Source organism: Dermochelys coriacea, chromosome 13 (genome assembly GCF_009764565.3).
Source record: "Dermochelys coriacea isolate rDerCor1 chromosome 13, rDerCor1.pri.v4, whole genome shotgun sequence".
In the NCBI taxonomy this organism is placed as follows: domain Eukaryota; kingdom Metazoa; phylum Chordata; order Testudines; family Dermochelyidae; genus Dermochelys; species Dermochelys coriacea.
Window position 1 is genome coordinate 14,423,128 of NC_050080.1, and position 144,179 is coordinate 14,567,306.

General features: G+C 40.1%; 1 protein-coding gene across 1 annotated transcript; it reads left to right on the forward strand.

Annotated features, from left to right (window-relative positions):
* Positions 1 to 3,345: 3,345 nt before the first annotated feature.
* On the forward strand, positions 3,346 to 94,008 carry BCAS1 (brain enriched myelin associated protein 1). Its single transcript, XM_038370454.2, is given in 16 exon segments — positions 3,346 to 3,478; positions 10,103 to 10,184; positions 10,757 to 10,841; positions 28,566 to 29,155; positions 40,924 to 41,067; positions 41,904 to 41,948; positions 49,510 to 49,531; positions 49,534 to 49,649; positions 53,611 to 53,646; positions 54,007 to 54,073; positions 54,076 to 54,111; positions 54,114 to 54,220; positions 69,570 to 69,737; positions 80,543 to 80,608; positions 85,894 to 86,145; positions 93,034 to 94,008. Coding segments are annotated over 15 exon segments (1,881 nt in total). The 5' UTR covers positions 3,346 to 3,478; positions 10,103 to 10,112; the 3' UTR covers positions 93,109 to 94,008.
* The last annotated feature ends 50,171 nt before the right edge of the window (positions 94,009 to 144,179 follow it).

The following is a 144,179-nucleotide window of genomic DNA, read 5'->3' on the forward strand; positions in this document are numbered from 1 at the left end:
GTATCATTAAAAATTCCTGATAGAAAATGCAGTATTTTTGATTGCTGGGAGATAATTGAAGCCATTGTGCCACCAGGGCAGCACACAGTTTCCTTTTCTTGAGGAGGAATTCTCTCTGGCACCCCACTCTCTCCCCCCCAGAACCTCTATTGAGCATAAATAACTGCATAATTAGGAGCATTCTGCAGGAACCCCTATCAAAACCAGGATATTAGACTAGATGGGACATTGGTCTGTACTGAATGTCAGCTCCTATCTCTTTCAGTGTATGAATATTTAGAATATCTTTGAATTGGATATAAAAGGGACAATAAAAGCGGTACTGAAATATTTCTCAGAAGCAGCTATGGTCTGGTAGTAGGTAATTGTACATTAAGAGATGTCTGTAAAAAATAAAATCCTCTTAACAGGAATAAAACTAGGTTTTGCTCTCAGTTATGCCACTGGGAATTCCACAAACTTCATTAAGGTTGTCTGGAATTTATAAGAAGTGAATCTGGGCTCTCATCAAGGCAGATTCATCCCTAGCGTAACTTCATTGACTTCAGTGTATTTAGGACTATAATGGGTTATATTTTGCTGCCACAAATACTTCTTACCAAATTAGGTAAGAGAAAATGAGTTATAAAGGGAGTGTGGGGCTTTGATTTCAGACTCCTGTTGAGTTCCATGGGAGCTCAGGGCCCTCAGCACCTTTTAGGATCAGCCTGTTTGTGAACATGCTGGGAACTGAGAAAGATCCAAACTCCATCTTTGACTTCCAAGGTGGGAGGAATTGGGATTGTTTGATAAGGGAAGCAGATTTAACCGCTGTCTCATGCCACTGATGTCTGCAGAGAAGCAGAATGCAAACAAGCATTTAGATTAAAATGTTAAATGAGTTCCACCCAGATCAAACCAAATCCAGTGACACAGTGAGGAAAAATGCCTGGGTAAGTAATGGTGAAAAGAAAATCCTTTGGTAAATAAAAGAAAGCAAACAGCCTATAGTGTAAATACCATGGGTTAGAGACTGAATAGAAGAATGTCCTGCTTACTGACAGAGAGACAGGGACCGGTTTTGTCTCAGTGTGCTCTACATGATGATGCAGATGGCTGTCAACATTATGTTTTGGATAACGTATAGTGAATTCTGAAAACGACTGTGGTGTGGAAATCCAGGGTCCTTGCTCTGCTTCACCTTAGTGCTGACTCAGACAATCTATTAACTGAGACTTGCCTGAGTCAAAGTAGAGTAAGAAGTAGATTTAAAAACTAAGAAAATGATTGCAAGGTCTGATCCTAGATTTGAAATCAGGGGATAAATGTTACTGCTGCCCAGAAATTTTCTGACAAGATTTTTCCATCACACTGCCAATTTGTCAAAAGCAAAATACTTTGTGGAAATGTCAATTTTGAGGCATGTTTCTCCCCATTTTAGAAAAAAAATCATCAAGTGTTTTAATGTCAAAACATTCAGTTTCAACATTTTTGGAACAGAAGTGTTGTTTTTCATTTCAAAACAGTTTTTTGTTTAAAAATTTTATATTATAAAAATGACCCAAGTGGAGCAAGGCATTTTAATTTTATTGGAAGAAAATACTTGTTTTTTTTTTTTCAGAATTGTTTTAAGGGAAATTTCAAAATGTTTGTTTTCATTCTGTTTCAGAACAGGGAAAACAACTCCAACTTGTGGAATTTTCCCCAGAATGGAAAATCCACTTCCTGCCCAACTTAATAAATACTAAGTTATACCTAGTGGCTCTTTGATAACATAGGGCAAGTGCAGAGAGCCATACACCACATGCTAACTGAAAATTTTCAATTGCTTCCTACTGGTTCAAGCTTCCCAAATAGGTTTCATAAGTAGCCAGGTTCCTGGGGCTAATGGTCATCCCACTGTAACCAATGAAGACCAAGTGAAGCAAACAGAAACTGCTAGGTTCTAATGGATGTAACTAGAATTTGGCAGTTGGTTTATACTGTAACTCTGTATTCAATTTACCATTCACTACTGCATAAGCAGTTTCCAAATTGCTGATCAGTGAAAACCTCACTTTTGACAGTTGGTTGTGGCCACTACAATCAAATTTTGCTCTCTGTGGGGTTGTAAGCTCAGGATGTATGGTGTTACTTGGGCAAATATCTTAATAGAGTTATAAAAAGCTAAAAAAATTGTTGTTTGTTGTTAACAAAAACAGCACCTGAAGTGACATTGGCTGGGGTGACAATCCACATGCTTCATTGTATGGGTTGATCAGGATGGTTTCCTATCCACACCCATAGACCTGGGCCAATGGTATATTACACAGTTATGCAGGATTTTTACTTGTGTGGTTTTCTGGTGGATGAAGCCTCTGGCATTGAAACTCCTGGGGACAGGATATCATTGCAGTTAAACCAGGGGTCTCTTCCTGTTTCAAGAATAATAATGAAAGGGAAATGAGCAAGATGGGATGTGGAAAGAAATGTATGGAATGCATTAGCTTTCTAATTTAGCTGAGTTCTGAGATCAGGTATTGTGCAGACAATGCAGGGCTAGAAGCAAGCCGATTAATAGAGTTGAACACTTGAAATTGATAGGTTATCTGTGCCACCCTGCCAGGGTGGCAGAGAAAGTGTGCCACATGACACTCCAGTAATAACTTAAGATAATTTTCACATTGTATGTCACACCACTACGGCTTGAAGAAGCATGTAAGTGAAGCGACATGGTCTAATACTCTGTGTATGGGGCCAAGAAACTGAAAACTCTGAGTCCTAATCCCAGCTCTGAAACTGTCTTGCTCTGTGTCCTTGTGTGAATCTTTTCACTCCTGGGTGTTCCACTTTCCCCATCTATAAAACAGGAAATTCTTATTTTGTATTGTGGGAGCAACGCAGAGCCCCTCAGTCATGCTTCAGTACCCCATTATGCTCAGCCCTGTACAAACACAGAACAAAAAGACAATCCCTGTTCCAAAGTCTATATATGAACTAGTAATACTACTTAAGAGCATCATAAGGATGAAATAGTTAATATTTCACAATGCTCTAAATTGCTAAATATGATTGTACTTTCCAGAAGGAAATTTAAGATCCATCGCATCTACACTGAACAGAAAAGCAGGGAATAATTTTCACTTGGCGAATTATGCTTTTTTAAACAGTGTTCAGCAAACAGTTGTTATTCCCAGGAGGAGAGAAAATTTATTGCTGCTGGGACAGTCCAGTGTAAGAACTCAGCAGGGGGGGAAATGAAGCAAATGGATGTAACTGAACAGGTTTGAGTGTCCCTAACGTCCAGGAACAGAAAATAGTTTGACAGGGCTGGTGGAGTAGCACGCTCCACCCCTCTGTATATTTGCACCTAGTGTTAGTAAGCATGCTGATAGCAGATTACTAAAGGCACAACAAGCCACCGCTGGCAGCTGTTTGCTAAGGAACTGCAGCACCTCCACCTGAATAGCTCCAGGTTGTCTCAGTGGTCGCGGAACTCTTTGGCAAGAACCTGTACAAGGTAACTGACACTGTTATGATTTCTTCTGTATCGTGGGCTGTGCTGTTGTTTTCATTGTGTACCATTACTACCCCATGATTCAACCTAGATCTATCTGTTCTCATGTGAACTTCTGCCAAGTAGGCAGCTGCAAAGCTGTGTGCTGGTTTGTTTATTCTTCAATGTGGCTGGTGTACATTGTTTTTTGCTGTGCATCAGCATTTTCTACCTGATGCTTAGTGCAAAAAGACAGAAAGACAAAAAGAAACAGACTTTCCAAGAGAGATTCTTACCAAATTGCACAGGACTATTAAAGCTTTCTTGGGACTCGCTGAATTGTCATTTCCTGGTAAGATTTCCCATGAGAGCCTGAGGTGTGACTGTAAATGCCAGTCTTAGCTAGTTTACCCTTCCCGTTTGATTAATGCATGTCTTCCAGTGCACTCCTGTCTTGCAAAGATTGAATGTGAAACCTTAAGGACTTTAATTTTGCACTTTCTGAATGGGTGGCCACAGCTTTGTTGCTGTTTGAATTGTTCTAGGGTGGTTCTTGTTTGCTCAGAGTGAGCAATTTCACTCCTCCCTTGTGTCCCTTCCGTATAAAGTGGATAAACTCTCCTTCCTTAGCTAAAGTTCAAGAGTCCTGTTTCCCCTTCCCCCTCAGCTTCAGAACCCAAATCCCATCCCAACTATCTTCTGCAAAGAGTGTCTGAGAGCTGGATGACTTCTGTAAAGGTAGGAAGGGGATTTTCTGAAGGCCCTGCCCCTGCCCTATTTCTTCCTTGGTTGCATATGGCTCGGATCAAAAGCTTCTTTATTCAGCTGGATATTTACTTAGTGACAGGTCCTCGTATTCCTCTGTTCTGCATTTATTTTATTTTCCTCACTGCAGCAGCATACAGAGCAGATCCAATACGATGTACTTATGGATTTACGATGCAGTCCTACTCCCCCTGAAATCATTAGCAAAACTCGCTGTTCCTTAGGCACAGAACATAGTGAAAAAAAGAGAACTAAGCCTGATTGATTGTAAAGGGATTTTAAGCAAAGCATATGGGCTGCGTCAGAGCTGAATTAACTGAATGCCTGACCTCCCTGTGTACTTTCCTGTATTACTGAATGTTATATGACACAGCTTGCTGTAATAATCTTAGATTGGTCAATAAATGGTATTTAAAGGGTCAGTTTCAGATTGGTTTCACCGGGCAAGAGATCACTTTTTATTTATTACTTTCTCAGTCTTTGCAAAACCACGTATATACACAGCAGAACCAAATCTATGATTTTTGGATGGTGGGGGAAGGGGGAATGACATTCACCCTTACACAGAGAGCCAAAAAAGGACTGAATTTCTCCCTGTGGACAATGATATGGTTCAAAAAAACCAACATATTTCTTTTGGGGTTTCTTTTCCCTATTCCCAGTAGAAGAGGTGAAAAACAGTTCATGAGTTGTGTCTGACTTGGATGTTAATAGCATGCTTTCCTTTTAAATCCAGTTAGACTACATTCCTATCCTCCAGGTTTCATTGATCCTCCTGCAAGGTTACAGTTGCAACTTGATATAAAAATCTGTATCCTCTTAAAAGAAACCTCCAGGTTGATGGCAAAATTACCTTTGTACTCCATCCACACCATGGCAAAACTTTATTCTCCAACTTAATTCCTACGATGGTGTGTGTCTCTACAAAAATATCAATACTCACCCCCACAACAAGCTAGGTCTGGAAGAGGTTTGCTAGCAAATCTCATGTGGAATCATGCTTTGCCTACATGCCTGTATCTGAAAGGTGTGAGCTCTTTAGGGCATGGACCATCTTTTTGTTCTGTATTTGTACAGCGCCTAGCACAATGTGGTCCTGGTCCATGACTGGGGGGCTTAGGTGCTGCCACAGTACAAATAACAAAGTGACACACCTGTAAAATGGGAAATCTGATTGAAGACATGAGGAGAACCCAACTGGGAGCTCTGAGAGAAAAAGTGTCCATAGTTAGAGAACGGCTCTCAGATAGCAACTGACAAGATCAGATTCTGCTTAAAACAAAACTTACAGATGACCATGGAATTTAAAGTAAAGTACATCTAAGGGTTCAGGCATTCAGTTAATTCAGCACCAAAGTATCACCTACACTCTGCTTAAAGTCCTGAACGGTATTGAGCACTTTCAGTTCACTTAAATCAATGTGAATTGCAGCTGCTCAGCACCTTTGAAAGTCATGCATTTAGATGACTTTTTTATATTGGTGTCTAAATGGATTCTGGAGCCTAACTTTAGGTAACCCAAATTCAAAAACACTGGTCTAAGTAAGTTTGCTGGTGCTGAAAGGAGCTGGCATGACAGCCTTGGAGAGTAAAGTCCGGAGAACAAATATAGCAGAGAATGCAGCTGTGCACACATCCTCGATCCAGCAACCCATCCAATCACCACACTGCTGGCCTGGAGAAAGAGGGGGTTCCACCTTAATGTCTTTATATGGGATTGTACTGTGATTTTAGGTAATGTGCTGCAAAGGCAGACTGGCTGAACTGCGTATTACATAGGCTGAGCCTGTCAGCTGAGCACCGTCATACTAGAGGGAACTAGGAATTCATAATGCTCCTCATTGCCATGGTGAGGTTTTCCCTCATAGGCACATTTAAAGTAGTGTGTGCATTTTCATGCCTAATTTGTGCATTTACTGAAATTGCATGTGCAAAAAACTTATTTGCATACACAAATGGACGCTTGGACCTCCAACCAGCCAAGCTGGCAGGCAGTCACAGTTTGCACCAATTATTATTGCGCACATTATGCACTTACATTTTGTTAATGGAGCTGGGCTTCCGCTCTTTTGCTAACCAGCCTTAAAAATGAGAAGATCTGCCTTAAACTGAGTTCTGCCTTCTGTCATCTGAGCTGGAATAGCCTACTGGGAAGATGTTATCCATTCTGACCCGATGTGTGCAGAAAGATCCTGCCGAACAAGTACTTTCCTTGGGAAATAACTTACGAGAATAGAAATGGTCCCTAAATGGGGCCCTGATCCTAGTCGCCCTGCACTTGGAGAAATTCAACTTTGATTTGAATTGCATAGCTGACTTAACTAGTTCAGTAATAGACCTAACTAACCTCCTGCAGGCAACCTACGATGCTAGTTGATGGATATATTTGGATATTTGAAAAAATACAGCCGCTCTTTGTGAAACCTTGAGTTTTACAGCATGCATCTTGGGGCTGTAGCATCTTCTGCGGCCGGCAGCCTCGTTGTATGCTGCTGTTTGGCAATCTAGAGTGAAGTCATTGGGCAGTATGTATGCTTGCAAAAGCTTCAAAGCTGGAGAAGTAGGTTTGCTATGATGAACAAAAGTCCCCAGCACAATGGGAGCTGCTGGATGCTAAGTGCTTCTGAGAAAAAAAACAAAACAATTTGGCCATTTAATTTAGGTGCCAAATAGGAGCTAAGCTCTCTTGAAAATCTGGCTCCAAATGCAGGTGCTGAAAATCTGTCATAACAATCTTTGCTACAATGATATCTAAACATAATGGCAGGATTACAGGAGAGAGGCAACCACAAGTCTGTACCAGACTGTTGTGGCAAATGTAAGTGATGCTGGTTTAGCATAGTTATATGCATATGTGTTGTTAATATAATCATTTCTACTGATGCTTAGCTTTGTCTAGAGGTGGCAATGACCTTTCGCTTGAATATCACTTTTTCTTGACTATCAGCAACATGTATGTTTTGTTGGGGTATTTTTAAAGCAATATTAGAGAATCAGAGAATCAGTCAATTGGTTGACTCCAGGCAATGTCATTTTGTACCCAGATAGTAATTGCAAGAGACTTGATACTTATTTTTTCTCAGTAACCACATTTCCGCTTAGACTGTAGAGCAACCATTGGTAATGCATAATAATGACCAATTGCTGTGACCTGAGATAAGTCTGAATGGATAATATCACTCACATGATGGAATTTTCTTTTTGTGTATTCTCAACATCATCCAAGCCAATGAAGTAATGAGTTAACCCCAGCCTTTTATCAAAAGCAGCTTTCAAATGAGCTTTTACCTCTTTTGGGTTTCCATGAGATAGGCAGCTCTGAGGATTTCTTGAATTTCAGTATGAATGTTATTTTGATTGCCTGCTACTCTGTACGGTGCCTGTCACAACGGGGCCTCATTTTGGGCTGGTCCTGAGGCACTATAGTAATATACATGATTAATAACAATAGATGTTTTATTTCATCTGGAATTATATTTTTTTCAATCACATTTATAAATTTAATTCTATGTAGGAACGTAAAGTTCTGAGCTCAAATTCTGATCTCAGTAATGTATCACTGAGATGCAATTGAAATCATTAGAGTTATACTGATATCAAACTGGTGCAAGTGAGATTACAATAATACCCCAGACTCTGGTGAAAATAATCAGATACTGGGTTCTTTTTCTTTCAAACGCACGGATGTTACATCTAAGGCATACGTGGGAAATGAAACACATAGTTTGCAAATATTGCTTACACTGTGTAAATGGTATAGTCTGCTTGTTGAGCTGGTAAGCCTGGTAACATTTTGCATGGAAAATAGAAATAAATTCTTCAGATTCAACTAGACCCTGAATTTCCCCACTGAGATTAAGCAGTCGGATTTGAACCCTTTTTTCCGCCTCTAGATAGCATGCTACTTTGTTGCTAGGCAACAGAACTACCCAAGAAGGACAAGGGGCCATTAAACATCCATGGGGAAATATTGGCTGTTTTCCACAATAAGTCAAAAGTTCTGATGTATAGATGAAATATCAGCTGAAAAGATAAACCTCCTGTAAAACTTCTCTGCAGTTTGAAGTCAGGGCTCCCTGCTACAATCTGTACTCACACAGGTACTCTTATTGAAGTCAATATATCAGCTGTGTTTAGGTACTGAAATTAATGGGATTATTTCAATGTTCACTTCAGTCCAGAGCACAGGAACCAAGGATGTGAGAACAGCTCAGCCATAATCTCACCAAATTTGGGAGTTTGCATACAAAAGGAACCAGTTCTGAACTATCCCTGGGGAAAAAAAAACCCTACTTGATGAGGTTTAGCAAACCTACCCCTGCTTTTGGCCCCTCTAAGCAGAATTTAGGACCTAACTGTAACCAACTCCAACCATGGTGGCTTCAGCTACTGGGAGACCTTTTTCGGAACAAGTTTTGCAGAACCAAAGTATGACCAACAAGGTTTAACAACTCCTGGATTTCCTCCCTCTTGAATATTTAATGATGGTCTAATTCAAACACTTAGAAAAAACTCTCCTTTGAGGTATATGTGTGCAACATGACCAGGGTCATGTGGGGGTAAGTGAGAGCTAAATTTGATACATGCTGCCTAACTAAAATAATAAACTGGATCCCACATTTTCAAAAAGGGAAACATGGAACTGCCTGCCCTGTTTGCCAATTTGGGCCTAAGATAGCTTTGTTTATTTCTCTGCAGCACTCAGATACCATCATTTAATAGACGGAATGGATGAAGTGGAATGAACTACTAAATTGGCCAATGACTATAGAACTGAACAGTCCCAAAATACTTGAGAATTTCCTGTTTTATGGTCTGGTCCAGGCTCTTTTCTTTTTGTTTATTTAGCCTGAACAGCATATAGGCCCATGAAAGGCAATAGGAACCTGGGCTTTGTATTGGGCCCATTGTGCTAAGCAAGATCAGTTCTTTGCCATGAAGATTTTACAGTCTAAAGAACTGGAGAGTTCCAATGATATAAGGCAGTCAAAGAGAGACCTTGCTGATTAACTCAAATTTATTGCCTGTGCCTAACGCAGTCACCTAAGGCCTGAACTAAAGCCCAGTGAAGTCATTGATTTCTATAGGTGTTGGATCAGGTCTTTAATGAATTAAACTTATTACCTAACTAAAATACCCAATCTGGACATGACCCCCACATTTGCAGCTGCAAGTGAGTCTACATTGCTCTTGTGCCAGGGGAATTATCTCCCTGACACCATCTGTGGCCTTTATACCCTCTGTATGCCATTGGCAAGGCATGTGAGGCTGTCAGGGAGGAATGCGGGAATAACATCTCCTGTAGGATTTGCCATGCTGCACACACCATTCCTCCGACAAGAGCCAGATTTTCAAAATGCCTAGATGCATGCTTTTTTCCCCCTTTTAATTGCCCTTCGTGTGAAAGCTGCTGGGATAATTTCTCCCGCCCCCTGCTTGTTTCAGTACGAGTGTACTCATGGTGTTTTTGCCTTTTGTCTTAATAGTGAGCAATTCCCTGCATGCCATATGCCTTCTTTCCACCTAGCAGGAAACAAGGCTCTGTGCTCTTGTTTCACACATCTTAACAGTTCACATATTCTTAACAAACAATCCATGCTTTGGCTGCAACTAAACCTGGTGAAGAAGCCAGAAATGTTTGTGAATCTGCCCCTTTTTTGGTGAGCAGTTGTCAGTAGGGGAGGCTGAATCCAAGTAATGAGGCCTGTAGCATCAAAGAGACAGTGATGTAATAAAGAAGCAACTTTCTGCAAAGCAGATGGGATTTTCCGGGAATTCTAAGGTGCCTGTGAAAACCTGTGGTCAGTTGCCTTCTCTTAATTTGATAGATTCCTTCACAGGCATGCTGCAACTTTGTATTAATAAACTGTTTTTTTTTCATAGCACAACAAATATGGGAAATAGTTTGACTGTTCAAGAAGAACCTGAAGACCAAGAAAATGTGTGCACAACAGAGAATTATCAGGTAACGGAGAAATCTTCATTCTAATGTTCCTGGGCTACTGTTACATTAATAAGAATGGACAAGAATCTGGGTGCCTAACTCCCTTTTCTGCTTTTGAAAATCCCACCCTTATTGTATACAACCTTCCTATATTAAGGGCTGGATTCTGGATTCCCTGTTCCCATGTGTATAGTGTGGAAGGAAAGGATGCATGGACACCATAATCTTGAGGTGTAATCTTGTCCCCATTGAGGTCAATGGGGAAACCCCTATTGACTTCATTGGAGCCAGAATTTCACTCCTGTCCCCTTTGATGGGATCAACAAAGCAATAAATTCCATTGATTTAGGTACCTAAATGCCTTAATATCTGGGCCTCAGGCATGAAAACCCAGATTTCTAAAGATATTTAAGCATTGATCCACTCAATTTCTAAGGTTCTAAGTCAATTTGAAAATGGGACTTAGGCTTCGAAGTCACTTAAACACTTTAAAAATCTTTACCAGGTATCTTCTGCTACACTGGTGTGTGCAAATTCATGCAAATGTTTATTCTAAGGCATGCAGCTGAACGATATATTATTTGATGTTTCAGGTTGTGTCTGAACCTCCTGCTGGTGCTAAAAATGGACCTGTCACAATTCAGGTTGTACAGACTGTTTCTTCTGTAAACGATAAAGGTATGTACTGGAAAGGGAAGACTGTCACATCCACTCTGCTTTTGCTAGCAGCTAGGAAGATACAAAGTTAAAGCTGAAGCAATAAGAAGCAATGTTTAGTGTTAGATGAAAAGATTAGCTCATGTGTCAGCTCAGACTTGTGAATCGGGGCTTGTGGTTTTCAAAGCTCAGGCCTTTCAAGAAGATAAGATAGCAAAGAGAGCAGCTAATACAAATACTCTCATTAAGCTGTTTAATCAGATTAAGTGTTTGCTGCTGCAAATTGCACCTGAACTATAAAGAGTTATACAGTAGACTGGTTTCAGAGTAGTTTCAGAGTAGCAGCCGTGTTAGTCTGTATTCGCAAAAAGAAAAGGAGTACTTGTGGCACCTTAGAGACTAACAAATTTATTTGAGCATAAGCTTTCGTGAGCTAGCTGCTCACGAAAGCTTATGCTCAAATAAATTTGTTAGTCTCTAAGGTGCCACAAGTACTCCTTTTCTTTTTTGCAAATACAGTAGACTGAATATTTAGGACCGGATTAATCATTGGCCCAGACTGGCACCAAGGGGTTAAGCACAGGTGAAGACTTGGCACAGGGACACTTTATGCCTCTGCTTGAGCCCAAGATGCGGGGGTGTTCTGGGGTGGACTGAAGATGGACTGGAGTTGGTGTAGGTGGGCCAAACAAGGAAGGGAATGATTTAAGGGTGGGAAGCATTGTGGCTGGGACATCTCACTTCCCAAATATTTTGTGCCCCTGCATAGCCCCATAAGAGCCATTGCAGCAAGGGGCACAAGTGAGGGCAGCCCTGAAGGCTCCACCAACCCTTGCAAATCCTGAAGAGAGGTCCACATTGCCTTTTCTCTGTCCCAGTGCTTACATCCATGCCAGTGAAGGGATGAATCCGCCCCTTAGAGATGCTCTGAGATTGTGGGTACATGATGGGAAGGTGTGTCACCAAATGGAGCAGAGGAGAACGTATAACATGTTGATGGGAGCAAAAGCTTCCTGCGAGCAACAGTCAGCAGCAGCAACAGTGATACCCAGTGTAGAGTTACCAAGTGATTTCATTGTGCTCTTATGCCATGTGGAGAATGCACTGGTCACTGGCATAGAAACTGATCATTAGAAAGGGGAGGCAGGAAAATAGATGGTAGATAGTGTCAGGAGGTTTACTATTCATGGCTGGAGTGTCTCCTAGGGACTCATCTGGGGACTAGCTCTCGACAAGTCTGATGCACTCTCCTTCAATTGCTTGCCATATGGTTTCTCTCTCTCTCTCTCTCTCTCTCTCTCTCTCCAGAATAGATTGCTCCCACTTCATGGCTTGGCCCTCCTGCCAGGTCACTACAGTTCTCCCCTTCCAAGCTCTCAATGTCCCACTGGACAACCGGCAGTCTTCTGCTCTACTGCCTAGACCGGGCCACTTCCCCAGTGGCTAGTAGGGGAACTGGGCCTATCCTTTACTCCAGGTTCCAGCACAGGGACCCTATGTCTAGCAACCACAGTGTATGCAATCTCAAACCCTATTGCTCTTTCTCTGGGCTCTATCCTATCTTTCTTCAGCCCCTCACCCCAGGCTACTACTGGAGCTTTCTCTACTCCCTGTGGCTAGTCCACCCCCTATCAGGTTCTTGCTAGAGAGTCTGCATTTGCAGGCTGGATGCCAGGGCTTACATCCCCTAGGACTCCTCCTCTTCTCTTTCCAGCTCCCCTTCTCTCTGGAGTTCCTCCCATACAGCCTCTTCCTACTACATACATACTTCCTCTCTTTGTACTTAGCCAAGCTCAGCTTCATCAGCCATTAGGCCTTATCAGTCCTGACTCTCCTCCAGGTGCAGCCTGTCATGGGGTTAAGTGGCTCTTTTTTCCTACTCAGGCCTTGTGTGGGGTAGACACCCCACCCCAGCTGGGTTGGAAGAATGGGGATTGCATGGGTTAGAAACATGTTAGGATATTTTAAGTGCTCCTATCCTACCATTTCTAACAGAATCAGAACTACAGGAAATAAAATGTTTACCTAATCTGTGTCCCTTTGCCGCTCTGCCAAAAGTATTCTTCAATGGAGGTTGAGAGTGCTCAGGGCTGCTCAAGAATTGGATCATCATACATTTACAGTCGTTGTAACATAGATATAATACATGTTTAGATGTATTATATCTGTGTTACAACGACTGTAAATGTATGATGAGCCAATTCTTTTTTTATAAATAAAAACTATGCCAATAAAATGCCCTGAATTTAAAAGTTTATTTTGAAATTGCCAGATGAACTCTAATGGTATTGTCAACATAGGTGTGGCAGAATCATGCAAAACCTTGAAAGTTAGGATGCACCTGATATTGACAGAGGATGGAGACCAGTGAAATGAGCTGAAAAAATATTGCAGCCCTGTGACAATATTGACTTGTTTGCTAATGAGTTATACAGGTTGATTATTTTGATCTTCAGTAAGTGTGTATGTAAGATCAGGGCAAAGAAATCAGATTGGGGGCGGGAGAGGAGGGGCGTTTTATGCCAGATCTTCAGCTAGTATAAATCAACCTAGCTCCAGTGATCTGGACCTTAATCTGCTCACAGTGACTATATTCTAGTCTTCCAACATCCACACAAATTTTTAGAGTTTCAGGATTTAAGACATATTTCTAGATTGCTAACAAGACTGGGATGTAAAGGAGGGCAAGGTACATGGTATTGCACAGCTACCAAATAAATGAGGTTACTAGTATATATAGATAATTTAGGTCCCAAAATAAAGTGGTATTAAATGAGAGGAAGGTTTAGAAACCAAATTAATATTTCTTAGGGATTTCAGTAATAAACATGTAAACATTCACTTTTATCATCTCCTCTCAACTTTTGGCTAAAATCAAGTACAATCTTACACGTTGGATGAGTTTTCTGTCTGGAACACAAAAGTCAAGGCTCCAGAAGCTAATACAAGTTATACTTCATTGGAGAAAAATCAGTACACTGACTGCAAAAAAATCACCTTGCTGACTCTAAAATACAGGGGGTGGAAATGTGCAAACTCAGGCTTGGAGGTGAGCTTCTAGAGCCCTGACTTTTGTGTTCCAGACAGAAAACATATCCAATATGCATTTTTATTAATCTATGTCTCTGGCTTGATCTATAACAATTTTAGTAAGTGTCATGGCAAGAATGTTACATATGTTCATGTCCTAAACCAGGAGTGGGCAAACTTTTTGGTTCAAGAGCCACATCGGGGTTGCGAAACTTTATGGAGGGCTGGGTAGGGAAGGATGTGCTTCCCCAAACAGCCTGGACCCCACCCCCTATCCACCCCCTCCCACTTCGTGCCCCCTGACTGCCCCCCTCAGAATCCCCAACCCATCCAACACCCCCCCCCGCTCCTTGTCCCCTGACCGCCCCGACCACCCCCTCCCGGGACCCCTGCCCCAACCATCCCCCAGGACCCCACCCCCTATCCAACCCTCCTGCTCCCTGTCCCCTGACTGCCTTGATCCCTATCCATACCCCCCTGCTTCCTGTCCCCTGGGACCTCCTGCCCCTTATCCAACCTCTCCCTGCCCCCTTACCACACTGCTCAGAGCAGCAGGAGCTCGCAGCCACGCCACCGCCCTGCCCAGCAGCAGAGGTGGGCCAGAGCGCCGGTGGCACGATGCACTGAGGTTGCAGAGGAGGAGGGACAGCAGAGAAGGGGCTGGGGGCTGGCCTCCCCGGCCGGGCAGGACAGTTCCGTGGGCCATGGTTTGCCCACCTCTGTACTAAACATTCATTTCCTGATTCCTGATTATGTTCTTGGCTACTCTTGGGATATTGTTTTGACTAGAAAAATTATTAGTTATTTATGGGGAGAAAAAACTATTAGAACCTCCTTTCTTTTACATTTCACAGAATATCAGGGTTGGAAGGGACCTCAGGAGATCATGTAGTCCAACCCCCTGCTCAAAGCAGGGCCAATCCCCAATTTTTGCCCCAAATCCCTAAATGGCCCCCTCAAGGATTGAACTCACAACCCTGGGTTTAGCAAGCCAATGCTCAAACCACTGTATATAGTACAAGCAATAAGTTGAGACAAGATGTTTACAAATCCTAACGCCCTTAACACAGGAGATGTTAGTGGGTAAAAGGCCAATAAACTAGTAAATTGATTGTTTTTGATGCGATCTACAGTACAGATACAGAATGTGTCGGGGAAAGTAGTAATAACACGACTGTCCCCCAGACCTGATTAAGACATGAATCCATTTTGCCATGTAGAGGTCACCTAACTATGATCCTGAATTGTGCCACTGACTGGCACTTTAACAGTGTTTTTTATTTACAGAGATCACCCATACACTTAGTTATTAAAGAAAGTAAATTCTCCAGGAGAACACAGTTTGTGTCTTTCCTCTGTAACAGGCTGCTCCTGAACATAACATAAAATGGTAGCTCCTTTCATTAGATGTCTAGAAATTTAAAGGTACAGTACACAGAAGAGAAATCATAATTTACATAGGTACTTATATGTGAGAGAACAGGTGTGGGGAGGCAATATATGTTGAGTTCGTCCAATAAAATATATTACCTCACCTACCTTGTTTCTCTAATATCCTGGGACCGACACAGTTACAACAACACAGCATAATTACATATGTGACCATCAGGACTGTAGCATGGTTTGGAAATATGGTTAACCAAGGATTCAGTCACATCTACACTGCAAGACCGAAGCCTGTTTTATCTGTGTCTGGGGACTATCATAATATAATTCAGCCCCCTGACCTTTGTGACTATAATAGTCTGCCCTGGACATTAGTTTACTATTTTGTGTATAACTACAGTACATAGGTGGAGCCTTGTCTTTTTGTACATAGAACATATGTCAATATCATGTATAAATTGTGGGTGTTAGCTCAATACTTGAATGAGTAACACTATTTGACTTGGTTCAGCTCACATATAGCTGCCTTTTCCTTCCTGTTTTCCAAACTATACTGTCAGAGAGAGGGGAGGGGGTGGAGGCCCACTGATCAGTGTGTGCTACCCATATACCTTCATGACTGGTCCACAGAGACTCCTGTCCATGGGGCTCAACAGTAGAGCAGAAGCAAAGAGCCATCTGCCTGTATGACCTTGTCTCCTACTTGTTCCCTGAAGCCTGCAGATTAAGTCAGTGGAACTCCTACCTTACTCCACAGCAGTTCAAATCCCCAGTGCAAGAATGTTAGAAATGTGGCTGGATTCCCCTCCCTTATGAGAGTTATTGCCATAGAGGGAAGAATGGAGTTTTGATTAGTTACTGCTACATGCATGGACTGTTTTTCTTTTTCCAAGAAAGCTAGATCCCCTCTGGTGTAAATATATATCGACTTTGTTTATAGATCTCTCTCTTACATACACACACCTCCCATTTTTCAGAGTAGCAACCGTGTTAGTCTGTATTCGCAAAAAGAAAAGGAGGACTTGTGGCATCTTAGAGACTAACAAATTTATTTGAGCATAAGCTTTTGTGAGCTACAGCTCACTTCATCGGATGCATTCGGTGGAAAATAAAGTGGGGAGATTTATATACACACACAGAGAACATGAAACAATGGGTTTTATCATACACACTGTAAGGAGAGTGATCACTTAAGATGAGCTATTACCAGCAAGAAGCGGGGGAGGAGGAAAACCTTTTGTAGTGATAATCAAGGTGGGCCATTTCCAGCAGTTAACAAGAACGTCTGAGGAAAAGTGGGGGGTGCGGTGGGGGAGAGAAATAACATGGGAAAATAGTTTTACTTTATGTAATGACCCATCCATTCCCTGTCTCTATTCAAGCCTAAGTTAATTGTATCCAGTTTGCAAATTAATTCCAATTCAGCAGTCTCTCGTTGGAGTCTGTTTTTGAAGTTTTTTTGTTGAAGAATAGCCACTCTTACGTCTGTAATTGAGTGACCGGAGAGATTGAAGTGTTCTCCGACTGGTTTTTGAATGTTATAATTCTTGACGTCTGATTTGTGTCCTTTTATTCTTTTACATAGAGACTGTCCAGTTTGACCAATGTACATGGCAGAGGGGCATTGCTGGCACATGATGGCATATATCACATTGGTAGATGTGCAGGTGAACGAGCCTCTGATAGTGTGGCTGATGTGATTAGGCCCTATGATGGTGTCCCCTGAATAGATATGTGGACAGAGTTGGCAATGGGCTTTGTTGCAAGGATAGGTTCCTGGGTTAGTGGTTCTGTTGTGTGGTGTGGTTGCTGGTGAGTATTTTCTTCAGGTTGGGGGGCTGTCTGTAAGCAAGGACTGGCCTGTCTCCCAAGATCTGTGAGAGTGATGGGTCGCCTTCAGGATAGGTTGTAGATCCTTGATGATGCCTTGGAGAGGTTTTAGTTGGGGGCTGAAGGTGATGGCTAGTGGCGTTCTGTTATTTTGTTTGTTGGGCTTGTTCTTTAGTAGGTGACTTCTGGGTACTCTTCTGGCTCTGTCAATCTGTTTCTTCACTTCAGCAGGTGGGTATTGTAGTTGTAAGAATGCATGATAGAGATCTTGTAGGTTTTTGTCTCTGTCTGAGGGGTTGGAGCAAATGTGATTATATCATAGAGCTTGGCTGTAGACAGTGGATCATGTGGTGTGATCTGGATGAAAGATAGAGGTATGTAGGTAGGAATAGCGGTCAGTAGGTTTCCGATATAGGGTGGTGTTTATGTGACCATCGCTTATTAGCACCGTAGTGTCCAGGAAGTGGCTCTCTTGTGCGGACTGGTCCAGGCTGAGGTTGATGGTGATGGAAATTGTTGAAATCATGGTGGAATTCCTTAAGGGCTTCTTTTCTATGGGTCCAGATGATGAAGATATCATCAATGTAGTGCAAGTAGTGTAGGGGCATTAGGGGATGAGAGCTGAGGAAGCGTTGTTCTAAGTCAGCCATAAAAATGTTGGCATACTGTGGGGCCATGCGAGTACCCATCACAGTGCCGCTGATTTGAAGGTATACATTGTCCCCAAATGTCAAATAGTTATGGATGAGGTCAAAGTCACAAAGTTCAGCCACCTCCCATTGTTACCAACATACAGCTTTTCTCCAAATATGTCCATGTGGTGAGCTAGCAGGCAGTTAATTAAGGTATCAGCCAAAGGTCTGGTGAAATTTATGAAGCAGGGAATTGTACTTAAAAATCAGAAGTTATTTTTCCAGAGCAAGGGAAGAATGCTGCATGATTTTGAATTTCATGATTTCCCCTATTTTTTTCTTTTTGATTCTTGATGAGTTAATATATGAACGGATGTAATGTGCTTCCAAACTTTGTAATTTTTTTAAATAACATAATATAAACGTTTTGCTCTGAGTCTTATTGAGGTTTTATGTCAATTTTACATCCCTCTTCCCACCAAAATTTCATTAAACTTGCAATTTCAACAAAATGGGTATATTAGTACCAAAAACTTGCTTGTCTTAGATTTTCAATTTAGGAATATGATTACATGTGTGCTCAATCCCATCTATACTGCAAGATCAAGACTTATTTAACCGAAAACAAACATCATGTAACCCAGCCCCCTGACCTGTCTATATTGTTTAGTTTTAATTTTCAGATCAATCATTCAAAGAATAGGGCCCATTTTCACTTAGAAACAAACCTGATTTTACTTGAGAAACTGCCCCATTTTCGCTCCACAGAATCAATTACCTGAGGAAATATGTAAATCTTGATGTTCAAGTAGTTTTGCATTTCATCGGGTGTCTCTGATACATTTTTAGACAGAAAAAACAAATGAGAAATGAAATAGTGACTGTATACACCTAATTGTCTCTGAAGACTCAAATCCTGCAATGAATCTCATCTAGCTGGACCCCTGAACTGACACAGAGCCCTACTGATGTCAGGGATCTATCCAGAGACCATTGCAAGGCAGTAGCCTAAATGCATTAGAAAAATTGGAAGTATGGTGTGGTTCAAGGCTGGGGTTTTTCAGAGCTGCCTTGATGACCCGGATATCCAGTTCCCATTAATTCTAACCGGAATTGCACATCCAGAATCCTTAGGCAGCTTTGCAAATATCAGCTGAAAAGAACCCAGTGGTGCGTGGGTGATGGTGATGTGCATTTTCTCAAAGAGAAGCCATTTAGGGTCAGTTTCATTCAAGGTAATGAGAGCTTTCCATCAATTTCAACAGGTGAAGGATCAGACCTTTTGACTCCTAAAGAATCCCAATAAAGATGAGAGAGGCCCAGTTTTCAAGAGTGCTCAGCACCAACATAAGGGGACAGATTTTCAAAAGAGCTCAGCATGTTGGTGGGGAGTGCTGGGTGCTGCGCTCTTTTGAAAACCTGTCTGTAAATATCACAATGGCACCCTATGGGTGCTGAGCACTGTCATAAGCTGGCCCTTATTTAGAGGCCTAAATAAGAGAGCTGACCTTGTTTGAAAGTTTGGTCCCAGTTCCGGGTGCAGAACGCTTGAAAATTTGGCCCTGGACTGTTTTGAACATTTGGCCGCAAGTGCTCAGGCATGGTTGTTCCATGCTACCAACCACAGCTTTTAAATGTCTCTTTGCTTTCCTTTTGGAAACTATTTAATTTCTCTTCCGACCTGTTATTTTTGAAGCCTTGTTAAAGCATCCTGCTATGTGCTGAGAAAGCACTGGTTGGTAGCATTATTGTTTCAATTCACATTTCTACAGATATACTGGAGTGAATGTTACTAGTGTTTCTCCTGTCTGGGACATTTTTCATTTCTCACTGCTTACACATATCAGCTACTAAACATTGTTTCCAGTCTTATCTAGAACTTTATTATTAAGTGAAAACTACCAGTATGCTACAGCCAATAGAAATATCTAGCCTTTGAACGTTTTTCTGGAACAGTAAAAGAATGTTCAGCTGCATTATGGTGCAGAACCTCAATTCCATACTGTTTAGCTGTAATAAATCTTAAATAGCCTGTTAACCCCGCTGCATACCACCAGAAGTTTTCAATTGTGCCCCTGCAGACAGTTATGCATCATCTCTACCAGGTCCAAATCTTTTTCTTGTTAATTTCTTACTGTGCTTTCCAACAACGCCCTTACCATGTGAGAGTTGTTCGTATTTAACAGTATATTTGGTAAATAGGTGGATTTCACACACCCATTTGCTAATATAACAAAAGTAATCCAGATAGTTAAACTACTCCTGTGATACAACTAAAGGGAGTAACATTATTTGGAAGGCTCCATTGCCATCTGCTACTCATCAGTGTGGGTGGATCGGTGGCTGCCGCCCTAGGTGCATTGCTCTGGTAGCTGGAGGCAAAGGTAAAGTTACAATACAGTTCTGTTGGATTGTAAAGCTTTTCTGCATGAACATATTGATCTAGTTTAACAGGGGACTGTTGGAAAAAGAAAAGGAAAGTAACACAATGGCACTCAATAAGCAACCTCCCAACAAACATTCCAGGAAAAATTGCAGGTCAGTAGCCTACATCCAGGCTTCAGTCCAAAGTTACACAGCTGTTTTCCAAGTCTAGGAGCCTAGAGAGCAAAGAGACACTAAACAATTAAGTGATTTGACTCCTGGGTGGGGTGATCAAAAGGCTGAGGAGCTTTAAAGACGCTCTCCCTTGTGCAGACTGAGGGTATGTCTACACTACGAAATTAGGTCAAATTTATAGAAGTCGGTTTTCTAGAAAGCGTTTTTATACCCTCAATTGTGTGTGTCCCCACACAAATGCTCTAACTGCATGTAGTCGATGGAGTGTGTCCACAGTACCGAGGCAACCATCGACTTCCGGAGCGTTGCACTGTCGGTAGCTATCCCACAGTTCCCGCAGTCTCCGCCACCCATTTGAATTCTGGGTAGAAATCCCAGTACCTGATGGGGCTAAAACATTGTTGCGGGTGGTTCTGGGTACATATCATCAGGCCCTCCTTCCCTCCCTCCTTCCATGAAAGCAAGGGCAGACAATCGTTTTGCGCCTTTTTTCTTGAGTCTACCTGGCCAGTGCATCTGAATTGAGAGTGCAGTCACAATGGAGCACTCTGGGATAGCTCCCGGAGGCCAATACCGTCTAATTGCATCCACAGTACCCCAAATTCGACCCAGCAAGGCTGATTTCAGCGCTAATCCCCTTGACGGAGGTGGAGTAAGGAAATCGATTTTAAGAGCCCTTTAAGTCGGGGAAAAAAAGGGCTTCGTCGTGTGGACGGGTGCAAGGTTAAATCGATTTAACGCAGCTAAATTCGACCTCAACTCGACTGAAGAACTTATGGATCTAAAGGTAGAGGAGGCCTGGGATTACTTTAAATCAAAGCTGCAGAAGCTATCGGAAGCCTGTATCCCAAAAAAGGGGGAAAAATTCATAGGAAGGAGTTGTAGACCAAGCTGGATGAGCAAGCATCTTAGAGAGGTGATTAAGAAGAAGCAGAAAGCATACAGAAAGTGGAAGATGGGAGGGATCAGCAAGGAAAGCTACCTTATTGAGGTCAGAACATGTAGGGATAAAGTGAGACAGGCTAAAAGCCGAGTCGAGTTGGACCTTGCAAAGGGAATTAAAACCAATAGTAAAAGGTTCTATAGCCATATAAATAAGAAGAAAACTAAGAAAGAAGAAGTGGGGCCGCTAAACACTGAGGATGGAGTGGAGGTTAAAGATAATCTAGGCATGGCCCAATATCTAAACAAATACTTTGCCTCAGTCTTTAATAAGGCTAAAGAGGATCCTAGGGATAATGGTAGCATGACAAATGGGAATGAGGATATGGAGGTAGATATTACCATATCTGAGGTAGAAGCGAAACTCAAACATCTTAATGGGACTAAATCGGGGGGCCCAGATAATCTTCATCCAAGAATATTAAAGGAATTGGCACCTGAAATTGCAAGCCCATTAGCAAGAATTTTTAATGAATCTGTAAACTCAGGAGTAGTACTGAATGATTGGAGAATTGCTAATATAGTTCCTATTTTTAAGAAAGGGAAAAAAAGTGATCCGGGTAACTACAGGCCTGTTAGTTTGACATCTGTAGTATGCAAGGTCCTGGAAAAATTTTTGAAGGAGAAATTAGTTAAGGACATTGAAGTCAATGGTAAATGGGACAAAATACAACATGGTTTGACAAAAAGGTTGATCGTGCCAAACCAACCTAATCTCCTTTTTTGAAAAAGTAACAGATTTTTTAGATAAAGGAAACGCAGTGGATCTAATTTACCTAGATTTCAGTAAGGCATTTGATACTGTGCCACATGGGGAATTATTAGTTAAATTGGAGAAGATGGGGATCAATATGAACATCAAAAGATGGATAAGGAATTGGTTAAAGGGGAGACTGCAACGGGTCCTACTGAAAGGCAAACTGTCAGGCTGGAGGGAGGTTACCAGTGGAGTTCCTCAGGGATCGGTTTTGGGACCAATCTTATTTAATCTTTTTGTTACTGACCTTGGCACAAAAAGTGGGAATGTGCTAATAAAGTTTGCAGATGATACAAAGCTGGGAGGTATTGCCAATTCGGAGAAGGATTGGGATATTATACAGGAAGATCTGGATGACCTTGTAAACTGGAGTAATAGTAATAGGATGAAATTTAATAGTGAGAAGTGTAAGGTTATGCATTTAGGGATTAATAACAAGAATTTTAGTTATAAGTTGGGGACGCATCAATTAGAAGTAACGGAAGAGGAGAAGGACCTTGGAGTATTGGTTGATCATAGGATGACTATGAGCTGCCAATGTGATATGGCTGTGAAAAAAGCGAATGCGGTTTTGGGATGCATCAGGAGAGGCATTTCCAGTAGGGATAAGGAGGTTTTAGTTCCATTATATAAGGCACTGGTGAGACCTCACCTGGAATACTGTGTGCAGTTCTGGTCTTCCATGTTTAAAAAGGATGAATTCAAACTGGAATAGGTACAGAGAAGGGCTACTAGGATGATCCGAGGAATGGAAAACTTGTTTTATGAAAGGAGACTTAAGGAGCTTGGCTTGTTTAGCCTAAGTAAAAGAAGGTTGAGGGGAGATATGATTGCTCTCTATAAATATATCAGAGGGATAAATACAGGAGAGGGAGAGGAATTATTTCAGCTCAGCACCAATGTGGACACAAGAACAAATGGGTATAAACTGGCCACCAGGAAGTTTAGACTTGAAATTAGACGAAGGTTTCTAACCATCAGAGGAGTGAAGTTTTGGAATAGCCTTCCAAGGGAAGCAGTGGGGGCAAAAGATCTATCTGGCCTTAAGATTAAACTTGATAAGTTTATGGAGGAGATGGTATGATGGGATAATGGGATTTTGGTAAGTAATTGATCTTTAAATATTCAGGGTAAATAGGCCTAATCCCCTGAGATGGGATATTAGATGGATGGGATCTGAGTTACCCAGGAAAGAATTTTCTGTAGTATCTGGCTGGTGAATCTTGCCCATATGCTCAGGGTTTAGCTGATCGCCATATTTGGGGTCGGGAAGGAATTTTCCTCCAGGGCAGATTGGAGAGGCCCTGGAGGTTTTTCGCCTTCCTCTGTATCATGGGGCATGATTGACTTGAGGGAGGCTTCTCTGCTCCTTGAAGTCTTTAAACCATGATTTGAGGACTTCAATAGCTCAGACATAGGTGAGGTTTTTTGTAGGAGAGGGTGGGTGAGATTCTGTGGCCTGCGCTGTGCAGGAGATTGGACTAGATGATCAGAATAGTCCCTTCTGACCTTAGTATCTATGAATCTATGAACTCCTAGTGTAGACCAGGGCTCAGTGAACAGCTTAGTGACTTAAAGGAACAGATTATGCAATCCAGACTCAAACAGTCTCAGGGGTTGTTGGGGGGTGGGGGAGGAGGGGCAGGGGTGGTCTATGGGAAGCTTAGATTTACCAGGATCCCCCTGAGGAAGATGGTTGGTTCAGTGTTTTAAAATTTTTGAAATGCTTTTGTTCTAAATACTTTGTTTTAAGAAGGCTGCCTTGTGACTGTCATTGCTACTGGAGAGAACAGAACTGCATGTGCTGAACCTAATTCAGATCTGCTGAGGTAACCACAGTTGATATACAGGCCAGTGCCACCCAAGGACTGGTCTGAGATTAGGAGAAACATACAATTCTTCCCTCCCTTCAGTAGGGTAACCAGATGTCCCAATTTTATAGGGACAGTTCTGATATTTGGGGCTTTTTCTTATATAGGCACCTATTACCTCTCACCCCATCCCAATTTTTCACACTTCCTATGTAGTCACCCTACCCTTCCCCAACCCAAGAAGTAACAGCTCAAGGCCCAGCAGCTGAGGGGGTACATTCAAAGAGACCAGGAGAGGGTCAGAAATGCAATTAATTTGGTAACTAGAACAAATGGCATTCTTCTCTGCTTGTCCAGTAAAACACTGCTGCTGCTGCTGCTGAGTGGTCAAATAGTTACAACATTGCAACCCAGAAATGGTTAGATATCAAAAGTGCTGGTTGCAGATAATCTGTAAAGAGCACTGCGTTTTGCGAGGGATGGAGCAAAGCCATCCAGCCACCACCAGTTTGAAACTTTGCCCTATAACATAGATTTCTGAATGAGAATTTCATTCTATAAAGAACATTAGCTTAAAAAGGGAGAAAACAAATTTACTATGCTCATAAGTGAGGCTCTAATACCTTTGAAAATAGATGATCTTTTAGTCAGATCAAAACTCTCTTAGCAAACCATTGGGGTGTGCCATGTAAATACATACAAAGTAGGTGAGGTAATATACATACAGCATGAGGACTCTTAATTGTACAGCAATTTTAACAATACAATAACAATGACATTTTAAATATCTGGGAGAAGAAAGTCACACATACAAATTAGATATACTGAAAATTAAATGAAAAGGTGAAAATGTAAAATAGAAAAAATCCTTCTTGTATGACTACATATTTAGAATCCTTTAAAATGTGTATTATTCACCAGAAGCACTGCAGTGGCTCATTCAAGGCTATGATAGTCCATCATGCTAGACAACACTGATGGACTTTTAAAAAGGTTTTAGGCTGACATGCAAATTTTAGTTTAAGAACATAAGGATGTTTTTGAATTGTAAGAAAGTTGCAATATCTGAAACAATGAATCAGAGGGGTAGCTGTATTAGTCAATGGGGAGTCCAGTGGCACCTTTAAGACTAACAGATTTATTTGGGCTTAAGCCTTTGTGCATAAAAAACCCACTTCTTCAGATGCATGGAGTCATCTGTCATTGCAGTGTTTGATTTTGATAACATTTAGTCATCTAATTTAGGCTTTGATATTAAAATATTATTTTAAAAATATGATGTTATATTTAATATTTTAATATAATATGCAAGTTAACAAAACTAATCAAAATGATAAAGTAAAAATGAAACATTTTGACATTATTGAAACTAAACAAGAAAGTTGAAATTCAACTATTAGACTTTTCATTGTGAATATTTTGTTGAAATCAACAGATTCCCCCAAACAATCTTGATTTCAACAAAACTGCAATTTGTGATGGAAACTATTCCATCAAAAATTTAACTAGCACTAATCATGTACTTGCTTAGTTGGCAATTCATCTAATTGTTATTAATTATCAAAATTAACTACTACAAATTCATAGTCACTTGTCAAATAAAACTTTGTGATCATCTGTTAGTCTAGTCCCGGATGATCCAAATGACCAAGGGCTATTAAAGAGTAGAAGACTCAGTTCAGAATGTCTTTGTATTTATGGATTGAAACTAGACTTTTAATGTTGATTGGATGGCTATTCTCAACTTTCCATTCAAGACATGAAAAACTCTAAGCTCACCCAGTGCAGCTGCTCTTCTTTTTGGGGATAATTAGATACATAAGTACTTTCTTGACTTCATAAGCTATGTTTTAAAAAATGAGAATTTAACAAGATTATCTCTCTAAAAAATACAGCATCTTTTATGATATAAGCTTCTTTATTTCCAGTGGACTTTTCTTGTCCTTGTTATTAACTGGAAAAAAATGTCCATTTACCTTTTTTTTCTTTTTTTCTGGGTTGTCTTCCACATCCCTATCTCAATTTCTGAAATTCCTTCTCAAGTTTTCTTTCTCTAAATTACTAAGTGAAGGCCAGATACTGCAGTCCCTTCTGAGGCAAAACTCCTGAGGAAGTTCAGGAACTACACTAGACACCTTTAAAAATCTCAGCAGGTGCCGATTTGCATCTTTAGGCATCTAAGTACCTTTAACAATCTGGCCCTGTGTGCTTAGAGAGAGATATCAATAGTTAGTAGACCTTAAATTGATAAAAAGAAAAAGGAGGACTTGTGGCATCTTAGAGACTAACAAATTTATTTGAGCATAAGCTTTCGTAAGCTACAGCTCACTTCATCAGATGCATTTGGTGGAAAATATAGAGGGGAGATTTATATACACACACAGAGAACATGAAACAATGGGTTTTATCATACACACTGTAAGGAGAGTGATCACTTAAGATGAGCCATCACCAGCAGCGGGGGGGGGGGGGGGGAGGAGGAAAACCTTTCATGGTGACAAGCAAGGTAGGCTATTTCCAGCAGTTAACAAGAACATCTGAGGAACAGTGGGAGTAGCTATTTAATAATTGTATGCAAACTTCTCTTTGCATGCACAGATGCTTAAACAGATGCACACTGAATATTGCAGAAGCAATTAGACAATATTGTTTTATTAAAGGCTAACAAAATTGTTGCCAGAATAAGTTATTTTCTTACATAAGCAGCAACAGGAAGGGCATAAAATGTGAGATTACCCTTTAAAGTACAGAGCTGGAAAAGGAAAACATCTGTTTATTGACAAACTGTAAAACAGAAGATATTGAAACACACACACACATGAGGAAGGAGGAGGAAAATACCAGACTGAAAGTGGTAAAAGTAGAGAAACTAAATGAACCGGCCCTTTTGGCATCTGGTAAGAAACTCACCTTGGTGATGAATCTCATTGTCACAGCCCTCCATTTTCATCTGCTGTTTCCTTCCCTGCTGACAAGCCTTTCAACAAATCCCATTTACATTCACGCTGGCATATCAGCTGACTCCTAAAGCTCTGTCTTTCTCTTGTCATTCCAGTTTATAGAAGGTTCCCACCTGCTGGCTGGTAGGCAGTAGTGGAATGGAGATAGCAGTGTCTGGAGTCTAAACTAATTACCCAAAGAGGTAACTTTATGACAAGAGTGTAAATTTGATTTACTTGTTGTGTATGGACCTAGGAACCCTCTTCTTGTCAACTTTTTGAAATGGGCCACTCTCATTACCACTACAAAAGTGATTTTTCCTCCCTTGCTATTCTACTGAAAATTAAATTGTCTTGTTAGACCCCCGCACCACCACCTGGTAAGGCAACGCCCATCTTTTCATGTACTATGTATAAATATATCTGCTACTGTATTTTCCACTCCATGCATCTGATGAAGTGGGTTTTAGCCCACAAAAGCTTATGCCCAAATAAATTTGTTAGTCTCTAAGGTGCCACAAGGACTTATCGTTGTTCTCTCTTTATTCTGTGTCTGTACATCACCTAGCACAATGGGGTATCGATTCATGACTGAGCTCCTAAGCACTACCACAATATAAATAATAATATATTCATCTTAGCTACACTGTGCATGCTGCTGTAAGTCGCATTTCTCTTGTGCACTATCAAGAAAAATCTCAGCAGAGTCATCCTGTTGATCATCAAGGACTTTGATGTCCTTACTGCGCAATGGGAAAAGATCAAAATGAAATATTCTAGGCAGCATAGCTGTGATGTTCAAATCGTCATCTGCTGAACTAAGCCATTATCTCAGCCATGTTACTGAATGTGAACTGCTTCTTTATGCCGCTGCTTCTTAGGTGATACCGTTAGTATTGTTGCCTTTCAAGCATTTAATTTGAAGTGTACAAAAACTTAAAGGCAAAATGCTAAACAAGGTGAAATTTGAGGAATTTTTTTCACAGTTCATTGCCAACTAGACAACAATCTGTTTTACTGAAAAACTGGTCATTTTGCATGGGGTTTTGGCTAAAAAAAAAATGGGTGCTTTCCCCAAGAATGAGCCCATTTCAAAGCAAAAATTGGCCCATTTTTAAGTAAAAAATTTAAAAATATTAAATTTAAAAAAAAATCAAATATTGAAAGTCCAATTTCAATGTTTCTCTGTTAAAATGGGCATTTTAGCAAGTTTTACAGAAAAGCATGGATGTGTTTACATTGCGCCTAGCACAATGGGATCCTGTTCTGAGTGGGATCTTTGGGTGCTGCCACGATATAAATATTAGATGACAAAATAAAGCAAACCGTAGAGGGTACCCAACTGGCATAGAGAGGCTAAGTGACTTTCCCAAGGGATCACATGGGACATCTACGGCAGAATAGAGCATTGAAGTTGGGTCTTCCAAATTCTAGGCTAGTGCCCTAATCACTGGTCCATCCTTTCTCTCCCATCTCACTGTACCTCAGTTTCCCATCTGTAAAATGGAGTTGAGAATACTTTCTGCCCCTCCCCTTGTTAGTCTTTTTCTAGTTAGGGTATAAGTCTGAGAAAAGAAATAATGGGCTTGATCCTAGACTGGTGCTGAGCACCACAACTCTCACTGACTTCAGTGAGAACAGAGAACATCAGAAACTCAGATAATCGGGCCTCAAAGCTAAGCAGAAGCTCACATTTTGTACCACAGACCACCACATTTACTTAACACATTGCAGTATATATTGTCTTCACACAGGCATTGCATTTTAGAATGAGTTTATTAAAGCTCTAGACCACCATGATTAATAGGATAACTTCCCCGCTTTGTTGGATAATTGCTGTTTTATGTTTCTATTTGCAGTGGATGCAAGGACAAGTGTTGAACAGAATAATGTGGCCGTTTCTTCACAGAAGACAATAGAGATAAGCTCCACTTCTGATGCAAATGGAAAAAATCTTGGGACTGAGGCCAAGAAACCCATGCCAGCTGCAAAATCTCGTTTTGTCTTTGCTTTTTCACGGCCTGTACCAGGACGTACTGAAGAGCAAGCTACAGACTCATCAGTTGGTTCAGCTAAGCTTGATGTCAGTTCAGAGATGCCTGAAGTGAACAAAGCATCAAGTGAGAAAGTAGATAGTCCTGCAACAGCTGTGCTGAAGGAAGAGTCCGATAAAAACCTAAGACAGGCCCCTTCTGCAGCAGAATTTAGTGACACTGAACTAATAGCATTAGCATCATCTGAGACAGAGGACGGAGCCTTATCAAAGACAAAACAAGTAACTTTCTTTGACAGACTCTTCAAACTGGAAAAGGGGAAGGAGAAAGAAAAGAGTAAGACACAAGTTGAAACCCAAGAGGAAAGCCAGACTACGGAAATTCCTGACACAGGCATCACAGTGGAAGAGGCTGCTGGATTACAGAGCACATCAAACAATGTCCCACAGGGGAAGGCAAGTGTTTGAATGGGAATATCAATTTCTTCCTTAATGAAATCTCTTAGGAATATTAATGGTGCAGGACAGCATCATGTTCTGATGGTTGTGTGAATCAGGCAGCAAATACCCTTGCTTTCTAGTGTGACTCCCCCACTTATCAGGGGTATCTAACAATCTCTGGAAGACAAAAAAAAGCTGTGGCATCTGTTTCATGACAAAATTGGTGATGTCTGACATACAGCTTAAGTTCATTTTTATTTTTACCAAAGACTTGGGCAAGATAGCTATATTCATGCTTCATTAGTCTAGATGATGAACACCAGCTGGCTGCAAGTGTAAAAAATATACTTGGAGCACAAGTGACTTTCATGCTTTAGGAGCTCAGTGTTTGATATTGAATGGTTTTAGGAAATTCTTTAGGCATATTTCACATGAAGCTTATAAAATACTAACTCACTCATTTTATGCACTAGCTACCTATGTATATCATACATATTAGGTTACAACTTTTAGTAAAGACTAGAATACCAAAGAAACTCTTTGCACTTTGTATGTGTAGTGCTCTTCATCCAAAGAACACTAATTCTTTAGGATGGATAGGAATGAATTTTAGAGACAGGGAAAATGAAGCATTAAGAAGTTAAATGAGTTGCCCAAGGTCATATGCTAGTCAGTAGCAGAACTGGAATAGACCTTGACTTTCTTGTGCACTTTATAGATAAGATCTCAGCGTTTGAGATAAGCAATTGTTCTGTATCTATAGCAATTGTTCTGATGCTACTGTTGAGTTGCTTTATATTTGTCTCAAATGTGATGGCTCTTTTCATTCTTCCTGTAGAATAGTGGGTAGTAGCAAGGAGTAAACGTGCAGTGGTTTATTATTAATTTAATTTTATTTTTTATTTATGAAGGGCTGTTAGCACTCTGAAGTAGAATTAGTGGAATGTAGGAGGAAATGTAATCAGAGTTCTTTCTGTTTTTAAATGATTATTGATAGGTTCTTAAACTTTTTGGGGGCAAATTAACATAGCTTCATAGACTTCAACATAGTAATGCTACTTTACAACAGCTGAGCATCCAGCCCAGATTTTTTCTAAGGGATGAGTTCAGGCTTCATCTGTAAATGTTTATACCATCAAAATTACTAGAGATTGATTTTGCATATCATGGCACTTTAAGCATGGCTGTGTTGCTCAAAGGGCCAGCCCCTTACCAGGTGTAAAGTGGTGTAACTCTACTGTTTGCTTCAATGTGCTAATTTGCATCAGCTGAGGATCTAGCTCAAATATTTTTATGACCTCTGGGGAAAAAAGACATTATAAAAACTGGACAGCTGTTTACCAGAATCTATGGAGGAAAAGGCAATTTTAAGAGCAATTATTTTGATGGCTCTAGCATACGTCCTCTAATTACACTAATGGTGGAATATCACTAACTGCTGCCTTGAGCACTGTTGACAATGTCTCTGAATGAGATCCGTTTGCCTTCTGAATATATTATTGCAGTAATGTTTCTAAAATAAGTCTCTCTTTTTCTACTCTGAAATTCATTCCCCCCTAGAGGTTTGGTATCTCAGTTCTGGAGGATCTCAGCCCTAGAATAAATCTATTTATCAATTTTTTTAAGGTTTGCCAGTTTGTTTTAAGATAAGAGTTTGAAAGAATAGAAGTTTACTGAAAACAAATGTATTTTTGTGCCTGTCCTTCAAAAATGGTGCAGATCACTGGGTATTTCAGACAGCTAATTTCTAACATATGGGATATAGTGCCTATGCACACTTGTGTATTTGTGTTCTGACTTGGACTCATGGAATCTAAAGTCATCCACTGCTTAAAGCAGAGCTCAATGAATAATCCACAATGAATAATGTATTCAGTACATATTGCCTTTTCTCTCAATTTGCAAATTATCCAGGGAAAGACTGATATTCTGCCAGTATTAAAAAATATTTACAAATTTCTTCAAGATTAAGTCTTGGCCTATAGTTATTAGAATTGTTATCTTTACAGTTAAATATAAAATTCACAATTCATGCTTTGTTTGTTACTTTCTTTAGATTTGACCTATGCCATTTCACTTTACTAGGAATGGTTTGCTCACAGGCAAAACCCCTGAGAGAAGACACAACTTATACCAAAAATAAAGAATGTTTTTAGAGCTATGTCTTATGCCTGTTCCCCAAACAAAATAAGCTATATCAGCAAAACTACATTGCTGGTATAACTGCATCTACAGTAGGGATTTTTGCTGGTATAAAAATGTTGTAGAGAATCACACCCCTCGCTGACTGGCAAACACTTCTAGTTGACCTATGATTCTCTTTTTTTATGTTAAGACTTAAGCAACCACAAAGCAAACATTTCAAATTGCATATTTGATTATAAAATGTGCAGTGTACAGTTCATGCTGTTGGTTGGTGCAAGCAGTGAAACATGAAGCATACATTGTACACTGCAATACATAATCAAAAGTAGCTTTTCACTAGGAATTTGAGTTAAACATTTGCTTGTTGTGAACAAATTCTCACTCTATAAACCTCAAGCATGCCAAGCTTTTGTTAAAAGTGAACATCAGTGCATCACAACATGATCAAATCAAAGTAAACTTTTCCAACTCAGACAATTACACTTTAGAAATGTTTCTGCTATTCCACAGCTCTAGCTTGGATATTTGGACATCTGCTACTGTTACTCATCTTGAATACTACCTTCAACCCCAGTCCTGTAAAGACCTATACATATGAAATCAATGGGACTACTTGGAGTAGTAAAGTTAAGCACATGTATAAGTATTTGTAGAATTGGGGCCTTAGTTTACATATAATGCCTTTGGAATTCAGTGGAACTGCTTGTGGACTAACTCCCTGATTCTGTAAATACTCTTAACTTTCAGCATGCAAATGGTCCAAGTGAAGTCACAAATGTACATAGGTGCTTGTAGGGTAAGGGCCTCAATTGGTACTCAATATGAGAGTGAAACTTCAGCCTTAGCCTTGACTTTTGTGGCATTTCTTTGTATATTTGAAGGACAGAACGCAAAAAGACAGGGGGATAAGGGAGCCTGAGACCTTTTATGATAAGCCAGGAATGACCATTGTATAGCTAGATTAAACGAGGTGATAAAAACGCTGTCAAATTTATAATTATTCTTGAGTTGCTGAGCTTTGCTTTAATTCCATCTGATTAAACTAAGGCCTGGCCTCTGTCTTCAAACACACACATACTGTGTTTCCTGTAAAACTGGTTACTTTGCATGTATGATGGCAGAAGGATTAAGATTTAAAATTATACCAAAAATCCCCCAAACAGTTGTTAATTTAACTTGATTGTGTCTGCACAATGTTACACAATTAAAAAGAAACTCAAGTTATTGCTGTTGGCACATTATCGGTTTTGGTGGATTGTGATTTGTAGCCTTTATAAGAGCCTGTTCAAGTCAAAACATCACTGAGATTGAGAACCAACAAATAACCAGTTACACTGCTGGTAAGTGAAGGATAGACTCAACAGTTTTAATTTAGGAGTTGCACAAGGATTCAGTGTATGACAAACCAGTCTTTATTTTCATGGTCTACAAAACTACATTCACATCACAGCATAATCAAAACAAGGACAGGATTCATGAATTGATGAAGAATTTACTATTTAAGCCAAAGAAAAGATAAATTATTTGCCTGAAATGTTTCACTGAGCCAGGATTCATACAAACAAAAGTGTTGGCAAGATTACATTCTTTTGATACGTTTTTTCTAATGACTGAACTAAGATTATAGTATAAACCCTTAATTACTCAAAAGCTTGGCTCCTTACAGAAATGCATTTACCCAGGAACATTTAGCTCCTAATGCTGACTTTCCTCCTATGTTATTTCCAGAGGTTTTTTCATTAGCATTTGTCTTTGCAGAGCACATTATAGAATGTGCTGATGCAGAGCTTTTTGTGCATATTTAAATACAGCTCTAGATTGTGAGGTTCCATATTTATTATCTCCTCCTGACTTACACTGTAAGGGCCTGATGCTGCATTCCTTACTTCAGAAAATTCCTGTTGAAGGTAGTGCTGGGCCATAATTAAAGCCCCAAATCACGACTCAGGTTTGGGTCTCAGTTTGCAGCTTGAATGCTGATGGAGGCTAATAGTTTAGGGAAGCTCCTCGTACAAAACGGGTGATTATAGGGCAAAAAGGTAACTGTGTGTGAAACTGCCCACTGTACAGAGGAAAAGGTGTATCTCATGAGTGCAATTTGCTTGTTTGCTCCTGTGTGCACTCATTTTGCTGATGCAATTTGGTTGCTTGCATATGAAAATATGAGCTGTGCAACGTGTGTGGGTCTATTGAGGGGAAAGAAAGGGTCATGGAGGATTTAGTTGTGCTTTGTGGCATGTTGGGCTTTGAGTTGGCTCTGGTAGCATGGTGCCTCAGGCTCTTTAAATCCTCCACCTCTCTGCACACTGTGTAGTCTGGCTGTCATAGGAGAGTGTTTCAGGTCAGCAATGAGACGCGTTGGAAGGGCTGTATGAACATAGAGAACCTATTCCTATGTGACCAATGATGGCCGCAAGACAGTCTTGTGTTTGTTTTGTGTGTGTGTGTCTTTCATTTCTGTGTGAGAGTATGTGTGTGAGAAACAGAGAGAGAGAAACTCAGATTAAAGTCACTAAAAAATTCTCACTGAAGTTCTTTTGCTGATGTTACCAGTTTCAAGCACTCTGTTGAGGCTAGTTTTGCTTAGCAATGTATATTCTGCATGCTGTTTTTTTGGTCTGTTGCCTCACACTTAACTGTCCCTTTCCCATCTGAAGTAGAGCTAGCTTTTATCACGTGTCCAGTACCCCTATACATGGCATCCTTGGCAGAATGGCCACTGAAACTGGCACAGACTGCATGTGTTTTGCAGGGAACATACTGTTCTTGGAAAGGCTTTGGCCTATAATTGCCATCTGTACAAACTATTGTGTCAGGTCCTTGCAAGAAATTTCTAAATAGCCTGTTAAAACATTCTGAGCCATTGTGATGCATATCTTTCTGTGGTAGACTTGCAAAATAGTGGCTTGGAGATTTAAGCAGGTAAAATCCTGTTATTGCTAATGAAACCGGTGTACTTAACTCCTTGCATACAGGTCTAAGAATGTACCCCACTCTGTGCACACTTCACAGCGCCAAAGAAACCCTCTAGTAAATTTTTTTAATTGCATTCATGATTTCACATGCTCAGAATTCCTCTTCCCTCCTCCCCCAGCCCAACACTTGCCCATACAAATATATGTTCCTTTGTAAATCATATGTAAATAGTTCTTTTAAAATTCTGGGATACAGAAGAAGAAAATCTCAGAAACATGACCCAAAGAAACATTTCTTTGAAAAAGTGGAGATTGATAAAAATGCCTAATGGCAGGTTGATAGAAACCTCCCTGTCTGCCTTTATAACTCCAGCTAGTCGTTTCTCTCAAGATATTTCAAAGCTACCACCTATTGAAGATACATTGGCAACTTTTTTTTTTCAATTTTGTCCCTCAAAGGAAGTGGGAACATCATCTCCTAATGGCTATTACTACTACTTGTGTCACCGTTTTCTCTGCCTCTGGTAAATCCATATTGCAGTTTCAAGAAAATATACTGTATGATTATAAATTGTTATTAGGATTGAAATAACACTTAGAGGCCACTGTCAAGATCAGGGCCCCCTTGTGCTAGGCCCTGTAATTATTGTGTGTTATATGTGTGTGCATGCGTGTCTATCTGTCTCTGTGTACAGACAGACAGCCCCTGCTCTGAAGAGCTCCGTCTAAATAGACATGGCAGACAAAGGGTTGGAGAAATGTAGTATTAATGTCATCCCCACTTTGCAGATGAGGAATTATGCTCAGAGAGATTAAAGCCAAGATTTACAAAGGTATTTAGGTACCTAAAGATGCAGATAGGTGACTAACTCCTAATGACTTCCAATGGGAGTTAGGTGCCTAATCTCCACAGGTGCTTTTGTATCTACAGCTAGGCACCTATCTGCATTTTAGGTGCCTAAATACCTTTGTAAATCTGGCCCTGTGTGATTTGCCAGGATTATACAGGAAGCCTATAGCCGAGCTGAGAAACAAACTCTGATCTCCCAAGTCTAGAGCCTACCTTACTACTCAGATTTCTGGTGATTGGATTTGCATGAGTGTCCTTTTCTCATCTTGTCCCTCAGTGCTGTGCAAGGCGTATAGACAGCCCCTATATCAGCACTTGAGCGGTGCTGGAATGTTCCGGATGGTGTTCTGGTATTTCTGACGGGGTGCAATGAAGAGGGGAGCACAATGAAGGGGGTCAGGAAGCACAAAAAAGGGGGATAGGGGAGCCATGCCCTCCTCCCACAGCTAGCTCTGAGTAGCAACCCAGAAGCCACGGCTTCTGCTCATGGGCATGCCCAAGCCAGCAATGTGGGGCGGCTCCGCAGTAGGGGTCAGTTGCCTGCATCCTCACCCAATGGGGAGCCCCTGCAGGAATTCTGGCACTGTGGGCTAGGAGGAGAGGCCAAGGCATGGCCAGGAAGGGAGGTAGAAGCTGATGGGTCTACACTCAGAGCCGGCCAAGGGGGAGGCCTGGGCACCCCTTCATTGTGCCCTGTCCCTGCCTTTCCTATGGTCAGTGCTGCAGGCACCCCCTTCTTCCCCCCAGGGAGCCCTGTACCACTGCACAGGCTGAAGGGTCCTGGCAGGAGTATAGAGCCCCCCAACCCTCTTTTTGCTGCCAGTGAGTAAGTCGACTCACAGTGATGTCATCAAGGCTTTTTTTTTTTTAGGACTCAAGCACAGCTCTGTATAGCAGTCTTTATGCTAAACATCCTCCCCCTTGAGAAAATAACAGCGGCCTGCTCCATGAGCAGTGGAGGTACAAGGAATCTTCCTTCCATACCCTCCTTATGCCCCAACTTCTGTAGTACATCTAGAGACCAGGCTGCATTCAGTCCCTCTGCTCTCTGAGTGCAAAAAACCCTTCCTCCCTATTCACGGGGGAGGTGCTCGCTGGGAGTGGCAAGGAGGTGATGGGGCTGGGTCCCCAGTGCTCCCTCTACCAGCCCATCAAACAGGATTGGAGCATAGGAGAGAGCAGGTTCCACCTATGGCTAGGGAGCTCCTGTGCTCGCCCTGGGACAGGCAGCTTGATCAAGTAAACGAATCAATATAAGTTCAGATGCATATGTCCACACTATACTGTACTCATCACTGTAGTTACCTAGACAATAAAGTACCTTCTCAAAATGCCAATATTTACCACCTGGAGAGGAGGTAAACTTTGTTGAGGAAGTAAAAAGGGCAGTATGTCCCTAGTGCATTTTTAAATGCACTTCAATTTTAGTTTATTTAGCTCATTAGTGAATACGTCACTAAAGGGTACAGAAATATTTCTCTTTCTGCTGGTTTTTCCTTTTTTTGTTGTAATATCTGCACCCCTGGTGGGTATGGAATAGAAGGTGGGTGTGGAATAGAATAAAAAACTAGTAACTAATAAGATCTTAGGCCCAAAGTCAATAATACATTGGAAAAGTGCTGAATCAGAACATCTCTGCACTGAATACAGGAATGGACTACACTTACAGTACAATACTACATACATTATTCTAGCATGATATCTGTTTTCTGCCATGGTTTAGTAGATTATAATTAGAGCTGGTTGAAATATTTTGACTGTTCAAAATTTGTAAAAAGTTTTTGATTTTTTTTCCAATTATTTTTACAAAAAATCCTATGGATGATCAAAAAATTGTAACTTTGACATTTCCAAGAAAAAAAATGGATTTTTTTTGCAAATGAGTTTCTAATTTTTTGTTAGTATGTTTAATAATGAAGCTTTGTTTCTGAGATGTAAGCAAAAATTAAAGAAAACCCCACAAACCCATTTAACAGAAAACAACCCACAAGCTTTTAAAGGCTCCAGGTTCCATATTGGTTATCTGATCTATAAACAGACTTTGCATGCGTTGTCATTCCTTCAAGCATGACAGACGGGAGTCATTTAAAGGAATTGGGGTGTGCTGTTTGCCATGAAAAAGGAGGAGCAAGAAAAAATGGCAAGGTTCATAACCGGTCTCTGAGCTGTACTTTGGACCCCGACCTGGCTTGGCTGCTGGTCTTTCTAGTGTACTGCATTGGTATTTTCAAGACAAAACTTTTTTTTTTTTAAAAGAACGGCAAAATCTCTTTCTTCGCATCTCAAACTAGTGTGTTTGATGGCACTACAAGAAAGCAAACTGACAATGGGAACAACTGCCTGGTGGCATCCTTACAGCAAAGGACTGCAAACAGTAAATTAGAGCTTAAGAAAAAAGGCGCTATAGCCTGCTTGAAGGTGGAGGGTGGTGCATTAACAGAGTCATCGGTTAACAGCGTCACAGGCAAGACAGCTGTTCAGTTTGGTGAGGAGGCTACTCATCCTGGGAGGATATAGTGCAGCCTGGGCTGCATGCTTGCTCCCAGCAGAAATACCCATTTCCAAATGAATGGCTACTGAGCATCTTGTTTCTATAATGTGGGTAACAGCTCAGCACCATGGTCTCCCTATTATGCCAATCCCCCATGCAGAAAAGCAGAGTGTGCCTCTCAGCAAAGACTTGATCCTGTATCCATTGAAGTTGATGGTAATGTTGCCATTGACTTTAATTGTGCAGGATCAAACGTCCTATGTAAATCTCATTTCTGCTCTCTATCAGCATCAAGCAAGACCTTAGAACAACAAGAAGCCCAAGGTACGAGAATAATTTCATGTCCAGAACTACCAGAGCTGATTGGAAAATGGAATTGCTATCCCATAGGAAATTTTGACATTTCAAAATTTGTTTTCCCCAGAAAAGTGGGTGCATGGAGAATACTTAAATATTAATTGCAATGTTCACTTTTTGAAATTCTGCCTGAATGGTGAAAGAGGGACACTTGCTTTTGCACTTCTGCCTCATAAAATGTAAGCTATGTGGTTCAGTTCATATATACTGATCAGTGAATAGTCTTGAGACTAAAACTTAGTGGTTTAGTAAATGGATGGATGGTGCTGTGCAGCTGAGTGAACTTTTCATTAATTCCTGCTATTTTACCATAACTAACACGTCTCATTGAAGCCATTTTTTCCCAATTTGCCCCAGTCTTTGATGTATTAATATCTCCAGTAGGGCAAAGCTATTGAAAACATTAAAGTAGAGACTGGTATCACTAGATCCAAGTACCAGACATTAAGACAGGGACAACTTAGGACTCAGATTTCCAAACTGTGCATGTGCCAAAACGCAGAGAAGTAAATGCCTACTTTGCAAATGCCACTGTGCAAATGAATGGTTAATGCAACATGGTAATTTATACATTGGGGGTGAGTGAGGATCCTAGCTTCTACATATAAAGACTAAAATGTGCAACATATTAAAGAAAAAGGACAAAACAAGCTATATAGTTAAGTGGTTTTAAAAAAAAATAAATAAATTCAAGGGATGATTAACTTAATTACCTGAGGGTTCAAAGGACAGATATTTATCTAGTGTAAATAAGCATGGCTGCATTGACTTCCACTATATAATTATGATCTATTTAGAAAGAAGGAGCATTTCTCAGTCCTTAATCAGAGACATTTGATACAAGAAAATTACAGAAAACTATCTGGGTTAAAATTATATGGGGCCCAATTTTCAGTGGAACCTCAACCCAACCTCAGCTTGTATGAACACTTCTTTTCCATAGCCCATCCAGCAGTCCCATCCGTGCACCTGCATACCTAGCTGGTAGGACTTTTGCTATCTCACAGTGATCTTCTGTTAGAGATACAAGGCAGGTGAGGTAATATCTTTTATTGAACCAACTTCTGTTGGTGAGAGAGACAAGCTGTTGAGCTTACACAGAGCTCTTTTTCAGGTTCTTCATAGATCTTCTGCATCCTGCTGCTCTTCATGTAGGCTTTTGAAATGAAGACAATTGGGCCATCTTCTCCTCTCCCCTTCTGCAGCATGGAAAGGTGCAGAATTGCCCTAAACACATGGAGTAGGTGTGGGGAGGCCCCAGGGAAGTGAGAGATAATTATGCACCTACTGTGAAATTGCTTCTTATCTGTCTGGAAGAAGCTCAGCTCCCTCAAGATAGGCGGGTATAGGCAGCCCAAAAGGGGAGAAGTTGAGGAAACAGCCCGTCTCTGTGATGTGTTCCCCTCAGGATAGAGTGCAATTTGAATCATCAGTTGTTATTGTTCTGGGCAGAGAAATACAAGCTGAGCTCTCCCCCAATCCAGGCATTTTCAGCTGACCAGTTATGGCCAGATTCTGGTCCCTCTGTGCCATCACAGCAGTATGGAAAGGCCAGAACAGGGGAAAGAACCTGGCTTATTGTTTGTTGGGTCACACGCTCTAACTCCGAAAAACTTTACTTATGTGATCTGTCCTACTTACTGCAACAGGACTGCTCACATAAGTAGGATTTGCAGGAGCAAGCCCCAAAAATAGATTATTAATGGAGAAAGGGAACCTGAGTGTTAATAAAGGGGGGAAAGAAGAATATGCCCAATCATTGTTCAAAGAGTCATTTATACGTAAAACACCGTAAACTGAAATTGAATTCACTCATGTTCATGTGTATAAATCCATACAGTGGTGATTAACTGATCTATTAGCCTCTTTAGAGTTACAAAGTTATCTACTAGGAGCAGAGATCCCTAACTGGTCTGCTTGCACTTTGCTAATCGCACTGTTATTTGTTAGTTACAATGAGATCCACTGCATTTGAATAGTCTGCTAACTGAGACCCTAAAGCCTGGAGCCCAATCCTACACGGTGTTCAGTGCCCCAGTATCCACAGACTTCAGTGAAGATGGGGATGGTCAGTACCTCTCAAGAGGCACTTAGGAATTTGCAAGATCAAGACCTAAAGATGTGTAAGGACTCACACTTTTATGTTATTTCTTTTACGTATTCATGTAAAAGATATTTGGGAAGGGGGCGTTGAATTTTTTGTACAGCTCTTTAGGTAGTTTCTGAGTCATCAGTGGTGTCAAGATTGTAAATAATGAAGACAGTCTAAGGGCCACATTTTCTAAGAGTTCCAGGTTTTGAGAAAAGCTCAACAGGGTGGATATTGTGCTCTTTTGAAAATCAGGCTGTAAATGTACTAACGGCAGCTACTAAGCACTTCTGAAAAATCTGGCCCTTATTCATTGCCTATATGGGAAGTGAGCTTCTTTGAAAATAGATTCCCAATTCTGAGTGTGAGCATAGGAAGAACTGTCCTGATTGTACTGTTTGGAAAATCTGGCCCCGCATACATGTGAGACAGCTGTGTGTGGCTTAAAAAGCTAGAGTTATTGTTGATGTTTGTGGTGGTTTGAGAGGTTTTTTTAATATTGTTTGTATTTTCTAAATAAAAATTATTTCTAGAAATTGCAGAATATTGAGGAGCAGAAGCTTTCTTTGTATGTTGTAATCAGACACTGCGGCTTCAAAGGCCAAAATCTCAGCCATTTGTTACTGTTCACAAGTGCTAAGCCATTTAGAAAAAGGGGGTTGTTTTGCTGCATGCAACTTTATTTGCTATGTGTGTTATACTCTGTAGCTCAGAACAGTGTTCCTCTTGCCAACTGCAAATGCTTACTACATTAGAAGAGAGGGACAAAAAGATTTGTATAAATGCTCGATTGTTCTGAATCTGTAGGCTGGATAAGTATGGCTGGAATTGGGGTTATGACTCTGAAAGCAACAGGATGCAAATCACAAGTGTTACTTTTACATTCCACTGGAAATTAAACAAGCTGGGTCTGAAGAAACTGTGCTTCTTTTTTAGGACATAGATGACTGCAACCAAAAAGTCGTGCAGCAAGGCTCAGCAGGTGTCAATACTGACGAGGCAGCAGTAAAACAAGAGAACCCCAAGGAATTTGCCACAACAGACTACAATAATTCTGTCATGAGTTTCTTTAAAACACTGGTAAGTCTTTGCCTACAGTTTTGCTCTATAGGGAACACCTAAAAACAAAGAGTGTGTATTAAATTCCAATCTATATGCATCTATGAATGTCTAATATGCTCATCATCTCAGGTACCAAAGATTAATGTTGTAAAATTAAACTGATGCCTTAGAGAATGCTTAGATTGATAGGTAGAGAGAGAGAGACTGTGCAATAGTTACTTAATGATATTGATTAGGAAAACTTCCTCTACTTTTATAGACTATTTTAGAACCCAAGTCATTCCGTGCTGTTAAAAATATTTTCTTTGAGTTAAAACTTACTTTGAAAATGTCTAAACGTACAAACAAAACAATCATCAGTTACTGGCAGCACAAATTTAAGTCAAGGAAGAGACAGGAAAACCATTAACTACAAAGAAGAATGATAGTTGTTAATGAGAGAGGAAACAGGGTAATGAAAATACTAAATTAGCTATGCAAAAGGGCAGCAAATGCCATAGGTTATAATCGAGGAGGATCAGAATTCATGATTGGGTTCACCTTAGGGAATAATAGAACCTGCCGGTTGTCTAATATATTTTTTATCTTGATTTTATCTTTCTGGACACTGTCTCAAAATTACATTCAGGAAATTAATTCATCTCACATTAATAAGCAATAAGTTTTTCCCATTTGGAAAGCAAAATAGAGTTTGATATTTGTAGGTTTCATGTGTATTCTTTCCCTTATGTCATAGATAAGCCTGCCAGGTTCTAACTAACTGATGAAATTTCAGATCTTTCCTATTGAAAGAAACTGAATTTGGACATATTTCATCCACTATTACAGTATTTTGTTTTCTCAAATATTTAAAGGTTTCACCAAGCAAATCAGAAGCCAAAAGTGACTCTGAGGACAAGGTAGGCAGTTTGCTTGATGTTTTTCTCTCTGTCATTACCATTACAGTGTGCTCAGATTGGCTTCAATGCTATCCTTTCTTCTCCTGTGCCTTCCCTTCATCTGTACATGAGGTTACTGTTTGTTGTAATAAAACAAACAGTAACCTTTCAGAAATAAAATACAAAAGAAGAAAGATGACCATAGACTAGTCTATTTTTTCCATTCAGTTTCAAATAATGTGCTAAATGTACTACTTAATTCACTTCCCGTGTTAGAAGTTTGAAGCTGAAATAGTAATATTGTTATATTGGAAGTTATTTAGATTCTCAACTAGATCAGTTTGGGTTTCTGGATGAAATTCTGGGTCCACTGAATTTAATTGCAAAATTCCCATTAACTACTATAGGGTCAGGATTTCTTTATGATTTTGCTTATACAGCTATGCAAAGCTGCCAATTTTCACTTCCTATTGTTTAAATGTGAATATAGATATTTTTCTTGAGGCCTTGCATACAGGGCGACATTCTCACCTGTTTGTACACAGGGTCACAGAAGTCTTTCAGCACATGCAGAACTGTAGCTATTCTGTGCAGGGTGTGGCCAGCTGTGGAATAGGTCCATTGGAAGATGACAACACATTCTGCTCTGCTGGAGCTGGGGTCCAAACCAGATGCCATTGGTGGGAACATGCCCACCAGGGATCTGATCTAACTCCCATTTTAATCAGTGGGAGGACTTCCAGTGATTTCAGTGGGACCAGACCTGACACCTTCATTGTGTGTCTCTAGCGGTCACACTAGGAGCATGCTGTAGTTGGAGGGGCTGTACTATTCCTGCTAAGTAGCTGAAACCTGCACCCTGATCCTGGTTTGTGAGGTAAATTCTGTCCCTCTCCACCTCTGTATAATTCTCTCATTATTCAGGCTTTAGAGGACATGGGGAGGTGAGAGTCAGTTTCTCCATGATGATTTTAAAATGGAGTAGAAAGAATGTCCAGACTCTTCTAATGTACTGCAGTGTGCAGACTGCAGTTTCTTCTACAGTGACATTGCCTTCCCACCCAGCAGCTCATGAAATCAGATAACCTTCATAGGCACAGACTTTATTGGAACTACGCTCCTTATACTTGCTGAAGTTATGGCCCATTGTGCCAATTTCAACATGCTGTTACATCTTGAGCTTGCTGCTGAAGGGTAGAAGAGTTTAGTCTGGATTTACACTGGTGTAACAGAGCAAAAATTGGCCCATCAAATGTTGTGAGCTCCAGGAATCATTATTATTGTAGCTCTGTGAAGCATATGATGGTAGTAGATTTATTATTGTGCATATCTGGAAACCTGGTATTGTCCAAAGTGTATACAACTAATTTGTGAAGGTTGCATATGTTCTGGAAACTGTTTTTAAAAGCACAAATCATTCCAAGAGAAACAAGTATGCCTTTAAGGACTGCTCTTGATCCCATTTTAAAGTGTCAAAATCATAATGGCATTAGCAACAGCAGAATTGGACCATCAGAAAATAATAATGTAGCTTAACGCAATGTTAAGTAGCCTACAGGAATTAAACAGGAATTCCCGGTGAACCTGCTAATCAGTTTATATGACTATAACTAAATAACCTCCTATATTATTTTTATTAATTAGATTTTATCAAGTGCATTAAGAGAAATAGCATAAAGAGATAAAACATTTAAAAAGTAGCATCAGAATTCTGTATATTTGGTAATAAAAATAACTGTTAATTTAATTCTTCTTTTATACCAATTTCCTGCTATTCTTTATGCCCCTTTCATTCTTAATTCTTAACAACCAGCCAAATGTTGACAGTTTGGACATGTAATAGGTCATGCACACAATTACCTAATTTGTCCACGCAACTCTGTCAACTGCCCCCAACTATCAGGGATGAAATTTTCAAAGGAGCCAACAGGAGTAAGGCACCCAAATCCAATTGAATTTCAATGAGATTTGGATACCCAGCTGTCTCAGGAGCCTCTGAAAATCCCAGCCAACATAGACACTTGCAGGCCTGACTTTGTGAAAACCAGCCTGATATTTCTGCAACATATAACTGTAGATGTAGGCACACTGTAGTTTGGAAACAAATACACTGTTTGGGTTTGGTTTCCTAACACACCTGTAAAAGTAAACATGTCTGGGTGCCTCCAGCGGGATATGCAAATCAGCTTTTGTGCACAATACACAGAAATTGCTGGGAGTGCTTTCTGCGAAGAACACACTTTTACTTCCAGTAATCTTTTTTCCAGAATTAACACCACGACTAAGTATTTAGATTGGCAACACAAATAAATCCTCACTCCTGGTGAGAAATCACATTTTCACTCAATTCAACAAAAATAAAAATAAAAGAAAGTAACATTTTGTGTGTTTGTTTTGTTAGCACTAATTTTATTTCCCCTCTCGCCTCCCATTTCAAATCAGTTTGGTAGGAAAAGAGTGAGGAACAAATAATGAATTTCTGATCAAGAGGAATTCATAATCAATGCTTTTGCTCAAAACAGGAATTTTGCCACTTTCACCATATTAAAAACCTGTCAGCAAACAGGAGTACTAAATTTGACCCTAATTCCAGTTAGGGACTTGGTCCTCCTCTTAGTGAAATCAATGGAGTTTTACCATCAACTTCAGTGGGAGCAGGAGCAGGCTTTTCTTCATGAATATAACAGGGAACGTTTTTTATAGTGCAACCACTTTGTCCACAGAATAAGTTCTCTCTAAGTATGTGTCTTCATTGCGAGTTAGCCCATACTCTTACCTATGTATTGCCCCAAATCCACTCATGTCCTCACCCAACTTGGTTGTGCTTCCAACCCAAGCCTAGTTGGCACAGCTGGTCCTATGGTTAGAGTCCAGATTCCACTTCATCTCGAACCGGTAACCCACCCACTTTGCAGTGAGGACACATATGAGTTCTGATAGTCCTCCAGGGTCTTCCCACATATCACACAGGACAGACAGATTCTCCCAGAATTCACTGGGAAGGAATCATAGAGCATCTTTTCTTACTGCAGCACAAGAACCCAAAGTCTTAGTGACACACAGCTGTGTGCAGCAATGTGGTGACACAGTAACTTGGGTCACAGAATCATAGAAGATTAGAGTTGGAAGAGACCTCAGGAGGTCATTTAGTCCAACCCCCTGCTCAAAGCAGGACCAATCCCAACTAAATCATCCCAGCCAGGGTTTTGTTAAGCCTGACCTTAAAAACCTCAAAGGAAAGAGATTCAACCACCTCCCTAGGTAATGCATTCCAGTGCTTCACCACCCTCCTAGTAAAAACGTTTTTCCTAATATCCAACCTAAACCTCCCCCACTGCAACTTGAGACCATTACTCTTTGTTCTGTCATCCGCTACCACTGAGAACAGTCTAGATCCATCTTCTTGGAACCCCTTTCAGGTAGTTGAAAGCAGCTATCAAATCCCCCCTCATTCTTCTCTTCCGCAGACTAAACGATCTCAGTTCCCTCAGCCTCTCCTCATAAGTCATGTGTTCCAGTCCTCTAATCATTTTTGTTGCCCTCCGCTGGACACTTTCCAATTTTTCCACATCCTTCTTGTAGCGTGGGGCCCCAAAACTGGACACAGCACTACAGATGGGGCCTCACCAATGTCTAATAGAGGGGAACGATCACATCCCTCAATCTGCTGGCAATGCCCCTACTTATACAGCCCAAAATGCCATTAGCCTTATTGGCAGCAAGGGCACACTGTTGACTCATATCCAGCTTCTCGTCCACCGTAACTCCTTGGTCCTTTTCTGCAGAACTGTTGCCTAGCCATTTGGTCCCTAGTCTGTAGCAATGCATGGGATTCTTCCATCCTAAGTGCAGGACTCTGTACTTGTCTTTGTCTGAACCTCATCAGATTTCTTTTGGCCCAATCCTTTAATTTGTCTAGGTCCCTCTGTAGCCTATCCCTACCCTCCAGCGTATCTACCATTCCTCCCAGTTTAGTGTCATCTGCAAACTTGATGAGGGTGCAGTCCACACCATCCTCCAGATCATTATTGAAGATATTGAACAAAACCAGCCCCAGGACTGACCCTTGGGGCACTCTGCTTGATACCGTCTTGCCAACCTAGACATGGAGTCATTGATCACTACTGTTGAGCCTGATGATCTAGCCAGCTTTCTATCCACTTCCATTCATCCAATCCTTACTGTTTTAACTTGCTGGCAAGAATACTGTGAGAGATTGTATCAAAAGCTTTGCTAAAGTCAAGATATATCATATCCATCCCTTTGCCCATAACCACAGAGGCCAGTTATCTCATCATAGAAGGCAATCAGGTTGGTCAGGCACGACTTGCCCTTGGTGAATCCATATTGACTATTCCTGATCCCTTCCTCCCCTGCAAGTGCTTCAAAATGGATTCCTTGAGGACCTGCTCCATGATTTATCCGGGGACTGAGGTGAGGCTGTAGTTCCCCAGATTCTTCTTCTTCCCTTTTTTAAAGATGGGCACTAAATTAGCCTTTTTCCAATAATCCGGGACATCCCCCAATCTTTTCAAAGATAATCGCCAATGGCTCTGCAGTCACGATAAGCCTTTTCAATGTGGCTGATGACCTGGGTTAGCTCTGCAGTGAAAACACACCCTTAGATCTGTCCAAAGAATGTAAGAAGATCCTCACCTTCATGCCTACAAAGAACAAACTACTTTAGGATTGAATTTGGCATCTAAGCACACCAACTGCTGTTAACCAACATACCTATGGATTTAACCTATTTTTGAGAGAGGAGAGAGAGAGAGAGAGAGAGCGAGATGCTCTCCAAACATGGATGCAACTTATTGATGTCATTGAGTTTCATCCATGTAAATAGAAGCAGACTTTGGCCAATACAATAAATCTGTATTTCTTCTCTTGTGTTGAATCACACTGTCATAGGATTAGCTGTTTTTTGTTGTTGTTTTTTTACAAGTTGTTTGGCCAAAGTAGTTCTCCACTTGACTGGAACAATCTGCCCTCAACTGAACCATCTATTCAAACTCTTCACAGTACTCCTGACTTTGTCCCACTATGTTCAACCCCTTCAGTAGATGCGTGGGTATATCAAGAGCACTGCAGAACAGCATAGGGTAAAGAAGAACTGGCCATTGACTAATCTTAATAGCTAACTCAACTATCATTATAATAAAAAATCCAAGAGATAGTATGCGACAGAGTTAGGGGCAACTACGCGTCAAGGGAAGATCTAGGTGTCAGGATGACATCTAATGCTGTCAGCTTCAGAGCTTCCTGCAAAATACTTCATATTATCCTGCACGATCCAGTGAACAATAGTATCTTTAATTTAGTTTATGGCACTGTAGACCAAACAATATTTATTGCTTTGGGACTTGGATCACTCACTGTTCTTGTGGTTTCTATAAGTTAGTCAACTCTGATTGATCAAAGCTTTCATAAAAACAACTGTGATCAGTTGGTAGTTTTCATTTTGGATTTGATTGGTCTAATCTGGCATATTCATACTTTTGAATGTATTAGGCCTGATTTTTAATTTATTCATGTAAATATAAATATAAATCAGGAGTACCTTGTTTGCAATAAATGGAGTTACAGTGGGATAAGAGATCAGAATTAAGCCCAAGACATTTGCAAATAGCAAAATAAAACAAACAGATTTAAATAAATATATTAAATATATTAAATAAAAAAAATCAAATGTAAATAAATAAAACATTCTACCATCCCACCTAAAATGAGAATTTCACAATGGTCCCTTCTGGCTTTATAATCTATAATCTTAAAGAGCATGTATAATACACCGAATGTTTTTATTGAACACCATTTTACTTTCATACATTTAGAAAAAGGGCTGAATTTTTCTAAGAGGTGGATAAAGGAGAAATCTTAACTGATGTTACCTGTGAATTCTATCGAGTATTGGCATTAATGTTATTTCATTAATGGGGTTAGTCTGGTTCAGGAATAGAATTGGCTAAAAAGTTGTATGTGTGGTTTGCAAAAACATGGTATTCTCTATTTTTAATTAATTCAATAATTTTTTATTTTTAAAAACTTGGTCTGAAAGGATTTCCCCCTACACCCTCTTTCTCTTCTTCTTCCCTCCCACCATCACCTCTTACTATTTTGCCACTGAGAAAGATTGGGGTGGGTGGGGATTAAAAACTTGGAAAAATCACAAATTTTGGGTTGGTTTTTTTCCCCTTTTAAAAATAGGAAAATTTCAACAACATCCAAAATACTGAAGAAAGTTTTCAGTTTTGAAAAAAGCTATTTTTTAAACTGTAATAATTCCAAATGAAAACTTTCAAACAGCTCCACTCGAGATTTTCAGAGAGTCTCAGACAGGTTAAAAAGAAAAGGAGTACTTGTGGCACCTTAGAGACTAACAAATATATTTGAGCATAAGCTTTTGTGAGCTACAGCTCACTTCGTTCACGAAAGCTTATGCTCAAATAAATTTGTTAGTCTCTAAGGTGCCACAAGTACTCCTTTTTTTTTGCAAATACAGACTAACACGGCTGCTACTTTGAAACCTATCAGACAGGTTAGCTATTTTAACAGACCAACCTTCCTCAGACAGTCAGTGTAAGTGGTTTTGTGCTGGAAATTCCAGCTTTTTGAAGCCATTCTTCTAAATCTGGTATCAGAGAGTAGGATATTCCTGATTCATGCTCAGATTGAAAGATCATTCTCAGAAGCAGTGTCCTTTTAAAGGAATATACAATAGAGTGACTTTGAAACATTTACTTCCTGATTTAAGAACATTAGTACCTGCCCACTTCCTAATATTTCTCTGATTTTTTCAACATGGCTAGTAGACATTGCATAAGCATAAGACATTACATAAGACATTTCCATACATCTCAGAATGTTTTGAACATGCATTTTAGATTAATGCATTAATGGAAGATTAATACATTTTATTATTTATACATATTATTCAGAAACCTTTTTTTATATAATCAGCAGTACAGCATTAGAAAAACCCTAAATAATAAAGATAAACCCAGACGCTGTAAAGATTTACACACCCACTTAATTTTAAGTACATGAATAATCCATCTGAACTCACAGGAACTATTCAGGTGCTCAAAATTAAGTACATGCTTTAATCTTTGTAGAATTGCCGCCTTTGCATAATGAGGAATTTGGGGCCAAATTCTGATCTCATTTATACCAGTTTAATCTGGAATGAAGTTAATCTTGGATTTAATTGGTGTAAATTTGTTCAGACTTTGGCCCACTGGACTCAGATTAAACATTCACTTACAAATTCTTCTCTCATTTGTAACTCTGGTCAAATCATCTGAATTCCACCGAAGTAACAGAAAGAGGACGTTTGCCAAGTGATGACTGTCAAATTTTTGCTGCTGTTCACCTAAAACAAAGTCCATGGGAATTGAGAGATAACTATTAAAAAAAAATATAACATTATTTTGGCATGTTATTGTCCAGGTGGATGAAAAAAATGTTTGACTTTAACACATGTAAGTGTTGTATTATGTAATTAATACTTAATTATGTATAATTAATAATGCATTAAAGGAAATGGGGTATGTAATAGACTATGAATGCTGTTGCACAAAAGGAATCCAAAGTGGAAAAGGGCCATGGGGGCATCCTACTCAGAAGACAGCAGCAGAATCCCAAGCTAAAGGAGCCAAGAAAAAGAAGTCAGAGAGTCCCAAGTTAGGACACAAAACATTTAGCAAACTCTTTAGGCATAAGGTCTGTATATGATTCTAGCAAAAGTGGAACCCTGAGCAGTAACAGATGGCTCTTGTCGTAGGGTGAAGTATTAAAATGATGGGATTTAATATGGTGCAACTGAAATCGTAATCTGGTCAAACCTTAAATAATTTGAAAAATAATTACATGAGCATATACCTAAAACCTGTGGGGAAAAAGTGTTTTGCAACATGGAAAAACTTCCCTCATATACCATCTGTGAATTCAGGATTCTGAAAGAATCCCTCTAATCTGCTAAAACCTATGTTCTTTTATTATTGTAATAAGTCATTAACACTAACCAAACATACAATGGCCATAACCCGAATACATAGAGGATTTGCACTGACAAACAATGAATTATGAAAAAAAAGGTCTCCTTCAACGGGACGCTAGCTCTAAGGGCCCAATCCAACTTCCAAAGAAGACAATGAAAAGATTCCCGTTGACTTAATTGGACTATTCACATGCTTAAAGTCAGGCATGTGCATAAATACCTTGCTGAACTGGAGCCTATAACCCCAAACACATATTCAGTAGAGGTGGTTGAAAAATGAGTTATTTTTCCACTGAAATGTTTGAATTTTCATTGTAAAACTGAAACATTTTTGGCTGAAAACTGAATTTTGTTTTTGGTTGAAAAACTTTTTTGTTTTTCCTAGTGAAAACTTGAGGAAAGTAGACACTGTCCCAAAGAATGTAGAGTCAGAGACCCTTTAGCTGATGAAGGAAAATAATATTAATTGCATGCAAAAATTCCACTCAGAAACCCGCTTGGAATGTTTTGAGAGTAGGGGGCTTTATAATAAGTAGCTATGTTAGGGTTAGAGGTGGGGAGGCACCTCTTTAAAACTGACAAGAACATTTTATTCTCCACTGTTCACTAAAAGTTCCATGTTCCTTCATTTTTTTCTAGACTGCAAATGTTCCGTCTCATTAAATCTCATGGAAGGTACGACAGTCTTTCCGCTGCAGTTAAAACTATTGGGCACTGTCTAGATGAGGAAAATAGGTCATGTTTTGAAAACATGACAGCTAACATGTTTTAACTAACACATTTTTAAATAGTGTAGAGTACTTAATGCATTTAAAATAAGTGAGCTGGTCACAGTCTACCCCTAGACTCTGCACTAGTGCCAAACATGACTAGCTAATATGTTTTTAAAAGCTATTTAAAAATGCATACTTTTTATGTTGACTCTCATTCCTCCTTCTGTGGGGATTTTTTAATTGTTTTTTCAAAATGTATGGGTGTTTTGTGTTTAAATATGTAAGAAGTTACCACACTATAAAACAAGTGTAAGTAATATTGGAACTACAAATTGTGACACTTTCCAATGAAAAAGGTAGAAAGTTCAAAGTTGAGGCTAAAACACTACCCCGTTAGTTGTGGCAGAGGTCTTAAATCAGGACACTGCCTTTTATGCCACCACAGGAATGTCAGTCCTTTGTGTTGGTTTGCTTCAAAATCTGACATTAGTAACTTAACAATGGAGTTCCTCGTGTCTTAATTTCTGGTCCTGTGACGTGACAAACTGTAATTTAAACATGACACATCTTCTTAGGCAATTAGATAAAGAACTAATGTATTTAAAATGATGGTTAATTGGTTTAATAAAATTTAATGAACACTTCATTTTGAGAACCCTTGGAGTTTTTTGTATTTAATAATCTTGTTAGCTTCAGTAATAATCCTGAAGTATCCATCCTAATTGAAGGAGGATAGCAATGATTAAAAAATCCATTGTTTTTCAGTGCTATCACTTATATAAAATACTAACTTCTAGTCAAAATAAGCATACTAAAAACAAGTTTCAAATGTTGCTTGTGAGCAGTAACATGGACCCTAATAACTGGAAACATATTAAGCCTGGTACCCTGGGATTTTGTTAGCTTTGATGGGATTCTACCAGCTGAATCCCTGTGCATCACGCTATTCAGATCCTGAGTGTATGTCACTTTATGCTCAGATCTAGTTTTTAAATATAACTTTATTGATTTATGAAATTCCATCTGGGGAGGAGAGAAATTGTTAATTAATTTTCAGGCACTATAGCTGAAGTCAGCTTCTGGCATTCACCCTGGAGTTCTGTAAATTACTCTGGATCATTGGAGTTAACCACAAAAAGTGAAAGTTCATGTCTCCCACAGAACACTCACACCTGTTCTTTCAAGAAATCTCCCAACAGCATGGCAAGGTGCCTGAATTAGAGAAGCAGGAAGAGCATTTGCTCTATATTCTAATTTATTGCTTCTCTTCCTTTTACAGAATCCAGCTACTCTAAGCTGCCCTTATTTGGAGTGAGCAGCTCAAGAGTCATGATAACTGGTTCAGTAAAGTTTGGATCTGGTTGCATAAACTGTGTGCTGCAAGGCTACCAGTGTTGCAATAAACCCAAAGATCACACTTTTCATGTGAACAAACTCCCAAATTGAAAAGCAAATCCCAACCAAAACCACTGAGTTTTACCTGATTTTTTACATACAATTATAAATTCGCCCTGAGTTACAGGTCTTGGATAGGGAACTCTGCAGGGAGGCAGGGTGGGGTCAATGGAATCAACCTCCTATCACTGGTGTTGCCCCTCTGTAGCTACACCACTGGTTTCTAGACTGGAAATTCCTAGCTCCCTGGATCCACGTAAATGTGGACCTCATGGTTTCTTCCATAGGCTGCCCCAATGGACTGCTCTGTTGATGATAATCAGAGATGATATATTCCAGGCACACTCCATGGCCTTTTGAGTGCAGAGATTCCCCTCTTTGCTATCTCCCTCTCCTCCTGAATAGCCTTACTGCAAAATGCAGCTGCTTTAAAGGGTGTGGGCAGACCTTCTGAGCTTGGGTAAATGTTACTCCCAAAAGGTCTCAAGAGTACAGAACATTTATCTTCAGTATTGAAGTAGGGCATACAGTGCTTTGCAAAACTCTGCAATAAGACTTGATGCTCAAACAATCATAACAACAACAAAAATCTACTTGCAGTCATTTGTAATGGGCATAGCTTAAATATTAACCAGGCCTCAAAACAGAAATTAAAAACAAACATTACATGGCTGTATATAGCTCAAAATCCATCCTAGACAATTCTCTACGTCAGCTGCACATAGTATAATCAGATCCACCTGCATTTAAAGGCCTGATTAAGCAATTATTGCAGCACTATCTGCAATATCTTATCTGCATTTTACTAAAATATAGGCCGCAGTATAGCATTTATCACTCAACATTTCTTATCACAGAAATTAGGCCCAGATTTTCAAAAACATCATTTTGCAAACAATCCCCATCTAAAAACATAAGCCAAGGTTTGTACACATGTATTGAGGGTTGTATGTGCATATGTGCACACACACACACACAAATGTGTGCCTTTGAAAAGCTATGTCTACTTTTTTTTTTAATTTGTTATGCCTTATACTAGGAAATGAGTTGGAGATTTTTTTTTCTTGAAAGTACAGGTCTGTGAAAATAAATGCATGAGAACTGGCCACGAAGCACCTGACATGAAACTCCAGTGTTTCTAAAGATATAAATAATTGTTGGGAAAAGGTGCATTAAATAATGCACTAAATAAGGTGACTGGTATATTAGTGGATGAGTTTGAGTTTGGTGATTTCCATAAAGTAAGCATGAAAGCCCAACACCCTTCAGTAGCCAGCTCTACTCCAGTAAGGTAGAGCTGATGTAGTGTGTATCATTAAAGGGCAATTCCTCGAGGTCAAGCAAAAGGTTTATTGTTGGGGCTGCTCAAACTACAGCTGCCTTGTTTCTTAAAAAGGGTTGGTAGAAGCAGGGCAGTCCAATTCAATTTACATGGCAACAGGAATCTGGACTTTCAGAGACACAAATATTCACTGAAAAGAAAATGATTAGAGATACAACCAATTCCTACACTGTGTAACTGAGAAGAATGGTATTGTTCAAAACAAACTTTCCTTTGTGCTTTGTTTCCCTTTAGTCCACAAAAGAGGCCCAGCAGCCAACTAATGCCCAAGTGAGTAGGATTATTTATAAGTCATCCAAATGATTTATAGTCTTTTTTAACTAATGTCACTGCCATCCAGTCTGACACAATGCATGAATGTAACAGTTAACAGTCTTTGCAATGGATGGATTTCTACTTAGTTCACATGTTCCTTGCCATGAGTTCACTGCATTACTTACCTCTGAAGTGTATGGCAATGCAACTTGTATGAGTGATGCTGTACAAGTTCTGCTCTACTGTGTTATATTTCTTGGGTGATTGTGGTTTATTGTGTCATAGCTCTTGTCATGAGTGATGCTTGAGTGTGTTTTGAGTCCGTTTCCCTTTACAAAGTTTGAAGATGCTGTAAATTTTTGTGTACATCTCTAGAGTGCTGAACAGCCGCCTGTCACCTCTGTCAATGTAAAACATGAAAAAAAAAGCCCTCCCTCCCAGAATTACAGACGACAAAGCAGAATGCAAAAGCCCCTGAACCGCAGCTCAGAAGCAGGTAGCAGCAGCAACTGCTGAAGCCCCCAAAGATATGGCTAAGGAGAGATCTGCACCTACTTCCACACCATTGAGCAAACTCTTCTGGAAAAAGGTATGTCTAGATTTCGGAATGGTTTCCTCTGCTCCCCATCTCACAGTTTTGGGAGATAATATAACTGGATTCCTGATGAAGGACCCAAAGCCAAGAAGTTAAGCAGAGTCACATTTTTAGGCAACGTAGGTAAGTGTGACTGTCTGTGCAGTTACCACCATTGTGCATGTGCTTTGTGCAGTTGCATGTGCAAATGGCTATTGATGGTTATTTGCACAGTATTTACTTTACTAGTGTGTAATTATGACCCTGCTGGAAAAGGCCTATGTGATTTAATAAGGAGTAATAACTTCCTATAGAATTTTTGAGCTAACCCTATGAATAGGTGATATAGATCTCTATTAAATTATATAGGTTGGTTTAAAAATCCTTTAGAGAGATATATTCTTTAATGAATTCTATAGGTTTTTAGAGTAATTTCCATAGAAGTCTGTGATGGGTTCGGTCACAGAGACCCCTTGGTTACTGTCACCTGACGTGCTGGAATTGCCTCTGAGCCCATTTTCCCTGCCAGCTTGGAACTCCAGAACACCTGCTTTTTTGAGCCAGACACACTAGTTTGCTGCAAACACAGACCCAGGTCTGGTTTACGCCCCCAAAGCTGCAGCTTTTAACTAAAAATTGCTTAGCAAGTTGCCTATCCCAACACCCAGACACCCAGTTTCAAACCCCAAATAAATCCGTTTTACTCTGTATAAAGTTTATACAGGATAAACTCATAAATTGTTCACCCTCTATAACACTGATTAGAGCTGATATGCACAGCTGTTTGTTCCCCCAGGTATTAATCACTTACTCTGGGTTAATTAATAAACAAAAGTGATTTTATTAAGTATAAAAGTAGTATTTAAGTGGTTTCAAGTAATAACAGGCAGAACAAATAAGTTATCAAGAAAAATAAAACAAAACATGCAAGCCTAAGCCTAATACACTAAGAAACTGAATACAGGTAAATCTCACCTTTAGACATGTTCTAATAAGCTTCTTTCACAACTAGACTCCTTCCTAGTCTGTGCCCAATCCTTTCCATTGTACAATCCTTGTTAGTTCCAGCAGGCATCTTAGGTGAAAAACAGAAGATTCCACATGACAGGGCCCCTTTGTTCTATTCCACCCCCTTATATCTTTGGCACAAGGCGGGAATCCTTTGTCTTTCTCTGGATTCCCACCCCTCCTTCTAAATGGAAAAGCACCAGGTTAAAGATGGATTGCAGTTCAGGTGACATGATCACATGTCACTGTAAGACTTCGTTACTCACTTGCTGACACCCATGTATACAGGAAGGCTTACAAATAAACAGAGCCATCTACAATCAATTGTTCTAGTCAATGGGAGCCATCAAGATTCTTAACCACCATTAATAGCCCACACTTTGCATAATTACAGTAGGATCTCAGCGTTATGTTACATATTCCTAGTTTCAGATACAAGAATGATACATTCATACAAATAGGATGACCACACCTAGTAGATTATAACTTTGTAATAAAGAAAAGGAGTACTCGTGGCACCTTAGAGACTAACAAATTTATCTGAGCATAGCTTTCGTGAGCTACAGCTCACTTCATCGGATGCATTCGGTGGAATGATACCTCACAAGAGACCTTTTGCATAAAGCATATTCTAGTTACATTATATTTACACGCAATGTCACAAAGTCTATTTCTTTTTCTAGGAGTCACCTGATTTATTTGTTTTACTCATGTTAAAGCTCTGAAAATCTGTCCCTCCCTTGGTCTATTTCTTCTAATGTGTTTCAAACAAGAATGAATTTGCTTACAAGTTTATGGGTTCAGACTAACTGCTTGGCAGCCCTGAGTTAAAACAATATATTTGATAGAAACTAGCAAGAATTATGAAAATGAAACTGTGGTTTCTATGGTTCTTTGTGGTACATACAAAAGGCTGGGCCCTTTCTTATTTTATTTACCAGAGGAATTATACTGAATCATTATATTGTGAATAACTGCCCCCCTGGGCTACTGTTCAAATTTAGATGCCAAAAATGAAATGCTTCCAAATAAATAGATACTGATTAAATGAAGCCCAGGAGCTTCTTTGTCTATAATTTCTCTGCTGGGCAGAAGAATTGGAGACATAGTTTCTGTATGCCACTAACATTGAACATTTATGGTGCTTACTACTTCACAGATGAAGCAAGCATGATTTGCTTGTTTCACTTCACATCCAAGACAGTTTAAAGCAGTTGTCTGGGTTTATTATTTTCCTATGGCATTGGATGAATCAGGTATTTGTAATAAAAGGAAGCCTGTAAAGTGGGGAAAGATATCTGAGAGGTTTCATATTGTTACAGAAACCATATCCACTTTCTGAATACGTGTGGCTCAATGGAGATGCAGAGCAGGATGCATACTGAGCCTCAAGATGGGATAAGAAGAGAAACAGCTGAATCAAAGGGACAAATCCATTATGTTATAATTCATTGACGTCAGTGGGAGTTTTACCAGAAATTCGCTTAAGCCAAGTTGTCAATTTTTTAATAAATAAGTAACCTAGTCTATTGTGTAAGAGGAAAGAAGGGAAATGTAGATCTGTTCCTGAACATTAACGCTCATTGAAGATTTATGGGCCAAAATTCTATTAAGACTAATAAGTGAGATTCTGTCTTCTACAGAGGGCCAGCACAAAGCCTCTGCACTAGGGGAGTCTCACTAAAGTCTTCTCCTGAGGGCTTCAGTTGGACTCAAGTAGTGCAGAGGCCTTCTGCACTGTGGTGAGTTCCATCCAGTATAAATAGCAGCTGCCCTCACACACACACAACCCCATCCAAATATGACAGGCCCAGGCAACTCCCTCCATTTGTTTCTTTTTCTTTTCTTTTTTTTTTAACCTCTGTCAATCTTAAGGGAGACTGAAGGGATATGAGGACATCTCAAGGTCCTTCCTGGCATGTGGGACCTCCCTGAGCCTGCAAAACGGGCTTGACCATCCTACCTAATGTTTCTTATGGCCCTCAAAATTTGGAACAAAAATAAACACTATTACTGTAAGACAAGAGTCCCACAGGTGCTCTGGCTCCAGCCCCACTCCTTGGGTTTATTGTGTTCCTCAATATCCAAATGGTGTTGGGTGATCAGAATGGAAATTTGCTCCAGTGGTGGACAGGGACTATAGAGAGCTCTGCACATCTCTGTGCAGACCTAACATAGGCTGCAGCAGATATGGGTGACCCTTAGAAATTTCTGAGTATAGTTGGGCCTTCACCAAATGCATGAATCTAAAGAACCCTGAACTTCTGAGGTCTTTGAAACCTGGACCCAAATTTTGCTGCGTGGGCCCATCTTTGCCTAATTTTGAACTGATTCTGATTCTGCAAACTTAGGCTGGAAGTCTTATGAGAACAAGATTTGTTGTGAGATTTCTGGTCTTGCCTGCTTCCAGCTGGGATAGAAATATCATGAGCGAACTGGAACCAAATAAAGGGACAATGAAAAATAAGAGAAATTGGGGAAATTGCCCAACTTTTACAAAGCTCAGAAAAAATTTGTTTCAAATTTTGTCTGAAAGCCCTGTCTTGCTTTTTATTTAATCCAAAGCAATGTTTGTCTAGCTTTAGAAGTTGCTTGTTTTTCTCAGACAAGTTGAAAAATATTTGCATTGTTAGCTGAACAGGTGTTATTTTCAAATGTTTTGTTTTCTCGGTAGGAAACAAGACATATTGTAATTACTTCATAAGAAAATCCCTGGCTTGCCTTTAATGATTGAAATAATGCATTGCATCAGTCTGCAACTCCCTGTCGGGTGTTCATGTTCATTCATGTTCCCTCGCTCTCTCTCATTGTAATGTAGCTGATTTAAAAATACATGAAAATATATCTTTTGTCTCCATTAATGAACTAGTTGTTGTCAAAAGAAGTTGATTGTCATGGAAGAATTATTTTCATCTTAGCTCATATGTGGCAGGCATGGTCAAAATTTGGCTATTTAAAATATGAACCAGGTTCTCAGCTGGTGTGAATTATTAACTCTTCATTGATTCCAGTGAAACGATGCTAAATTACACCACCTGAGTTTCTGATGCTATATTCTGTTAATTTAAAATAATCTTTGGACCCAGTTCTTCTCCCACATACACTGTTTTACAGTCATTGAAGTTTATCTTGTTTACGTGGGTATAAACCAGTGGGAAATTAGGCTCTTTGTCTTTTGAAAATCTCACTCTTCTCTCTGTTTCAGAAATGGGTCCTGTAGGTCAAATTCGAACCTTACATTGGTGCAAACTCCATAATAACTCCATTGATTTGACCACAGAGAACTGAATTCAATGGAGTTACTAGAGAAATAAATGGGTGTAGCTGAGAACAGAATTTAGCCCTTTATATTTAGATGTTTTTAAAAAAATAAAATTACCTGTTTGGTTTGAATGATTATCCCTTACCAGCAAAAGATTTGTGTCACTTCCTTAGGTTTTCTTGATAGAGGAAGATATTATATTTCCTTTAACCAGGAATCTTGGTGACCTAATCAGCTGAGACCAAAGAAATACATAAAGGCACAAAATTATTTCCCCCTTCATAGGTTAGCCTGAAACTGCTTTGGAGATATTGCTTGTTGGTTTTATTTTTACTTTATCAATTCCTTTTGCATACTTAACGTATTGCTCTCTTTCCTTAGTTGTTAGAGAGCAGAAGCTAGTAGCAGTTCAAAATAAGGTGTGTAATTCACACCAATGTGTAGTGCTTCTTTTGAACTAACAAACAGAAACAAACAAACAGATCCAATTACTTCTCCCTTTCCAGTAGAACTCCCTGGAATCTAAAATGCTTGTTTCTAAAAGGAGCTTTCACTTCAAAATATAATTAATGAAAAGTGACTGTCAACGGACTGTAGTGCTAATGCTTTAATTAGAGCTTGGTAAATAGTGCAAAATAATATCTGTGAATGTTTGTTTAAATTTCCAAATTAATTCACTTCTACTGTGTTTGGCCCTATTTTGTGATCACTTTCCAGGAATATTCTCACAAATGGCTGGAATGTTTGCCAATGTAGCCTTTCTATTTTTAAACAAATGTTGAATATTAATGGAAAAGCAAATTTTGCATTTGTAATTACAAGTATTTGCACTGGAAACCTGATTCCAGGACTGGACCATATCTAGGCATAGAAATATACCACATGGCCATTTCGTATATAGAATAATTACAAACAAGCTGCAGGCTAAGAAGAATTCAGGGAAATTGGTCAGTAAATTATCTCAAATAATAGATACATTTTGGAGGGGAAAATCACAATTTGAAGTTGTTACAGTTTTGAGGTCATAGATGTATCAGCAAAAAACCTACCTCTGTTACTGAGAAGGGAGGATTCATCTATTGACAGTATAGCCAGCAAGCTGTCCAGCAGGTATGATAAGCATGTACCAAACAGCAACCTTCAACACTGAGTCATTAGCATGGAATTTGCACAGCAAACAAGGAGAAAAGGAGTACTTGTGGCACCTTAGAGACTAACAAATTTATTTGAGCATAAGTTTTCGTGAGCTACAGCTCACTTCATCAGGGTGGGTGCCATAAAGAAGGAAAATGAATATTTGGGTTGAGAAGGTGGTTATAATGTATTGCCCAGGCCTTATCGAGTCCCTGAAGTGCTTTGTCAACCTCCACTACAGAACGTATTACTGGCAAAGTTGCATGGGAGTAGAGGGTGAGGGTATCATCTGAACTCTGGTTCTTTTATCCTGCCTAAAGGGGCCAAAGCAACATAAAGGGGCTTTAAAAGGGAAGTTCCCTTGTATAGTAACTGGGGAAAACAGGCACGGCTGATTTCTGAGGAGCCCCTTGGAAGTCCTAATGTAGCAGGCATGCTAGGGTAGGGCTAGGGTTGGGATGTGTATCAAAAGCTGGGCCATAGCATATAGCACTACAGAGGTTCTGGACAGCGCCACTTCCCAAGAAGCAGGGACAGGCTGCAATAACTTAAACAGAACCTTTCTAAGTTACACCGGGGCCACCCAAAATCAGAAGGGCACAAAAGTGGCTTAAAGCCATTTTACTTCTTCCACTGGGCTATGAGTTCTGCCATGTGCCTCTTAAGCAGCAGAGATCAAAATCACACCAAGCTGCATTTTTTAAAAATTGCAAAAAAGAGGAACTCATTAATTAATACTTATGCATTAAAAGAAAATACAGTTTGGTTTGTTAGCTAGCAAATGCGTGGCCCAAGAAAAATAGAAAAGTAGAGTCCTATGCAGGGTGGAGATTAGACTCAGATAGAGAGCACCAAGCTCAAGCTGCCATGTGAGAATAATACAGAAGGCAAAGTATAGGATTTACTTTAAACTTAAGAAAGGATGCTTAGTAAATGAAACAAAGCCTTATAACCAGCTCATTACATCGGACCCAAAAATAAATTACATTTTCACTTTCACTGCATTTTGTATAGTACTAACATAAAAGAAAACACTGAACTGAAAACTCCTAGGTACTGGTACAACACCAATTACTGAATTGTAGGAAGGCCTGAAAGTCTTGTAAGTCAGAGGAAGGATTCAGAGCTTAGACAATAACTTATGCATACCACCATTACCACTTTAACTACGTTTTTATAGGAAAAGGAACAGGTAACAGTATCTTATAGGAAGCAGAACAGTACTTTTCAACTAACAAAGAAGCAAAAAAGCTGTAAAATACTGTTATAAGAGGCTGAGAAAATTATTATTTTAAATAATAAAAATACAATGGTATCTTTGTAATTATTCGTTCACACAAGGTATTTGCCTTGAAATACTATTCTAAGGTTTGGGCTTGCTCTCTGCAAAGTCTGTTTTCTCTCTTTTTAAGGAATTTAAGCTCAGTCACATTGGTGTAAATCAGGAGTGACTCTTGAATTTTGTGAAATTAATTCCAATTTACCCAATTTACCCCTGTAACTGACAGCAGAATTTTGATTTATAAATTCAGAAAGCTCAGTCAATGTAATTTATGGCTATAGGAATATCACTGTGTATTCAAGACAAATAAAGTTGATAAAATTGTTCTCCCTATAATTTATTATTATACATTGTAGAGTCCGCCTTATAAAACTAATCACAGAACATAGTGTCATTTTTAATTTTTATTATTGCTTTGTTGAGTACAGAGGAAGACAGGCCCATACCCTAGAGGAGAATTTAAGTTAATGTAAAATCATTCAAAGTTTATTGACCATCCATCTTTGTCAGGCTCTTCTCATTAAACTACAGCTGCTGTCAAGAGCATCTCTGAAGATCTTTGGGGATGGTAAATGGGAACATTTCTTCTGGCCTTTCATCAGAAGCAGAAAGTTAAAAGTACATCAAAAAAACCCTGTAATTTGGAGAGGTTGTTTTCCCTTTGGAAGACTGTGCACAACACTCTCTAAAATTAAGAGGAGTTATATCCATTCTGTAATGTGCTGTCAGATTCCAGGAATCTGCAAAAATGTAAGACAACTTGGCCTGTCTTACCTTACAGGAATTTTGTGGTTCCTTTAGAGTTTCCTTTCATATAATGCCAGGGTTGCATATCCTGCTCTGACTCTTCTTCACAAACTCTGATTTCTAATTTAGTAAGCACTATATGTAAGAAGATCCATTAGAGAGACAGCCTAATTAAAGATAATCTCTCTTTAGGAACCCATTATCATTCCAGCATTTTCAATTGTTTTATAAGTACACTTTGAAAAGGCTACTTGCAGTTTCAACCACCATGAACATTCATTGTTTCACAAAATAGCCTAATAAACCCTTCAGAATGTTCCAGGGCCTAAAAACATATCGGGTAAAATGTTCAAACCCATCTTAGTGACAGTTGAACTGCTTGTGTACACTGCACAGCCTTGGCTGGAATTGCTATGCTGGCATAGCACCCTGGTGGAGATGCAGCATAAGCCATCAGAAGTTCTTCTGCTCGCATAGCTACACTACTGACTCCGTTAGCTAAGCCAACGAAAACGTTCTTCTCTGGGCCTGGTTGCATCTACACCGGAGATTTTGCCAGCATAACTATGTCAACTGTATAACTCAAAGTTTAACCAATTGCTTGACTATTGCAGTTTGATATTAAAAATATTCAAGAGACAAAGTAACCAAACAGTTAATTTATTGTCTAAGGACAAAGCAGTACAGTACAGGAAAGAGAGTTAGTACGTCACCAATCCTTTCAGGAAGTAGTTTCTTGCAGGGTGTTCAGTTCACCGACACAGAAGGTCTGCTCCCAAAATATGCCTCCAAAGCTACTTGTATTTATACCAAATAGTGTTTACAAGTTAGAGCTTTCCATACGTCACTGAGTTCTAACTCACCAGTCCATAACCAGTTCTGTCCTTTCATTGTCTTTTGGTTTGGACAGTACATCCCTGATGCCAATGGGCATTGAGGCACTTCCCAAGCCTGTACCAGGGCAGATACATTTATGTATCTTGACTTTGACAGGTTTCCTATGTGCCTATGCCAAATGCTGAATTGTACTGTTAAAAAGTATTGTGGGATGTATACTTTAGCATAAGTAAAGTAAGTAGAATACAATGTAGCATGACTTCCCAATACTCTCATTTAATATAAACTATATAAATATGTGTATAGTATATACTATATTAAATATATACTATATTAATAGCATTGGCAGTTCTCACAAAAGAAAAATCAAATCATTTATAACTCCTGATTTCTGGGGATGTTCTCACTGTGTTTTGTGGGATTGCTGCTTTGCAGCTCCAAATTGAACAATAATCCCAACAGGTTCATGTCATCCATTACTAAAAGAAATCTACTTTGACCTTTCTCGGCACAGTATTATAAAAGTTAATGTGGGATGAAATACCACTCTGTGAATGGACTCTAAATCCTACTTACAATCCAAGTCAACATTTCAGAGCCTCTTTCTACAGCCTGCTAAGAAACTATAAAAATACACCATTTGGGATATGCAAAGTCAGGGATCATAGACCGATGTCCTTTCTGTCTTAATCTTAGGTACTTACATGGCCCCCATTATCATTGTGTCTGAATGACTCTCAATACCCCAGGGAAGTAGGGAAGTACTAATATTCCCATATTTCAGATGGGAAACAGAGACACGAGGCTTGTCTATATGGTGTTCTAGTCTGCACTAGTGGAGGTGTAAATTCCATTGTACACCAGTGTGCAGTGCACTAACTGTCTGTGTGAATCCAGCTGGCTCACACTTAAAGTTTCCTTATGAGCTTTGACATAGTCCCAGTACAGCAACATGCACTGGGGAACTTTAAGTGTGAGCCAGGAGGGTTCACGCAGACAGTTAGTGCACCGCACACTGGTGTGCACTAGAATTTACAGTCTGGCTGGTGTGGACTAATGCAGTGGTTCTCAACCAGGGGTCTGGGGCCCACTGGGGAGCCCCCAAGCAGGTTTCAGGAGATCTGCCAAGCAGGGCCGGCATTAGACTTTCTGCCCTGGGCCACAGCAAGCCGAAGTCTGACCACATGGGGCTGAAGCCTGGGGTTCCAAGCTCCGCCACCCAGGGCTGAAGCCAAAGCCTGAGCAATTTAGCTTCATAGGGCCCCTTGTGGCATGGGGCCCCAGGCAATTGTCTGCTTCCTACCCCCTAATGCTGGCCCTGCCTTTTACATGCAGAAAAACATTGTGGCACAGGTGGGCCATAGAGTTTTTATAGCATGTTGGGGGGGCCTCAGAAAGAACCCCTGGACTAATGCATCATTTAAACAAGCCCTAAGACTCAAATCCCCAAAAGATATGTAGGTGCCTAACTCCCATTGCAGTCCAACCTCCTATTGTTCCCTGTTCCTTTTTCAATAGAAAACTTAAGTAAAATGGTGAGGGGTTTGTGTAAATTACTGTCTGAGCTCTGAATCCCACCTGGGCCTAAGTGACTTGCCCAAGGCCATACAGGAGGTCTGTGGCAGAGTAGGGAAGGATCTCCAGAATCCCAGGCAAGTAATCAGTGGCCCATACTTCCTCTTGAGGTTTAATGGTATGAAGAATATAACTGTTTAAATATTGAATATGTTATTGGGCATTAACTCCTTATGAGTTAACAGGGTTTCGAGAAGAGAAGTCTTCTATAAAAGATTTCGGTTTTCTATGTACAGTGCCCTCCCCCAACCCATGGATGGAGTCCCTACTACAGAGTACAATTATTCATACTTTGCAATGAAAGTAAGAATTTGACCCTTTATTGCTTTGTGTGTAAGTTTAAAAGCTTTTGAATTCCATTGAAACATCTTGCATGGAAAAACTAATACAGCCAAGCATTGGTATGTCAACCAAGATATGGAAATAAATCTAGAAGTTAACAGAATCACAACAGCAGTTTGGAAACTATCTTTGTAGTTATAGGAGTGACATTTCCTTTGTGATGTCATGGCAGCAATGGAGTGGATTTTGTAGTTTGTACAGCAGCTCTTGTGTTCTCTTTCAGCTTTTATTTACAAAGCACAATTGGAAGGAGTTTCATTTTCTGGAGTGAAGTATTTTAAAATAAGATCTGAAAGTTAAATCATCATTATAGCATGTAAAGCATAATATGAAAGGTCTGAACCATACAGGGCTGAGGGAAAATAAGTAACTCTCAAATGCATTTTTGTAAGTATAACAGACAAAATAGGTCTTGACAGGATGAGGGCAGTCATTTTCCTATCTCATTCATCATGCTGAAACAACAGGCCAGGCCTGTAATTCAGAAGCTATAGCGGCATATCTACAGTATACAATGCTATAGGAAATAGAGAGAGGGAGAGCGTAGTTTGGTCTACACTTGAAAGATATATCAGCACAGCTATGTCAGTCAGGATGTGGAAAAAAAAAATACTCCTGACCGATGAGGCTATGCAGCCACATCCCACAGCATAGACACAGTTACGTTGATAAAGAGAGCTTCTGTCAATGTAGCTATCATTCAGGGAGGTGATGTTCCTACACCAACAGAAAAACCTCTTCTGCATCTACAATACAGAGCTATGCTGGCATAGCTAGTCCGGTATGGATCTCCATAGCATACACAAACCCTGTAACTCAGGCTGAGGGGTTTTAGAAAATAGGTATAATATAACAAAAGCACATGCAATTGTGCATCCAATATGTACACACACATCTAGTAACAGTACTCAAAATGGCTATAAGGATTTCATCTATCAGTGACTGGTTAGAAGCATGGGGTGAAATCCTGACCCGGTTGAAGGCAATGAGAACACTCATTGATTTCAGGAGGGTAAGAATTTCACCCGTGATGATCAATTAGCACAGAAGCTCTGACAATTGCAGTACTGGGTTGTGCAAATTAGGCACACAAATGTAAAACTATAAAGTGCACACAAAGTGCTGACTGAGAATAGTGGATCAACATGTATGTAATGCAAAGTGTGAATGCGGTAGTAAGGGGTAATTGTATAATAACATCTACATTTGAAAATAATTCACAGATCTGACCTGAGTTCCAAAGCCAGCACATATCTAGCATTTAAAAACAATTAGATTTGATGTATATTTGTAAGTATAAAGAAACCCTGATGTGATAACTGTATACAAAGTTTCACCTCCAGGTCAAGTTAATGGAAATACTTTAAAAATTTTGAAAATTATAAAGGGGGTTCTAGGGTATGTGCACACACATATGCAATTGTACAGGATTCCTTCCTCATAATAATTATAACCAAATTATTATAAAAATGTCATTCCTAATAGCAGGCTAAGAACTGCAGACAAGGCATCTTATAATTTCTTCAGAAACACTGTGGGATCCTTAATTAAAATATGTATTAGCAACATTGCCCAGGTAAAATGAGAGATTTCATATGCAGTTGTCATCACTGCAAATTAGCTGTGCATTTTGTACATGCCTATTTTAAAAAAATCTGGCTCTGTAATTGCATTATAAAGTAGGTTTGATATTTTTAAATTGGAAGTTTTATTTAACTTTCCTAAAGCTTTCTGACTCTAAATTACCTACTCTTAAATTGTACAGTCCAGTGACCAATGAATAAAAGTACCTCACTACTGTAAGTATAATGTTGTAAGGCATGGAATATTCAACAAATTAATCCCTCTGAATGGCTGATTATCTCTTAATATTTTCTAACAGACAGCACTTCTTTCTTCCTTCCTTCCCTCCAGTATTTGGCATTTCCTCCCAGGATGCAGTTGTTATCACTAGAGAAACTAAACCCCCTGCACAGAAAGCGCTTGAGAGAAAACTCATTCGGGCTGCAGCTGTAACAGCAGTAGCTGTAACAGGATTCCAAATGCTAATCTTTGAAAGATGAGCTCCTAGAAGCTAAGTCACTGCCTTACTGAGCCACTCTTCCAGCTCATGCAATGATCCGTTTCCTTCCTAGCAAAGAAATGGTGAATTGATTATGTGTATTCATAAAGCAGATCAAATAGAAATACAGATTAAAATTATTATTATCAATTAACTGTTTAATTAACTTTCATACATTTAAATTCTGTTCATAGAGTAATTTTTAAACACATTTTAGGTGCACACAGGAATTTCTATAAGACGAACATTGCAATTAAATGTAATGCTGGAAAAAGTTACGATTGTGAACATCTAATCTTGATTCCTGTCAAAATACCATTCATCCCAATGAAAAAGGAAAAAAATAGACCAGACAAACCTGTGTTTAGCAATATATCACAATCTGTTTCAATGCATGCTAGGAAATCTGAGGTTAATTTCTCTGAACTAATATATGGTCCAATCCTGTCATACTTACATTGGAGGGTACTGTTAGGGGTATTATTGCAATCAATGGGATTACTTGTGTGGGAAGGTGCTATGCAATATGAATCAGGATGGCAAAATTTGGCCTATAGATACGTAGGGCACAGTTGTGACCATGGCTATGTACCTGAGCAGGAGAGTAAGGAGGTCAATACACACATTACCAATGGCAGCATGGGGTGGGGAGAGACAACTTGCACTACTCCCACTTCCACGCAGGTTGGTGGGGAATGGGTGGGCAAGAGCCAGATTAGAAGAGCCTTGGTTCTGCCCCTCAAGTGTGCTCTCTGGAGCAGTGGAGCTGGAATGGCATGGGAAGTTATCTGCAGGTACAGTGCTGGCTCAAATTACCTTTCTCCTGGAGCTTTGGGAGAACCAGTAACCAGACTGACTATGCCCTCGGGGGGCTTGTAACAAAGCTGCAGTTGAACCCTTAACGGGTCCAAATTATCAAAACAAAATAGCAAGAAAGGGCAGCGTAGGCAGTAGGAATGAACAATTATAGAACTCCTGTGGGCCCTTCACATGCATGGTGCAGAGAGCCTACAGCCACTTGTCATTCATCAGCTGAAGGAACAGTCATGGGGAAGAGGGGGCTGTGCTGTAGAGCCTTTGAGATGGGGGGGTGAAATAGATATCTTCCCCTGTAACCCTCCCGCACCAGTCTCCATGCATTTCACCCACAAAAGGTTGCATTATATCCAGACAATCAGGATTATTTACTGCAGATTATTCATGCACTTCGCCAACCCCATTTTCAAAAATTCAGATGATGGTGTGTTTTATACCATGGGCACCCGCGTGTGCATGTTACAGTTCCCCTCTGTGCCCAGGACACTGAGGATAGCAGTTGTTACAGCCTATAGCAATAGAGCCGTGGTTCTTTAGTTCAAACTGTAGCAGCTCATGCTTTTAGGTCCCCAATTCAATCCCCAGTGTGTAAACCAAGAGGAGGTCACCATTTAGGCTCGTACATTAAAAGTAACTCTATACAAATTACATAAATATTGCATGAATGTCTATAAATCGATGTGACACATTTGCAACAGTTGCTTTGTACAATATTTTAAATTATATTCACTTTGTTGGCAATGTAAACAGCAGGTCATGTCTAAATGTCAACGTCTAGTGTAACTACTTTCATTTTAGTTCAGTGTTTAAGGTGCTGAATGCAAAGTAAGATGCGTTTGTGATGTTATGCATCATTCTGCAATTGGCTGTAAAATGCTGCAAAGGCTGGGTTCAGATCAAATTATTCAGGTTATTTCCATGCGAATAGCTTGGTCTCTAAGACAGAAAGGAAGATGCTTCTCTATATGGTGACTGAGTTCCGAATTAATTAACATTTCTTTAGTGCACAGAAGAAAGTCCTTTTGGGGGGAGGGGGGTCTACCTGGGCAGGAGCATTATAACAATTTGTATAGTGGGGGTGCTGAGAGCCATTGACGGAATATATGTATATGTATATGATGGAAACCACTTCAAGCCAGGGGGTGCAGGAGCACACCTAGTTCCAGCACCTATGTACCTGCACAGTTATAAAAGAGAGAGCAGTCAGCCAAGGAAACGCACGTTTAGCCCATACTCAGGTGGGATCTGAAGCATCCATACATCGATGAGGCACCTATGTTCCTCCTGGTTGTGTTCTCTATATTGTGAAGTTTGCTCGAACACAGTAAGCTCTCAGAGGTGTGGCCCTGAGTAAACTATGGAATGAGGCATTCAAGTGAATAGACACAATTTTTCATTCCTACTTTAGAGCTCATTTGGACACCAATCCTGCTAAATGCAGAGCACCTCTTGCAAACTGCTGAGCACGCATTAACTTTCATGAATTCCAGTGGAAGCTGAGCACACTCAGGAGTGTTCTAGACCCCATAGGATCAGGATCTTGGTAAGACAATGGATCTGACTCTCCATTACCTTGCAGCTCATGTAGTTATTTACACCTGTGCAAAGTGGGGGGGGGCGGGCGGATGGGAGAGCACTACTGATATGACTGAGTTGAGAATTCTGAGTCTGATGTCTTTCATCCACCCCAGATTTCCTTTGCACTGGTGTGAGTGACTAATCCCGGTGAAAGCCAGTGAAGAATCAGACCCACTATTGTTTTCACAAGATATTTAACCTTATTCCCATTTCTGTTTACAAACCCCTGGGCCTGATCCTCCTCTCACTCATGCCCATTTTAGAGAGGTATAACTGACTTTAATGAAATTACTCATGATTTATACCACTGTAAGTGTTCACATTCTATGTTGATTACATTTTTGTTTTAAAGTTTGAGTAAAGGTGAATATTGTACTTGGGAACTAAGGTCCCAATTCAAGAAAGCACTTTTTTTCAGGAAAGTTCTCAAACACGTGTCTAACAAAGCTTGCGCTTAAATCACACTGAGTTAAGCATTTTCTTAAATAGGGATGGACTTAAGCACATGCTTCAGTGCTTTCCTGACTGGGGGCCCTAAAGGATGTAATGCAATTCATAGAATAATTGTACCCGATTTTCATTCTTTCTGTATAGAATTCCTGCATTTTAACTCAAGATATCATTGTTACATTATAACAGCATTACAAAAAAGTACTGATTTAAAGAGTATGACAGATGAATGATTTTCTGCCTTCTTAATATTTGTCAAAAATGACCTTAGACTGCACCAGAAGACACAGAGGTTGTAATCAATGAGAAAGTGGAGGCATCGTTAGAAGCAGTGGCTCCTGTCAAAGATGAGACTAAAAGCCCAGAAACTGCAGAAGTAAAACCTAGAAGAGAAGAAAATAAAAACCCCAAAACAAACCTGAGGAAGTTTTTTAAACTGGTAAGCAGAATCTTTGAACAAGAGGATCCAAGGGAGCCTTGTTCAAAACTTGTGGGTGGTAACTTTTTAAGCAATTCTCATAATGAGTTTACAATTCTGCTTGCATACAGCAATGAAAGCTACATATGTAAATTATGGAGACAACCTTTATAACTGACCAGAGGCACATAAATGCTCTTGTAATAGTATGAAAATATTTGTGTGGCTACTTTGCATGTGAAATTACTATTACTGCACATAAACTATCATTATTTATATTTCTGTAGAGCCCAAAATGTGCTAGGTGCTGTAAAAGTGTCACCCACTGTTTTTTGTGTTACATAGCTCCCTCTAGTGGCTGCTCCACAAGCATTTAAGGGTCTGCTAGAGCTAACAGCTCCTAAGTAGCAGAGATAGAGCCTGATCTAAAGCCCATTGAAGTTAATGGGAGTCTTTTAACTAATTTCGGTGGGCTTTGAATCAGACAGCTGGTTCTTTAGGTCAGAGACAGAGGGTTATGTTTAGCATGCTGAAGGTCTGAGGTTCAAACCCCATAGTCAACGCAAGTGGGGCTAGCTACCTAGCTTACAATCTAAAAAGACAAAATCAAAATATAACCCTCAACTGCTGACAAAGTGGGATGGAAATGGAAACAACATACAAGGAAGGTAATAAGTGGCATGTATCTTATTATTTCCGTGGACACGAACCACTATCGTGGTGAATGCACATGCAAATGACAGTGTAGTAATCTAACCGGCAATTATATACTCATTCACTGAAGTTGAGGTCACTTCTTCAAATGATCCTAAAGAAGCAGAAAAGAAAACAGTCCTAGTATAGAACTAACCTGCTGCTCTGATTAAAACACTGTCAGGTCTGGGACTTTTAAAAGCATTTTATTTTTTTGACAAGGTTTTATTGGTTAGGTAGTTACCTGATATGGAGTCATAGCTGTATAAAACTTAGCTTTTATCTGACACCATATAATGGCCCAGCATGTCGTAACAGCATGTTTTCAAATATGTGTATGCACAATTGTGGAAATTATATGCAGAAATTAGGTGAATGCAGAGTTTTTGAAATCGGAGCCTGTCAAGGTTCCTTCCCCACTCTGAACTCTAGGGTACAGATGTGGGGACCTGCATGAAAGACCCCCTAAGCTTATTCTTATCAGCTTAGGTTAAAAGCTGCCACCACCAAATTGTTACACAAAGAACAGGGGAAGTGCCCACTTGAAAACGCCCCCCAAAAATACCCCCCAAGCACTACACCCCTTTTCCTGGGGAAGGCTTGATAAACATCCTCACCAATTTGCATAGGTGAACACAGACCCAAACCCTTGGATCTTAAGAACAATGAAAAAGCAATCAGGTTCTTAAAGAAGAATTTTAATTAAAGAAAAAGTAAAAGAATCACCTCTGTAAAATCAGAACGGTAAATACCTTATAGGGTAATCAGATTCAAAACATAGAGAATCCCTCTAGGCAAAACCTTAAGTTACAAAAAGACACAAAAACAGGAATATACATTCCATTCAGCACAACTTATTTTATCAGCCATTTAAACAAAACAGAATCTAATGCATATCTAACTAGATTGCTTACTGACTCTTTTCAGGAGTTCTGAACTGCATTCCTGCTCTGGTCCTGGCGAAAAAACCACACAGACAGAGAGGACCCTTTGTTTTCCTCCCCCCCCCCCCCAGCTTTGAAAGTATCTTGTCTCCTCATTGGTCATTTTGGTCAGGTGCCAGTGAGGTTATCTTAGCTTCTTAACCCTTTACATGTGAAAGGGTTTTTCCTCTGGCCAGGAGGGATTTAAAGGTGTTTACCCTTCCCTTTATATTTATGACAGAACCATTATCTGGATCACCCTACATTCTTTTAACAAGTTAGGTATGCATTTGGCTGGACCACTGCACTCTAATTTGAAAATACCATTGCCACAAGTGAATTCACATATGTTTTTCAGCACACATGTGGATTCTTGGGTCTGCTCCAGTTACTGAAAGCAGGTAGAAAGCTGATTTAACCAATTCCCTGAGGATTTATATCGGATATCCAGGGGGCATAGTGCTGACAGAGCAACTCTGCACAATCCCCTGGTCCTAGACCTCTGTGCAGTGGGTATTCCTAGAAGAAAGAGGATGGTTTGTGCATCCTTATACTTCTGAGATCCCCAGCTTCCAGAATGGTAGATTTGAAGATTAGGGAGAATTGTTTATTGTAGCAGCTACAAGTACCAATACAGGATCAGAGCTCAATCATGCTAGGAGCTGTGCAGACATGCAATTAAAAAAAAACAGTCCTATTCCCAAAGAACTCACCATTTTGGCTGTGACATGATGAAACACATGGCTGAGACAAACAAATGGAGAGGAGTGGAGATGAAGGACTGTAAAGAGAACAAGTTGTCATGCTGTTCTCCCTTAGGTCTGAGTGGTTAATCGATGCTTGGGGCTTTGCAGGTTGTTTCCATTAGGAAGAGAAATTGATGACGAAGTCAGGTATTTCTTGAATGCAGTCTTGTTTATGTACAAAGAATGTACACAAAGTCCTGTTTCCCTGAACACAGCAGGCTTGCACTTCCAAGCCTCTTTCCAGTGAGCACTCTGCCCCAAAGCGCTCTTCCGCTTTCTCTCTCTGCTTCTTCCTAAGGAAGGCCATCCTAAAAGTGCTTTTCTGGCTGTCTCCTGGCTTTTGTGCTAGTTTTCTGCTTCTTTTCTGAGTAGCAGCCGCGTTAGTCTGTATTCGCAAAAAGAAAAGCAGTACTTGTGGCACCTTAGAAACTAACAAATTTATTAGAGCATAAGCTTTCGTGAGCTACAGCTCACGAAAGCTTATGCTCTAATAAATTTGTTAGTCTCTAAGGTGCCACAAGTACTGCTTTTCTTTTTGCTTCTTTTCTGACACACAGACATATTCAGTACTGCAGTCCAATCAAACTCCCTGTTTCCACTATCATTCACTGAACAAAGAGGGCTTTAATTGCTTCCCCATGTAGACTGAATGGAAGGCATCCAGCACCACCATGCAGATTAGTAATACAATTAGGATCTAGTTTCCGATAGTCTAAAGTATCTAAAGGAGTTAGGCACCCAACAACCATTTAATTTCAAAGGGAACTGGGCACTTAACTCACTGGGGCTTTTTTTTTTAAAATCCCAGTTCCAGCCCCAAATCTTTGTTTGCATATGGACATTTGGTGATTACACATAAAAATTTGTCACCCAATTGATCATGTAAGCTTGTAAACGAACGCATGCCTAACTTGTTACAAAAGCAGGCCATATGAATCAGCAGCAGAATCTTCAATTCTGAGATGATCATAACACCCCCACCCTGAAAAATTAAAAAAGTAGCACAGTTAAATATAAAGCTCTTTTCCATGCCCATCTTAAGTCGCTATGACAAAACAAACAAGACTCTGTTAAAAAGCACTAAATGAAACACGGTTCTAATCAGAGCAAGGAGTTGGGCTTGGCTCAGCTTCTCTGTTTTCTGCTTCTTTAAAAGAGGAAAACACTGATATATTATCCTCATTGTTAAGGAATAAAAACAAGGAACTAAGACTATGACAATTATCCCCTCCATCCCCTGAAAACAGAGTTGTACTAATTGCATAGCTGAACCTACAGCATTTTGAACTGTTTATTGTTGATTTAGCCCGTTTTAATTCATCCAAACAGACCCTGATTTCCTTTGTTGTTCTTGAAGTATGTGCCAAATAATTTCACTGAATGATTTTCACTTTATTGGATACTATCCATCTGGTTGCCTAGAATACTAGATATTGAGTAGGTATATTATTTGACGTGTGATTGGTCACCTAAGTTGCATGGTGTTATTTCTGCTCCCTAGCTGGATGAAAGTTTTTAAAAGCAGAAGTGTAACCAATGATTAATAACAACCTTTCCTAACATTTTTCGACTAATAACCACATGCTGAAATGTGCAGGAAGTGTTTAGGATTCCCCAGCTGTTGTCTAGAGCTGGGTAATTATAGCTTCATATCTCTCCACCTCATCTTGCTCCCCTGGCATGATCTTCCACTCCAGGGGGTCACATGGAGGGAGAAGTTCCCTGTGCTCCAGTTGTGCTTGGTACTGTGCAGAGATGTGAGATGTGTATGGTGTGGAATCTCTTTGCACAGAACAGCTGGGTACTATGGGGACCTAGTAGCTGTAATTTCCACTCAAAGGCTATTCGATTTTATCTCTACGTCTCCCGAAGAGGGACACTATGGGGTGTCGGACTGAACAATCAGGCCCACTGTGCTTGGATTGTACCTTTCAACTTTTCATTGCAGCCTATATGCCTCCTACATGTGGGTGACGAGTTTAATCCTTAACACCAGCTACCTAAAGCTAAAGCAATGACTTACGGGTTTAGATCTGTTTTATAAATCTCTCGCCTACAAAACAGGAGAAAACCCAACCAGTGCCAAAATGTGCTTTCTGATACTACACCTAAAAAGTCATAATATGGGACATTGAGGCAAGGAGGCTACTGGAGTTGTGAAAAATGACTAAAAGAAATACCCTCGGTTGTATAAGATGTACCACACACTTGATACAGGCCACCAACTCATCTGACATTTCCTTAGGTGTTCCCTTGTCAAGGGTGGAACAGGCAATAAATCCTTAAAAGATAGTATCTTAACAAATATTTATTCAAGGCCTCCGATACTTAAATGATTATTACAAGGGGAGTTTGTATCTGGAATGGAATGTTGCAGGCCCTCGTGGTTGCACGGCCACAATTTCTTGGTTGGGTAATGATTTATCTCTAGCTTAGTTGTTGTTATATTCCTTTAGGTAATGGACATATCATTACAGCTATTGACATTGTTGAAGTAGGAACTGTCTTAATTTTAAATTGATTATTTGGGTTTCTATTTTTTCTGCTTTGCTTGTGGAAGGGGCTCTCACTTTCCCAATTGCTACAAATATAGGAGATTTTGTTTATGCTGTATTTCATTTGACACCTTCAGGTTAACCTGATGAGTCAGAAAAGTAATGGGATCCTTCACCTCTATTTCCTGAGGTAGGCGAACAAGGGGTAATTCAATAAAAATGAAAAGCAGCAATATTAAGAATTATTCAAAAGGAAACCTCTCTCTCTCCCTCTCGCGCTAGATAGATATATAATATATATATATATACATATATAAATAAATGAATGAATAATTTACCAGTAGAACTCTCTGCTACAAGATATCATCAGGGCCAAGCGTTCAGCATGATTCAAAACCAGAACATATATTTATGTGGATAATGAGGACATCCACAATTATAACACACAAAAACCAAAAAGAGATATCAATCTTGAAGCTTTAGAGAAGGATGGTCTTTTATTTAAGGCTCTAGACTAGGATTCATGATATCTAGGTTCATTTCTAGCTCTGCCACAGATTTCCTCTGTGACTTTAAAGAAGTCACAATCTCTCTGTGCCATGATTCCCTATCTGTGAAATAGGGAGATGATATCCCCAACTGGTGGGTGCTGAAAGGATTGTTTGTAAGGCGTTCAGATATTATGGTGACAGGGGCTCTATATGAGCTTAGATGGATACAAGCCAACCAAGCACTAGCCTATGATGGGTTATTCCATAATTGGAATCTTTACAGAGATTCTAACACTTTCCTCTGTCGGTAAAGTATATTCCAGATGGAGAAGCAGTTTACCAGTTCCTCTTTCTCCATTAAAAGGGAGCAGTTGTGGAGAATTATTACTTTTAAAAGAAAAATCAAAGATCCTGGATTCAACCAAGTGCCAGCTAATCCCCCTGCACTCAGAGAAGGATTCTTAGCAAGGGAGAGGGCAGTCAGTATTGTCACCATAGACCTCCAGGATTATATGAAACCTGTTGGGAGAAGCTACTACAAGGAATTGGGACATGCCATGCCTTTGTGGGCACGACCCCTTTCCGGTTTCTGCAATTCACTTTTGGGCAGTGTGGGCCGCCCCATCAGAGTAAAGGTAGCAGTCACTTCCCATAACAATAACCTCCCTGGTGGACTTTTCACAAATGGGGTCCTGAGCCTGGAGCAATTTGGCAGCTTGAGGACAAAAACCGATGGCCATCCAAAGATTATTCAAAGTGAACCAGTTATATGCAAGAATGGTAGAATTTGTCCTTTTTTCATTGGAGGCAAAAATCTGGTTTCGAGATGTTATGAGCCTACAGCAGTTTTAGTGTTGCTTCTACCATTTTGGTTGAGCAGAAGAGCTCTCCTTAGTGGAACACAAAAGACAAGTTAGAGCCTCAGGTTGTTTGATGAAGATTTATATAGTTTATTTTTGATTACCAGTGAAGGAAGGAGGTCCCTATTTTTCATAACTCATAGATAAGATTTCCACAGAGGAAATGGAACAAGTTATTATTGCCTGTGTGCCTATTGACAAATGCCATGGACCACATGTTTTGTCATCTGTGGTCCACAGGATATTAGGCAGTGGAAATATTCTTATGGCTCCTCCGTTGAGCAAGGAGGGGAGAGGTTTGTCCAATATAGTGAGGGCAAAGGTTGATCAAGGCTAACCAAGGCCTGAGTAGAACAAAACTTTTTGGACTCCCTGGGTGGTCTGTTCCTGTTTCTCCTGGACTAGACTCTTCCTGTCAGGTTCCTGCTCTGGATGAAGTCTTGTCTTTCTTCTATTCCTGAGTTCTTGAATATTCTTTTATACAAGAGTGTATAGGCAGAACAGCTCTGGGCCACCTGCTGTTCTGCTTTTGTCTGAGACAGGTTCCCCTGCAATCATATGAGTCCAATCCTAAGGAAGCCATTCTCCCTTAATTCACTGTGAGTGAGGAGAGTACTAACAACAGTCAGGGGGCAGAGTGGAGGACGGGGGGGGGAGGGGGAAGATGTGGTGCTACTCTGCTCAAGCTGTGCCAAGAGCATAATCCTCACTTACAAGTCCATAGTAGTTGGGCTTTTCTGCTAAAATTATGAGCGTCAGTATGGCTAACTTTCTTGACATTTAGAATAGTAAGGGCTAGAAATTTGTGTTTGGTTTTTTAATGAAATACTGTCACTTGGAATAATTCATAATGTCATATGTAATAAAAAAGCTGAAAACGGTGGCAACTTAAAAACTGGACAGTAGAAGACTGCAGTGATGATTGAACCTGACGATATTCTGAACAAAAAGAGCTCTCAGCCATGCTTGTTGCTTCACACTGACTCACCAGACATTCTAGCCTTCACAGTGATGTTTGCGGTTGCGTGTGCTGATTGTGTTGTATTGTTCTGGGAGGTGTGTGGATTTGTGTGGGTGGTGGATGAGAGTTGTATGCTGCCATGAGGGACTATATGTGTTTGGGGTTATTATGTTGCTGTGTGGCTGGTTGTGATGGTGTGTGACCCAGAAGGGTTGTGCTGGCAGATTTATGTTGGTTTGTGTGAGTGGCAATTGGGACCCCAGCTGTAGAGTGTCCCTCATACAACCAATTAAATTGTTGCATGCAAATTAGCTATAGAGAAAGGATGGTGTTTGGTTGAGTTACCTCTGATATCATAATGGTCTTGGACTCTTAGCATGGCGTAGCTCTATACCATACCTGTATACCACACAGGTGTAATTTGTGAAATATAAATGTCTGAGACCTAAACATTGGATAGTAACAGACCATGATACCTGGTTATGATTCAATCTGGTGATATTCTGAACAAAAAGAGCTTCTCAGCCATGCTGTTTCCATCATTCCACAGACTCATACATTTTAAGCTTCAGAATGACTCTCAGAGAGACAATCCTAAAACCTTGTTATGTAGAGTAAATATTACAACACCTACTGGAATCATAAGGGAAGGGCCTGTTGGACGAACCACCAAGTACTGACTCACTCCAACCCCTTATAACAATATTAAACATAAAGGAATGTCAGTATTATTTTGTTTGAACTATAGGCCACATCTGTGATCAAGCATGGATGCAAAGTCCTGTCCTGCCACTCAGGCTTAATTGATCAAACAAGTATCTATCATATGCCATGAATATCTGCAGATATCATGAGGAAACTTTCGAACAGTATAAAATTTCTCTCCTTTCTCTGAACACAGTGAGTGGAGCTATAAACCTGAGGTCAGTGGAAACTCTGGGATTGAGTTCTTGTCTATGTGGGGGAAATTGACTGGCATACCTCAATGGCTATTAGCCAGGATGGACAGGGATGGTGTCCCTAGCCTCTGTTTGCTTGAAGCTGGGAATGGGTGTCAGGGATGGATCACTTGATGATTACCTGTTCTGTTCATTCTCTCTGGGGCACCTGGCATTGACCACTGTTGTAAGATAGGATCCTGGGCTAGGTGGACCTTTGGTCTGACTCAGTATGGCTGTTCTTATGTTCTTACCTATTTCAGAAAAACTATTCTGCTATAGCTATTCTGGTATAATTTAGATATTTTGGAATAACTCCCCCATGTGGACACTATTCTGAAATAAAAAAGTGATTTTATTCCAGAATTATTAATCTGCTTTGGAAGCAGAGTAATTATTCCAGAATAAAGTCACATTTTGTTTCAGAATGGAGTGTTCATGTGGGGAGTTATTCTGGAATAACTATGCCAGTCAATTTCCCGGTATAGATAAGTCCTTAGTAACAACTTCCTCTTAAATATAGATATAGGTATTTTACACTGACCCAATTCTAACTGACAGTCATTACTCACAAAAACATAGCCTGTATTTAGCAAGGCTATTCCCTGTTCCCACCCTGTGTGCTATCTTGTCATGTTGACCCATCCTTCTTGTCATGGAAACACTTTGGGGGCGCATCAATAGCAGCCCTAAATTGGTTAAAGTGAGACACAAGAAAAGAGCAGTTCTTTAGGGTGAAGTCTTCAGGTAAAACTTCCATTGAAACAAATGGGAATTTTCCCTGGGTAAGGATTGTAGGATTTAGCCCAGTGGTGGGCAACCTGCGGCCAGCCTGCAGCCCAGGGTATCTGCTGGCGGGCCGCTGAGACAGTTTGTTTACATTGACCATCTGCAACAGGGGCTGTGGTTCGCCATTTCCGGCCAATGGGAGCTGCAGGAAGCTGCGGCCAGCACATCCCTGCAGCCCGCGCCGCTTCCCACAGCTCCCATTGGCCAGGATTGGCGAACCGCAGCCACTGAAAGCTGCGGGCGGCTGTACCTGTGGATGGCCAATGTAAACCAACTGTGTCACGGCCTGCCAGTGCTTACCCTGATGGGCCGCATGTGGCCATGGGCCGCAAGTTGCCCACCACTGTTTTAGCCCATAGTTAATTATGCTCCACTGATGATAATTCGTAGTTTGAATGATGAGAGATTACTGAAGGTTGTTAAAGTTATTCTTCTTTCCTACCTATAAAAGGCAGTAGACTGGCTCCTATTTTGGTAAACTCACTTGTTAAAATTAATCTTAAACATATATGAAGAAGAGAAACGCAAACTCGATCTTATTGCTATACAGTCGTCTAACACCATGGACTAGGATACTAACCTGTAATGTAACAAAGATCACACAGTGTTTCCTCTCCCCATTTCTTCAACCTTTCCAACAGATAGCAATCATCATTAATATAACTAGGTAATTGATCAACTAAGCCAAGACATGTTCCTAGAGAATAATGCTTTCCCCACATTTGGTTACCCATAATAAACCCCTTTAAAATCTTTAGCTTTTGAACAAACTCCTATTTAGTATTGATTTTCAACAGCTAGAGAGAAAAGAAAAGAATCATCAAAACCAAAAGAGATCTTTGCTACGAGATTGCACTCAGGATTGAGCTGATAATATTGTGTTGCAAGTGATAAATCTACAAGCTGCAGAAAACCACAAATCCGCTTGGTCTATCTTTAGAGCAAAAGTCACATCCTTTCATTGTTTTCACTGCACTTATGCAATGAGAAATGACATTCAAGCTCGGGAACTTTGAAATACTGGGGTTCACTTTATGCTTCACGGCTAAGCAATGTGCAACAGAATAACATGTTATATTATTGGAAACAGAACCCAATCGGACACTTTGACATACTAGAACAATATAAAAGTAATTTTTTAAATTATTAATTCCAATCTAAAACCTAACCCAAATTTTAATGAATCCTTTTGTCATATCCATCCATAAAACTAATATATATCATATAAAAATATGGGTACATTAGATCATTCTTTTAAAATGTAATTCAGAGTCAAGGTTTACTTTGAACACATTGCCTGTGCTACAGCCTCAGGGTCTACTTTGATTATTCTGGCCAGGAAGAGCTGAGGCCAAGAAAGGTTGTTGCCTATATGCACACACTCCTTTGAGAGTTAAGGCATAAAATAGAATACATAATTCAGGGGGAAATGTAGCAATGGTGAAAATGTGCAAATCTCAACAGTTTTTAATTGTCAACCGCAGCTTTAAGCACATATGTAGAAATAAAGTACAAGTACAACCTCTCAAGAGGATAATCCTATAAAGGCGAGTTGTCAAAGCTGTAAATCAGAATCACATCCCTAGTTAACTTTGATGGCAGGGATGATAGCACCATCCATCCCATTTATCATACGTCACAATCATCAATGTAGTGAGACACTGTTAATATTGTACAGCCTTCAATAGGAAAATTGCCTTCCAAAAGACTACAGTGCTGCATTGAAATACATATGCAAAAATTTACCTTGGAGATACAACCATGGAAGGGGACCCATTTCAATAGTGTTTGCAGATAGTTTGAGATGTGATAGTTTTGTTTTGCGTTTGCGCTGTTAGGAATGATGTGCTTAAATAAAGCCTTTAGACTTTTGAGTTAATATTGAATCTATGCTTAAAGCTTGGAAGACCTATATTCCTTTGTTTTTTAGTCAGTCAAAAGTGATGGAGGGGCTACCAGTTCAGAAGAGGTAAATGGGTTAGACCCCAGTCACCAAGTAAGTGTTTGGATTTATTCATCTCTTGGTGATGGGTTTCACTGTAGCTTATTTCCCACTTATGTATCTGATTGGCTTTTTAGTACAAAAATCACTGATTGTAAAAAGATGGTGGTATGTCCATGGAATCTCTTCCATTCATTGTTGCTTAATAAGGATAAATGAAGATTAAAAAACAATTCTAAATGTTTTCATTTTCATAATAAAATAATTAGTAAAATGAACCAATTTTTATAATCTATTTTCCTTTACAGCCTTTATGCTATTTGTTTACTTTTGCACTTCAATCACCTTGGACAGTGAAATTAACCAGATTCTTTTGAGTTGGTTATTTCTAGTGCTTCACATGCACTATTGGAGAGATAATTTTTTGCCGACAAACACTATGGAAGAAGAGTTAAATTTAAAGTAAAAACCTTCACTGAAATTTAATGAAAATCAGGAAAACATTTTTTTTGTTTTTCTTTAAACAAAACCTAAAGCATGAGCCAAAACTACCTGATCATGTCCCTTTATTTCCTTATTGTGCCAAGATTTCTTTATAAAATCACTAATTTTTCTAGTAGAAATTCAAAAGCTGTGAACTTTACTATGAGCCAGATCCTCAGCTGGGGTAAATCAGCAGATCTCCCTTTATGTCACTCGAGCTAAATCAACTGACGCTAGCTAAGAATCTGGCCATGTATGGAATGCTATGATTTTCTGTAACTCAGTAGCAAAATTAAAGTGGTGATGAAAATTGACCTATCAGACCTTTCTTCATTCTCATTTTTATCATCAGGAAAGTGTTTTTCTGTTGTGTAACATCTGCTGATAGTTTAAGCTAATCTTAGCTGATTATTCTCTTATAGAGATCACAGAAGATACAAGGTCTGATTCTGAAACCTTTACTCTTATAAGCTAACAATTCTTTACTTACAGTGAGGCTTCTCAGATGACTAAAGGTTACCGTCCTGGGCTCGTATTCTGTACTTTTCTCTCTCTCTCTCTCTTTTTTTTTTTTTTTAAAGTTGCTACCAATTACCTACTTCTAGAAAAACCATGTATGTATTGGGCCTGATTCTCTTCTCACTTGCAGGGAGGAGAATCAGTCCATTTTTCACTTTATTTTAATTTTTTTGCCTGTTTTAACTGGTTATGCTATTGTATCAAACAACTGCCTTAATTTATCTTTTGTAGCTTTTCTTGGAATGCTCTGATTCCATTTCTCTCTTCATTACTGACATGTTGTATGTGAAATAACTGCACTAGGGGACTGATCCAGAGCTCTATGAAGTCAGCAGGAATCTTTCTACTGACTTCAAAATCTTTGGATCAAGTCTAAGTTGAACATGACAGGAAAAATACTATCCTGTTGATCTTTTTATTACTTTTTTCCGTGGGAGTAAATTAACTCCAAAAGAGGTAATGCAGTTGTCAGATGCTGATCAACCTTTAAAATGAGAAACATTAACATGGTTCATTATTCATAGGTTTCAGTTTGTATTTCCTGGTGTCACTCTCATCAATATTAAATGTGTCAATTTCCTGCCTTTCAAGATTAATATGAAACACCTCAAAGAGATTATCTGATTTTTTTTCTGCTTTGTCTGAAAAAAATATTACCAATATTGTTTAAAGTGTTTTTTCTGAGTAACATCAAAGGCCAAAATCTGCTTGCTACACTCATCAGAATAGTCCCATTGAAGCCAGTTTGGATTTGGCCTGAAAAACTACAATAACTATCAGAAACTCACACAATTGAATAAACATGATAGGGCAGATTCTGCCCTAACTTTACAACCTGTATGATTGATTTCATAGGGTGTTAATCAGGGCTAGACTCTGTCTTCACATCTTGGAACTTAGGCCTAGTCTGCACTTAAAACTTAGGTCAACATAGCCGTGGTGCTCAGGTGCATGAAAAAATCCACACCATTGACTGCTCTAGCAATGCTGACCTAATCCTGATGTAGATGCGGCTGGGTCGATGGAAAAGTGCTTCTGTTAACCTATCTACCATCGCTCGGGGAGATAGAATTCCTACAATGATGGAAGCAATTATACCACCAATACCTGTAGGGTGGACATGGCCTGTTGTAGTGCAAGAACCTTTGTACTTTGATTGTTTCTAGTTGTTTATGCAGGTCTGTGAATCCACTAAACAGTCACATTTCAAAAAGCAATCTATGGCAAATAAGAGGGATAAGTATTTTGTCAAACAAAGCAGGAGGTGAGCAAATGAGTGCTTCTCATTTGACATTGAAATTAGTCAGAATAAGGATAGACAGAATTAAATTTGGTTTTATGCAGCACTTTTCCTTGCATTTCTTGCACCCTCAGAAACCCACTTTGTAAGTTTTGGGTGCCCACGGAACACAATAAAAACAGCTCTTTTACCCCATATGCAATTATTTACAAGATAAAGCATAGTGTCTGTGTTGATAAATCTGAATTTGCCTTAAGAATGTTCCTGAATTCCTTTTTGCGAATACAGACTAACACAGCTGCTACTCTGAAACCTGTCCTTTTCCTTTGAAACTCTGACACACAGCTGGCCTCACTATGGTGTATAGTGCCGTTGCTCAAACTGCATTATAAACCCGATTATAGAGCCAAATTTGATGGGTCATCTTATGTGCCACAGCAGAATGAGGGAATTCCAGAGAAATGATATAGATTTGAAATTATGGAAAGGTGGAGAAATAAATATACAAGGAAGCAATACATAGACCTACTACCTACCCAAAAGAAAAGGAACAGGGGTTCAAAGTTGAAAATAATGACAATATTATAACTGAGGCTGTGTCTCTAAGTACAGCCCTGCAGCAGTGTAGCTGTAACAATACAGCTGTGCCACTGCAGCGCATCTGGTGAAGAGCTCTCCCGTCAGCATCATAAAACCCCCGCCAGCAGCAGAAGCTGTGGTGTGACATAGCACTGTGCACATGAGTGCTTATGTCTTTATAACTTATGTTGCTTGGGGGGTGGTTTTTTCATGCCACTGAATGACATAAGTTATGCTGACATAGGCTGTAGTGTAGACATAGCCTTAGTCAAGGAATAAAGTTGTTCCATCTTCAACAGCAGTGGAATTGGCATGGATTATAGAATCAAAGGTCCTCTGACCTGCAATTTTGGTGTGAGCATTATATTTATAGCAAGGATGTAGAAAAACTGGAATGGATCCAGAGGCGAGTGACAAAGATGATCAAAGGGATGGAACTAGGGTGACCAGATGTTTTAGGGACAGTCCCGATATTTGAGGCTTTTTCTTATATAGGCTCCTATTACCCCCTACCTCCCATCCCAATTTTTCACACTTGCTGTCTGGTCACCCTAGATGGAACACAAGCCATATGAGCAAAGGCTGAAGGAACTGGGTATGTTTTGTTTGGAAAAGAGGAGATTAAGGAGAACATGATAGCAGTCTTCAAATACTTGGAAACCTGCCTTAAAAAAATGGAGAAAAGTTGTCTCTTACCATAGAGGGCAGGACAAGAGACAATGGGTTCAAACTACAGCATGGCAGATTTAGGCGATGTCTACACTATAGACCTTACAGCGGCACAGTTGTACCACTGCAGCTGTGCTGCTATAAGGTCTCCCATGTAGTTGCTCTATGCTGGTGGGAGAAAGCTCTCCTGTCAGCTTAATTAAAGCACCCCCAATAAGCAACTGTAGCTACGTCAGTTGGAGAGCGTCTCCCACCAACATAGCACTCTCCATACAGGCACTTTTGTCGGTGAACTTATTTGGCTGGGGGAAGGGAGGGGTTCTTTTTTTCCACATCCCTGACCAACAAAAGTTTTATTGACAAAAGTGATAGTGTAGACATAGCCTTAGATTAAATCTCACAAAAAACTTCCTAACCATAAGAAATGGTAGAACAATGAACGGACTGCCTAGGGGAGTTATGGAACCTTCACTGGAGGTTTCAAAGAAAGCTTGATAGCCATCGTCTTGGATAGTTTAGGCACAACAAATCCTGCAGACTTGGCCTGGAGTTTAGACTAGATGACTCTTGTGGTTCCCCTTTGAAACCCTATGATTCTATTATGAAAAGGAAAGAGGGACTTATGTGAAATAGACCAGTTGTAGTATTGCCAACCCCAGAAATTCAAAAATCATAAATCAGGCCCCCAAAATTATGTGATAAGCTTAAAACTCATGAGGGTTTTTTTTTAAAAAAAAGTAGATTTGGGGTTCTTTTTATTTATCTTCTGGGTTCTTGAGCCTTTAGAGTTATATTTGAAGTTTCTCTATAACCATGATAGCTAAAAGACTTGCTTTGTTTTTAATGAAAGCTGATATTCTCCTGTAATCACGTGATTCCAAGAGATGGAGCTTTAAGAAAAACACCACTACTTATGAGACTCACAATAAAATCAGAAGAGTTGGCAACACTGCAATTGTTAAACCATGGGGCATCTCCAGGCTGCAAGACCAAATCTGCAGATGGCCTAAATATATCTAATTTGTAGGCTCCACTACCATGATTCTTTTTAACTGAATAAGTAAGTCAGTATAGTTTTGACAAGTCTTATATAATGCAAAAGAAATTCCCATTTGCAAGCAAATGTTTTAGCACAAATGTAACCAGTATCTACAGCCACAGAAAACTGACAGAATCATCATGTTATTTTATTTGTTCTCAGACTGAATCTTGATTTGTGACCTTTGACCCTATCCAGTTGTTTTCCTCAGTTTGAGTTCTTACCTTCACTGTATTTGTCTGCTCTGTAATGTTGTTTGTGTTTTGAGGAAATCACAGTGTCTCCTTTGCAATTCCATGCAGCACTGGACTTCCATGGCCAATCCTGGCTTGTTAATCACCTGGTGGAGTACTGTAATTTTATAGATGGGATATTTTTACCTCTGCTTTATGTGCCCTGCTACCTGTCTTTATCGCTCCTTCCCTTGCACTTTCAAGCTTCTATGGTGACTTTGCAGCTTGGGATGCAGAGACGGTTATATCTTTGCAGCTGTGAGAGCATGCATGTAATTCTATACATCTATAAATATACAGTCTTTTCTTTTTTTAATCACGTGCCGCTGCCTGCTAAAGAAGCTTCACTGTAGAAATATATAAAAATAAAGGCTATGCAGAAAGGGCCTGATCCTCAGTCATTACTCACATAAATGATCTCAGTCTCACTGGGGCTACTGTCCTAAGTAAAGGCTGCTGAATCAGGCCCAAGCTCTGTACATTGGAGGTGGCCTTTGATTTTTACTATATTTATGAACCTCCTGCCAAAATGTTTATATTTTCCACTAAAAATAACCATTGTCTGAAACTGCTTTAGACATCAGACTCCACAGAGAGGCCAGTCGCCCCAACGGAAAGTGAACTTGTGGGCCAGAAGAGCAAGGAGAGTTCAAAAGACAAAATGTCTACAACAGAGCTGAGCAAACAGGAAACCCAAGATCAGCAAGACTCCAGAGAACAGCCAACCACAGCCACCGACTCAATCCAGAATGGAGGAGACACTGCGAAGGACTCCCCCCTCAAGAAAATAGAGAAGAGACAGTCATTTGGAGGATTTTTTAAGGGCTTAGTAGGTTAAATTAACTTTTGCTTTTAAATCATGATTCGGCCGATTTAAATGACGGCCCTGCAAGCTGCCTCTTGTGAGCAGACCCCTGCACTGGTACACGCTATTAACTTCAATGGAGTGGCCCTGGAATCCACTTACATGGAGCAGCTTGCAGGATCAGGGCCTTACGGCAGCACATTTTCAGCCAGAGGCAGGGAAAAGTGGGAACAAAGCTGCCAATCAACATTAGAGCAGATGGAAAATGTCTTGGGAACACATGCTTGGTTCTACTGAGGCCTTGGCAAGCACGGTTGTTGTAGTTGTGTTGGTCCCAGGATATGAGAGAGACAAGATGGGTGAGGTAATATCTTTTATTAAGTCCCCCAAAGCACGACAATGTGGGTAAAACCAGACAGACAATCACTAAGCTCTCAAATGAACTGACACAGAAAAAAATGATAAGACACAAACACCCTATCACCTGCAGGTAAACGCTTTTTACAAAACCACCACTCTCCATATCTGACCTCTCAGTCCTCATCCTCAAAGAAAAGCTGCACCACACCTTCAAAAGATGAGCATGGGAGCTAAAATTCATAACTTTGCTAGAAATTAAAAATCATGAACGGAGAGACTGATTTTATGTCTTATTACAACAATCAGTGATCCATTAATCCTCCTTTGTCCTATGACTGCAGAGGTGTTCATTGCCTACTTCATTGTGAATAGGCTCTTGCAACATGTGTTAACTCCTTATGCTTAACAATCTGTCCCACCTTGTATTTAGCTAGGAGACTCAGATTACATTTCCCAGACCTGAAAAAGAGCTCTGTGTATCTCAAAAACGTGTCTCTTTCAGCAGCAGAAGTTGGTCCAATAAAATATATTACCTCACCGACATTGTCTGTCTCATGGTGAGCAATGCAAAAGCTAGTTCACAGATAGCCACTTGCCTCTGTTAAGAAGCCTTCTCTCTAAACCAGTGGTTCTCAAAACCGGTCCGCGGCTTATTCTGGGAAAGCCCCTGGCGGGCCGGACTGGTTTGTTTACCTGCCGCGTCCGCAGGTTCAGCCGATTGAAGCTTCCACTGGCCGTGATTCGCCGCTCCAGGCCAATGGGGACTGTAGGAAGGGTGCGGGGAACAGTGCCAGGAACAGAGAAGTTAAGCATTTTCTACTAGTTATTCATAAAATCAATTGGCAGGAAGCAACTTGTTCCACTCTCCCTACCACAACAGACAGACTGAGTACAAAGTGTTATGGGATCATTCGTGACTTCAGACCCTCATCCAAAGCTAGCCACATCTTTTTACATCCCAAATGGACATCACCAAAAATACCCAGTGCTGGGAAGAATACAAAACGAGGAGGTCACCTTAGCTGTAATGAATCTGGTTGTGATAGGTTATTTACAATTTTTTTTCCCCTGGCTCTGCTCAGAGGGTCGCTAGAAAATAAAATAAAACTGAGCCAACCACCACTGCCCAGAAGAGGAAAAAGCAAGTAGAACAGAATTTAAATTGACACTGATTTGAAAATTAGCCCTTTTAGAACATTACGTTAGAAAGCTAAGCTGTTGTTCAGAACAATATGACTCATTTTGTGGCAGATGTTTTTCCACATCATAAGGAGTGTTTGATTTACATTCATTTCACAGAATTGTGATTATCCTACACTGTGCTATTTGCATTTCAAAAATTTGTATATTGGCCGGGGAAGGAGAAGGAAGAAAACTTAACTCTTTCTGCATGATCTCTTAATAATAATGAAGCCACTTATATATAAGTTAAACAGGAAAAAAATGTATCATTTAGGGGCCTTGAGTGAAATCCTGGCCTTCCTAAAATCTGGGGGTATTTTGCCATTGAAATCGGTGGAGCCAGGATTTCACCCCAGATGCTAAGTACTAATAATTTCCATTGACTTCCATTCATCTGCAGCCAGTGCTTAATTTGTGCTGGGGCTTGTAAGGGTTGAGCCCCAACACCTCTAGGCTTGGAACTTCATAGCCCCAGCACCACTGTGCTTGCCGCATCAGTTATGAAAATAAAAAATTGCTTGAGCCCCAGCACCTCTTTCATTACAAATTAAGCACTGTCTGCAGCTCCCACTGAAGTCAAGGGTAGATTCTGTTCCTCAGCATTCTCTGGGAGAAGCAGAACCTTTGTATTTTGTACTAACTGGTCCCAGTTATTTGACATGTGCTCCTGAGTGCGTTTACTTTCCCACTCACCCAAACGTGTGTTCAAGTCCCCAGTATGCACAAGTATATAAATGTGTGTGTATGTACCACATGACTCACAAGCATGCAATGTGCTCACATGTCTGGAAAACTCGGCTCATATTATGTATATTTGTAACAAATCCCACTTTGGCCAACAGCAGGGTTTGAACCTGGGACCTCCTGGTATAAAACCATGAGCTTCTATTGCTTGAGCTAAAGGATTTAGCTAGCAGCTGTAGTAGATTTGTTAACCTCTTATGGGAACTGGGTAGAGGGAGTCCTCACATGGGTTACAAATTGACCAGGCAAATATTTACTACCTCTATTGTTTCTAGAAATAATGGAGAATTGCTTTCTTGGTTTGAATTCTGCAGAAATCAAATACTGTGGGCCAAATACCAATGTCCTTTCTCAGTCAAAATTCTCACTGAAGTCAATGAGTGAGAAAGGGCTTCTGTATTTATAGACAATAGTTCTTTATTTTGTATTCTGTCATTCAAACAAGCTGCATCCAGAAACTTTTCATACAGTTAGGCCATGTCTACACTAGCACTTATGTCAGCAAAACTTTTGTCGCTCATGAATGTAAAAAAACCCACCTCCCTGAGCGACGTAAATTTTTCTGGCATAAGCACTCATGTGCACAGTGTTATGTCAGTGGAAGACGCTCTCCTGCAAACATAGCTACCACCACTCGTTGAGCTGGTTTTATTATGTTGACAGGAGAGCTCTCTCCAATCGTCATAATGTGGCTATATGAGTGCTCTTACAGCGGCACAGCTGTATCGGTACAGTTGTGCCGCTGTAAGCTTGTACATGTAGACATGGCCTTAAATAGAAACAGCATTAGAATAACTGCAAAGAGATTAGGAGGCAAACAAGAGAATATGTTTTTGTACGAGAGTCAGTGAGGCAGGAGGATGTCTCAGAGCCAGAGCAGAGAAGGCTCTTGCACCAAGAGAGGTGAGAGTGTGTGCAGAGACAGAGAGGTGGATACTGCTACAAGCAAGTAAAGTGAAGAGAGAATAGAGATTCTCTGAGATATTTTTCTTTGCTAGTTTCAATTTCTCATGCCTGATATTAATTTGGCCATGCAGTGCATCATTTTTTCTAGCATTAACAGAGCCCTAAAATACTCAGGTATCTTTCCTCTTTCGTGAACAGAATAACTCTTTTTTATATATGTATATAGTGTAAAGGTTTTAGATTTATAGCTTATCTGGTCAGTTGGCTAGCTCTTTAACTGGGAAAGACAACCCACTACCAGATCTTGCTGCATAGAGGAGATGGATGTCTTCACCTCTCCAGTCAGGAAGAATATTCAGCATTTAAAAGAGAAGTGTTCCCCAGACTGAAATATTTGACAGCATACTACCACTCCTTAATACACTTATGACTCAACTTTTTACCCATGTCTAAGGAAGTCAATCCCCAATCCTTCCAAAAACCAACACTTTCCAATAAAACAATGATAGTTCAAAACAAAATAAGTGGCAAAGTCCACACCACAAGTTGTAATAGTTAAACTCTTAGAGTATTAGACTATACATAAACCAATTATAGTATCCTCCATTCAAAGTATCAGTCCAGAAATCTGGTAACAGCTTCTCTGATAGAGTGCTGAGCTCTGGACTGATAAAATGGGGATAGAAGATATTTTTGCAGAAGTGGAGATTCTCTAGACCTTACTTGTCTCCATACTCCATTGTGCATTTTTATGGGCAAAGTCCACTGGATTGTCCCCTGAATTCTGGCCAGCTGTTTTAAAAAACACTCTGCCCTGAAACCATTGATTCTTCTGCGAAAGGACATAGTATAAAGGAAACGGAATGTGTAGGGATGCCCTAGATTAGAAAGTCGAGATCAGGCATCTGTTCCTAGCTACTAGTGGAACAGATTATGCTCTTAGGAAAAATTACAGCACCAATAACATAGGTCTGTCAGAGAACAAGGGTTCAGATAGTCAGACATTGACTATCTGAATTTCATTGAAAGAAGCTACATAATGCAAAGGAATTTAGGGTAGAGTGGGAATCAGGAAAATGGCAGGTTTCAGAGTAGCAGCCATGTTAGTCTGTATTTGCAAAAAGAAAAGGAGGACTTGTAGCACCTTAAAGACTAACAAATTTATTTGAGCATAAGCTTTTGTGAGCTACAGCTCACTTCATCAGATGCAACATCGATGAAGTGAGCTGTAGCTCACAAAAGCTTATGCTCAAATAAATTTGTTAGTCTCTAAGGTGCCACAAGTACTCCTTTTCTTTTTTGCGAATCAGGAAAATGTACATTTACTAAAGCTAGGGATTAATGGCTTGATTTTCAGAAGTAGGACAACTCAAAATGAAATAAATGGAAACTGTGGGTACTCCACACATGAACACACTCTTGGGAACTATCTGAACCAGGATCTTCAGTACAGTGTGCACAGAGGCAATGCTTTTGTTGAACGCACTCTGAATCAGAACTGCTGTTCTATCATTACATTCCTGATCCCACACTTAGAACAGATACAATCCAAATTAAATGTGTTTCAGGTTAGCCCTCAAAGGGGTTGTACAGGAATAACTGAGAGCAGAGTTTGGACCAATGGGAACCATGCCCACCCATTTATCTGAGAGCAGATCTGGAACTTGCTTGTTAAAACAGAGGTATCAACACTTTGGTTCATAGACACAAAAGCCTTGAAAATTCTAGGTAATAAGAATCACAGGCTAGCATCCTTTCCAGCTTCCAGTTTTATTTAACAAGCCACTTTGAAAATGGGCTTAGCGATCAGGATGCACTATAGGTGAACATAAATAAATGATGTTATTTGGCAAATGTGCTAAGTCAGTCAAAATGAGTCCACTTCCAGCCTGCAGTATTTATAGGAAATAGACCAAACAATAGCATCTTATTTCTCAAGTTAACGTACTCTTGCATTGCACAGACACAGTTACAGTTGACAGACTTCAAGCTAATCATCTAATATTGGGAAATCTTTTAATTGATGTTCAGACTCTCTTTACTGGCTAAATTTGGAATGACTAGCTTGTTTTGTGTCGTTGATTTATAATTATGGTCAACTACCAGTGTTGATGTATTTAAAAAGCCAGCTTGTGCTGTCTGCAGGGCATAACCAGTTAGAAGCCTTCTAGACAGTGGTTCAAATTCAACTTTGGTGTAAGCGGATGCAACTCACTTCCAATCACTGGAGTCGCACCTGCCTGCATCTGGGTCAACATAGATTGTATAGGATAAAATAGTGCCCTCTTTGGCCAGCTGTGGTGGTGGTGGTTTTTAAGGGTGGAGAGGTGTTATGCTGCAATTTTTTAGAACACGAAAAATAAAATGGCCAGCAGGCAGCAGGTCATTAACATGGCCACGTGGATTAATGTCAAAGTATCTGCTGTTGCTTTGTGAGCAAGGGGGAGGATTCCCTAACCATGCTTGTGAGACTAGTTTAGCTAGTCCTCCTTTCTCCCACTTCTCTGTGAAACTGTATGCCCCGTGCATTATTGGTGCCACCTTGTGTGCATGTCCTCTCCAGGCAATAGAGCCACTGCTGAAGTCATGAATGATAGCTGTCCAGATTTTCCAGTAATGCACTAAATAAACACAGGTTTCAGAGTAGCAGCCATATTAGTCTGTATCCACAAAAAGAACAGGAGTACTTCATCGGATCCGATGAAGTGAGCTGTAGTTCACGAAAGCTTATGCTGTAATAAATTTGTTAGTCTCTAAGGTGCCACAAGTACTCCTGTTCTTTTTTTAAATAAACGCAGTTAGACAGAATGATAGATATGGCTGCGTAAACATAGCTAACACATGGTACTGGTCTAATGCAGGAAATCTTTTAATGGTTTTAGATCTGGTTCAGCTAAACTAAATTTTAAAACAGATTAGCTGTACAGTTTAGACTTGGGTTTAGATTTAGACTGTTTAAGAAACCTGTCCTTCAGAATTATTCAACTTTCATAAAATATTCAATATTTTGCATATTTCTATTTATTGTGCTGGTTTCAAGACCACTAGAAATGGGGCAGGGCACCCCATATCTCCTAAAACTGGGTTTACAGTGTGGCTTTAACTACTTGGAAAATTTCACCCAACGTAAGACAGAGCCATGTGTGTGTTGTGAATAGAGCTGATGCAACTCAACCATGTTTGTTATAATCAGGACAGAGGAGTGTCATGAACTGTTGCAAAAGAGTTGGGTTTATAGTATAGACAGGGCATTACAAATGCAATATCATTATGACATTTTCAAATACCTAAATACGTAAAGGTATTTAATGTTCCTTTAAACTGGGAGCAGAACTCCTAAACCCATTTGAAGGGCTCTAGTATGTGTGCAGTAACCAGTTTGGACAATGATATTTTATTGAGAACTATTCTAGAACCACAATAATATAGCATGGTTGCTTAGTGCAGTTCTCTGAAAACAATAACCAGAGAGAATGAGCAACAGCCATGTTCAGGTATAGTTGTGGCTTGCACCATTTTACTCCCATTGTGGGGAGTGTGCAGATGTGGCTCCAGCTCTCGGTAGTGTTAAAAACTGATTAAAGGAGAAGAATTGATGAGAGAAAAGAAGTAATATCAATGGAAATGTCTGTTTGCAAAGAACCAACACATAATTGCAGGTGTAATTGTTCTTCAACATGGTTCAACTATTTTTACATGTTTCTGTATATTCTTCCTCAGGGGCCGAAACGGATGTCTGATGCTGAAGTGCAAACAGATCCAGTGTCTATTCTACCTGCTGGAAAATCCAAGTAATGAAGATGCTTGGATGCTGAAGAATCAGCCTCTCTTTATAAGCTCCCTTGCAGTAAAGATGCCTCATTATTTTCCTTTTTATGGCTGTCATCAAAAGAGGGCCACACTGAAGACTAAAGCAAACATTTGTGTACATTTGAGGTGTATCATCTACAGAATTTGTTCATTAGATGTTAGTAAGTAACTGTAAAGGTCATTAAGAAACAATGTGTAATATAATTAAAGGGAGGTCATGGGAATGATTTTTAAGTCTATGGGGGTGAGAGGAAGTACAGGTGAGGTCAGAAAGTGGCAGTGAAAAAGATGAATAGCAGAGTAAATTAATTTGATGAAAAGAATGCAGTTTTTGTGGCAAAGCAGTGAACAAAGAATTCTTAGCTACAGAGCTTTAAAGCAGTCATAAAAATCATATTTTGATAAAATTTATATTTAAAGGTAAATACCAACCAACCAAACCTTATGTGGTTTGTCATTATGTTGTAATTAGCAAGGTCTGCAGTATAATAGAATCAGTGATTTTAAGATTATGCTTCAGATTGGTCTGTACATTATTAATGTAAATTAAAAGGCTAAAATGCAAAGGCTCGAAATGATTTAAAGCACAGTTTCTTCCTTGACTTGATGAGGTAGAATAACAAATACAAATACTTAAACTATTCATACAGCACAAGAGGGCGCTAGCATCTCCGCTATACTACTAATTCAGAGGATATATCTACAATCTTATGTTGTTAATGTTTTTCAGATTTAGGAAAAGAAAAAAAAACTTAGTTGTTTTGTCAGTTACTCATCTCCATTCATATCTGTAATTAATCCTAATAAAAAGCAACCTTAAGACTGACCAGGATTCTACCTGCTTTACAAAACTCTATAATCAGGGTTAATAAATTTTACAAATGATTTCAGATTTCTGTGGTTTATTAAACCCTTATACTAACTCAAACAGGGAATGGTGGGACTGACATTTTAATGCATAGAAGCATCTGAATTATAGATTATTAAATCATACATAAATCAATAGACAACCATATGTGTTTCCTTTAAAAAAAATAAATCATTCACATCTTTAGTCCTTAACTGAAGATCCTTATACAGGGACTCAGGTTGTCCTTGTTCTTTGATCATTGATATGTAAGCAAGGATAAATTACACATCCATACCATGCTTGGCTGTGGAATAAATATCTGTCATACTTCCTCAATGCAGGAATAGATTAGAACTGAAAATCAGATTTCAAACTCCAGTCCTTTCCAAATATCATCATTGTAGGCAGATGGATTCTGTAGCATCTACAGAACTACATTCCTGATGAGTATTATGAAAGAAGAGGTGAAAAGATCTGTCTTTCTCATTAGGATCCTTTGTAGGTAGAAAATAACACTTCAGTGGGCCTTTCAAACCCATAGTCTTGCAACTGATGACCAAAACTAGCGCCAGTGTCAGAAAGCTACATTGGTCTTTTAATAATTACAGCACTTTCTGTTCTTCTCCCAACCATAATGGGCCTTTAATCTGATGTCATCTATAGTAATATAAATCAAGAGTAATTGTACAAAACCACTATATGCATCTTGGGCCTGATCCAGAGCTCACTGGTTTTACACCTATGTTATTCCATTGACTGAAGTGAGTTAATTCTCATTACACTGGTGTAAATGACAGGAGAATCAGTCCTGTTATATCCAGCTTTATCAGATTGAAGTTAACGTCCCATTTTCTCACTGTTCCACTTAGGAAAGTTTAATGTGGCACAAAACCAGTTATACTGGTTATATAGTTATACTGATAGTTATGCCGGTGTAAGGCATCTTGATACCAGTATAGCTGCATCCACAGTAGAGGTTGTACCAGAATAACTCTGTCAGTTACAAAAAAACAAAACAAAAAGGTCACTCCCCTAAGCTGACTTGTTATAATGCTAAAAAGTCTGTGTGAAGGCCAGACCTTCCTTAGAAGAGAAATTTATCTCTACAAAGGCATCAGGGAAGTGACTGCCACACAGAGCAGTATGAATAATGGATTTTTTTTTGCTTCACTGGCATTTTTAGGGGGGAAAAATCATTTCAGGTCTTTTTGGAGGGGGAGGGAGGGGTGCAAATCAAAAACATAAAAAAAAAATTGAACTTTTTTGTTTTAACAAAATCTAAACATTTTATTTCCATCTCAACTTTTTTAAAGTCAAATTCAAGGAAATTTTGAAACAAGTCACATTGAAACAATTTTTCAGGTCAAAAAAGTCAAGAGCGATTGCAGATGACTTTATACCACCGAGTGGCTAATACTGATGAAATAGTGGTTAGCATTGGCAGGGCCCCGTTACACAGGAACTACCCCTTTCATTTGATTCCTCTCTGATAACAGGAAGATTACAAGCTTTGAAGAAGCAGCATCAGCCTTCTCATAAAGCAGCACGACATGCAGCCCTAAGTGGAAAAAAAGGTCATAGGGGACAAATCCACCATTCTGTTGAGATTCCTCGATCCCAGTGCCATGTTACTAAATTTAGATATTTTTTAGATGGTAGGTGTTCACATAAAGTGAAGATTGAGAGCTTATTCGGGAGGAAGGGCTTTGTTAAAGCCACAGCCAAAGACAAAGGGAAAGGTTGCTAATGTTTCTTGGTTCCCAGACCAAAATACTGCATTGAGTTCCCGTTGTCAAGAAATAACATGAAGAACTTTACAGAGTGGCTCTATCTTTATATCTAAGCTTTTAAAAAAGCAAACCACATTACATCAGAAATATTGCAAAATATCCAGTGATCTTAAGTTAGCATTTTTAAAGAAATCAAATTTTAAAACCAAAAATGTTGTCTCAGGAAAAAGTAAACGTCCTAGGAAATGAGTTTAAATAAATAGCTGCCATTCGCATAAGAAATGCCTCCCTCCAACTGACAGTGATTTATGGACTGCCCTCCATAAAAGAGCTCATTCAACAGTTAAGTTGTTTTGCGCTCCATGGCCATGTGTTCTGCTCGTTACAGGATTAGTTTTCTTTCAGCAAGGCTATGCACTGGAAATGCAGAAAAACAATTAGATTCTTGTGAAGTTTCATGCTGCAGGTTTTTCAACCTGCAAACAAATTCTCTCTTTGGAAACTGGCCGGGTGCCCAACTTTGTTAAACTAGAAGAGGCCAATAGTTGACATTTTCAAGCCTGGAACTGTCCTGAGCTGACTCAGTAGCAGATATATATATACACACACAACTTGAGGAAAGCAATGTAATTTCCAGTGTTAAACAGTCTGATGTGGATTTTATGCAGAAATAGAAGCTGAATTTTAAAAACAGCCAAAATATGGAATATGATTTTAGTGTTTTATTTCTGTACTAAGTATTGCCTAGAGACCTGTACAAAAACAGAGCCCCATTCTTTCCCCCATTTCTCTGGCAGCATCTGATGGTTGTCTTTTGCCTTATACTTAGATTATAAATCTTTGGAGCAGAAAGCATCTTTTTTCTCTGTTTGTACAGCACCTAGCACAATGGGGTCCTGTTCCATGACTGGAGCTCGTAGGTGCTACAGGAATACAAAATCAACAATTGTGCTAAGCACTGTACAGATACAGAAGAGCTCCTTGACAAAGAGCTTAGGCCCAGAGCCACAAATGGCTCTTAAATTCCATTAAAATCAATACTTTGTAGATCTGGGCCATACAATCTAAACAGGCAAAGGTGGGGGAAAAGGATTATCCCCCTTTTCTGGATGGGAAACTGAGGCACAACAAAATTCAGACTGAGGCCTTTTGAAAATCTGGCCCTAAGTGACTTGCTTAGGGTCACTCAGGGAATCTACAGCTGGGAACTGAACTCGGTTTAAATGGGTCCTAGTTCAGTGCTGTTCCCGCAAGATCCTTCTCTGATTGATTTATTAATGCTACTGGCATTACATTTTTTTCCTCTGGCTTTCCCTACATGTGGGTCAAGAAGAGGAAGACTTATCTGTGACTAAAGATCAAGATAAAGTTCTTTAGATGCTTACATTTTTTTAAAAATGCATATTATCCAGGATGCTACTGAAGTGAAATCAAAAAGAAATCAAAACTATTCCGTAGATTGAATAAAGTAGATTAATTATGGAAGCATTGTGGCATCAATATTATTCCTATAACATTCTTATCTTATCGGTTGTTTATTAGAGCTTTTTTCCCCCTAACTGAACCGTATCCAGAAGTAGAATTGCTCCTGGTGTTTGCAGCTGCAAAGTGTGCCCATCCAGGTGGTGGCTCTGCTGAAGATTTACACCTTCCTGTATATTTAACATTTTCATATTAGGCCATGTCTTCACTAGCAACATTAAAGCACTGCCGCAGCAGCACTTTAACATGTCTGTGCAGCATTGGGACAGAGCTCTCCCAGCGCTATAAAAAAACCCCATGAGGGGAATAGCTACCAATGCTGGGAGCATGGCTCACAAAGCTGGTTTATGGTCTACACGGGCACTTTACAGCGCTGAAACTTGCAGAGCTCAGGGAGGTGTTTTTTCACACCCCGAGTGAGAAAGGGCCTGGTTCTGGTCTCATTTAGGCTATGTCTACACTACAGACCTTACAGCTGTACCTCTGCAGCTGTAAGATCTCCCGTGTAGCTACTCTGCAGACAGCTCTCCCGTCAGCATAATTAAACCACCCACAACGAGCAGTGATAGCTATAGCACTGTCCACACTGGCGCTTTTGTCAACGAAACTTATGTCACTCAGCCTTGTATGTCTACACTACCATGGTAAGTCGACCTAAGCTACGCAACTCCAGCTATGTGAATAACATAGCTGGAGTCGACATTAGGGTGACCAGACAGCAAGTGTGAAAAATCAGGATGGCGTGGGGATAATAGAAGCCTATATAAGAAAAAGACCCAAAAAGTGGGACTGTCCCTATAAAATCAGGAAATCAGGTCACCCTAGTCAATGTACCTTAGGTCGAGTTACCAAGGGGTCTACACCGCGGAAGGTCGATGGGAGAAACTCTCCCATTGACTTACCTTACTTTTCTTGTCAGGGGTAGAGTACAGGGGTCAACTGGAGAACGATCTGCAGTTGAGTTGGCGGGTCTTCACTAGACCCGCTAAATCGACCGCCGGTGGATTGATCTCAGAGCGTTGATCCCGGCTATAGTGTTGACATAGCCTGACAAAAGTTTTACCAACAAAAGTGCTAGTGTAGACATAGCCTTACATTGCATTTAATCAAAAGCATCCTTATGTGAGTCAGATCCAAATCCTATCAGATCAGAATCTTACCTATTATGTGCAAACACTTCTTTGCTATAAGAGATTAGGAGCCAGATACAGATCTGAGATCCCAGTCTAGTTCTGCAAGTGGGTAACAAAGCACCAGCCAGCATGTGCAGATGAATTTCAAATTGCAATGTGGGTAAGAGCACCGGTTTTTATGGCTAAGCTGCTGTCTGTTGTGCCTATAGGAGTTCACACGATTCCGTTCAGCTGACTTACGCACCAAAATTCATTGTTTAATACAACAAAAACAGTCCTTCCTTTGTGAAGTGATAAGCAGAAAGTGCTACTAGCATCTGCAGAGGGATTTGGCCCCATTTGGGGGGGTTACATGTGGAACTGCTCTAACTTCCATATGTGCCCTTGAGAATATCAGCGAAGAGCCTGGAATGGCTACAGACTCCACCTCTTCTGGACAAACACTCTGGGTCTTTACTGGCAGTTTAGCAGTTCTGACAGCACAAAAACAGGAAATTCTGCACCAGCCCTGACTAAGGCTGATGATGTGTGTAAATCTCTCAGCATAAAGCATGCATTATTTGTTTAAAAAAAATAAATAAAAAAAGCCACACCAATGAGAAGCCTTGGAGAATAAGTCCCTTATCAAGACTCCTTAGTTTTACGTAATCATTTCCTACTAAATTTGTTGCCTAGTAAACCATTAAAAAGAAACCAAGCTACTTGAAAGGAAGCATTAACCATTTATGTTTAAACCAGTAAAGAACAGAGTCCAAACTTCTTCCTTCTCTCACCTCACTGTGCACAGGTAATGCAGCACTGGAGGTATTTGAGATTACCCACTCTTATCTATGGATTTTTTTTTTTTAACATGCAGAATTTCCCGAAAGGAGAGAAAAGAACTTTCTGATTATTGCAGTCTGTTGACTGTATGTGTCTTTAGTAGAGCAGGGCAGGAAGCAGAACTCTGATATAAACAACCCCCAAACCTTTGACAAGTTCAGATCTAGATCTGAACATTGTAGATATACCCCAGTTAAAGCACCTAGAGAATTTTTAAATACATTTTAACCCTAATAAATTCTTGAATACAAATGAGGGTGGGCAGATGAATTTACAAAATTCTCACAAAATTTAATTTAATTTTTTCCTCACAGAAAGTTTATTTTTGTCAATTTTTTCCAACCAGCTATAGGGCCAGATCCTCAGTTGGTGTAAGTTAACATCACTGTCTTCAACAGAAGCACATCCGTTTATACCAGCTGATGATCTGGCCCCTTCTAGTTATAGGTCTCAGTCTTCAGGAAACAAACTTGGGATGAAGAACAAACAGAAAATCATAATTAAAGTGATATTAACTGTGGATGATCTCTGTGTATAGTGGAATGATGCTTTTTATATCCATGATATAGTATTTCCAATCTAAACAACTGACAGATATAAAAAAGAGGAATTATGCCTTGAGAGTGCCAGAAGGAAAGCTCTGCTGGCTACTTAACATGATGGGTTCTGCTTACAATGCAAAGTTACTACATGAATTGGCCCTTCTTTGGATCTGTGTTATGGGGTGTAGAGAGCCCGTGCTGTCACAGACATGAAAGGATTAACAGCTCCTCAGCTGGGGCTGATTGGTAGCCCTGCAAAAGCTGGGGAGATAGACTGAAGGGCAGAAGGGAGAGATGGCTACCAAAGAGGCTGAGGAACCCACTGAGAGCAGGGGTCTTCATCAGTGGACAAGTGGGAAACTGCCCAGTGTGACAGGATCAGGACAGATGGCTACAGGAGAGTAACAGAAGGCAGATATATTAGCCCCAGACTAAGTAGGTCCTTTTTCCCCGGGTAAGGTAACAGGGAAGGTTCCAGAACAATCAGGAACCTTCTGGAGACAATTAAGACAGGCTGATTAGAACACCTGCAGCCAATCAAGAAGCTGCTAGAATCAATTAAGGCAGACTAATCAGGACACCTGGGTTTTAAAAAAGGAGCTCACTTCAGTTTGTGGTGTGGGTGTGAGGAGCTGGGAGCAGGAGACACTACGAGCTGAGAGTGAGAACGCATACTGTTGGAGGACTGAGGAGTACAAGCATCATCAGACACCAGGAGGAAGGTCCTATGGTGAGGATAAAGAAGGTGTTGGGAGGAGGCCATGGGGAAGTAGCCCAGGGAGTTGTAGCTGTTGCACAGCTGTTCCAGGAGGCACTCTAGACAGCTGCATTCCACAGGACCCTGGGCTGGAGCCCGGAGTAGAGAGCAGGCCTGGGTTCCTCCCAACTCCTGGTCAGACACAGGAGGAGTCGACCTGGACTGGGGGTTCAGAAAAATGGCCAAGCTGAGGGCTGCCGTGAAGCTCCAAGGCGAGAAAATCCACCAATAAGCGCAAGACCAAGGTAGAGGAGGAACTTTGTCACACCAGATACTGGACCTCCAGAAGAAGAGGATCACAGAATGTGAGTATGGGAAACAGCCTACAAGAGACACATAGTAGCAAGCAATAACGGATGGGGGAAACTGATTCCACCTGCTTCACACAGGATCTCTGGCCTGGTACCCTGGGTTCCTGTACCAGCCCCAGTCTCTCCCCTCTCAGGGCAGTAAAGCCTGATGAACAAAGGGATCTGAACCCCAAAATTCCAGACACTATTGACCCTTTGCTACTGGTCTCCTGACCCACAAGACTCTTTACTGCCCTGAGAGGTGGGGGGACTATTAAACATCTGGCTGGAATCATAGTGAGGTACTACTAGACATGGTTCTAAATGGAGATTGAGCAAACAAAGGGGAAACTGAGGCAGACTTGTCCTAACACCCTGCTGAACCAAGTGGGGGTACATTATTGGCTGAAGAAACCCCAACAGACAGTCCATAGGACACACCAATAGTATACAGAGGCTTCCTTTTGGAAATGCAAACTGAACAGAGAATTAAAATGATACCTGTGCTGCCTAGAAATCATAGTTGCCCATAGGCTTATGCTGCAACCTTATTTGGACAAGACAGTCTTTTAACTATCAGGCAATATCTCTGGGGCCAAATCCTATGATCTTGACTTCTACAAATAGTTGATTAGATTATTGGACGCATCAATAATGCTGTGTCCATTTGACCATACAGAAGTTTACACAGGGAGTAAGAATATAAGATAGCAGTGAGTAACATCTGCAGTGTCTTCTCTGAATGTTGACACACTGGGCCAAATTCTGCTTTGTTACACCACTGTAAGTCTAGAGAAACCCCATAGACTTCACCTGTGTTACTTCAGATTTACACCACAGTAAAGGGATCAGCATCTGTCCTGCTGTGTTCAGACATAGAATTCATAGGAACCCCTCTCTCTCTGCAGTTTTGGCTAGTTAATTTTCTTTGAGCTAATAAAGAAGAGAGGAATTGCATGTATAGGAAAATTTGCATGTAAAATGAAACCTGTCTCAGAAGCAAATTTTTAAACACACCTGTTTGCATTGTTGGGGAAAAACACATCACCTGCCTCTGCCTGCTGTAGTTACATAACTCTGTGTGGAAGATAGCTAGAAACACATGTCTGCACACTGAAGGTGAAATCCTCCCACTTCACCTAGGCTCTGAAAGGCCCAATTCAAACCAGACCTGCCCTGGTTCTACTGCACCCCATGTGGTGGGATGGCCATGTAGGTAGGACATTGCAGGAGCTTTCTGCAAGAGCATAAGGAGTGGTATTGAGAGCAATCTGGAGGAGTGGTGGGGATTTTGCCAGCAGCTCAGTGGCCTGCATGACTGCTGGCCTCAGCCTACACCTGGATATATTTATGGGGGTGGGAGGTAGTGGGTGGCATGCAGCAGACTATAATCATTACTACAGTGCAGCAGCCATATTAGCAGCTGCAGCCTATTGGTGCAGATGTCCTGCAACCTGTCTCTATCTCTACATTGCTCCCCTTCCCAAAGCCCTTTCACTCAGGCTTTCTGCAGGAGACTGTCACTTCCCTGTGAGCACATAGAGTTCTGTCTATTCTACCATATTGCTTCTGAATATTGGATTATAAGAAGAAAGGCACCTGCTTCCACCACCCAGTAAGAGATACCAAATCAACTATGAATATATGAGGCGCTCAGATGCTATGCTGACATGCAAATATCTAGGTAAATGAATAGATAGCTTAGATTAAATACAACTTGTCAAACAAAATGATTTCCTCAGGATACACCAGCTAACCTAGCTATACTTAAGCTACATTTAACTACACACATACAAACAACAGCACAAAGACATTGTCTACACTAGGTAGTTGCATCGGTTTAACTGAACTAGGTTTTAAATTGATCTAGGCCAGTGTTTCCCAAACTTGGGACACCGCTTGTTCAGGGAAAGCCTCTGGCAGGCCGGGCCGGTTTGTTTACCTGCCGGGTCCGCAGATTTGGCCGATCGCGGCTCCCACCGGCCACAGTTCACTGTGCCCGACCAATGGGGGCTGCGGGAAGCAGCGGCCAGTATGTCCCTCGGCCCTCGCCACTTCCCGCAGCCCCCATTGGCCGGGCACAGCGAACCACAGCCAGTGGGAGCCGCAATCTGCCAAATCTGCAGACGCGGCAGGTGAACAAACCGGCCGGGCCCACCAGGGGCTTTCCATGCACAAGCCGTGTCCCAAGTTTGGGAAATACTGATCTAGGCAAACCAATGCAAATCCATAGAGTAGACACCCAAGATAAATCTATCTGAGCAAGATTTAAAGTGATTTAATTGAGTAATTTAGGCCTTAGAAGAAATGTACTCACTCTTTTTATGTATATATTTATTAACCTAAATATGCTAGAGAGTGAATAGACACAGAAAATACAAGGTCCCTGACTTAAAAGGGTTTTCAATTTAAATTGGCATTGTGTAGGCATAGAAAGAACACAAGACATTGAATATCAAAGGTATGCAAGGTTCTTTGCAGACATCCTAGCATATAATCTAAGGCTGAGGGATAGGATGCAACAAAACGCAGATAACCAAGTGCTCATATGTTAACACTTTACAGAAATAACAGAACCCAGGGACTATTTTGAAAGTCCCTTCTTTCTTTTATGTTTAATTGTACCTGAAATCTCCAAGTCCTGCTTTAAAATCATCAGAATCTCCCACTGTGAAGTATCAGTACAATGGCAGCTTTCACTGAGATGATTCACCATTATGGAGAAAGAACTATGCCTGTTTCGCTACAGACTGATTTGAAATTGAGCTCACTATCCATAGCTCAAAGTTGGGTGCCTAAAATTAGGCCTTATCTAAACTAGAAAAGTATAGCACTTTAACTATATCATTGTCAGCTAATGTGGATGCAGTTACATCAGTACTGAGATGCTTCATTTTTCAGAGTAGCAGCCGTGTTAGTCTGTATTCGCAAAAAGAAAAGGAGTACTTGTGGCACCTTAGAGACTAACAAATTTATTAGAGCATAAGCTTTCGTTAGCTACAGCTCACTTCATCGGATACTCCCATCAGTGAGCATCCACGCACTGGGATATCCAAAATCAATAGTCACTTGCAACTATCTTACCCACTGTGGACCCAATCCCAGCTCAGCACTCATTTTGACAGATTAGCAGAATGCAGGATTGGGCCCTATATGTTTTGGAAAAATATAGTATGGACCCAATGTTTATTTTAATTACACTGCAGTAATTACAGTGACGTTTTAACCTAGTATAGCTCTGATGGAGTTATTCCAGATGTATACAGGTGTAACTAAGTCTAGCCCTATATTATCAGAGCTGGTGTATTGATCGTAATGCTTCCTTCCACCCCAAAATTGTAGTAGTTTTGCTCCTCCCATTACACTCATCATGCTCACTTGTTTGGGGGAAGAAATAAGCACATAAACTAATATTAATGAGTGGGATTTTTCAGGAGAGCCTACGGAAGTTAAGCATCCAACTCTCATTAAAAGTCTGTGGGAATTGGGCACGTAAATCTCTTAAACAATTCTGAAAGTCTCACTGTACAGCCTTAAATTAATTCTTGTAACCAATGGCATTAATTCATTAACATACACACCAGACCACTTCAGATCTTCTAAATTAGTTCTTCAGGTATTATCGTGTAGCCAGCAATAAAATTCTCTACTGGGCTACAATGAAAGGTCAGATTTGGCAAGGTAGGGTAATATCTGCTTCCAAAAATGATTTCCCCATTTAGATTCTATTCCATTCAGTGCAAAAACTGAAGCAAGTGATAGAAGTAGTACAGTTTCTTTTCACTGAAGCCAAAACGTTGGGGTTTGGGAGTTGGTTGGTTGGCTGGTTTATAAAAAACACTCTGGAACCCACTGGAAGAGGGGAATTTCTGGTCCAGTCAGATTGTAGCATGTTTATATTCATGGGGTGAGATTTCATAATGCACTTCTTAATGCAAAAACCCCAGCCAAGCTAGAGGGGGCAGCTAATGCAGCTTTAAGATATCCTTGTGCCCTCCTAACTCTGGGCTGCTCAGGAGGTCCCTGGCATAATTTAGGCAGTCCTGGGATTCTACCTAAATTACAACAGCTTCCCAGGCCTGCCCTATGGGCTGCAGCCATGGCCCTGATAAACACTACACCCCACTTGTGATGGGGTCCTCCACAGTACCTGCACCAGAAAATCCTTGCTCACTCCGGTATTAGGTTTTTAAGGACTTCTTGTATTACTCCACTGGCCTTTACCTGTCACAAAGGGGCCAGAGCAGATATGAGGACCTTGTCCATAATTTGCAGCCTAATTCTATGATCTCTCAACTCCATTTACATTAGTGAATCACTGTTCCATGTCAAATCAAGTCTTTGGTGCTGTTCGGAATGACCTGCCAGGAACATATGAAATGATTTCTATACACGTTTCATCTGTAGATGTATAAGCAGACTCTCGGCGTATATCGTAATCCAGTCCTATTTCCAAAGGACAGTTCCGATAACAACGGACTCTCAGGAACGATATTTCAGGCTCATCAAGTTATTATTCAAATGAAGTGGGTGTTCTGGTTACATGCATCCAGCTAGCCACAGATTAGTCAAAATAGCTTTTTTTCAATCTTAATTTTTCCCCTATTGCATTTTATAGAAATTCAGCTTTTCAGTATTAAAACTAATCTTGAGATGTTTATGGTTTAATATCCGCAGTGTGAGAGGCTTATGCATGAGCCAAATAATGAACATGATTTGAAGTCTAGCACTGTTGTGTTCTGTATAAATGATTTCAGCAGTAAGTGAGCTCTCATAACTCAGGCAAGGCTGGTGGTGTAGTTAAAGGGAGGTGCTGATGGGGAGAGAGATGGACTGCAACAAACCACTGCAGAGCCATATGGGCTGACTACTCCCAGCAGTAAATTATTAAAAATGGAGCTGATAAAAGCATCACTGATACGGAAAATGTTATTGTGTGTGTTTATATTAAGACCACAATCCTTTTTATGAATGGACAGTGGGAGATGCTAGATAGAAACATACATTTTATTCAGATAGAGCCAGGTATAACCGAAGACACTGCACTCAAAAAAATCAGATCAAAATTTTAAGCTCTTTAGAGCAAGAAGGGTCTCTTAACTATGTCTTTGAATAGATGCCTGGCACAGTGGGGCCATGTTCCTTGATCCAGGCCTTAGAGTGCTACTGCAATATAAATGACTAAATAAATGTAATAAGTAATAGCCAAAACACAATTCAAGAATCTTTAACTCTGCACAAGGTTTTGATGCTATTCTTTCAAACACGTTACAGTTATTTAGAAAGTATGGATTGATTCGGATCTCAGTTAAATTGACATTAATGGTGTTACAGTTGAATAAAACAGGTATAAGTGAGATTGGAATCAGGCCTCACGTACAGCTCCTACAAAATCACAACATGGTAATTATCCAAACCTGGTGTCAGAAATGCAGTTCTGTGCCTGAGTCACTACAAGTGGTAAAGCAGAAAGATGAAATGAGGACTGCAGAGATGTACAGTCTGTCTGCATATTTTCAAGTGAATACTTGCAATACGAGCCGGCTTCATAAAGGTTGTACCAGATCATAGTATCTTCCCCCCCCCTCCCCAAAGGCAAGACTACAGATTTCCTGAGTAGCTTCCTCATACTGCAGTTGAACTCCATTCTTAGTTATTATTAGATGATGATTTGAAGTTGCAGCCCAGTTCTCACACTTTACTGCTGACTTCCCAATATCTTTGTCTCCCTATAAATGCCTTAAGTCTTAGTCATGGTCTCGAAACTAAAGCAGAAGAAAAAACACCATCTATTATAGAACTTTAAGAAGATTTTTAAAAAAATTATTATTTTCACCACTGATATGTCTCGGTTTTTGTACTTTTTGCCCCGGTAGATTATTGGAGTTGTTCTGCAGTATTTGTTTCTAACTTTTACTTGTGGTTAGAAGGTTGTGAAGACCCTGCAGGGTATTGCACTCTATAAATTGTGTGTGTTCTTATACCTTTTATATCACAGAGTATTATATATGATCTCCAAGTTTAGTAAACCATGTTAGGAATTTACAGTCAGCACAGTGACACCACTTTGAGCAATAAAACCTCACTAAGGTATCCGCTGTTCTAACAGGGCTAGGGCAAACTGTACTATCCAGAGAGGCCTGTCTTTTCGAAACAGATTTTCCATGAACTGCTTTTGTCAGTGCATGTGTGTATGCATACTCTCATCCACACAAACCCATAGTTTCTAGGGTCTTATGGATTAAGTTCTCTAAAGCAGTGCTACTCAAAGTAGTGGTCCGCAGACCGGCACCATCGGCTGCTGGTCTGCGTGCACATTGGAGAAAAAAATTGCCAGTCCCCCACATCAGAAAGCTTGTGAAGCACTGCTCTAAAGCACACATCATTGTTTCCAGGCCTATCTTCCTGTGGTACTGTTGTGCACAACTGCTTTTCTTAGCTGTAAATACTGACATTAAATACTGAATAATCCCAATCCCAATTCTTTCTCTCTTCCAAAATGAAATTAAAACAAAATCACAAAGCTCCTATGTTAAATTCTTCGGATACAGGAAAAAGAATGACTTAAAACAAGTTTCAATTCTGTTTTTCCCTAGACAGAAATTGTTTCAACATCCTGGCTTGTTATTGGGTTCATACCAGCAATACAGTACTCAGCATGTACGTACATTACATTATTAATTGTTGGCAGGCTTTGTTGTTTGTCCTGCTATCTGAACAGTTTTGGGGCTATGCCCATTTTAACAACAAAGTTTCCTTCTACTGTTGCTTAATTTCACTTCCTTCTTGTTCTTACTGCCTTTCCCCCACCCACGCTATCATTCCAAATGTCTTCCAGTAGAGGGCAGTTGGATTTAGTTTCTAAGGAGCAGAATAAAACTATTCAGACAGTTGCACTGCAGTCTTTTTCCTGGTGGTTCTTTCTTGTAGAAACTGAGGCTCAGAAAGTGGGTGAATAAATAAACGATTTATATTTAGATCAGCAGAAGAGAGAGAAGGTGGCTTCAGGTCTCTCAGCATCAGCTGTGTCTGTGATATCACTGCATGAGAAGACAATGGAAGACACCATTTTGGTAAACTCTATGCTTTCTAGTTTCTCTATAAGAAACTTCTGCTCACAGAGAGAGGCGAATGAGGGGCTGCTGCACAAATGCATTCAGACCCTCACACATTTCCATGACTAGCAAGACTATCCCCTGTATTATTTCACACAGGTTCTGTACAAGAACACGTTCACAGCCACAACAAAATGGTGGCACACCTTAAGAACTGTGGATGATGTGGAGCAGTAGCATATCTCCACTCCTATTTATCCTTGTCTTTGCTTTCCTTTGGTAGAAGGTACAGTTCAACTTTCTCGTCTCTGGTAATCATTGCACCATGTACTTGATACCTGTTCCCACTTCCTGCGGGTGTACAGTTGTGAAATGGTTCAAAAAATACCACAATATTCATTTCAAAGTTTGTGTATGCATAAAAGGGACTTCAGCTAAAGTGAGCATTACAGAAATGACTGGAACTATATGAAACAAGGAAAATGTCTCTTTCCCCCCCACCCTTCAAAAAAGCCAGATAAGCTTTTTCAACCCCCAGACTCCTCCTGTTGCATTACCCGCTCACATAGACTCCCACCCCCCAAAAAAGGGGTCTAAAGAACTAGTGATACTATATTAGGCTGCATGGGAACAGGTTTGTGTTTAACGTTCCGGGCTCCCCCTTCTTGTCTTGCTGACCCATTTCTGTATGTGTAACGTTTAAATAAATAAAATTGTAATAATAATAAATATGAAAAGGTTGCACTCAAAACAAGAGATGGGGTGAGAGATCGACTGCTGTTTGCAGTGAGCAGGAAACTCAGCTGCAGTGAGCTCACTTACTTACCTGTGTGCTTCACCGCATTGCTTTGAAAAATTGCAACACACACTTATCATATCCTTCCTGGGAAACAACTCGTATTCTTCTGTATAAGACCTGAGAAATATCTGTTACTGAAAAAACTTTTCTCCCCACCAATGGCTTCTAAAGGAGAAAGCAATTCTATTAGCTAAAACTAATTGATGCTATTAATACATGATGGGTGCAAAAGGAAGAGGGTCATGACTGTGAAGATTGTAAGCAGTTAAGCAAAGACCTACACAGTGTGATTTTTTTCAGAACTACATGTCCATGGTACATACAACTGCATGACAAGTTTGTGTTTGCAGTTATTTATGATTGCATGTGTAAATCAGGTAAGTGTGTAGATGGCTAGTGAGATGTATAACTAGCTATTTGCATAAAGAAAAGGAGTACTTGTGGCACCTTAGAGACTAAGAAATTTATTTGAGCATAAGCTTTCGTGAGCTACAGCTCACTTCATCGGATGCATTCGGTGGAAGTGAGCTGTAGCTCACGAAAGCTTATGGTCAAATAAATTTGTTAGTCTCTAAGGTGCCACAAGTACTCCTTTTCTTTTTGCGAATACAGACTAACACGGCTGCTACTCTGAAACCTACCTATTTGCATGCATGGCTAACCCATTTCTTTCCAGGTGCAATTTTAGCAATTGCATGTTTAAATTAGGAACACAATTGTACATGTTTGCCTGCATGTCACAACAATCTACCTTAGCCAGTACTTCAATTACTAGTAAAAAGAAGGCCTTGTCTACAGCAGCAAAGCTAACGATTCATAATTTACCATCCATGTATCTCCCTGGGTTGTAGCAACAAGGAAAGCAATAGTCTTGACAGAAAACAGGTGTTTTAACCCCTCTGACATCCATACTTTCGCAGAGCATACTCAGCCCCTGTTTGAAGTGCCAAATGTGCCCCATAGGCCAATGTTTTCTGTATTATTCTGCAAATGCATTTGGGTTTAAAAAAACAGCTGGGACAACCAGTGTAGAAAATGTTTTTACCACTGGAATTCCTTTGTCAAAGAAATATTTATCTTCATACTTCAGTTGTAAGCTGTTTGGGATAGGGACTGTCTTTTTATTCTGTGTTTGGACAGCACCTAGGCACAATAGGGGACAGATCTGTGACAGACTCCTAGGCACTATGGTAATGCAAATACTTAATTGAGAAGGAGGGGGGGGGGCTTATTTATGTTTAATAAACCCAAACATTTCTCAGTCACCTCTTACTCATGAAAAGCAAATGCCCAAGCACTCGGGTGATTATACTTTTAAATAAAGATGGGTCTTAGAGCTATCTGTGAGAGTCTGGACCCCTATTTATGTCACCCTCCAAAATTCCAGATGTGCAGATTCAGTCTTCTGGTTAGGCCACTACAGAGAGAGACAGCGTCCTGGATCCAGTCCCAAAGCTTAGGTGGGCAGCGTGGGATTGGGAACCACACTTTAGCTTCAGAGAGAGATGTATCTGCTGCAGAATCCTATGTTCCATTATGCAGAGCAGTTACCACTAAATAAATAAAGGATTGTCTCTTCTGAGTGTTTTAGGCTCAGAATAATTGCTGAATGCCATAGGTGGGATCCACTGTTCAAGTTCAAAGTTTTGTTGGTTTGGTGAGTATTTCAGGATGCTGACACTGACCTGGTAGGAGACAGTATGCTGGGGTTTCTAGGGCGATACTGATCAATGTGTCAATACAGGCTGGTTGTCCAGAGCAATGAGAGCACTCCCTCGATCTTTACTCACATGGCTACAGGGGTGAGTAGAGTAATCAGAGTGTGAACAGGTAATTATATGAAATGGAAAAAGAAGGCAAACCTGGTGCTGGGCCTTTGTGGTTATAATTTCATTTTTAAGCTTTGGGAAGTTTGGTTGGACTCCAAAGCTGTATCCATAGCTACCTGCCTAACGGAATCACATATCAATCAATAATAAAGCGTAAACAGCGTGGGCAATCCTGTCACATTTCCACTCTAGCAGCACTTCTGCCAGTGCAGTTCGTGTACATAGGCATGGTCGCTGCAAGGAGGAGGTGGCAGAGAATGGGGAGGGTTGAACCAAGTCTAAGGGCACAGCTCTCTCACGTAGCTGCTCTGAGCTGACTGGAGAGTGTCTCCCATCGGCTTAACTACTCCAGCCCTTGTGAGCAGCAGTAGCTACGTCAGCAGGAGTGTCACTCAGGTGGGTGATTTATTCATCTGCCTGAGGGACATAAATTATGCTGACATAAGCTGTAGGGTAGACATAGCCTCTGCAAGCAGGAATTAAACACCCCCCTCCCCCATCAGACAATCCAAAAAAGGAGAGCCCTTGCCTTGATCGATTAGAGAGTGTAGAGGACAGTCAGGGACTAACTCAAGCATCCACTTTCCAAGCAGACTATCCATGCAGGCACTGGCCCTCTGGATTGTGTTTGCACACATGCCTGCTGACAAAGTGACGGGAGGTTTCAATGACTCACAGAGTATGTCTATACTTTAGTCACAGCCAGGGTAAGGCCATTTTTGATTCAGACAGGACCAAATTCATCCCTGCCATAACAGAATGCACTATGCTAGGGATGAATTTGGCTGACCAGCTCTAGTCTATTTTATGTCACCCCAAAGATCCCATGTATCTACTGCTGCCAGTAAAATCAGAAGGCAAACCTGATGCCACTTTTTGGCACTAAAATCAATCAGAGGTGCAGAAGTGAGTAGAAATGTTGAGCGTATTTTAAATAATTGCTCTGACCATAGCCCTGCTTTAATGAATGAAAACTTGAAGCAGAATGTAAATAATTATATTGTATTCAGATACACAATGTATATGGACAAACTTGTCTGCTTGCCTAGTCCAACTCACTGAGACTGGGAACACAAACACACCACTGAAGATCTGCCTCTGCCTAACAAAATGCATTGTTTCAGAGTAGCAGCCGTGTTAGTCTGTATTCACAAAAAGAAAAGGAGTACTTGTGGCACTTTAGAGACTAACAAATTTTTTGAGCATAAGCTTTCGTGAGCTACAGCTCACGTCATCGGATGCATTCAGTGGAAATGCACTGTGCTACTCTGCTTCTAATAAAGATTTCTCAGCTGTTAACAGAGTATCAAAACCTAAAGACCGAATAAGTTGTGACTTATCTCTCAGGGCCTGAATGCTGGTTTTATTATTGCACACAATGGATGCAACATTGTGAGAAGAGTGCAAAAATACCACTTCCCACATGTACCATGCTTCTGAACCTGTTGGTACAGATTTTTTTTTAAGCGATACCTGTGTTCTTAGAAAAAGACTGTCCTGACTCTGAGAACTCTGCATTCATTTTAGATTTGTCAACACAATTCTGCTAGAGGAAAACATGTTATTCTAGAGTATAACTAAGGATACGGCCTGCATAATGCTGAACGATTCCTTGCAGGAAATACTTTCAACTCTAAATGAAGTAAATCCAATTTGAGAGTTGTTAGTATTTTGCAGTGTCAAGACCTTTTAACAAGAAGCACCAAGTCCAACAGTCCTTTTTGCAAAGCTTGATAAATAGAGATTGAACCAAATTAAATCTGTTCTGGAAGCCACTAAAGCTAGGAAAGTTTGGATCTGGATCCAGTTTCTGTGGGATTAGGCCCATCGCTACAGATAAAACAGCCAAAAGCCATGAACCATTTGTATGTAACATATGGTTACACAAAAGAGAAGCTGATGTTCTCACTTCTGGGAAGTAAAGACTCGGATACTAGCATGTAAGGTTTTATAATCTTTTGGTGGAAGGTGGGCAGCAGAGATAATGTAAGTGAAAATCAAATTTAGGCAAACTTGTTTGCATAAAATCAGAACTAACCTGAATCTGAACTAAGAGGTTTGAAAAGTTCAGAGATTCCCCCCTCCCCCCGCTTCTCATTCAAATAATTATTCATTGTTGCTCACTTCATCACATCTGGGGTGTGCCTGGGACTGCCATTTGTATAAATGGAAAAATTTGGGATAGGTGGATCTGTTGGATAAATAAAAACTTGATAGAATAAGATAATTCTAAGTCACTTTTAGATTTCACTGATTCACAGTAAATGATTTATCCAATTTAGCCTTTTCTTCTGTTCCTAAAGTCTGTTTTTGTTTCTTGTTTTGTTATTCAAAACTAATTCAGCAAATGGTTTATGCAAGCAAATTTTAGCCTATGGTTTGTTCATGAACTGGCCAAAAAGAGAATTCATTGTAATTCATTTTTCTTGTCATGTGATTGGTCACAATATTATTTCTGTTTCCTGATTGGATTACTTAAATGAGATACTAGGGGGAGGGTTCCATCTGCAAATTAATTATTAGGCAAATAATGAAAATGGATTTTCAGAATGGCCACAAGAACACTTCTGGTAGTGAATGCTCTACCAAAATATTTATTTACACTGGGATTCATGTAACTTTTGTGTTCACTGAACATAGTTGTGTATAAAAACAGGCTCAGTTGCAAACAAGCAAATAAAGGGATCAATACCAAACTAGTTAAATATCAGTGTGTTCTCTCTACAAGTATAGTTAAAAACACTATTTTACTGTGTTGGCCAGCACTAATCTATGAATCTTTGCCCATTTTAGAACCTAAACCAAAACTTTAAATTCTGGAAACATTGGGGCACTTTTGGAAGTCTGGTGAGCTGTTAACCTTTCTTCATTTCTCTCTGTGACTCTGTTCCTAGGATTGCCTGCACAGCTTGGGTAACTACATGCCAAATGTCTATTAAGACATATCTGTGTGCATACATAAATTAGAGATGCAATTATGTATGTAGGTGCCACATACAGTTGCATGCCTAAGCTATAAAAATCAGATCTTTCCTCTGAAATGAAAGTATTGGTAGGAATCAACAAACAAACATCTCAAGCTGTAGTGGCATAGAGGTGAAACAAGAAAACAAAAGTTTTTAATCCTATTGGATTAATTTCTATAGCATGATTAGATTTCTATAATCCCAGCTTCATGGTTCAATATTAGTTGTGTCAATAACGTACAGTAACGAAAGACATACCGCAAGATCAGATGAGTGAAAAAAGCAAGCATTTATCCTATGCCAAGCTATAGGTCTCCTAATAAGGGACATTTTGGAGAGATTTCAAAATTTTCAGATTTGGAACAAAGCCAAATTTTTAAATCTCAATTCTTTGCAAAATAGAATTCCTATCCTCTACACTGCTCTAATAGAAATATTTTCTAATTTTAAATTTCTAATGAAGCTCAATTCAAATAAATACCACAAAACACACCTATTGAAAAGCACAATGGATTAAATAGGTATTCCTAAAGCAACGTAAATTAACTTCATTGTGTACAAAAATTGATTTTATACATGTGAGTACATATTTTTAAAAAGGGTCAAATTAATCCCTCATGTAACTTCATTGACTTCCATGGAGAAACTTAAAATCTGATTTGACTTAATAAGACAATGAGAATGATCACTTTATATTCTTATTACATATTTTCAAGTTGTTGTTCATTTTGGGAAGATATCCTTTCTACCCCTGTGAAATCACCAATTGGTATGTTCCAGATGTAGCTAAATTAGGCAAAAAAGGGGGACTTCCATTGTTGCAAAATCAGTTTTAGTTTTTATGGATTCAGATCTGAGTAATTATTTCTATTCAGTTCATCATTTAAACAGAGAAATTCTGTAAAGTATAGTTTTTAAAACATCCCAAAGCACGAAAACAAACAGGGTAGGTAATGTAAAATGTATTGATAATGTTTAAAGTGTTCTGATGATTAAACCATTCTTAATTTTAACTAGCAAGATCATTAAAAAGTTGCAGTAGGGTAACTAAATTAATTTTTAAATCAATCTGGTAAAGCTGGTGCAACCTCCTAATGTAGATCCACTTAAACCTGTTAAAGCTTCACTTAAATCAGTTTAGCTTAATTCAGGTAAATTAAATTTACACTAAATTTTCTAACAGACAAGTCCTTAGAACTAACTATTAAAATGTGAGTTTATAAAAATCAGAAATTAGAGAAAACATCAATTAGATCATCAACTATTGCTTATTTTCCTACTATTGTAGGATTGTTCCATATATTGTATCTGGGCTTGTCTACAAGGGTACATTGACCAGACAGCTTTTGCAGAATCGCTCCCCAGATGGAAACTCTTATTTTAAAATGAGTGCCGTTTTTTCTGCTTTAGCTTAACCTCCTCTATTCTAGGGTTTTAAACCATCACCCTTCACCATAGTATTTGAGTACCTTCCGTGTAAAATCAGTAGCAATAGTGAAGTCCCAAGTGGGCTTCACTGAGTGAGTCTCTGGTACTTTCTTTTTTTGGGATCGAAACTCTGCTTAGGGGAGGGGTTTTTGATTGGCAGGATTTCTCTGGTTGATGGGGTTGTGAACATTGTGAGTGTCATTCTTATAGTACAATGGTTCTCAACTGTGGTCCACTGCTTGTTCAGGGAAAGCCCCTGGCGCACTGGGTTGGTTTGTTTACCTGCTGTGTCCGCAGGTTCGGCCGATCGCGGCTCCCATTGGCTGCGGTTTGCCACTCCAGGCCAATGAGGGCTGCAGGAAAGGCGGCCAGCACATCCCTCAGCCCGCTCCAGGCTAATGGGGGCTGCAGGAAGGGCGGCCAGCACATCCCTCAGCTCGCGCTATTTCCTGCAGCCCCCATTGGCCTGGAGCAGCGAACCATGGCTAGTGGGAGAACGTGGCGATCGGCCGAACCTGCGGATGCGGCAGGTAAGCAAACCAGCCCGGCCCACCAGGGGCTTTTCCTGAACAAGCAGTGGACCAAAGTTGAGAACCATTGTTATAGTAGAAAGGCTTTTTCGACGAGGAAGAAAATTTTACAGCATTTCCTAAAGATGGGAAAGTTCTGAATTTGTCTGATCTGCTCTGGAAAATTATTTTGTAGCTGGATCCCTGAAATCGAGAATACTTTGTCCCCAGCTCTCACATACTTCATCCTGGGTTTAGCAATCTACATTCCCCAGAGCAGCACAGCTGTCAGTGGTACATAGCTTGAAATTCAGCCTTTGATGTAGCTGGGTCTTGCTCCTTATTGTATATTCTTCAGTTCCTCATCTAGTCTGGTTTTAAAATGACTCAAGCCTCCCCTCCTCGCCCCGCCCCCCCATTTCTCCCCCCTGTTAACAAAATATTCCAGTCTAGAAGATCTTATTACTATTCAGCCTAATTTTTCCTTTGGTCAATTTCAGTCTCAGCCTATACTATTCATCCCACTCCTTGCTGCTTACAACCTTCAAATATTTGTAGGCAATTATCATTTCCTCCCTTAGTCACCACTTGACCATGTTACACATGTTTAGTTCTTTTACCCTTTTCTTACAAATAAATGCTTCCAGAAATCTAGTTACTTTTGTTGCTGCTCTCCAAGTTCTCTTGAAATTGTCAAGAAACCCCCATAAGGATAAGGGAGAGTGAACTGCTGCTAAAGCATTCTTTGTGAAGGCCCCTTTCTTTTGGAAAGCTCCTTGAGCCTGGTCCAAAAAAACCCAAACCCAAGTAGCCTTCCAGGGGCCTGCTGCAGAGTCCATTTGTTTAATTGGAACAGGGCTTTGGTAGTTGGGAGTGGGATTTTTTTCTAGGGCAGAAAGTCGGTGGGCTAGGAATTTTAGTTAATATGGGCATCTACCAAATGTTGACTACTATTAGAGGTGATTGGGAGGTGGGAATGAAGGAGAAATGCTGCTGCATTCATTCAGGCCATGAATGAACAAAGATACTTGTTTATCTTTAAAAGACACAGGGCTCAATCCTGCCAAGAGGCAAGCATGCTGGTTTGAATCCAACAAAGCACTTGTTTTCACTTTAAGCATGTGAAGTCTTGTTGACTTCAACTGAGCTACACAAGTTTACCCCAGTTATGAATAACAGTCAGAATGAAGTACAGAAAAGAATATTCTGTTGGTAACATACTCACTATTTGTACACTGTGAGAGAGGTAACATTTGAGTTAGTTTCACTCAAGGTGTCATAAGTTTGTGTGTGTTCCTCCAGCTTAGTATGGTAAAGGCAAAACAAGTCAGGCTCTGTGTATGCATGCGGGTTTATGAGGATTTGTCCAACCTTCAGTTATGAAATCATGAAACTCAGTCAAAAACAAAACAAAAACTTTCTAGCTACAGTAAAGACGACTCACCTGGAGTGACAGGTTTGTAAAACCTATTAAAGTTTGGCAAGAAATGTACAGTATCAGCTTTTGTTTCTCTTCTCACCCTTCTACCTAACTCCTTTGTGTTTCAGTGTGAAAGTTTTTCCATAGCCCTCTGAAAGGCTTCACATTTCTTTAGTTATCACTGTCTGCCCTCACTAAACAGAATATCCTACTGCTCATCAGATATGTATCTTCCATTTGGCAACTTATAGTGCCAGAATATACATTAAGAAGTCAAAAACTGATACGTTCCCAGCTCTGCATCTCACTATGATATGCAATATGGGCAAAGGATACAGAATACTGATCAGCCCAATGGCCTGTTGGGGTCTTCCAAATATATGTCCAGTGCTTCCCAGACAAAAAAAGCTTAGTTTGGGGTATTGGGAAAAGACAGTGCTTTCTATTGCTGTTATGTAACCTCCTCCATCTGACCCAAGAAAATCCTAAGCCTTTTCAGGGCTGGAATATATAAACTCATAACACATGCCCAGAGATCTCCCACTGGGATTCATAATAGTACATAAATTGTTTATAATAAAGGAGTTGCCCTGGAGTTAGAGCTAGAGAATTGGTGCAGTTTTGAATGGAGTTGAGCCTGTTTACACCAGGTTTGGATTTGGCCCTAAATTCTTATTCTGGAGAACTATTACAACACAGAGATTGTTTGGCTTCAGTCATGAATGAAGCTCAGTAACAACATTTTTGAAAACCAAAACTGGAAAGGTTCCCTATTCCTTGTTCCGCATCATGGGCCAGAACCTTGGGTTTGTGACAATGACCCTTAGAGCACAACTGCCTGCTGGCTAGCAGCATTTGAAACCAACCTGAGCTGCCTTATTTACTTACAGAGCAATTGTTATAGTAGTTAGGTGTGTGAGAGAACACCAGCTGTTCTCTCTCTCTTGCTCACGTATTCACTGTGCCAGTTACAAACAAACAAACAGACCATTTGCAACTCCAAGTTGCAAGAGGCTGTGGGTAAAACAGACTTGCTCTTTTCTGTTTCCTTGACAGAAAGGTTGTGTGTTAAAACAGGAAACAAGAATGTGCAGCCCATTCGTTGTGAACTTAGCTCCTAGTGGTCCTTTCTTTTCCTTTCAAAACATGAATAAGATCAAAAATAAAGAAGTGTCAGCATGCTAGTGTTTCAGTTTCTAATCAGTTCACAAATGGCAGGAAATTAGCTAGCTTTTCCTAACATCTGTTCCACTTCTGGCTTAGAAGGTTGGAGGCAAATGCTATCAATAATAAATATACTTTTCAGTTTTCAAACAGATTCCCATAACTCTATTGCTCATTCATCATATTACACTACAGCAGCATGCATTGCATTCTCCTCCCGCCATAAGGAAAGATAGCCTCTGTTAATAGGATGATGAACTGCCTCAGACTGAGTCTCAGGAGACAATATCACAGGTCTGTATACTTGCTGAAAACCTTGGAAGCTAGTACATAATAATGCTTAGCATTCTTCAGGTAACATTTCCAAAAGCTCCTAACTGGCTTAGTCTCTAAGCCCCATTTCTGAAAACGTCTTAGGCACTTAGAAATCTACTGGCTTGGTCTACACTACAGAGTTAGGCAGCTTATGTCGATCTAGCTCTGCAAGTGTCTACACTACAACGTTGCTCCTGCCAATGGAAGTTGCCTACTATTCCGACCTAACAACTCCACTTCCGCGAGAGAAATGGTGCTTTGATCAATATAGTTAAGGCAATAGAGTGTCTGTGTAGACACTGCATTACTTATATCACCTCTTGGCTGTCAGCCCCACGCAGGGTTCACAGCTTGGGTTGTCAGCCCCGGGGCAGCAGGGCTCCACCTTTCAGTGCCCCACAATGCCTACACAGTTAAGTTAGTGGAAGTGCTCCTGGTGAGGATGCACACCACTGACATGGAGGTGTAGCATGGACATGAGCCACCACAGTATTTACTGCCCTGGCTGTACATTGACCTAACTTAGGTCAACTTAATTTTGTAGTGTAGACAATGCCTTAGTCTCATTGAAAGTCAATGGGATGAAGGGCCAGATTTTCAAAAGTGTTTAGGTGGCTAGGAGGATTTACAAAAGCACCTAAGTATCATTGACTTTCAGTGGTCATTTGAGCCAACACACACCAACAGTGCACATTTAATAAAAAGTGTTTCTAAGAGGTGCATACAGCTGATCTAATGAAAGTGGAAGCAACATTGCCTGCTATTAAATAATCATCTTGTGCTGCCAGCACTGCACGAGCGACTCCTATCAATAATCTAACAAAAAAGTAGATGAGCAACCCCCCCCAAACAAAAATTCACTATTAATAAATATTAGCGCATTAAAGAAGCCAATATATGCATCATTAACAACAGCTTCATAATTCTTTGTCTCCTAATAAAAGGCACTTCTCTAATCGTTTCATTTCAAATGCAGTACTTTGGTTCCAGATTGCAAACCCTTTATCCACTCAATAGGATTAGTCATTGTTCTGTTATCTTTACTCACCTAGAGTTGTACTTTACTTACTTGAGTAGTCCAGCAATAGGAATACTTGTGGAGTAAAGCAATAGTGGGTGAAATGCACCCATGGGCCAGCACAGGGCACACAGGGCCAGAAGTGAGACAACATTGTGTACGTTTTTGCTATCTTTGCACAGGGGTGAATGTCATTTAGTGCGAGGGAGGGTGGCAGATTCACTGTCTTGAGTATCCTGTACAATTAAAACATATGACAGGACTAGGTTATGCAAGAATTGCTGATGTTGGGGTAGCTCTATTGAGCTCAATGTCAAAGTGATCAGGTAAATGCACACTAGTGCAAGTTGAAGATTGCACAATCTAGCCCAGAATTGCAAAAGTTGAACTTGCACATATTTGGATTTGCCATTACTTATCGAGATGGAATTTCTCACTCTGAAGGCTGGTATATTACATCATGGGCTCTTTTCACCCACTCTGCCTTTGTTTTCTGAGTCAGAGAGGCCTAATATGCAAGGTAATGACACAGTAATCGTGTCAGACTAGTAGCTTTTGTAGATGGGGAAAACCCGACCTATGAAAGTTTGATTTTTGTTTTTGCTTTGGTCACAGCACAATATGAAGTATGAGTTCTGCCACTAATAGTTCTACCACTGTCAGAAACTACTTCAATAAAATTGTAAGATCTTCAAGGCAGGGACCATAGAGCCATTTATAATTCCAACGGTACTTGGGTGCCTAAAGATACAGACAGATGCCTAGCAGGATCTTTCAGAAGCACCTTAGCAGGATAGAAGAAAAGGAGTACTTGTGGCACCTTAGAGACTAACAAATTTATTAGAGCATAAGCTTTCGTGAGCTACAGCTCACTTCATCGGTAGCTCACGAAAGCTTATGCTCTAATAAATTTGTTAGTCTCTAAGGTGCCACAAGTACTCCTTTTCTTTTTGCGAATACAGACTAACACGGCTGCTACTCTGAAACTTAGCAGAATAGGTGCCTAACTTCCATTGGTTGTTAGACACGTAACCTGCTTAGGTTTCAGAGTAGCAGCCATGTTAGTCTGTATCCGCAAAAAGAAAAGGAGGACTTGTGGCACCTTAGAGACTAATAAATTTGTTAGTCTCTAAGATGCCACAAGTACTCCATTTCTTTTTAACCTGCTTAGGCACCTTTTAAAATTCCACTAGGCATCAATCTGCATCTATAGGCATCTAAGTACCTTTGTAAAAATGTGGACTTGTGTCTGCTTAGGTGTTTGTGTAGGGCTCTGCACAATGGAATTCTAGGCCTTGGGGCCTTTAAGTGCTACCACAATCAAAATAAATTTTGAAAGAAACAAACAGCTAGGTTTTGATACCCTGAATCAACCCTGAATAGTTGCTCCGTTGTAATCAATTGGTATCTATATGGAGGAAGATGCTACTTTCTGTTCAGAGTGGTAGCAATAAATGTCCCTAAACGATCCAGATTATGATTCAATATTATTGAGCAAGATTCTGCCACCTTTATTCAGGCTGAGTTGTACCTTGCAGGATAAGTAGTCCCATTGAAATGAATGGCACAACGCAATTGAGTAAGAGTGGCCGAATCTGGCTCTTACGAAGCACTATAAATGTCCGTTTGTGCTTTTATTAAACAATCTTACCAACCAAATTCATGAAGTGCAATTAGAGAACTATGAATGTCATCTATTTATAGCCTTTGAAAAATTCTTATTAGAAGTTAAGTCATAGTTGAAAAAAAAAAACACACATTTGTCTGGCTCTGTGTGTATGTGGTTTTTTTTTAAATGGGATTCTAGATATTTTGCCTGTGTGTGTTTAATGGGGTATATACAGTGTATACCATTCTACTGTAGATCTGTTTCCCCATCTCACACACATTTATTTTGCATAATATTAGCACTAACCTTTGAGTCACCCACATCCTGGTATGCATCACCACATTTTCCTTATGAAACAGAAGAGAACACTCTCTCTCTCTCACACACACACACACACACACACACACACACACACACAGAGTGATAAATTGCATTTTTTCTCCTCTGTTTCTTTGTGAAAAGAGGCCCATGTGGGAAAATTCTGACACCAACTCCTACTTACTCTTAAGAGGTATTGTCTATAGAACAGAAATTGATATGCCCTTCAAAAGCCATTTTTGTCTTTATGGTATGCAATTTACAATGCCGGCTTTAAAAAAAAAAAAAAAAAAAAAAGACGACGACTGAACATTATCCCAGTTTTGTCTGTTTCTCACTCAGTGTAAATGACATAGAAATTATCCTCAGAACTCTGTGGCTTTGTCTACACCTGAAAAATGACCAGATGTAGACAATGTTATGCTACTTTTCCCCTTCTGCACCAGGATCGTAAATAGTTCGCAGTGTTGATAACTCTCATGATTGTATCATGAGTCTTTCCATATTTGATGCATTTCACAGTATTTATTTGGTGTATTACTTAAAGACTCAGCTGCTGGAGTCAAGAGATTACAAGGGAATCTCCGCTTCTGTTAGTGGAACATACCCTGTGATACAACAACATCAACACACTAGGATTGAGAGGAAGGAAGGTCCAGTGGTAGGGCCTTAGTCGGGGACTACAAAAACCTGGGTTCAATTGCCTGCTGTATCACAGACTGCCAGTATGACCTTGGCCATGTCACTTAGTGCCAGATTTTAAAGGTATGTAAGTGCATAAAGATGCAGATAGGATTTTCAAAAGTACCTAGATGCCTAACTTCTATTGATTCAATAGGAGGTAGGCACCTAAGTGGTTTGGAAAAATTTTACTGGGTGTCTATTTGTCTTTATGCATACCTTTAAAAATCTGGTCCTTAGTGGGACTTATGTGCCTAAATACCTTTGAGGATCTGGGCCTCAAGTTTCCCAGATATAAAATGGGGGATAACAGCACTTACACAGAGGATTTCATGTAAGGTAAGGTACACAGAGGTATTTATGGCACTCAAGCCTGGTCTTCACCTAAAACATAGGTCAACCTAGCTACATCGCTCAGGATGTAGATGCAAGTTGTTCAGTGGAAGAATTCTTCTTTTAGCCTAGGTATCGCCACTCGAGTAGGTTGATTACTTGTATTGACAGAAAAACCCTTTCCTTCAACACTGGAAACGTCTATATTACAGTGCTACAACAGCCACTGTTTCCAATGTATTGTAGGTATAACCTCAGATGCTATGGGGGGGGGCGGGGGGGCACATAAAAGTACCTAGATAGAGAGTTTATCTAGATTAGGGAAATTTGACCTGAGCCTGAATTGGTTAATCTTGAAATTCCTATTCAGGAAAAGCTTTCATTAAATTTGTTATCAGGCACTGTATTCCAGACAAACATATATAATGACATATGTGAAAAAGCATGAAGGCAATTCCTTTTACCTTCATTTTCCAAGTATTCCTTACCTTTTCTAGTAAACAAAACCCAGTCCCCCACACACATACGTATACGTGGCCTATGTATAATAACTTTCAGCATGAAAAAGCTGTATTGTAGACCACTGGTGTTTTGAAAAAAAGGAAGCTACAACAATTTTTTTTACTAAAGCTTATGTGTCTGGCTCCAAAATGGATACTGTAATGATCTGAACCAGCAACAAACGTCCCATAGAAAAAGCAACGAAGATAGTCAAATGAAGCCACACTGTAAGGATTTGGAAAAAGAAACCAACCGGCTGTAACAGCTTTTTCAAGAACCCTGAAGCTTATTGCCAGTAATTCAGTACATACCTGACCAAAAAAAAAGTTGTCTAACTGGTTTTGTTGTTTCAGCTGTCCTGAACTAGGGGAAGCAAACAAAGACAGCATTTCAATGAAGTCTAATTCTGACATTATTTTCAAGTAAATATTTATAATCATTGATGATGTCCCATCTTCTCAAAGAGAGGATGGGATTCAAGAGTTTTCTGTCTAACAAGTTAATCATTGCAAGGGGGGAGTGTAACATTTACTACTCTTCAGTGGGTATAAAATATTTCAATAGTAAAGAAAAAAGCTGATGACTTGTTCTCTGGTTTCAGAGCAGCCGTGTTAGTCTGTATTCGCAAAAAAGAAAAGGAGTACTTGTGGCACTTTAGAGACTAACAAATTTATTTGAGCATAAGCTTTCGTGAGCTACAGCTCACTTCATCGGATGCATTTTGACTTGTTCTCTTTGATGGAGCTGGTAAATGGACAGAGTCTCTCATCTATCCTTAATATTCAACCAGGTGAATTATTCATTTTATCAAAGTACCACAATCTCAATGCAATTTGCACTAATTTTTTTTTTCTTAATTCAGGAAATGGACTGCCAAGCCATAAGATTCTTTCGGCTCCGATGTTATAAACAAATGCTAAAGGAAATCAGTCCAAACTTTATTCAGTTTCTTTTACATGTGAAAATTCCATTAAGAAGAATACAGTATTAATTTATCTGCAGTTCTCAAGATGAAGTTAGCAGAAATAGCTAACAAGTTTTTGAAGCCATGTCAAAAATCTTCTCCTCCAAATGGCTGTTAATAACCCCAAATGCAGCATTAGCAAGAAACTGCAGGTTTTATTGTGACATGGCAACTTCAAAGTAATTGTGTGGTTGTGATTATCCAATTGCAGTTCTCTGCAGCAGCTGTTAAAACTTAAATTGCAGAACCATTACATCAGACATAATAATGTAGAACTAGGCAAAATAATGTCAACTTATAATAGCAAACTTCAAACTTGTATTCATCCATTCATTCTTACTCAGGTAAAACTAAAAGAAATTAACTGAAGGTGGAGAAGGGCCTATTAAAGTACTAATCACCAGACAGAATGGAGACAGCTTATCTCTTTGATCAACAGATACTGGTTTTAAATCACAGGTAAACAGCTCTAAAATGCATGAGACCACTTAAACTTTAATCACCTACATAAAGTATTTTTTTACCCATTGTAATTGAAAAAAGGGAACATGGTGGGGGGAGCCATACCTTTTAAGGAAGTTACTTGGTCACCCTGCAAGATTATAAAGTACTTGCCACACCCACACTAACCTTTTGCTAAATGCAGTGTTGAATAACCGAAAGAACAGACTGAATGCATGTAAATCTTTTATAGGTGTGTCTGCAAGATATGAGTGTTTTTGACAACTATTTATTTAGCCCAGTTATTCAGTTGCTCATGCTAACACACACATGCAAACACTCATGTCGGTCCCTATGCCATGACTATTTAGAAAAGCTGAATGTTGGGAGAAGCAACTGTACTCTCTATGAATGTCTGGCTTTTCCAGAAATAGCGATGAATTTGCAAAGCTTCATATTTGTCAGGGCATGTTTGCTTTGTTGGAAAAAGGGTCCCTCCCTCCTGCATCATTTTTTTGAAGTACGATTATTGCTAGTAATATGCTAAGAACAAATGCTAAGACCAATGGATGAAAAAAAATGAAAACCCTGATGAAAGCTTTTCTTATAGTAATTAAACTAACCTTTTAGTTACATACCTACTGCACCCTTGAAACCTCACATCTTCTTATTGATTGTTTATAAAGAAATATTTTCCCTTTGCATTTGGGGCTTGGGGATGATACATATTGTTAATCTAAGAATAAGGAGACTCTTTCTTTGCTATTTAAAAAACCTGCTTGTAACTCTTATTTAATTTCCATCTATAGTTCTTTCTATGCTGTATGAGTAGAACCTGCTACTCTTCTGTGGCCCTATCTAGACTGGGGCCTTGTCTACACTTGAAATTTGACCTGTATACCTAGAACAGAGCTACATCAGTCAATTTCCCTATGTAGGCAAGTCCCTATGAGATGTATATATTTCAACTGAGTTAATTTCAGTTCTGTAAATTTAACTTGATGTAATACCCCTCTTAACACCAATGTAAACATAATTTAACACCTTCAACTTTATTACATAAAAATGACCATACGGTCCAGAGCAAAGGTCCATCTAGCCCAGTATCCTGTCTTCTGACAGTGGCCAATGCCAGGTGCTCCAGAAGTAATGAACAGAACATGTAATCATCAAGTGATCCATCCCCTCTCGCCCATTCCCAGCTTCTGGCAAACAGAGCCTAGAGACACCACCCCTGCTTATCGTGGCTAATAGCCATTGATAGACCTATCCTCCAGGAATTTAGCCAATTCTTTTTTTAACCCTGTTATAGTTTTGGCCTTCACAACATCCTCTGGCAAGGTGCTCCACAGATTGACTATGTGTTGTGTGAAAAAAATACTTTTTTGTTGGTTTTAAATCTGCTGCCTATTAATTTCATTTGGTGGCCTCTGTTCTTAGGTTCTGAGAAGGAGTAAACAACACTTCCTTATTTATTTTCTCCACGCCAATCATGATTTTATAGACCTTTGTCATATCCTCCCTTAGTCATCCCTTTTCCAAGCAAAATCCCAGTCTTATTAACCTCTCCTCATATGGAAGCCATTCCATACCTCTAATCATTTTTGTTGCCCTTTTCTGAACCTTTTCCAGTTCCAATATATCTTTTTTGAGATGGGGCGACCACATCTGCATGCAGTATTCAAGATGTGAGTGTCCACGGATTTATATAAAGGCAATATGGTATTTTCGGTCTTATCTATCCCTTTCCTATGATTCCCAACATTCTGTTTGCTTTTTTGACTGCCTCTGCACATTGAATGGATGTTTTCAGAGAACTATCCACAGTGACTCCAAGATCTCTTTCTTGAGTGGTAACAGCTAATTTAGACCCCATCATTTTATATGTATAGTTGGGATTATGTTTTCCAGTGTGCATAACTTTGCATTTATCAACATGGAATTTCATCTGCCATTTGTTGCCCAGTCACCCAGTTCTGAGAGGTCTTTTTGTAGCTCTTTGCAGTCTGTCTGGGACTTAACGATCTTGAGCAGTTTTGTATCATCTGCAAATTTTGCCACCTCACTGTTTTACCTGTTTCTCCAAATCATTTAATAATATGTTGAATAGGAGTGGTCCCAGTACAGACCCCTGGGGGACACCACAATTTACCTCTCTCCATTCTGAAAACAGAGCATTTATTCCTACCCTTTGTTTCCTCTCTTCTAACCAGTTATCAATCCACGAGAGGACCTTCCCTCTTATCCCATGACAGTTTACTTTGCTTAAGAGCCTTTAGTGAGGGACTTGTCAAAGGCTTTCTGAAAATCACAGAATACTATATCTAGTGGATCCCCCTTGTCCACATGCTTGGTGATCCACTCAAAGAATTCTAGTAGATTGGTGAGGCAGGATTTCCCTTTACAAAAACCATGTTGACTCTTCCCCAACAAATTATGTTAATCTATGTGTCTGACAATTTTGTTCTTTACTATAGTTTCAACCAGTTTGCCTGGTATCTTGCCAGCCTGTAATTGCTGGGATCACCTCTGGAGCCCTTTTTCAAAATTGGCATCACATTAGCTATCCTCCAGTCACTCAGTACAGAAGCTGATTTAAATGATAGGTTACAGATGACAGTTAGTAGTTCTGAAGGAACTCAAATGTGAAATTGCAGAACAGCTCACGAAAGCTTATGCTCAAATAAATTTGTTAGTCTCTAAGAAGAAAAGGAGTACTTGTGGCACCTTAGAGACTAACAAATTTATTAGAGCATAAGCTTTCGTGAGCTACAGCTCACTTCATCGGATGCATTTGGTGGAAAAAACTTTTTTTCCACCAAATGCATCCGATGAAGTGAGCTGTAGCTCACGAAAGCTTATGCTCTAATAAATTTTAGTCTCTAATGTGCCACAAGTACTCCTTTTCTTTTTGCGAATACAGACTAACACGGCTGCTACTCTGAAACCTTAGTCTCTAAGGTGCCACAAGTACTCCTTTTCTTCATCTGGTCCTGGTGACTTATTACTGTTTAGTTTATCAATTTGTTCCAAAACCTCCTCTAATGACACCTCAATCTGGGACAGTTCCTCAGATTTGTCACCTAAAAAGAATGGCTCAGATTTGGGAATCTAACCTCCTCAGCCGTGAAGACCAATGCAAGGAATTCATTTAGTTTTTCTGCAATGTCCTTATCGTCCTTGAGTGTTCCTTTAGCATCTCAATCGTCCAGTGGCCCCACTGGTTATTTAGCAGGCTTCCTGCTTCTGATTACTTAACAAAATTTTTTTTTTTGCTATTACTTTTTGAGTCTTTGGCTAGCTGTTCTTCAATTTCTTTTTTGGCCTTCCTGATTATATTTTTACACTTTACTTGCCAGACTTTATGCTCCTTTCTATTTTCCTAACTAGGATTTAACTTCCACTTTTTAAAAGACGCCTTTTTGACTCTCACTGCTTCTTTTACTTGTTGTTTAGCCACAGTGGCACTTTATTGGTTCTTTTACTATGTTTTTTAATTTTGGGTATACATTTAAGTTGAGCCGCTATTATGGTGTCTTTAAAAAGTTTCCATGCAGCTTGCAGGGATTTCACTTTTGGCACTGTGCCTTTTAATTTCTGCTTAACTAACCTCCTCATTTTTGTGTAGTTCCCTTTCTGAAATTAAATGCTACCCTGTTGGGCTGCTGTGGTGTTTACCCTGCCATGGGGATGTTAAATTTAATTACATTATGGTCACTATTATCAAGGGGTCCAGCTATATTCTTGGACATGATCCTGAGCTCCACTTAGGACTAAATCAAAAATTGCCTCTCCTCTTGTGGGTTCCAGGAATAGTTGCTCCAAGAAGCAATCATTTAAGGTGGCAAGAAACTTTATCTCTGCATCCCCTGCTGAGGTGATATGTACCCAGTCAATATGGGGATAGTTGAAATCCTGCATTATTATTAAGTTTTTTATTTTAATAGCCTCTCTATCTCCCTGAGCATTTCACAGTCACGATCACCATCCTAGTCAGGTAGTCAGTAATATATCCCTACTGCTATATTCTTATTATTAGAGTATGGGATTACTATCCATGGAGACTCTATGGTACAGTTGTTTCATTTAAGATTTTTACTTCATTTGATTCATTTACTTCATTTGCTTTCTTTCACATATAGTGCCACTCCCTCACCAGCACAACCTGTTCTGTCCTTTTGATATATTTTGTACCCTGGTATTACTGTGTCCCATTGATTATCCTCATTCCACCAAGTTTCTGAGAGGCCCATCATATCAATATCCTCATTTAATACGAGGCACTCTCGTTCATCCATTTTATTATTTAGACTTCTAGCATTGGTATATAAGCACTTTATAAAAACTTGTCACTTTTTAGCTATCTGCCATTACATGATGTAATTGAATGGGACTTTTTTCATTTTGACTGTTTCTCATCAGATCATGCCTGTATTTCATCCTCTCCTCCTTGCTAGGACATAGAGAATCTCCATTAATAGATCCTCCTCTAAGGGATGTCTCTGTCCAAACCACATGCTTCTCCGCACCTGTCAGCTTTCTCCCAGCCTTTAGTTTAAAAACTGCTCTATGACCTTTTTAATTTTAAGTGCCAGCAACCCGGTTCCATTTTGGTTTAGGTTTATTGAGGTCTTGTCTACAAAGTACTTATACCAGTATAACATATTCCCATATGGAAAGGGGTATAAACCATACAATTATAAACACCTTGTATCAGTACAACTATGTCCATACTAGGGTTTGTACTGGGATAACGATTTTGGTAACTCCCCACCTCCAACAAAATAGTTATGCTGGTTCAGAAATTATGTATAGGTGAGGCTTACCCTAAAGGGCTTAAACTGTATTCATTTCAGTTAGCTTAACTGGTAATTGAAATATACACCTTTTTACTAGTCTAGGTGAGGCTTCTATGTGATTACAATAGCTGATGCCATACAACATGGCAGTACTCGCATACAGTCAGAGCCATCCTTAGGCATACGCAGCATACACAGCTGCGTAGGGCACCATGAAATTTGGGGCACCAAATTACCCCAAATTTCATGGTGTCCTAGGCAGCTGCGTGCTGCCTACGTGGCAACACCAGCCCCGTGACCAGCCCTATCCCCTGGATGGCCCCCCCACAGGCTGCACCTACTACAAAGGACAAGGCCGTCCCTAGGGGGTGTGGGGCTCTGGACAACTCCCTCCGCCCCAGCTCTTACCCTCCCCCCTGCTCCGCCCCAATTCCACCTCTTCCCCCAGAGACCCCGCATTCAACAGCAACGGCGGGAAGCAGAGCAACCCAGCCCCAGCCCGCTCCACTCTGCCAGCTCCCAGCCGCAGCGCTCCGCTTCCTGCCGCTGGTGAGTGCGGGGAGGTTGGGGAAAGGATGCCCCCCACACTCGCCGGTGACGGGAAGCAGAGTGATGCGGCCCCAGCCCACTCCGCTTCCCTTGCCCCGGCTGTGTTGCTCAGGAAGCAGTGGGGTTAGGGAAAGGTTCTCCTTCCACCCCGACTTACCGGTGGCGGGAAGCGGAGGCCCGCGGCTGGGAGCTGGCGGAGTAGAGCTGGCTGGGCCCAGGCTGCTTCGCTTCCCGCCACTGCCGGTGAGTGTGGTGGGATCCCTTCCTCCAAGCACCCTTCCCCAAGCGACACAGCTGGGACCAGGGCGAGGGAAGTGGAGCGGGCTGCACCTGTCCTCCCGCTAATCCCCTGGGCCACTCTGGGTCTGTGGGGCCCCCAAAAGTGCCCCCAGACACCGGGAGGGAGGTCTGGGGCCCCATATGGCCCCCGACGGGGGGCTGTGTAGGGCACCCAAATGGCTAGGGATGGTTCTGCATACAGTTAATTTTCATAATCCTATGAATCTAGAGTACCAAAACTGGGAAGGTGTGTTATATGATTGTCATAGTGGTTGACTGGGAATAAGGACTCCTGGTGTTCTATTCTCCGTCCCAGCAAATAGCTGTTTACGTGCCTCACAGTTTACTTATAAAATGTATATGTTGATAACTGTGATGGGGTGAAGCCCTTGTGTAGCCAGGAGGGAGGGAATGAGATTGGGTGATTGATAACCCATCCAGCCAGAGAGATGGGAGGGACTTACCTTTCCCCCCGCCCAATGGCTTCTAGGTGAGGAAGCCCTTTTCAAAATTTCCTGACGTTTAGCTGGAAGTCAAAGTTGCAGGAAGAAGGGTCACCTGGAGGAACGTGGGCCTGTAGGAATTTAGTTATAGATGGTATTCCTTGTTGGTTGTTTAGGGTTTGTTTTTTTTTTAAACACTTAAAATAATCTTGGTAAGTTTTTCTAAGCCCCTCTGAACTGGGTCTCTTTGCTTTGGATTGTCTTGCTGCGATACTCTTCCACAATAACTCTGAGGATATTTAATATACTTAATAGCAACATAACTCACTTGAATTATCCGCATTAGTGAAAATTTCACTAGCATGTTAGTGTTTGTAAAGAAGTTCAGGACCCTCAGACACATGAAAGATAACATTCTTACTGACAATGTTACTAGACATTTGTATTGTCAATGTAAAATAAAGCTTCGTGGGAGGATCTCCAGAAATTAAACAAAAAATCCACTTTAAATAGCAGATGTTTGTTAATGCAAGGCTCTGCTTCTGCAAAGATTTACCACAATCTTAATTTATATGCAGCAAATTAGATAATTGTTGTTTGGGTTCTTTTCAGTGGGAGTATTCATAGAGCATGAAGTTAAGCATGTGCATACATTGTTTTTGGGGATCAGGGCTCCAAATGTGTTGCAATAAGCTATGATAAAAAAATAAAATGACTGTTCCTTTGAATAATGAAATTGTACTGTTCACGCATCTAGACTTAGGTCTGATCTACACCTAAAACTTAGGTTAACCTAGATACATCTCTCAAGGCTGTGAAAAATTTCACATCGTGTGATGTAGTTAGGTCTATCTAACCCCAACCATAGACACAAATAGGTGGGTGAATGAATTTTTCTGTTCATCTACTTAGCATTTCTTGAGGGGGTGGAAAAACCTTCCCGTCACTGTGGTAAGTATTTATGCTACAGCAGTGTAGTTGCAGCTGTGCCACTGTAGAGCTTAGCTATACCAGTATGTCAATAATGTAAAGTAGAATCTACATAATCTTCTGGGAGTTTTTTTTTTAAGTGTCTTTTAGTTCCTTAACAATAGTGGCTGGTAATTCATATATGCAAGAAAGGAAAACATAATTGGCTGAGCAAAGCAAAGGCTGACACTCCACTTGATGACGCTTCTACCTATATGTGACATACAAACTTTTGAACACCATTCCATATCAAGAAGTTTGTAGTTTTTCTGTAAACAGGGAGTACCTGAGCCTTTTACATTTGGAAGAGGGGGGGAATGGGAAACTCACAGAGCCATAACAGGATGGAAGGGGATGGGAAGTTGCAGGGAGTGGCTGAAATAAAGGTGGGGTGGCACATAAGTAGCTCATGGATAGATAACGAGAGATGCAAGGAGTCCATGGTATATGTGATAATCTCCAGACTATATTTTAAAAACACTCTAAGCAAGGCTTTGTGCCGCTCATGGGAGATGTAGTCCTGCCTGGAAACCTGGCCCATAAGGAAAAGTGGACATGAAGGAACTGAATTACACCTCTCGTGAGGCAGTGTGGATTCTGGGGAAAATATTTTGGTTCTTGGGTGTTTGATTTTTAGACTGAAAAACAGTCTAAATTTTTCACAGAAAGCAGACTTTTGCAAAAAATTGTTTTGTCAAATACTTACTTTTCATTCAGAGAACAGTTTTGATGGAAATCTTTTGGCCATCAGTCCTTCAATGTGATTGGCTGAGCTTAAAAAAATTATTTGTCTCAATGAGTTTCACCTCCCTCCATCTATTGTACTTTCTCTCGATGCTTTTCCCTATCACACCCACCTCCCCTTTGTCATAGATTCAGCAGAGGGCTACTGGCTATGTGCCCCTGTTTACTTTGATAAGCACTAAGTAAACTTGTGAAATGCAACATTCTCTGCATTGCTTTAGTCTAAATTTGTCTTCACCATTACATTTGGTTTTGGTTTCCCTTTCTGTCTCTTCAGCCATGCGCAGATAAAAGCTCAATTTCTTGAAACAGCTTATTCAATATGAAAAAAAATACTTAATTTTTGTCTCCTCATTCAATAACTCAGGCTTTCTCCAGAGGTTAGAGCACAGTCACAAGGTGATGAAGTGAGCTGTAGCTCACGAAAGCTTATGCTCTAATAAATTTGTTAGTCTCTAAGGTGCCACAAGGTATCTAAAGTGATGGGTTTTCTTTTTATTGTCTTAAAGCTTCCCAAACGATATACTTATATGCAACATCCCTCCTCCTTTGTATCTGCAGTAAATTCATTTTTCTTTACTGACAATTGTTATATGTGTTATCTGCCAGACTTTTAAAGCCAGTAATTACTTACCATAATGTGGTGGAAAACAGCTGAAACCATAAGCTCAGTGCTCTGCTAGCTAAGGGGTTCAATATTTGCTAGGTTAATCTCTCATTATATTTGCTAACTCACTCAAAGTTAAATAACTTCATTCCTTTCTTTTATCATTTTATTTGGCTTTAGTGGGCTATACCCTCTTTAGAAATGAAGGGGCAAAAAACAAATGATCAGCCAAGCTGTACTGTAGTTAAGAAGCTGACCTGCCAGCCAGGAAGATACTCTGAGGAAAGGTTCTTGCATCTGTAACAATCTGAAATAAATTAGCTGTGAAAAATAATAGAAAGCTTTTGAAATTGGATCAAATAGGACTGAGAGCCTAATCCTGCTTCCAGTTAAGTCAACTTCAAAACTTCCCCTTATTTCAATGGGAGCAGAATGTGGCCTAAAGTTTGTTTTTTGAGGGGATTTTTTTAAACCTCCCACCCTCTGCCAGAATGTTTGCAAAAGTTTTGAAATTATCTTAAGTGAGTATGAGGGTATTTTATTACTTTCTAAAATGATGATGTAAGAGGAGGAACAACCATTCTTTCAGAGATAAGTTCCTTTAGCTTCTGTTTTGAGTACTGTGATTAAATGTATCTGTGCACATACTGGAAATATAGTTGGAGTGAGAGATGGAACGAAAATAAGAGATTTCTGAGGGTTAACAAAAACAAACAAACAAACAACCCAACCCTCTACCTAAAAACATACCAGGGCAAAATTCTTCCATCAGAACTGCACACAATAGCTGACTTTCAGTTTTCAGCTCCTGCTGACTGAACAGTAAATCCATCTGATAGAGAGTAGCAGAGCAGAATATAGAAAAAGAAAAAAATCTGTGTGCTAGAGAACTAAAGATCTGAGAAATTTACCCTAAATATACAAATGCATCTTGGGATAAAAATAGACACAGAACTATCATCACACTGGCCCATATTTTTTCCATACAGGGTTGTGGTCTACAACTGTGACTTATCTGTAGTGCACCATCTTACAGTCAGACTCTTACTTCCAGCTTCATTAGGGGAAGTTTCTCTTTCTTTGTATTGCCTGCATGTGTAGATGGGGAACCAGCTTCCAGTGCTGTTTTAGCCACTGTATTAATGTTAACTTTGTGTCTGATCATGTATCCCTTATTTGTGTGAGTAGTCCTCATGTGACTAGTCCAATTGACTTCAGTGGGACAGCTCCCGTAAGTTTTGCTGAATGAAGCTCTTTTGCATCTTTATCCCCTTCCTCTGACCATTTTTATTTGTATTGCACTATACTGGTTCCTTAGTATCTGACCGATAATCATAAATACAAAAAGTTTTTGTTCCTTTTTCTTACATGTGAGTTATATAAATGCAGAAGTAAAACATCCAACTTGGTACATAGGGATGCACTTCTGCAAATATTGCATATTTCACATTTCATATTTCATTTACAGTGAAATTGGTGGTTTTCAGATTCAGTGTAAATGCTGAGGGGAAGATGAAGTATCTGATGTGAAGTGAGTTCAGAAACAATAGGGAAATTAATTTTTGAACTTGCATGTGGGTGGTAGTCAGGGGAATGGTGTTGTGCATTGTTACTGCTGAGTCTCAGCAAGTGGCTTGGATGCTGTAACTATGCTTCCTTTGGTGGGACACTTCTGAGAGTATCAATTCAGGGCAAATTGCTTAGAGCAGGGCAGTCACAGCATAACAGTGGGGTATCTCCACCTTTAAGGCACACCAAACCAGCCAAACAGAGAAAGACTTTGGTTTTACCCCACTGGCTAACCATAAGTCATACAAGCAATTCCGTTAGACACTCCAGTTTCCCAATATCACCACCAGTGCCACTCCTTATGGGTCCAAATGGTTATGAAAACCAATACCCCCTAAAAGAAAAAAGGTTCTCCTGATCCCAAAGGACCAAGCCCCAGACCCAGGTCAATATATAAGTCAGATCTTACCCATAAATCACGCTGTTTTCAATCCTTTGGAATCTAAAATCTAAAGGTTTATTCATAAAAGGAAAAAGGATATAGATGAGAGCTAGAATTGGTTAAATGGAATCAACAACATACAGTAATGACCAAGTTCTTGGTTCAGGCTTGTAGCAGTGATAGAATAAACTGCAGGTTCAAATCAAGTCTCTAGAGTACATCCACAGCTGGCATCGGTCATTCAGTCCTTTGTTCAGAGCTTCAGTTTGTGGCAAGTAAGTAAGGAGTAGGAGGAGTAAGGAGTAGGATTGAAGACAAAATATAGGTGAGGCAGCTGCCCTTTCTAGTCTCTTGCAGGTGTAAGGACACCTCTTTGTTCTTACTGTGGAAAAGTACAGCAGCAAGATGGAACTTGGAGTCACATGGGCAAATCACATGTCCGTGCACGACTGAGTCTGCAGGCCGACACCACTGTTTACATATTAGTTTGAATGTTTCCAGGAAAGCTCAGATGTGGATTGGCGTCTCCCAAAGTCCATTGTCTAAGTGTTTCTTGATTGGGCACTCACTGAGAATAGTCCCTTCTCAAGAAGCTGACCAAATGCTTCATTGAGGCTACTTAGAATAAAAACACATTGATATACAAGTACATAGCCAATATTCATAACTTCAACTACAAAAATGATACACACACACACACACACACACACACAGATAGCATAACCAGCAAATCATAACCTTTCCATAGACACCTTACACAACAACCTTTGTACAATATTTGTGGCAAATATATAACAGTGGTTGCAACAATGATCGGTACGGTCACAGGTTATGTCTGTGACGTCATAGATGCATGTGGTACAGTCTGGCTGCAAGTGCCCAACAAAGGCCTCCCCAAATTAATGACGTGGAAGCTCCAGGTCTGCACTGATGCTTCCCCTATACACAGACACAGTCACACACACATTTTGGAGATTTTGAACCAAAGAACTAATTGACTAACTTAACAACAAAAAAAAAAAAAAAAGCTTGACATATATGCACACAGTCCTGTTCACACAAAAATCAGTGGAAGTTTTGCCATTGCCTTCAGTGGGAGCAAAATTGGGCCAATGTAGGCCAGGCATGTGCAATGCTAAGAGCCCCCGTAGGAGAGATGTAAGGGCTAAGGGCGCTGGGCACTCCATATGCTCCAGCCCACACTGCTTCACCTTCCCGATCAATTATTTAGTTAGGTGCTGGGCACTTATCTGCATCTTTAGATGCTTAAAAAATACCTTGAAAAACTGACCCTAACTGCTGAATAAGGGCTTCATCTTGTGAGGTGCTGAGCATCCTCTAATACAGAGGTAAGCGGACGCAACATCTGCCAGGAACTGGTCCCCATCTATCTAGCAGATGAGAAAATGAGTATACCTTTTAGATAATAGTAACAAAAATTATATGAACAGCTTTCCCCTGAAACTATTCATAGTAGAATCATCTCAGATACAATAATATTACTGTCTTATGAGAGAGCGAATCTTGCAGTCAAGTCTAAGCTTGTGTCTAAATCAGGATTTTCTGGCAACAAAATCACCATATCTTGCTAATACCAACGCAGCTTCTCCAGTGGAAACAATGCTGGGTCCTCTAGTGTGGGCCAGATCCACACAGCCTCTGGCATTTCTTAACACCATGTCACTGAGACCTGCTCTGATGCCTAATATTTATGTTATGTACTTATATGGCCTGCATTATCATACAATCTCAGGGCCTCACAATCTTTAATACATTTATCCTCAGTACACCCCTGTGAAGTAGGGCAGGTATCCTTATCCTACAGATGGGGAACTTAATCAGAGAGACTAAATAATTTGCCTAAGACCTCACAGGAGATCTGTGGCAGAGTATGGACACAAATCCATATCTCTGAAGTCACAGGCTAGCTCGCTAACCACTGGACCACCCTTCCTGTCCTTGTTACATATGCCCTTATGTGAAGGTGTTAGACTTCTAGGGTGTATTGTGATTTTCCAGAAATGCTCGGTGTTGCCTAGAGCTGTGTCTACACGGGGAAGTAGCCCTCAAGAGCTATACAACACTAGTTCCCTGTGTGGACTCTCTTATTCTGCACTAAACACACCTTTGTGGGCTAAGCTAAACCTCAAAATAGCACTCCTGATGCAGAATAAGTGTTCACACGGGAAGCCATTGTGGAATAACTATTCCTCTTTAAATTCATACCCTGGACTATTTCGTAGTACTTTCCCTGTTTAGTCAAGCCTTTGCTCTTCTTCTATTGAAGTCAATTATTGCTTTCTATCATGACATGTTGTCCCTGTAGGGCCTACTCCCAAAGGCATTGGGCAGAGAAACAAAAGGTAGGCAGTCTCCATAGCACTGCAACCAGGCGTTCTCACTTCCATTGCTAATACTTAGCTTCACTTTTCTACTTGCTCCTCATCCCTCTTTTGTACTTATAAAAAGCGGAAGAAAGGAATCCCTGAGTCTTTCTAACAGTCTTTGTGCAATCCACAGCTTTTAGTGTTGGAAGTTACTTACCTTGGAAGTAAAGAATTATGAAGCTAAGGTTATAGAAAGATATTTACACAGAAAGGAGGAATCCCACAGTACTAGATTTCTTGTATGAATAATTGTTTTGTCACTCACTTTGGGGCTGAGTCATACATCTTGTCTTTATTTGGGCCTTGGTAGGTTGAGTGTTACAATACCACCAGATCTGTGGGAAGGGTAAGGTAAAGTAAATAAGGTAAGTTGAGTAATTAAGGTGTATGCTGAAGGAGGGTGCTGCCTGTATTTGTATGATGGCAATTCTTTGGCATTCAGTCCTGCTTTCTTATCATGCCCATGACTGTACAATGGGGAAACCAGAATTGTTAAAACTTAGGAAAGCTGATGTTCTATATGTAAATGCATTAGTAGATATTTCATTGTAAAGAAACTGTGTGGGCTAGTACTTAAAACAGTATGTGCAGCTCTATTACTAGCTTTGTGTTAAATGACTGTCTGGGCCTCAGTTTATCCATCTGTGAAATTGATATAATGATTGTCTATCAATGGCATTGTGAGACTCAGTTAATTGTTTGTTGTGCATTTAAATGACCAGCTGGTAAAATGATCTTTAGAGAGCAATGTATTAAGCACTGACCCTGCAAAAATGTACACACTTAGATAAAATCCATGGCAAAATTGGGGTCTTTCCTGTTACTTTGAATTATGTTGTTGCTGATGTTTTAAGAACATGAATAACTGAATTTTCTCCTAAAGAACAAAAGATCAAATGAGAAAGAGAGAGAGATTGTTCAATGCACAGAGTTGAATCTTATATTAAGAAGAAAATTTCAGGTAATACTGAAAAAAAAAAACACAGAAAAGAGTAAACAATCTTGTTTAATCTATGCTCACACCTGTTTAGGTTTCATGGTCTATAAATATTCAAACAGAATATTAAGAAAACATTGGATGATTCTTAGTTTTTGTGGATATACTTGCATTTAAGATTTCATTTTCTGAAAATGTTATCCCATCAGGGGAAAGAAGCAGACCATGTGACCTGTGCAACATTCAATGCAAGCCAATATAGTTGAATTTCTAATTTCAGACAATGGAAGTTATCAATAAAATGCCCACAATGCATTGACGAAGGTTTATTTGTAAAAATTACTCCCTGAATAATTTTGAGTATCAAAGAAATCTCAGCATAAGCTTTCGTGAGCTACAGCTCACTTCATCGGATGTGAGGTGTAGCTCATGAAAGCTTATGCTCAAATAAATTTGTTAGTCTCTAAGGTGCCACAAGTACTCCTGTTCTTTTTGCGGATACAGACTAACATGGCTGCTACTCTGAAAGAAATCTGAGTAACTCTGTTTTTTGTGATCAGAAAGAGGAGGAATTCACTTAAATAATTTCTCAAGAGTTTTTTTTTCCAGTTCCAAAAACCAGACTCTTTATAAGATACAGAATGTTATACAGAAAGACGTTAATGTGAAACCAATGTTGACTAAAAAAAAATAATCAAGGAACCATATTTTTAATGCAAAGAAGCAATATCTTGGGCTTGTTTGAAGCGAGTATTTATTAATGATATAAATATTTACTATATCACTTGAATGAACAGCAGCACCCTGAGACAACATAAAAAGACATAGGGAAAAGTATTTCCCTCCCCAATCTTGCAATCAAATCTTCCTTCTTCCTTCTGATATTACTTTGAATATATCTCTTTGAAAACACACACTTGAACATGTCAAATAGTTTTTCTACCTGAAAAGTGATTGACTGATTACTTACATTACACTGACTATAAAAATCACCACTTTTTTTTTTTTAAGGGAAAATCACTCAGCCATTGAAGTCAATGAGGCTCTGTGAGGTGGCAGGGTCCCAGAGCCTGGGCTCCAGCTTGAGCCCGAATGTCTACACAGTATTTTTTAGCCCCATTCAACCAGGCCAGCCGCAGCCATGCCATGGATCTTTTATTCCAGCGTAGACTTACCTCAGCAGTCTCTTCCCTTGTTCTGCTTGCAGGATCAGGGCTGTGTTTTGCATTTATAATGAGGGTCCCAGGTTCCAAAGTGCTATCAATGAGGATAACTCGACATCTCTGGCCATTTCAGATTTTCTCAAGCAAAGACCACATTTTAATGCAACAGTTGTATTTGTCAGAGTGACATCCAGCCAAAATTCTAAACAGATAACCTGGTCAGTTATGACGGCTAACTTTGTGAGGATATCTGAAATTCTGGAATTCAAACCCACCAAATTTGTTCAACAATTAGAAAGCATTTCTATTTATTGTCAGAAAGAATTAGAAAAATTCCCAGCTTTGGTTTTTTAAGCCTATGATCAAATAAAATTGAAATATATTTGAAATCTCCATTACTCTTAAGATTTGAGATGCTTCTGTACACTCAGTTTGTCTATGGACCACAACGTTTGAAAATCCATTAATGAAATAACAAATACTGTAATTTCCTAGTGACTTGTTCCTAGAAATTGCCTCATATAAAGCTTCCTTAGTAAAGACGCAGTAAAACATGTATGCAGAAAACGGTCAGTGTAACCTAAAAGGCTTAAAGGTGATCTACAAAGGGTTTTTTGTTTTGTTTTTATGATGTGATGCTGGTAGACTAGGTGGCAGCTCATGCCAAGGCCACTGGGCCTCAGTGAACACTGAAATGCCTACCTGGAAACCAGTCTGGCTTGCCTGTTAGTTAGTATTATTAAAATAGATATTCAAGTTATAAGAATGTGTTTAGACTTTATGAAATGGTTGTAGGATGCTCCATATATTATTCTTACTTATAATACCAGTACCCCATGTAATAAGGTAATATTTAAGTATTTGCTTTATAACTATACAGATATTTGCTGCTGTAAACCACCTCCACTGAGGGGTGCCCAGGTGCTCACAGGCAGACATATACCAAAATTTGCAAAATACTGGTTGTCCTAAACAGGATTTCTTTATCAGCTGTATTTAATTTGCTTTTTCTTACAGTGCTCTGTGGGAAGGCCATTGTGTGTCTGGATCATGAAGGAAGGTACAGAGCTTTCTCTCTGCTAATTTGAATTCGGTTCCTCCCCTAAAAGCTAAGCAAAATGTTACATTTGCATTGTTCAATTGTTTGCTGGCTGTCCCCCAACTAAGTTTACTTTTTTCTAATTAGTGATACAGATTTTGACTGTATTTGGTTAGAGTATTTGCTTGTTTTCCTGGGTGACTAATGCTCATCTGAGCAATTTCCCTCTCCCAGCTATCTCATAGTAGAGTCCCTCTTTTCCTTCCCCATCTGCTAATACTGAAAGTGAAAAATCATCTATGGTGTAAATGTAAACAACCTACTACCACCTTGTCCCCATCTGGAAGAAAAAGACAACTTACTTCATCTAAAGCCTTAAAGTGCATTTCAAACTTTCCAAATCTCTCACATCATTGCAGAACAAATATTATATAAAGGCTGAGGAAATAGATTATATTCACTACATTGGCTATTCTATGGCATTATACAGAAGGCTCAGGGAGGCATGCTATGTAGCGTAGTAGATAAGGTACGGGGCAGGAAATTAGGAGCTGTGGCTTCAAGTCCTGGCTTTGCTACAGATTTGCTGAGTGACCTTGGGCAAGTCATTTTCCCACCCTGTGCCTCAGATTATCTATAAGTGAAATGGGTATATTAATACCGACCTCATAAGTTATTTTGAGATCTATGGCTGAAAGTGCTATGTAAGAGATAGGTAGTTATTGGATGACTATATATGAAATGGAGAAAAGCAGAATAGTTCAGGGTTGATATTGCCTGTTCACACACTAGAGCTCAAATGGTAGATTATGTATCAATTACATTGGCTGTGGGGAATATTATCTCCAGATATTTTTTTTTCCATGTTCCTCATACCTAATATTCAGGAGCAAATATATGGGGAGCAGGACAGCTTCAAAGTTGATATACATGTATTTCTCCACTGATTCACAAGTAGTGGGAGTTCTGAGAAAACTGCACTCTCAAGAACATTTGCCAATCACGCAGTATTCCACGATCAAGTCTCTTTCTGACCAAGCTTATTTAAAAAAAACAACCAACCACTAAAAACCCAATCTGAACTCCATTGCAGTCTGGCCCTTTTCAATAAACAAAAATGAAGATTTTCCAATCTCAAGCCTTTCAGCATCACGGCTGAGCAACACCCGGAATTCATTCTGGCTATTATAAAGCTGTGAGACTGCCAAGTGCATAGCTTTTTGATGAGCGAGTTGGACAAGCAGATACAGATAAAAATGGGACTAGAAAGACACTGTGAAGATTTGGAGTTGGTTTCTAGTTGGGCCTGGGCATCCGGAAGATAAGATGGCAGCTGCAAAGCTTGTGAATGGGGTACTTCCATTAATGGGTGATTGATTTGTTTTGGCTGAGAAAACATTCAAATTATTTCAAAATACTGAAACCATTGTGAGGCTTAAAGCCAATAGCTCCCCTCATCCCACAATAATACACAGAAAGATCTGGGCACCTATTCAAAAACAAGACAAAGATCTAGATCAGTGGTTCTCAAAGCCCGTCTGCCACTTGTTCAGGGAAACTCTGGTGGGCCAGACCAGTTTGTTTACCTGCTGTGTCCGCAGGTTCGGCCAATTGCGGCTCCCACTGGCCACGGTTCACCACTCCAGGCCAATGGGGGCCGTGGGAAGGGCAGCCAGCACATTCCTTGGCCCACGCGCTTCCTGCAGCCCCATTAGCCTGGAGTGGCAACCGCGGCCAGTGGGAGCCACGATCGGCTGAACCTGTGGACGCGGCAAGTAAACAAACAGATTCGGCCGCTAGGGGCTTTCCCTGAACAAGCGGCGGACCGGCTTTGAGAACCACTGATCTAGATGATCCCAAACTGCACTGCAGCAATCTAAATAGATTTAGTATATCTGGTGATTCCAATTCAGATTTTGAGAGGCTCCTAAAAACCAGCTAGGTGTCTCATGAGGCTACCTAGTGTGCAAACTACTAAATGGCATAAAGTCGTCATTTTGAATGTGAACCGCTTTAAAAAAAAATCACCCAAGAAATTTGCTACCACACCAATTGTCTTACAAAGACTGTAGGATGGCAGGAATAGGTGGACTTATTGCTGCTAAGCAGAAAGTGGTTGTTTTCAGAAGAAAACTCAAAGACTAGACCAGTAGTTCTCAACCACAGGTACATGACCTAGGGGACCATCAGGTCTTCTAGATATTTGCCTAGTTTTACAACAGGCTACATAAAAAAGCACTAGTGAAGTCAGTACAACTAAAATTTCATACAGCCAACGACTTGGTTATACTGCTCTATATACTATCCATCTAATTATATGGTAAAAGTGAGAAAGTCAGCAATTTTCAGTCATAGCGTGCAGTGACACTATATTTTTATGACTGATTTTGTAAGCAAGTAGCTTTTAAGTGAGGTGAAACTTGGAGTACGCAAGACAAATCAGACTCTGAAGTCGTACCATACTCTGGAAAGGTTGAGAGCCACTGGATTAGATCATCAAGGTACCATTTTACTGTGGTCTCATAAACCAGCATCTGTGGCTACTATGTTCACGCAGCTTGTAGAAATGAAGTGTTAGACAATGGGGGTAGGGAAAATGAAAAACACATCTCTGTATAAACCTGTTTTCTAAAAGATCAAATGCTAAAGGCTGGTCCCTACACAAAGGGACCTGATCCTTAGCTATATAAATAGGCAATCTCAGTTGACCTTAGTTGAACTATGTCAGTTTATGCCATCCAGGGGTGAAAGTGAGCCGGTATGGGCCAGTACGGTATACCGGTAAGAAGCCGATACCAGCCATACGCAGCCCACGTTAAAGCACTGCCACAGAAGCACTTTAACGTCCCTGCCCCTTTTGCCTCCCCCATCAGACGGCCCTGCCGGTAGGGTCCAGGCAGGGCTGCCGATGGAGGAGGCAAAAGGGGCAGCAACGTTAAAGCGCTGCCCCTTCTGCCCGAGGCCTGGCCCCTGTACCAGTAGAATTATTATGACTTTCACCCCTGATGCCATCTGAGGATCAGGCCCAGGCAACGTAATCCAGAATAGCAAATCCTAGCACATGTTGCTTAACTGGTTTCATGCACTATTACTGAATTCATAAATGAGCTAATAATGCCTGACTGCAACTGACATAGGCATGGAGTCAAAGAAAAATGAGGGCTCGTTGTGACCAAACCTAGGTAAAACTTTATCATCTAAGGCCCAGATTTCTAGAACTGCATGCACATAATTGTCATGATTTCAGGCAAAACTCCGAACTGCACATGCAGATGCCACATACCTGGTCATTTATGTGCTCAGCTATTACAATTATGTGGAACTGCGATAACTGCACATACATATTAGATGTACAGCTGTGCTCACATGTTCAGAAATGTATAGCACCTCAGACGTTAGCCCCTTGATTAAGTGGTTGGCTTTTTGGAAACACCTGTTCCAAAGCCAACTCAGATGTGAACAGACAAGTAGGGCATTTGGAGGCTCCAATACACAACGTGACATTGTTAATTACCTGACATCTCTGTGTGCCCTTTTGGTATATGCACCATAAAGACAGTTGTATGTCATCCATGTGATGCATTTTTCTCAGATAGGTATAAGCGTGATGCATGGTCCAGGAAAATCTAGGGAAGTAGCTAAAGCCAGGAGGAAAAAATCTGAATTCCAGGAAGAGAGAAGCTCAACGTCAGCAGCAGCTGAGGTCTGGCATTTTTTGAAAGCTGAATTCCCAGTTAATAGGGCCCCAACAACAACTATAATTTGTATGGTTCAAGAAACACCATTATAGATAGTTGTGGTCAACTTATTATTTAGTTGGTTTCAAAGGAAGCAGGATTGGTGCCCAATTTGATACATTAATTCATAACTATTAAGGGCCAGACTTTTCTGGTTACACTCCAGCCCTCTGGCAGATAGGATACGAGCCATCACTTGCCAGCTCTGAGAGAAGGGAAGTCTTCACTAGCATAATGCCGGAAGAGCTGGCTTCTGTACCAGCTGCTTCATCCCCTTCCCCTACCCATCCGAGCATAGAAGTGTGTCAAGAGAAATAGTAGATTCATGTCATGAGAGGTGAGAAATGTGCTATACCAATCCTCCACTGTCATAACGTCCCTTATGGAATCTTTGATCAGTGGCATAATATAGAGCAGCCCCTAGCTTGCTCCGACTTGCTCTAGGCTGGTGCACAATCAATGAGCCATTATTGACTCCCTGACATGCCCCAGCATT